At 53.4% G+C, this 135,680-nt stretch overlaps 1 protein-coding gene across 1 annotated transcript; it reads right to left on the bottom strand.

The window, feature by feature from the left end:
• Window positions 1–18,007: 18,007 nt before the first annotated feature.
• RXRA (retinoid X receptor alpha) lies at window positions 18,008–121,979 on the bottom strand. The gene is made up of 10 exons (XM_036393938.2): window positions 121,588–121,979; window positions 51,894–52,159; window positions 46,449–46,599; window positions 45,389–45,568; window positions 34,306–34,475; window positions 29,533–29,662; window positions 25,630–25,762; window positions 23,674–23,765; window positions 22,005–22,110; window positions 18,008–18,166 (listed from the first exon to the last, which is right to left on the bottom strand). The coding sequence occupies exons 1-10, from the start codon at window positions 121,613–121,615 to the stop codon at window positions 18,019–18,021; spliced, it is 1,404 nt and encodes a 467-aa protein (XP_036249831.1). The 5' UTR covers window positions 121,616–121,979; the 3' UTR covers window positions 18,008–18,018.
• Window positions 121,980–135,680: the final 13,701 nt, after the last annotated feature.

Below are 135,680 nucleotides of genomic sequence, written 5' to 3'. Positions count from 1 at the left end.
GGGAATTCTTTCCTGTTCTTGACCTGAAGAGCCAAATTTAAATTCTTCCTTCCTCGTGTGATCCTGATGTCAGGTTAGCAAGCCACAGCCTTCCCCCCACCTGCCCCAAATCTGGTTTAATGGAGGAAAGCTGGGACTTGTTGGGATTAGGAAGGGAATTTTGAGATACATAAGGAGATCTATTTCTCTTTTTTATTTTTTGAGGTATTTCTTGAAAAAAATTTTATAAAGGGTGACTTGGTAAAGGATAAGACACTTGCATTGTAAAAGCAGCTGGAGTAGTTTGTAATTGAGAACTGTTGGAAAGATGCTACTCAAAATATTAATTTTGAACAGCTGAAACAATTTTTTTCAGGATCTCGACTGCTCAATTCAACACATCATTTATGAGTTTAATAATAATTTCAGCAGTTGATTCAAAAGACTAGGGGTAGTTTTTATAGATTGAAAAGGTAAAAATAACTATTCTAAAATATGGAAAGGATCTTCCCACTGGGTGATCATTGGGAACTTCCTGAGGCTTCCTGAGAAACCTGTCCATCCCCTGCCTTCTGATCCTGCTTCCTATCCAGGTTTCCATAATTCATCCCTTTCAGATCATGCAAATCCCAAGAATGCAGCAGGCCCAGGGAGGTTCCCAAGTGGATGTGCTGGATTTTCCTTTCAGGTTGGGTTTTTCCCATGGGAAAAAGGAAAATTATCTTCATTCAGCACAGAACCTCTACACACACTCCTGGCTTCAAGGATGGTGGGACCAAAAGTGTGGGAGAGGGGCTCTCTGCAGCACCAGGCACCAAAATGAAATCTCTCAGCAGAGGAGAGAGAATTTGGGCAAAAATCCACAGCTGGAATGGTAAAATCTCACCAGTGGGAAAGAACTGGGTGGATGTTAACAGGAGAGGAATGGCAAATTGGGAGCTCTCAAGCAGAAGCCAATCTGCAAACAGAGCAGGGGGGTTTGTGTGTTTGGGTAAAATAAAGTGGAATATCCTGAGTGATGAACTAAAAAAGAGCCAAGAGACAGCGCCGTGGATTAGGAGCTGCTCCTGTGCCTGGATTGTTCAGAGCAGGAGAAACAGGGATTTACAGACCTGGGGGAAAAAAAACGCGACCAGAAAAAGCGATGGAGCTGAAGAGAGGAGAGTGTTTGTGTTTGGAGAGCAGGAGCGGGGCTCTGGGAAAAGAGGAATTTGTTCATGGCTGGAGGGAGCACCCTGGGGATGGGAGGAGGAGCAGGGGACGCTCCGGAGCCGGGCGAGCGCGCTGGGGGGAGCAAGAGAGCCGGAGAGGAGAGAGGAGGGAGCGAGGGAGGGAGAGAGGGAGGGAGGGAGAGAGGGGGAGGGAGGGAGGGAGGGACGGAGAGAGGGAGAGAGGGAGAGAGGGAGGGAGACGGGAGCGGCTCGGGTGCGAGAGACCGGCCCCAGGCTGGGCTTCGCTCCGTGAGAGGGACATGGCAGTGTCACCCCCCCAAGGGGACATGGCCGTGTCACCCCCCAAGGGACATGGCGTGTCACCCCGTGAGGGACAGGATTGTGTCACCCCCGCAAGGGACAGGATTGGTCACCCCCAAGGGACACAGCTGTGTCACCTCACAAGGGACAGGATCATGTCACCCCCCTGAGGGACATGGCTGTGTCACCCCCCTAAGGGACATGGCAGTGTCACCCCCTAAGGGACAGAACCGTGTCACCCCCCAAGGGACATGGCAGTGTCACCCCCCTAAGGGACATGGCAGTCTCACCCCCCAAAGGACATGGCCGTGTCACCCCCAGGGGACAGCCTGCCCTAAGGGACATGGCCGTGTCACCCCCTAAGGGACAGAACCGTGTCACCCCCTAGGGACATGGTGTCACTCCCTAAGGGACATGGCCATGTCACCCCTAAGGGACAGGATCATGTCACCCCACAAGGAACATGGCCTGTGTCACCCCCTATGGGACATGGCCTGTGTGACCCTCTAAGGGACAGAACCGTGTCACCCCCTATGGGACAGAACCGTGTCACTCCCTAAGGAACAGGATCATGTCACCCCCTAAGGGACATGGCTGTGTCACCCCCTATGGGACATGGCTGTGTCACCCCCTATGGGACATGGCTGTGTCACCCCCTATGGGACATGGCCGTGTCGCCCCCCAGGGCTCTCCCCTGGGCTCAGCTCCAGCCCCCAGAGCCCCTGTGCTGATTTCTGCTCTCCCTGGGAGCTGCAGAGCTCCTCTCTCTGCCCTGTCCCCCTTTGTCCCAGCCCCTCCAAGCCCTCACCCTCGGGTGTCCTGCCTGTCCCCAGTGTCCCTCAGGGATGGAAACTGCTCCAGAGGGACAGACCTGCCCTGCCCACTCTCTGAGCTGAGTTCAGCTGTTCCCAGGCCAGGCCTTGCTGTGCTGTCTCAGGCAGGAGCAGTCCCCAGGCTCTTGGTTTTCTCCTTAGCACCCAGATTTTGGCTCTTCAGAAACTCCACTTTTCTAAAACTCTATAAATAAATCCCATTCTGCGTGCTTGAGTTAACATTAGCCTAAAACCCACCCTCCTTATAGCTCATGTCAGGCAAACAAGACAGCCTTGATAAGTGGAGAGAGTGATTTATAAAGGCACCATATGGGAGCTTGTCTCAGAACCATAATTGATTAGTGAGCTGCAGAAATATTGCTGTGGGGCAGACACCAAATCCCTCCGAGCTTCTGCTCCTCTGAGGGGCCTGGCACCCATTCCAACACAAAAACCTCACCCTGGGGGCAGCCAAATTCCCTGAGGGGCTTCTCAGCCCTGTCCCACCTTGCAGTGATTCTGGAATCATCCTGGACAGCAAGGAGAGCAGGGGGGGTGTGAGCGCAGCCATCCATCCAAGCCAAGCCCTTTGATTTGATTTTCTCTGTGCTCCAGGAAAAACTTCTGGCCTGGGATCTGTCTAGACACTGCAGGCAGGTCCCAGGCCGTGGGGATCCTCATGGCAGGAGCTCCCAGTGCTGACAGACACTCCCAGCAAGCAGGGAAGGGAGGGAAACGCCTTGGATTCCCTCTGCCCCGGGGAACTGGGGCTCAGGGGGAGCCTGAGGGTCCCTCAGGGCGCGCTGGGTTCGTTCTGCAGCACCTGCAGCGTGCCCAGGGCTCTGCTGGGTCCCAGCACGAGGCTCGGGGTCTCTCAGTGCATCCAAAGGGTCCTCGTGGCCTCCCCGTGTCACTGGGCAGGAAGGGACACATAAAAAACTCAATTTAGAGCACGTGCCAAAAACCCCTATTCCTAGCAGCAGGCAGCACCCAGTGCCCATTAGCCAAGAGTTGCTGAGTTAATTAGAAATGTATATTTGATACCAGGGGCTGAGCAGGGCCCGCACGCCGCCCAGGTTTAATAATTGATTTGTAATTTATTTGCCCATTAATTCTTCCTCTTTCAGAGGCCAGGCAGGAGCTGGTGCAGCTCGTCCATCATCCTGGCCAGCAGCAGCAGCAGCAGCAGCAGCAGCAGCAGAGCAGCCCCTGCTCCCCCTGAGCTGTCGGGGCTGACAGACTGGAGCCTCGTGCAGCTGTAATTAGTTCCTGACTTCAGAGGCTTTTTATAGGAGCTGCGTGTGCCTCTCGAGGAAGATTAACAAAGGGTTCCTTTCCCATGGACTCAGGCCGTGTGTCAGCACCAGCCAGGCTCCAGAAATTATTGATTCCCTTTCCAGAAGGTTTGCATTTCCAAGGTAAGTGATTTGGCTCTTACAGGCAGCGGGTCCCAGGGCTCCATCCATCACCGGGGCTGACCAGCAGGTTCAGCTTTAAACACAGCCTGCAACACTTTCCCTCCCTGCCACCACTGCTTGTGACAGGGACAGGGGTTTCCAAGGTGCCCATTGCCAGTGAATCAGAGGGAAAACCGAATTACAATCCCCTGGACCCCCACTCATTTGTGCTGTCACGGGATGAGGGGTTCATTCCTGTCTGCTCATTCCTTCTCTTTGCCCTGTGTTTTCTGAAATCTCAGGGTTTGTACCTGAAAAGATTGCACCTGTGTATTTCAAACCTGTGTATTTCAAACCTGTGTATTTCAAACCGAGTTTTCCACGTGCCTGGAATGCCCCAAGGTCCTGGAAACCAGGGGCAGCCTGGATGCACCAGAGGACACCCACGAGCAGCAGGACAAGCAGGCAAAAATCCCAGCAGGGCAGGGAAGGGCCCTGACAGCAGTTGGCAAGCAGGAAAATATTTTGAATAGTCAAGAAGAATATTTCCCAGAGGTGAAAACCCATTTTTAATGAAGAAAATACAGCCCACACTCTCAGTGGGAAGAGAGCCCTGAGCCTGCCCAGTGCTCCCCTCTCATCTCAGCAATCCTCATCCTCCCCCAGCTCTGGAAACCTCTGGCTGTCAGAACATGCCCTGATAGAGGAGCAAGGGTGGGAAAAGTGGGTTGGGATGGGACAGGAATGCCAGCTCCCCACACGGGCAGGGCAGAGAGAAGAGAAAAGCCTCCAGGAGGGCTGGGATGATTTTGGCAGGAGGGAGGCCACAGAACAAGCCAATCCTCATGTGTGAAATCCCACATGGAGCTGCTGCTATAAATAAGGCTGAGGGATTGATTGCCATAAATCACAACCCTGCTGACACCCCAGAGCTCTCACAAGCAGCAGGGATGCTCGTGGGGCTGGTTCTGGCCCCTTGGCAGAGGCAGCAGGGAGATTACTCATCCCTTGTGTCTCCTGGATCCCCCTCCTCCCTCCCCCACAGGAAGAGAAGGATGGGTTTGATCTCCTCAGGAAAGAGTCAGTGGCATCCCTGCATCATGGGGGTCCCCAGACTTGCAGGATCAGGTCCTTGTGGTCCCAGGGAAAGTGATGCTGTCAGCAAGGTTACAGCTTGTTTAGGGCAGGGAAAAAAAAAAATAAAAAAAATAAAAAAGAATGTTTTGCATTCTTTTATGGAGAGGAGAAATTTGATGGGCTGCTGGTTTGTCCAGTGTCATTGGAGAGGTGGCACTGTCATCCTCCAGCCCACTGTCACTGTTGGAACTCTGTAACAAGGCTCCTGTTAGAGAGGTGATGTTAGAGAGGAGACTTCCCGAGGATCCCATGGCTCCAACCTGCAGCCTTGTCACTTTGATTTTTTAAGATTTTTTAGATTTTCTAACATTTTCTAAGCCTTGTGATGTTTACAATCCTGTAACAAACTTTCTCACACACTTTATGTTTTGAGGTTTGAGGTTAAACCCCTCATTCACACAGAGCTGTGGGGCAGCCCTGAGCTCTGGGGCAGATCAGAGGGGACACAGAGCTCCCACGCAGAACAGAAGCCACGGGGCAGGATGAGCCCAGGATCAGCTCACAGCTGCCTGGAATGACCCTTGGGAGCACAGACCCACCCAGGGCTCTCCCTACACCTGCCCCGGTGGTGCCGACCCAGGCCAGCACAAACGCCCCTGGTTCCTTTGCCTGATCTGCCTGCAGCACCCCTGGCTGCAGCAGCATTCCTGACTCACATCCCTGGGGTGACACAAGATTTCTCTGGACAAAATCCCTCAGCAAAACCCAACACCTCCAGTGACACCCCGGCCAGCACCAGAGCCCGGAGCTTCCCCCTCTCCTTCAAATCCTTCTCCACAAACACACTTCCCTCAAAGCTCACAACGTTCTGGGCATAAATCCTTCCCCTCCCTTCCATGCTGCTGGAAGTTTTGTTACTGGTTATATATTTTTAGACTTAAAAATGTCACCCTCAAGTGCTCGGAGCACACGTAAGTACCGCGAGGAACAAACCCATCTAGGCTTGCTGTCAATAACCCAGCCTCAGATGGACTCCCTGCAGCCCTGGCACAGTAAATTACAGCCTTTCCCCCCTCCTCAAATGATGGCTGGCTGCTTATTATTGGCTTTCATCTTTATTGCCTCGGCAGGTGGAGTGGTTGGGGTGACAACAGCAAGCAGCCAGGCACAGGCTGTGTCCCCTGCCAGCCTTGCCTGCAGGCTGAGGGGCTCAGGGAGCCTCCAGAACCCTGTAGGGACCCCGGGGTGGGCTGGCCACACAAGACCAAGCAATGCAGGGGGAATTCCTCAATCCCAGAGTGAGGATGCCCCGGGCAGCTGGCCCGAATTCACCCCCTCGCTTACCCCAGTGCAGATTTTCCTTCTCTTGGAGCATCCCCTGTCAGACCCAGAGAATCCACAGCTGGCTGGATGCACAAATGGCTCTGGAACTGCAGGATATTTCCTGGGGCTGATCCTATCATGTCACCCTGATTTTTTGAGATTTTCAAGCCTTCTGATGTTCACATTCTTGTAACAAACTTTCTCACACGCTTCCTGTAAATAACTCATTGTTTTGCATTCTTTTATGGAGGAGGAGAAATTCGATGGGCTGTTGGTTTGTCCAGTGTCATTGGAGAGGTGGCACTGTCACCCTCCAAGCCACTGTCACTGTTGGAACTCTGTAACAGAGGCTCCTGTTAGAGAAGTGATGTTAGAGAGGAGACTTCCCAGGATCCCATGGCTCCAACCTGCAGCCTTGTCACTTTGATTTTTTAAGATTTTCCAAGATTTTCTAAGCCTTCTGATGTCTAAATTCTTGTAACGAACTTTCTCACACACTCTCTGTAAATAACTCATTGTTTTGCATTCTCTTATGGAGGAGGAGAAATTTGATGGGCTGCTGGCTTGTCCAGTGTCATTGGAGAGGTGGCACTGTCACCCTCCAGCCCACTGTCACTGCTGGAAATCAGAAATTAAAAGTTCTCTTTGCCCCATCCGGAAGCTGTTTGTCCACGTTTTGTTATTTCCTGTCCCATGGTGACACTTTCACTGCCACAAGCTGGCCCCCAAATGTCTCTGCTGCCACCAGGACAGTCTGATCCGTGCCTGGAGGCGTGGGGCTGGCTCAGATCAGAGCTCAGCTGGCTGGATGGGGCTGTTGTGCCTTTGGAACTCGTGGGGGGCGCTTCCATGGGCTGGAAGGAATCTCCTGTCAATGATCCTCCTCAAAGGGGCCAAGCAGAGAGTTTGGGAAGGCGGGGAAAGGTGGCAGTGTCCAGCAGAGGAAGGTGGCACCCTGAAAAGGAAGAAGGGAATTTCTCAGCACAGAACAACCAGAGCCTTGCAGGCAGGGGTTAACGCAGGGGGGCTTTGGGGAGCCACCCCCAGGCTGCAGACAGCAGGAAATTCTGTTCTGTGCCATCGGCAGGGAAACGATCCCGCAGCAGCAGCGGCAGGCAGGCCAGAGCAAGCTTCGGGGAGGATCCAGTTTCAGGATTAGGCAACATCCCGGGGCCGGGGGGGCTGGGAGGGGACACAGGAGGGGATGGACAGCGGGAACAGCAGCGACAGCCCGGCCCGGCCACCTCCCCCTCACCGGGAGGGCGTGGGATGGGACAGGGACCGGGGCGGGGGAGGCTGGGATAGGGCTGGGATGGGGCAAGGACAGGGATGGAATGAGGATGGGGCTGGGATGGGGCTGGGATGGGCAAGGATGAGGCAGGGATGGGGCTGGGATGGGGCAGGGATGGGGCAGGGATGGGGCAAGGACAGGGATGGAATGAGGATGGGACTGGGATGGGGCTGGGATGGGCAAGGACAGGGGAATGGTGATGGGACTGGGATGGAATGGGAATGGGAATGGAACGGGGATGGAGAAGAGTTGGGGCAGGGACAGGACAGGAATGGGACAAGGATGGGATAGGGCTGGGACTGGGATAGGACAAGGAAAAAGCAGGGTTGGGACTGGGATGGGATTGATTGGGACTGGGACAGGGCAGGGACAGGGATGGAACCGGGGGGATTGGGATGGGACAAGGACAAGGCAGGGTTGGGACAGGGGTGGAATGGGGATGGGATTGGGATGGGGCAGGGATGGAGCAGAGCTGGGACAAGGATGAGATAGGGATGGGACAGGTATGGGACAGGCTGGAGAAGGGTTGTGGACAAGGACAGGTATGGGACGGGCTGGAGAAGGGTTGTGGAGGACAGGACAGGGATGGGATAGGGCTGGGACTGGGCTGGGACAGGGCTCAGGCAGTGCTGGAGCAGGACTGGGACACGGACAAAGCAGGGCAGGAATGAGGACAGGACAGGGCTGGAACAGGATGAAGGGCTCTGCCTGGGGGCTGATGGGGGCCAAGAGGGGCAGCAGGACAGCGCCATCCCTCTGGGCTCATCCTGGGGCATTCTGGAATCAGAATTCATTTCAGTGCCAGCCTGAGGAAAGGCTTCTCCCTCACTCGGGGCAGGAAGGAGCTGGGAGCCCCAGCCCCTGCAAAGGACAGAATTTCACCAGCAGCATAGCAGGAACACCCTCAGAGAGTCACAGAATCACCCAGAATCACCAGGCTGGAAAAGAACTTCGAGATCATCCAGTCCAACCCTTCCCAGTCTGCTCCTGACTGGTGGCCAGGAAATTCCCCTCCATCCCCGGCTCTCCAGTGAGCTCACACAAGGATGGGGCTGCTCCTCTCACAAGCAGGAGGCTTTTATGTTGTAAATTAAAAAAATCCAGACAAAATGAACCCTGAGAGCTGCATCCCCAGGAATTACAATGACTCAAACACCAGCTTTTCACAAGAAAATAAATTCAGTGCTCTGGCTGCTTTAATCATCAGGCTTTTCTACCTTTACCAGCACCCCAGCAAACACTTGTGCCTTCATTTAATGCTCTTCAGCCCTAATAGCCACCACAAAAGAAATCCAGCAGAAAGCCTGGCTGATAACTTCAGCAAATTTCCATCTGACCCTCCCCTTGGGTTTTGGGGTGAGTGTTGAGTGAATGAGCTTTAAAAGCATCTTTTCATTTAGCAGAGGCTCACCCAGCCAAGAATCATACCTCACTCTGTCAGAAGAAAAACAAGATGTGGGCTCAGAGCAATTGAGCAGTGCTGGAGCCCAGCATGGAAAATCTTGCCTCCAAAGCCAAACAAGGTTTCACTGCCAGTGTTGTAAGGCAGAGAGATGCAAAATTTTTTGTGGCTGATGTTTCTCACCCGTGCCTTGGGAATCTGGGGCTCTTTGGAAATGAAAGAGCCTCGGTTCAGGTGATGCTTTAAATGAGAATTTGTTAACCCTTGGTCAGGTTGTGAGGGAAGAGCAGGCAGGGGCATCCCAGGAGGGAAAATGAGTGAAAACGGGTTAAGATTCAATGGTTGGGCTGTTGGGCTGTGCAACTCGCCTCAGCAGGAAATTTCAGAGTCAGGACAGGAATTTTAGGGTCAGGACAGGAATTCCAGAGCTGGGGCAAGGAGGAGGGAAGGAGCTGGAAGTGATTGAGAGCAAAGCATCTTTTAGGGGCAGAAAACTGCTCAGAAGGACCTGATTTGGGGCGCCGTGGAGTGAGAGAGGCAGAGCTTCACTTCCTCATGTCTGCAGCCTCTCAGGGTGAGGGCAAAAGAGAATAAACAAAGAAACAAAAATAAAAACTGTAAAACCCCTAAAGAAAACACCCTAGAAAACACCTTCTTTTTTTTTTTTCCACTATAGATTGTTTATCCCAGCCCCAGGGATGCTCTGGGTAGGGGAACGGGAGCTGGGTAGGGGGAATTGGGCAGGCGGGTGGGATCCCAGGAAAAGGAGTAGGATCCCGGGGAAAGGAGGGGGATACCGGGGAAAGGAGCGGGATCCCGGGCGGGGAAGGGCATCCCGGGAAGGGCATCCCGGGCAGGGCTCGCTGCGGTCGGGAGATGGCAGCAGCACTTTGCTCTTTGCTCGGACGGGCCGGACCAGCCCCCGGGGGCCCCAGAGGCGCTGCCCCCAGTCCCGGTGGGATCGGGATCAGCCCAGCCCCGGTGGGACCGGGATTAGCCCAGCCCCGGTGGGATCAGCCCCGCCCTGGGGTGGGATCAGCCCCATTCCGGATGGGATCAGCCCCATTCCCGGCGGGATCGGGATCAGCCCCATTCCCGGCGGGATCGGCCCCATTCCCGATGGGATCAGCCCCAATCCCGATGGGATCGGGATCAGCCCCATTCCCGGCGGGATCAGCCCCATTCCCGATGGGTAGGGATCAGCCCCATTCCCGCGGGATCGGGATCAGCCCCATTCCCGGCGGGATCAGCCCCAATCCCGATGGGATCAGCCCCAATCCCGGTGGGATCGGGATCAGCCCCATTCCCGGTGGGATCGGGATCAGCCCCATTCCCGGCGGGATCAGCCCCATTCCCGGCGGGATCAGCCCCATTCCCGATGGGATCAGCCCCATTCCCGGTGGGATCAGCCCCAATCCCGATGGGATCAGCCCCAATCCCGGTGGGATCGGGATCAGCCCCATTCCCGGCGGGATCAGCCCCATTCCCGGCGGGATCGGGATCAGCCCCATTCCCGGCGGGATCGGGATCAGCCCCATTCCCGATGGGATCAGCCCCATTCCCGCTCCCGGAGCCTCCCGGCCCGCAGCCGCCTCCGCAAGCCCGGCCCTGCTGAGCCGCGCTCAGCTCCTACAGAAAGAACCGCCCAGCACTTCCCAGCCCCAAGTCCCACCTGGAAAGGCCTGGAGCGCAATTCCCACTCCGCCCTGGGCAGCTGGGGATGGAGGGGGAGCTCTGGGGCATGGGAGAGGATGGGCCTGAGCTGCAGGGTTTGGTTTGGAGCACTGTGAACCTGAAACGCAGCTCCTCTGAGCTCTCCCTTCTCCATTCCCACCCACACGGGGCTGCGCCTGGGGCTGGGTGTCCCTGGGGACATCCGCGGCAATGCCACTGGGAAATGCAGAATGCCAAGGTGCCCTCCGTGCCCCCGGGGCGGGGGACGCGGCTCCAAGAGGCCACGACGGGACCCCGGGGCCAGCTGGGGTGAAAAGGCTGCTTGAGAGAGGTCAGGAGGAGAAAACCAACCTGCTTTTCTTGGGCAATTATGAAGTGACAAATTACCAGTGAAAGAGCTCATCTGTCTGGGTTTGTTTGGAGTCCCCTCCTCGCCGCAAAGCCGAGGCACGGAGAGGGCCGGGATCACAGCCCTTCTCTTAAGGGTTTCCAAACACTCTGCTGACACCCCACTCCATCTCTGTCAGCGCTGGGAATGCTCAGAAAGTGAGCCGTGCCTTTCCAAAGCGATTCCTGCACCCCCAGCTCAGCATCTCCCGCTCTCCATGCCATCCCCACCAGCACCCGGAGCGCAGGGAATGGCATTTCGCAGGGCAAGCTGGAGTCCGCCCTGATCCCACGTCAGGATTTAAGGAATTGCGGTGTTCCTGATAAAGCGGAGAGCCCTGGAGCTGCTCCCAGGGCAAGGGTGAGTGCCGCGCACACCCAGCCCGGAGACACAACAAGAGCCCGCTGAGAGCTTTAATTGCGTTACAATCATCTGCTGGTATCAAGGAATCGCGAGGAGAGTCAAAACAGGCACCTGGATCCCCGCAGAAGCTGGAAAAACAGCAACGGCTTGGCCAAGGTGCAAACCTCCTCCTCCTCTTCCTCCTCCTCCTCCTCGAGGGAGAGCAGAGCCCTTCCCAGGTTTGGGGCTCTGGGAGTGCCCCCCAAGCAGAAAACACAGCAGGAATTAAACACAAGATTAAGGAAAAAAAAAAAAAAAAAAAAAAAAAAAAACAAAACAAAAATCAGTGGCAATCTCGGCTTTGCTTTCTTTTCTGTTTTGAGCATCGTTTAAAATAGAAACAAACCCGATTTTCAGAGCGAGACGCGGTTTTCCGAGCAGCGGGCAGCAGTGACCCGGGCAGCCCACGGAGCATCCCGGGCTGCCCCACACACCCGGGACCAGGGGGACCAAAACCCTCGGGAGGGAGATAAATATTTACTCTGCAAACAGCGAGAGGTTAACGAGGCACACAGGCAGCCTGTGCAGCCGGGGATGTGAGCGTGGCCGGGCGGGTGCTGCCGGCTCCCCGGGGATGGAGTGGGAATGGGGCAAAGAACCAACCCCCTGTGCCCCTCCCCTGCCCTCCACAAACCTCCAAAATTGACAAAACCTCATTTTTTTTCTTCCCCAAATGAGAAAACACGGATGGGCGCTAACCGAATTGCGCCTCTGATTCTCCATCTGCACCCGCCGCCGCCGGGGGAGGATTTACCCCGGCTCTAAACCCGACTGCGAGCTCAATCTCGTTTGCACCTGGCAACAAATCCAGGTTAAGCGCAGCCTAAAGGCTCCCGCTCTCCCACCCTGCGCTGCCAGCGCCGCTCCTGCTCCGGGACCGCTCCGGGAGGGATTGGGGATGGCAAACATCGCCATCATCGCATGTGGGAGTGCCCCCAGATCCCTCTGTGCCCCCCAGATCCCTCTGTGCCCCTAAATCTCCCTGTGCCCCCAGATCCGTGTCACTCAAATCCCTCTGTGCCCCCCAAATCCCTTTGTGCCTCCAAACCTCTCTGTGCCCCCAAATCTGTGCCCCCAAACCCCTCTGTGCCCCCAGATCCCTCTGTGCCCCCAAACCCCCCTGTGCCCCTAAATCTCCCTGTGCCCCCAGATCTGTGCCCCCAAATCCCCCTCTGCCCCCAAATGTGTCGCTCAAATCCCTTTGTGCCTCCAAATCTCTCTGTGCCCCCAAACCCCTCTGTGCCCCCAAATTCCGCTGTGCCCCCACATCCCTCTGTGCCCCCAAACCTCTCTGTACCCCCAGATCTCTCTGTGCCCCAAAATCCCTCTGTGCCCCTAAACCCCCCTGTGCCCCTAAATCCTGCTGTGCCCCCAAATCTGTGCCCCCAAATCCCCCTGTGCCCCCAAATCTGTGTCACTCAAATCTCTCTGTGCCCCCCAAATCCCTTTGTGCCTCCAAATCTCTCTGTGCCCCCAAACCCCTCTGTGCACCCAAATCCCGCTGTGCCCCCAAACCTCTCCGTGCCCCCAGATCTCTCTGTGCTCCCAAATCCCTCTGTGCCCCAAAATCCTTCTGTGTCCCCAAACCCCGCTGTGTCCCCCAAACCCCGCTGTGTCCCCCAAATCCTGCTGTGCCCCCAAACCTTTCTGTGTCACTCAAATCTCTCTGTGCCTCCAAACTCCTCTGTGCTGCCAAATCCGAGCCCTGGCCCGGGATGCCCCCAGGCTGGCACTGAAATGCCACCCCTGAGGCACAGCAGGGACCTCAGGGACTGGGGAATCCTTCCTGGAAAATACCTGAGGAAAAGGGAAAAGGTCCCGGGCAGAGCTGGGGCTGCTCCTTCTCAGCCGGGATCTCCTTGGATGTGCAGTGCCTGGAATGGGGACCCTGCTGGGGACAGCCCCCCCAGTGAATAACTCCACACACCAATAAGAACAAACGAGGACTTGGACTGGGTTATATTTTAAAATGCTCATATATTTTCTTTTTTTTTTCTCCTTTTTTCTTTTTCTCTTTTTTTTGTTTTTTCTTCTCATTTTTTTTCCTCATTTCTAATACAATTGTTCTCAAAATACTGGCGTTTCCAGCAGCAGTTCTTTCTTTTTGTTTGGGTTTTTTTTTTCATTTTATCTTTTTTTTTTTTTAACCTTTTCTGTTGTTTTTGAAGTGAATAATAATACACGGGTAGTGATTTCACAGTAAAACAGACCTGCAGGAACGCCAGAGATACGTGACAAAAGACACCCCCAGACCAGCCCTCCCCTCCCTCCCACCCCCCTCCCATCCCCAAAAAAGATTTTGGAAGTGGGGGGGAAAAAAAAAAAATAAAAAGTTCATTCAAAAAAATTATTTCAAAAGAGATTTCATATAAAGCCTTTAAAACACGGTCAGAAGTTTCTCCCTCTTCTCCAGATCCCTGTGGCTGAACACTTACAGAGAGAAAGAGAGAAAAATAGAGAGAGTTTATAACAATCTCTGTAGAAGAAACAAAACAATCCAGGAAAGAAAATATCCAAGGATACGGTAAGGGATAAAATTACATTTGTACAAAAATAGATTTTTAACTTTATTGATGCTTTAGATATTTTTTTCCTTATCTTTTATCTTTTTTTTTTGTCATTCTAAATTTTAATGTCTTTTTTTTTTAATCTATGTATCCCATAGCCAAGGCATCCATCACTAAGTATTGGGAATTGCTAAAGCTATTCTTTACTCCAAACCACCTGCTTAAAAGAACAAAAAAAAAAAACCAAAATAAAAGAGGAAAAACAAAAGAAAAGAAGAAAAAGGAAACAAAAAGAAGAAAAACAAAACAAAAAGGCATCTTAAAATAGATGCAGTTCCTTTGTCTCGAGGAATAAAAATCCAGATTTGGCATCTGCCAATTCGGAAAGGGATTCAGATACAATGGAAGCAAAACATGGAAAAAAAAAAACCCAAAATAAAAAGCGAGGAGAAGGAAAAAAACAACAACAACAACAACAAAACAAAAAAAAAAAAAAAAAAGAAAAAAGAAAAAAAATTGACTTAAACCACAAAAAGCCAGGAAAAGTCTGTAATTGCTACAGTTCTCTAAGTGTATATGTGAGTGGGGTATTATACAGTGTCGATATCTACAGTACATACACGGACACACAGACACCCACCCAGCCAGCCCACAGCGATGGGGACAGCACAGCCACCAGCCTGGCTTTGGGGACAGCACAGCCACCAGCCTGGCTTTGGGGACAGCACAGCTCCCATTCTGCAGTGTTGGGGACAGCTCCCAGCCTGGCTTTGGGGTCAGCTCCCAGCTTCCAGTGGGGTCAGCAGCTCCCCTGCCTGGCTTTGGGATCAGCTCCCCAGCCTGATTTTGGGGTCAGCACAGCTCCCAGTCTGCTTTTGAGGTCAGCAGCCCAGCGTGGTTTTAGGGCCAGCTCCCCAGCCTGGTTTTAGGGCCAGCTCCCCAACCTGCTTTTGGAATCAGCAGCCCAGCCTGGCTTTGGGGTCAGCTCCCCAGCCCAGCTTTGGGGTCAGCAGCCCAGGCCAGGGCTGTCCCCATTGTGTGGAGGGGTCACCAGGGCCAGGGCTCAGCGTTTCCCACCCCTCCTCGACAGCCCCAGGGCCACTCCTGGGCAGCTGCAGTGCCAAGGGAAGGTGAGCACTGCCATGGGGGGGATTGGGATGTGCTGGAGTGGGTATGGGGTGGGTGCAACATGCAGCAAGGGGTGCAGCAGCTGGCTGAAAGGCTGATGTTTGTGCTATCTTTAGAAAATTAAAGATTGTCCCACCAACAAAAAGGAATTAAAATAAGCATTACAAACAGATCACCCGAGTGGAAGCAGATTTTTGCAAGAGTACTGAGAGCCGGTGAAATCCACGTCCTGCCTCTCCAGGGAATAATGTGCCTTTTGTTTTCCTTCAGCCACCCTCACCTCCCCACACTCAGCCTTATCGTGATGAGGACATCAACAACAACAAATACAAGCCCAAAGTGAAAAGAATACAAAGGAAAGGCTCAAACTCATGCAAAGCTCATTGCTTTAAGGCTGCTCTGGCCGTTCCCAACACACAAAAGCTTCTCCTTCCCATGGGAAGGGCTGGATGAGGATGGAGGGGCTGGGCTGGGCTTTGGGGGCTCAGGGAATCCCAACTCCCTTTCACCAGCTGAGAAGTGAAATCCCCAGGACAAGGCTGAGCCTTTCCCAAAATCCCCTCCACCATGGGCATGGATTGGGGCCGTGCTGCTCCAGCAGGGAAACTGAGGCACGGGGATGAGCCTGACCTGGAGCTTGGGGCCTGCAGAGCCTCCCCCTTGGCTTTGTAAGGTCAGATGCTAATGGGGATGGGATGGGATGGGATGGGATGGGATGGGATGGGATGGGATGGGATGGGATGGGATGGGATGGGATGGGATGAAGACTGGATGACATGAGATGGGATGGGATGAAATAGGACAGGGTGGGATGGGATGGAATGGGATGGGGACAGATGGGAAAAAACGGGATGGAAGATGATGGAACGTGACAGAATGGAAAGGGACGGGATGAAACGAGATGGGACAGGATGGGGTGAGATGAAATGAGTGGGATGGGATGGGATGGGATTGGGATGGGATTGGGATGGGATGGGAGGGCAGCTCCCACTGTGCCTCCACAGCACCCAAGAGCCCCTCCCCAGCCACCCCCCAGGAAAGAAAGCAGCTCAACCCACCGGAGACCAGTGGGTTTATCCTAGTGCAACATCCACCAACTTCCCCAAAGCTTTTCCTCCGTGCCCAGCAAGTCCCAGGCTCCTTTCTGCCGGGGCCTGGGGGCTGCCCAGGGGCTGGGTGGGCTCGGGGCTGGGGGCTCTGCCACCTCCCTGCACGCCCCTGGGGCTGCGCCAGCCTGGCGCTGGCAGGGAACAGCCTGCTCGTGTTTCCTGGCACCCTCGCCAGATTTCGTTTCTCCTGCCTCGTTTTCTTGGCAAATTCTTGCAGGGTGAAGCTGTTTAATAATATTTTCAGTGGCTTGCAGGCTGCTGGGGAAACAGAGCCAAGGCTCTGCCTGCCTCTGCCGATTCGCCACTTCGGGCCAGCCCCAGGGGGAGCTGCCACCTGAAATCCTAAATCCTGAGTGTTTTTTTTTATTTTGGAGCTGCAGGGGATGGAGCTGGGCACTCCAGCTGCCAGCTGGGATGGCAACAGGCAGGTGGCAACGGTGTCCCCTCCAAAACAGAGGTGGGAGTGAGGTGGTGGCTGCTGCTCCATCCCCCTCCAGGAACAAAGGAGTTTTCAACCAGCTGCAAACCATGGGGAACAAGAAGAGGATTTTTGGGACCTCATCCTTTGCTTTTTAAAGCACAGAGCACATGGAAGTGGTGGGGAAGCCCTTGGCCACAGGTACAGTGTGTCCATCCTGCCAAGGGTGGAAAACCCTTCCCAACATCCCTCATCATCCCCTCTGCTTTGTTTTTAATCCAGCTTGTGTTTTTGGTGGGGCACAGGAGATGAGGAGGGAGGTGAAGGGGGATGGTTCCCTCGCTGGCCACACACTCCTGGGGGAATCCCATCCCCTGGGGCGTGGGCACATTCCTGTCCCTAACCCCAAAATCCTGTCACCAAGACTCAAGGAAAGGGTTGTGCAAAAGCCAAGGTGCTTTTGGTGCTCTCGGAATCCCGGAGGGGACAGGGATGATGCTGCTGCCACATCCCCCACCCAGCCAGGCCCTCCCACCCCCACGGGGGAGATCCAGGGGAGGGGGAGCCCTGTTCTTGCTTCACCACCAATTAACAGCTGCAATTAACCAGCCTGGCCAAGCCCTCCCACTAATTGTTGCTTTGCAATGTTTGGCAGGGCTGAAGGAACAGGAGCAGCCTCCTGGGTGAGCCGAAACCCCAAAACTGCAGAATGGGGTCACGGTGGGATGCTGGGGCAGCACTGGGAGGTACTGGGGCAGCACTGGGATGTACTGGGGCAGCACTGGGATGTACTGGGATGCTGTGCTGAGGCCAGGGGTCCCAGCAAGCCCCCAGGAGCTGGGGAAGGGCCATGGGGACTCCCTGGCAGCCTTAAAGCAAGTGCTGCAGCTGGCCCACGTCCACACCTTTGGGGTGGGCAGCGATGCCCAGGTGCCCTCTGGGGTGGCCAAAGGGCATTTCCTGTGCCACAGCCCCCATGTTTTGGGGGGGATTCAGCTCAATCCCAAATGCTCTGCTCTGAAGTGGAAGGAGAAGGCTCTGTGCAGCCAGGGGTGACTCATTCAGGGGGCACGGCCTCTCCCTCCGCAAAGTAACTACCGAGACTACTAAGAATAGTTAGAAACCAAAAATAGAAATTTTTTCTTTTTTTTTTTTTTTTTTTTTTGTCTTCTTCTTCTTCTCTTTTTTTCTTTTTTTTTTTTTTTTTTCCAAAAACTCCATCCTCTGAAAATAGCCCAGCTGCAAATCTGGCAGAGTCCAACCACTCCCCTCGGGCTCGTCCAAACCCCACTGCCCCCCGAGGGCTGGCACCGTCCTTGTCCCCAGGGCAGGGCTGGGGGTGACACCAGCCCCGCGGTGGCTCATCCCAAACCTCATGGCACGGCTGGGGAGGGGCAGGGGTTGGCAAAGCTCTCTCCGCTCCCACTCCTCTCTACAAGTAGCACGGGGAACCAGCGAGCAGGTCTGGAGACGCAGCAGTGACAGCGAACGGACAGGGAGGAGGAGGCCGGGGGCGCCCCGGAGCAGACGGTGCCTGTGGCCCTGGGGGCAGCAGGGAGGGACGGGCTGGGGCCGAGGAAAGCAGAGGAAGGGCCCCCAGGGAGCCCGGCCGGGCGAGGGACTGACCCAGCAGAGTTCTCTAAGTCATTTGGTGCGGCGCTTCCAGCATTTCCATCAGGAAGGTGTCGATGGGCGTGTCCCCTATTAGCTTGAAGAAGAAGAGGTGCTCCAGGCATTTCAGGCCGATGGATCGCAGGGCTGGGAGGCGGAGCAGGAGCTTGGCAAACCTGGGGGAAGGGAGACACGGCACAGTCAGGCATCCCTGTAAGAGCCTGAATGAGGGATGGGGGACTCCAGGGGCTCTCCAAAATGCAGTTTGTTGTATCCATGAGTTGCAGCAGTCCAGGGTTGTGGGTGACAGAGCTGTGCCTACAGCTGCCAGCTCCAGCTGCAGGCAGGCTGGAAACCCGTGTCCCTCATTCAGGCTCTTACTAATGGTGCTCCACGTTGGGCACCACTGTAAGAACCTGAATGAGGGACGTGGGACTCCAGGCAGCTCTCCAAAATGGAGTTTGTTGTATCCATGAGTTACAGCAGTCCAGGGTTGTGGGTGACAGAGTTGTGCCTACAGCTGTCGACTCCAGGAGACCCGTGTCCCTCATTCAGGCTCTTCCTAATGGCACCCCACGTTGGGCGCCACTGTAAGAGCCTGAATGGGGGATGGGGGGCTCCAGGGGCTCTCCAAAATGCAGTTTGTTGTATCCATGAGTTACAGCAGGCCATGGGTGACAGAGCTGTGCCCACAGCTGCCAGCTCCAGCTGCAGGCAGGCCTGGAGACCCTGAGTTTGGGTTACAATGCATTATAGACTTTTCTTTTGGTTACAATGCATTATAGACTTTTCTTGGCTGAGAATCTTAATACAGAATAACCAATCTACACCTTATTTTTTATCTATAGCCTATCATAACTGCTATAATTGCCATATTCATGTTACTGTTCTCCAATCACTAAAAGCCAGTACATTACACTTTAAGCTAGAAGTTGTTTTTCAGTTTTCTTGCAGTGGAAAATTCTGAGACCTTTTTTCTACCTGCACCATTTGCTGCCTTGTTTGCCTGCGCTGTCTTTCTGCTTGGTAAAAACATCTTCTTGTTTGGGGTGGGTTTATCCTTTGCTCTAAGCCATACAAACCCCTTCTAACTAACACTCTCTTTGCCTCCTTGGTTATCCAGTGAGACTGGCTCAGCAATTCTTTTCTTCTATATCAAAACTTGCTTCCATCTCTATTCCTTCTTCATATTCTACATTCAAAAATCTTTCTGCTAAACATACATATCTGTGAGTCTTGTCAAACTTTCATCCTTCCCAGCACATCCCCTGTCACTGTTATATTTTTTGGAAAAATCCCTTCGCCAGGATTTCTTCTCTTGGGAAGCTGAGAAGCCTCAGAGAAAAAGGAAAATAATATTATTTCATTTGCTTCTTTTGTGTTTTTGGTTTTTTTTTTTTTTGTTTTAGACATTGTTTACCAACTGGTCATTGTTTTATTGGTTTTATATGAATTATTTTGACTTTATGACCGATCATGGTCAGGCTGTGTCGGACTCTGAGGAGAGAGTCACGGGTTTTTCATTAGTATCTTGTTAAACCTTCTGTAAGCATCCCAGGGCTCTGAGGAGGGCAAACAAAAACCCTTTCCCCACCCCCTGCCCTGCCTGAGCAGATGGTTCCAGGTCACAGCAGGCAGGAGGGCTGGGGAGGACCCAGCCAGGATGGCAGTGAGCCATCCACAGCCATCCTCACCAGGGAAAAGCTGCAGGCTGCTGGGCTCACAGGGTGACGAGAAGCTGTGGAGCCAGGAGAAAGCCACCAGCTCCTGCAAGAGCGCCTTGGAGCAGCCCAGGTGCCACTGGATGTCACCTCCTTGTGTGAGTGCTCCCAACCCAGGGAAAAAACCCTTGAATGGCCACAGCAGGGTCATCTGCTTTTCCTGCTGCAAAATCAGGGCTTGAACAGCAGCAAAGGGAGAATGGGACCCTGCATAAAACACACACAGAGACATGCACAAGCACACAGATATTCTACATGCATGCACAATTCCCTCTCCCTATTTTTTTTTAATTTTTTTTTTCTGCTGAGCTGGCGAGAACAGTGGGAGCAGAGCCAGGAAAAACAAATCAGTCCTACCATCCCATTCAGGAAGTTTCACTTTAAACCAAACCAGATGATGGCTCCAGCCCTCGGATATGTTTAACTGTGAGATAACCAGCCCAGAGCACAATGTGCCAGGGCTGTGAGGGGAGAAAAGAGCCCTGATTCCTGATTGCCTGAGGCTGCTGGGTGTCACGTAGGCCCCAGCCCTCCCTGTGGAGCAGCAGGGGCTGCACAGGGGGAGCAGGGCTGGGTTTTTCCTAGGAATGCTTCTCTGTGCAGAAAAATTCCCTTTTGGTGTTTCCAGGGTGCTCCCGAGCTGCTGCTGGGTGGGGATTTGGAGCACCTGAAAAGGTGGGAATTCCTCAAATCCCACAGCATGGAGCAGGGTAAGGTCCCAGACGTGGCTCAGCCACAGGGAGAACTTGTCTGCAGCCCCAGCTGGTGAGCACATTGTGTCACAGGGCCAGCAGGACGCCCAGAGTTTGGGAGAACTTTGGGGAGCTCTTGTGCAGCCCCAGCCCAGGGGTTCACCCTCCTGAGGCACCTGGGATGGTGCCACCACTGCCCTGCACCTCTGAGGGATGCAGGGGGGCAGCAGGGCCCAGGCTCAGCTCCCAGGACATCCCTGAGTGTGCAGAACCTCTCAGGTCACCAAGGACGGGTGTGAGCATCACACAAGAAGGTTCCCAGCCCAAGGTCACTCAAAGCCAGAGAGAGATTAAAATCCAGAGTTTCTGGTGCAGCTTCTGGGCTTCAAACACTCCCTCAAACCCCACTGAGCATTGAGGCAGAGCCCTGGGGAGCTGCTGTGGACTGGTGCTGTCCCTGTGCCACCCTCTGTGTGTGCCAGGCTGCAGATCCTGCACAATGTGCAAAGCCAGAGCTCACCCCACCAAGAGAATCATCCAGAAGAGCTGCTGGCCATGATGCCCAAGGCAGCTCTCCTGGTGCCAGGAACAGCTCTTCTGCAATCCAGAGTCCAGGGTCTGGATTTGCTCCAGAAATGCAGTTTAATAAAGCTTTCTGGAAGAGGAGAGGTACCAGCCCTGCCCCGTGCTCATCCCTCAATCCCCCTGCTCACCACAAACCAAACACACCCCATGGCACCCTCATCCTCACTCTGCCTGCCTCAAACCAACCAGCAACACCCCAGAAATCCCTGCACAACACACCTTTCTTCATCTGCCAGCACTCTGGGACCCAAAGTGGGGGAAAAACCAAATCCAGCATCACTTCTGAGGGCACGCTCTGCCCACTGCACTCGCTGCTGTCAAAGCACCCTTTTCATTCCACCATCCACACCAGGCCAGGAATGCAGGTGAGATGCAAATCCCAGTTGCCTGGGCTGTTTTTCCCCACCATTCATGCACCAGTAGCAGCTTCCATGCTTTGTTTGGTTTCTCAAGAAGCTGTCAGGAGCTGAACTGGCAGTTGCCAGCTCCGGGCTGTAACTGGGAAAATGCGCCCACTCAGCTCTGGAGCCGTCCAGGAACACATTCCTAATTCCCCCTCCCATTCCCAGCTGGATTGGGGGAGGCAGGGAGGGGAGAAAAAGAGCATCAATTGAGGCTTTCACTTCCCAGCAATGATGCTCATCTGCCACTGAAAATTAACTCCATGTGAGTCCTATTTTTGCTGCGGTTTCGCTGGCCGTGGTTTCCAAAAGGGAAATGATACCCCCCTTCCCACATGTGCTCATCCCACTGCTGGGGCTGTGGGAGCTGGGGCTCCTCAGGTCTGCCCACCTTGCTGGATTTCCTGGCAGGGGAATAAAGAACTCTGTGCACTGCACAGGGGAGGGTTTTTAGGGATGCTCAGAGCTGGAGCGGGTAAAAATGAGGGATTTATCCGCAGGGAATCACTGGGAACAGAGAGCCCAGAGCAGAGAGGGGACCCTGGGAGCTGCAGCACCCATTGCAGGGGGTTTGCAGGGGGACAGGGTGCAGGAGGAGGGGCACAGGGGGCTCACCTGCCGGGCTGGTCGGGGTATTTGTGTTTGCAGTAAGCCTCTAGTGACGCGTACACCTTCTCCCGCAGCGCCTCCACCTCCGCCGGGTTCGACAGCCCCTTGGAGTCTGAAAGGCAACAAAAAACCATCAGGCAAACACCTCCAGGCTTCCCAGGCAGGCAGGAACCCTCTGTGCACTCCCTCCATCTCTGCCAGACCCACCAAAGTGTGGCTGCAAGCTCTGAGCTCCAGGGATTTGGGGAGCACTCAGAGGTTTACCCCGCAATTACAAATTTGGGGAGCACTGGAAGCTTTACCCCACGATTTCAGATTTTTCCTCACCTCATAGCCCAGCCCCAAATGTGTTGGCTCATTCCATTGGTCCCAGACCCTCATTTGAAAGGGTTTAATTCCCCCTCCAGCCCTGGGCTGGTGGGGCTGAAGGAGAAGCCCCTGCTCTGGCACAGCCCCAGGACAGGGCACAGTGAGGATCTGTTTTTAGCTGGGTGAAAGGGACAGTGCAGAAATCGATATCCCCAAGCACATGTGCCACGGGAACCTCTCCAGATTCCCCTTCTTTGACCATAAATGGCTAATCCCAAATTACAGACAATAAATTACTGCTGATTACAAGGAGGGGGGGACTAAAAAAAAAAAAAAAATAACAAGCCGGCCAAGAAGAAAAACAAACCCAAGAAATTGTAATAAACCCTGCTGGAACAGCATGGCCTGGCTGTGGTGGGAAAATCCAGGCAAGGAGCTGTGCTTGGGCACAAACTGTGCTCAGGGAGAGCAGGGGTGGTGGTGGATGGAGAGGTTTGTCCTTGGCTACCATCTGGTTCTGCTCTGATCCACTCTGAAATCCAGAGATCCCCCAGAGAGCTGTGCAGGTATGTGCAGGCTGGCTCCTGCTGCACAGGGATTTACTCCCTGGAATGCTGGAGAGAAACCCTAGCACTGAACCTTCCTCATCCCTTGGGCAGCTGGGGCTGAGAGGGAAAAGGGAGCAGCGTGACCCTCCCAGAGTCTGTGAAACTATGGTCAAACATTGAAGGTTTTGTGTATTTTATGAGCACATCTCATGTCTTTCAGCCTCTCCAGGTCTGCAAAGCGCTTTTCCAGACATGCAGGTAATAAAAGCCCTTGGATGATGAGGTTGGGAAGCAGAGACAATTATCTCCATGCTCTGGTGTTGCTCTAATCCATATTTTTCTCTTCAACAACACCTAGATTCCTCTTTGTTCCAATTCAGGGACAATTCCCTCAAGCACCTGAACTTCTTCCACAGTCACTCTAAAAGGGGGAGAGCTGACAGGACAAGGGGGAATGGCTGCAAACTGAAAAAGAGTAGGCTTGGACTGGATTTTGGGAAGAAATCCTTCCCTGTGAGGGTGGGGAGGCCCTGCACAGGGTACCCAGATGGCTGCCCCATTCCTGGAAGTGCCCAAGGCCAGGTTGGACAGGGCTTGGATCATCCTGGGACAGTGGAAGGTGTCCCTGCCCATGGCAGGAGGTTTGGAACAAGATGAGCTTTAAGGTCCTTTGCAAACCAAACCAACTTTCACCCCTGCCTCCCTTCCTGCCCTATAGCCCTCTGCTATTTCCAACAGGGCTTTCTGGGGGAAGAAAAGGAGTCAGAAGGACAGGAGAGCAGCCAAGAGGGGCCAGGAGAGCAGAGCCAGGCACGTACCAGGGTTGAAGAGGACGATGGCTCGCAGGCAGCCCAGCTCTGTCTTGTCCATCAGCATGTCCCTCATTTTGGACACCAGTTCTGTCAGTACTCTGCAAAAGGGCAGAGAAAGCACAGAGTCAGCATGGAAATAAAACAAAAATGAATGAAAAGCCCCAGGTGTCAGAGCCAGAGCGAGAAGCTCCGGTCACGTTTAACGAAGCTGGGGATGGTGCTGGCCTGTACCAGCTGAGGATGTGCCCTCATTTTCCTCCTCCATCAAAAATAGCTCATTAGGAACATCAATAGTTCCTGTGAGATACAACAGGGACCATAAAAAATGCCTTCATCCATTCACTGAGAGGCTCTGGCACCTGAGAAAGCTGCCTAAAAATAAAAAATAACAATAAAAACCCACCCCAACAGGTACCTAAAAGTAATTTCCTCTGCCGGTAATTTTTATTGCTCCCTTTGCTGTTACTGAAGGTGTCGGTCTTGAAATATTTTCCACTGATTGCCCAGTTTTTCATGTTAGATCCTGCAGCAAAGTCATGATCTTGCACTTATGACCTCACAGGAACAAATGATGTCACCCAGGTCCGAAGAACAATTTCCTCACAGAGCAGAGCAGCAAAGGTGATTTGGTTTCAACTCAAGATGAGTCTCAGGGAGAGAAATCAGCATTTCAGCAGCGTCTGGAGTCACACTGTGGGTCAAACACCCTGCAAGCCTGGCTTTAAAACACTTTCCCAAAGCCTGAGATTAAAGAGCCCTGGGGACACGCCTGTGGAAGCTGCTGAGTATCGCTGGGGCCTTCTCATTGTGCAAATAAAATCACGTCTTGGTCCAATTAAAGATGAAAAGGAACAAAGGAGTGGCCTCCTTGTAACATTAGAAGGCATCTGGACTCCATGGAAGGGGCTTTGATTTGCACTGGGCAGCCCCCTCTGTGTTTGGGGCCATTGGGTTTTTTGCAGGTTTCAAGGAGGGGTTTTCTCCTTGTGTTTTCATGGATGGAATCCCTCATCCCGGGCTCCTCAGACCCCTCAAGCAGGAGTGGAGGCAGTTTGGGGTGGAGGCAGGGATGGGGATGTCCAGGTGAGGTGGTTTGATGGAACCCCAGCCCTCCATCCCTGATGCTGTTGAGTCAGGGGTGGAATCAAAGACTCCAGTCTTCAGAAGATGGATCAAAAAGCAATCTAATGAAAGTAGCAGGTCCATTTATAATGTGGCTCACTAAGGTGAGACTTGATTGGTCTCACAGTGAAAACCTCTCACACTATTGGTGAGCTATGAACAACACACTCTGGAGAACCAGATCTATAAACAATGGTTACAGGAAGAGAGAGAAAAATTGTTTGAATTTTTTTCTCTAAGTTTCTCACTGTAACTGTCATATTTTCCAGAAAAATCCCTTCGCTCAGGATTTTTCTCCTGGGAAGCTGAGAAGCCTCAGAGAAAAAGGAAAACAATATTATCTCATTTGCTTCTCCTGTGTTTTGCTGCTTTGGAATGTGGTTGGAGATTGATTATCCAACAGGGGATTGTTTCATTGGTTTCTGCTGTGAATTATTTTGACTTATTGGCCAATTATGGTCAAGCTGTGTCGGACTCTGGAGAGAGAGTCACGAGTTTCATCAGTGTCCTCTAAGCCTTCTCTAAGTATCCTTTAAGAAGAATATAGAATATTCTTCTTAAAGAATATATCTAAATATTCTAAATATCCTTTAAGAAGAATATAGAATATTCTTCTTATAATTCTATATTATAAACCCAGCTAGCCAAACACTGTGTTGACAAGCAATCAATTATCAGTCAACCACTAACTCTTTAACTTCATCAAGGCCTACCCATTTATTTCAAGTAACTCCAATAAAGCTCATCTCTAACTAAAATCTTCGCTGCTCTAAAAAATTCCTTAAGGTTTATGCCTCCCATGTGTCTGTGTGTGATCACACCCATCCCATCCCATCCCACCTGTCGAAGATGGCCCCGACGCCGGCGCTGTGGGCGCTGTTCCTGTGCACGTGCAGCCCCGTGGCCAGCAGGATCCCGTCCTTCACGGCGATGGAGCGATGGGAGAAGGAGGCAATCAGCAGCTCGTTCCACCCTGGGCAGGAGAAAAACCAGTGGGGCTGCAGGTTAGAGCCGTGGGATCCTCGGGAAGTCTCCTCTCGAACAGGAGCCTTTGTTATAGAGTTCCAGCAGTGACAGTGGCTTGGAGGGTGACAGTGCCACCTCTCCAATGACACCGGACAAACCAGCAGCCCATCAAATTTCTCCTCCTCCATAAGAGAATGCAAAACAATAAGTTATTTACAGAAAGTGTGTGAGAAATTTTGTTACAAGGTTGTAAACATCAGAAGCTTGGAAAGTTTTAAAAAATCAAAGCAACAAGGCTGCAGGTTAGAGCCATGGGATCCTCGGGAAGTCTCCTCTCTAACAGGAGCCTTTGTTATAGATTTTTAAAAGTGACAGTGGGTTGGAGGAAGTGCCACCTATCCAATGACATTGGACAAACCAAAGTCCATCAAATTGCTTCTATAAAAGAATGCAAAACAATAAGTTATTTACATAAAGTGTGTAAGAAATTTTGTTACGACATTGTGAACATCAGAAGGCTTAGAAAAATCTTACAAAATCTTAAAAAAAATCAAAGCAACAAGGCTGCAGGTTCGAGCCATGGGATCCTTGGGAAGTCTCCTCTCTAACACCACCTCTCTAACAGGAGCCTCTGGTGCAGGAATGCTGCTGGATGTGGGAAAGGAAGGGGGAGCCAGCTTTTTCTTGGATGTCAGGGAAGGAAAAAAACCATCAGGAACCCAGTGCACTAAAAATAAAGCGAATAAGGGGAGCAGTTTCCTCTATAAACCGTGCAGACAGCGAGCAAACAGCTCTGCCTGAAGCTCCCCGTGGGTGTGGAGCCCTGAGCTCCCCTCTGCCCTCCGCCTCCCAGCAGTCCCAGCCCTATCAGCATTTGCTATCAGCTCATCAGGCTCCTCCTCAGGCCACAGGAGTTCATTCACCAGCCCTGAGCCCTGTAAAAGGGACCATGGAATCTCTGGTTTTATTCGTGGGTTTGCTGCTTGTGCCATGAAAATGCTGGGAGGGAGGGACTGGGTCTGTTCTCTGCACAGTCCCATGTCTGTGAGTGCTCCCACAGCTGCTTGGAAAACAGATTTTAGTCTTATCAGCTGGGCAGGCTGCTCTGGGATATAGGAAGGACATCCTCTGAGCCCAGACCTACAGAGAAGGGAAGGGAGATGTGACCTCCACACCTTTCAGCTCCCCTTCCCCATCCAACACCTCTTCAGTTCCTAAATCCATCACAGGCTGAGCTCAAGAATTCCTGAAACAAAGCCCCAAGGAGAGAAAATGCTGCCAAGCTTGAAGGGTGGAAATTTGGGTGACTTCCAGCCAGGAGCAGCATCTTGAGTAGGACAAGATGGGGTCTTCTGCAACACCCCTGACCTGAACATGTTCTGGAGTTCTGGTCCAGAAACCTCAGGATATTTGGATTTAAAGGGTTTTTTTTCCCAGGCTGGAAAAGCAACACAACAATATCCCTCACCTCTCCTGTCACAAGAACACATCTCCCAGCCTGGAATAAACACAAGGCCCATGTGTGCTGTATTTACCTTCTGCTGCAGCCGTGGGCTGTGCCATCAGAAATGTTGACAAGGAATAAAGTTCACTCTTTCCTAAGTGGCCACAGGATGTTTCCACCCCAGCCACGGGAACATTTCTTTGGCTATTTACTGGGTGAGGCCTGGCACTTTCACAGGGATTGCAACACTGAAACCCGAGGAGGATGGAGGAGAAGGAGCCTGCAGAGCCCTGCTCCCGGGAGGAAGAGGAGCTCTCAGAGCCAGATCCATGGGAATTCATCACACACAGCCCCACAGCAGCTCCAAGCAACAGGAACCAGAGCTGCCTCTCCACACCCACTCCAAGCTGGGCTTATTCCACTGAAGGAGGGCTGGATTCATCAGCATCCTTCCTCTGGATTGTTCCCATGCAGAGCTGGGGTGTTTCAGCTGAAATGGGGAAGATTTTCCTACCTTGGCTTTCCCAAAGGGCTGCCAAGACAGAGGCAAGCAGGGAAAATTCACCATAACCACAGGCAGCAAACTGGAATTGGAGACCAACCAAGTGTCCCCTGAGAGTTCTGCATTTCAGCCCAAGCTCTGGAGTGGCAGAGCAGAATTCTGTGACTCCTGTGACTCCCCTTTCTCACCCAACAGGGTGGGCTGCAGCCTCCAGGGCTGCTCTGGCTCCTCTGGGACAGGGAATGCACTCTGGCAGAGCAGTGGTCATCCTGTCAATCCATTTCTCTGCCAAGTTTCCCCACCAGCCCTACAAACCCAGCTGCAGGGATGTAACACTCAGCATCCTCTGCCAGGCTGAGAAAACATCAGGTTATTCCTGTCTCAGCTTGGAAACAAGAAAACTGGTGGAAAACACACTTAAAAAAATCAGGTTTCCTTCCCTTCCCAACAGCTCAGAGAGGGAGTGTTGTTAAATGATTCAGGATCTGAGGAGAGCTGCTGCCAGCCCATGCAGCACTGCTCCTCCAGAGCTGTGTGCTCCACTTGTTTTGCCTCCCAGGATGCCTGACTGAGGCTCTTAGCTGGATTTTAATGCTTCAATATTTCATGGGCAGCTGTTCTCAGCAGGCCACTCAATAAAACATTGAGCCACTGCTTGGAAGGCCTGGGGAAGGTTATCTGAGGCCCTGGCAGAGGTGTCTGGAGCAGGGAGCTCCAGGGAGCTGCTCAGCAGTCTCAGGGTTGGAGGCACCAGGAAATTTGGGGTGTGATGGGGTTGGCAGCCCCTCTCCTGCTGTGTGGAGTGAGTCACAGACAGAGAACACAGGTCAGGAGTTCTGCAGCTCCAGTTTTAATCAGCTGCCTGCTGAAGAGAGAGGAAAACCTGGAACTGCCATGGTGGGGCTGGGCTCCACTTCCCCAAAGGAAAAGGCAGAGCTTTGAGTCCAGCTCTTTGCAGAAAGCCCTCAAAGGTCCCTACAGGGAGGTCTCCCTGCTCATCCCCTCTCACAAGAGGCTCTGGAAATCCTCTTCAAACCCACACTTTGGATGGTCCAAAGGGCCCAGAGCCAGCTCTGGCAAAATCCATGGAGCACCTTCCCCCAGAGGCTGCAGGAGCCATCCTGGAAGGGGGCAGGACCTGGACAAAGTGAATTTGGGAGAAATAAAAGGAACTTTAAAAGTACCAAGGACTTCAATGTCCCTGGCTTACAAAGAGCTTCATGCCTCAGACACATCCTCCCTGAGCTCTGCTCCTGGTTTCTTGCCCTCCATGAGCTTTGTGCAGCAGCAGGAGCTTGAATTCACTCAACAGGGGAAGACCCTTCCTACAACCAACTGCTTCCACCTCCCAAATGCTGCTCCTGCAGCCCCCCTGCTGCACAAGGAAATTTAAAATAAGCCCTGAGAGTTCTATTTTCATCTTGGTGGGTGGGAGAAGAAGTGAGATGTACTTTTCTCTCCTTTCTGGTTTTAATTATGATCAAACATTTCAGTTTGATGAAATTTCATGGGGGCCTGAGCCCACTTGGTCTTTCAAGCCTCAGTTTGGGAGGAAGGCAGAGTTTAACTCCTTTGGTTTAAGTCACCCAGTGCCCATCTCTGAGTTCCTCATGGATCAGAGATGAAGCTTGGCCATTTTTCAGCTGATTGGGCCACATTTTGGATCCAATTTACCAACACCCTGGAAAGCTTTCAAAACCCTATTTAAAAACCGAACTATCAGAGTCGATCAAAAATCAATTCAAGACTTTCAAGCTGCCAGGACCTAAATGTGAGGGTACAATCTGAGGGGACACTGAGCACGGCCCACGTGGGGACAGATGTCACTCACCTGCTCTGAGCAAGATGACCTGGTCATCCAGGGGCAGCTCGGAGAAGTGGGGGATCCTCTTGGCCCACTCCACCAGGGTGAAGAGCTGTTTGTCTGCTGCCTGGCAGATGTTTGTCACCGGGTCATTGGGCTGCCAAAAAATTAAAAAAAAATCAATTTAAAAAGAGATGGAAAAGCTTGGAAAAGGCAGAGTGAGGGAAAGAGAGGCTGGAGGATCAGCCTGCCTGCCATCCCCGAGGTGGGTGTTATCACTCATAGGCAGAGGAAGTGATTTGGCTGCTCCACCACAAGGGTTGTAATTGTTTTTAGCAAGCCCCAACATGGGAATTGAGAGTGCTGAGACTCCATATCCATCACCCTGACTGATGAATCCAAGCAGCTCCAGCCTGGGGAAGGGCAGACTCCAGCATCTCCCAGCACCAGAGGGGGCATTACAGGAAAAAAAAAAAAAAAAAAAAAAAAAAAGAGAAAACCCCTTTCCTTTGAAATATTATCCAGTAACAGAAACCATCTGCTCTCGAGGAGGACAGTCAGCCTAAACACACCAAATCCCTGTTTAAAGGAACTGCTCACAGCTCAAGTGGATTTGTGATTAGGAACTGGAAGAGCCTGTTTAACCCTGGGGAAGGCTGAGCTGGCTGATCCAAGTGAGTCTGGAGGGTTTACCTCTCTGGACAGGGATGTATGAGCCCTTCCCATCTCCCTCTGTAATCCCTGCTGATATCCAGCAGCTTGAATTGTACAATTACCTTCTCTGCATGGCCTTAAAAGAGCAGTTTCCAAACTGCAGGAGAAGTTTGGCTTGCAGGGGGAAGGGTGTAAATTCAGAGGGAGAGCAGACAGGAATGTCAGGGTGAGCTGAGGCACAGCCCCCTCCCAGGCTGGGCAGAGCAGGGCCACATTGCCAAGTCACCCCTGTGCCCCTCAGAGCCCTGCCCAGTCCCCTGGCAGCAAACCCAGAGCTCTGTGCCTCAGTGGCCAACATCTCCCATTCTCCAGGCTTAAAATAGCCAGGATTTGGCACACTCAGGGCACCTGCCCTGGAATTATTTCCACCTGTCATGTGCAGAGATGGATGGGCACAGGCTGGCACCTCACTGGGATGTGCCCCCCCTGTCCCACCCCCTCCAGCAGCTCCCCCAGGGCTGAAGGGCAGGGCAGTCTCACTCCCAGGGAGCTGGGGCTCTTCCCTGAGGAAGGAGAGGTGAGCAGGGACTGGGCTTTTCCTGGGATTTCCCCTGAAATGTGTGTGAGGAGGAGCTTTGCAGGGTTCAGGGTCTCACTGGAAGCACTGGGAATGTTGATATTCAGAGGCAGGAAAGGACAGAAGGGACACCACAGACCCTGAACATCCCTCAAGATATCCCAGTTTGCCCTGCCAGGTGGAGAATCCTGGCATCCAGGTGAGGTGGGATGGAGATCATGACTTACTCCAGCAGAACCCAACCCCTGCAGCAACAAGGGCCTGCAGAGCCCCACAGAAGGGGTAATTTAGGTAAATCAGATGTTTTTGCCAAAGCTTTCATCAGGGCTGGCTCCTGGGCAGGTTGTCACCATGAGCAGGGAGGGGCTCCTTGTGCCCCAGCCCTGGCTGTCCCTGACAGCACAAGCTGTCCCCAAGCTCTGGTGCTCCAAAGCCTCATCCTCGGCTTCAGTTCCACCTCAGATGGCAATTCCTGGAACCACCAGGGCCCTTCCTGGCAGAACCTGATCACTGGGGCATGAGAAGCAGCTAAAAGTGTCCAGAGGGCCCTGCCTGGCTCCAAGGCAGTGCTGGAAACCCTCCCTGGGCACGGAAAGCAAATCCCCTCCTGCAGTAAATAGCAATGGCACCTGATCCTCCTGGAAAACTGCAGCCTGGAGGCATCTTCCACAAAATGGGGACTTGAAACCAGACGTTCAAAGGCCAATTAAGACCTAATGGGGAGGACAGCTCTCAGTTACAGGCTTTGCCTTTTGGCCAGGAGCCTGTCCCAGGCCGTGCTTGCAGAGCAGGAGCCCAAATTGCCAAGGCATGGGGCAGAGGCAAAGCCACCCCCTGGGCCAGGGACAAGCCACAGACACAAGGACAAGGGGGAATGGATTTGAACTACAAGAGAGTGGGGTTAGAGCAGATACTGGGGAAAAATCCTTCCCTGTGAGGGTGGGGAGGCCCTAGCACAGGGTGCCCAGGTGGCTGCTCCATCCCTGGAAGAGCTCAAGGCCAGGCTGGATGGAGCTTGGAGCAACCTGGGATAGTGGAAAGTGCTTTTAAGTTGATTTTAAGGTCCCTTCTAACCCATTCTATGTGGGAGACAAGGGTGCTAATCCCTAAATCACCCTGCCACCCCATCCCAGCTGGAAATGTCCCTGCAGGTCCCCAGCCTGAGCGCAGAGGCACAAATCAAAGCACCCAATAGCAAACAGCTCGTGTTCTCCCGTGTTTATCAGGGCCTCGATTTGTCTGCCTTTCCATCACCTGGGCTCTGGGGAAGGGCAGCAGCTCCTCTGTCTTCCCTCTCCTCATCCCGTGGTGGCCTCAGTCACCGGGAGCTGCTGATCTCATCCATCTGCTAAACCTGCTACAAATGTCACCTCGTGCTCGACAATAACAGGGCATTTCAACAAGCCTCCTGCTTCTATTTAGATGCAACACACATCCTTGTTCACAGTAATGCCTGTTGAATTATGCAGGAACCGGCTTTCAATTTGAGGAGACGCCGTGCCAGACGAAGCCATTTATTTCAGCTCCCTCTCTGGGGTTTGTTTTCAAGTCAGCACCAGGCTGGCTCCAGCTCCCCTGAAGGATTTTTGATCCTGAGAGCAGCCAGAGCCTCTCTGAGCCCCTCACTAACTCCTCCTAAAAAAGCTCTTTACAGCCTCGTGGGGATGGGATCCTCCTCCTAAACGCAGGTGAGGGTTTGTACCTGATCCTGTCCCTGATCCTGTCCCTGATCCTGTCCCTGATCCTGAGGGTTTGTACCTGATTTTGGAGAGTTTCACTGAGGGATTGGCTCTGTCCATCCCACAAAGCCTTGAATATCCAAGAGCCACCTAAGGAATGCTAGGAAAAGCTGTCTTTGCAAAAAGAGCATCCCAAAAATCCAATTACAGTTGTCCTGACTCCCAGATCCCTCACAGAATTCTGCTGCAAGGGATTCCTAAAGATGCTCGATTTCCAACCCCCTGCCACAGGAAGGGATTTCTGACTCAAACCCTCCAAGCCTGATATAAAGAGAGAGATAAAAGTATTGTTGTAACAGAAAATAAACACTGCAGAGTCCTTGCACTTGCTCAGAATAGCTGCATTTCAGCCTCACAGCCACCCAGCAGGAATTGCACAGGGATATTTCTGCTCTCTTGGCTCAGCCAGCCCAAATGTTGGCAGAGCTCAACCTCTGAGTCCCTCAAAGGACTTGGTGGCCACCAGGAGATGCTCCCCACTGCAGCCTCAGTTTTTCAGAGGAATTCCTCTATTCCCACTGCTTTCACAGGAAAAGGGGCTATGGAGGAGTGGGGACTGTACCCTACACACTGCCTGGGCTGCAGAGGGTCAGTCCTAGAAATGGAATTTCAGAGGATCGTTTGGCTCTCACATTAGGAGATTTCTCCCTTTTGATAAGGGAAACCTCATAGGAAAGGGCCCCAAACACTTCTCCTCGCTCTCCACAGAATCCCAAACTGGTTTGGGTTGGAAGGGACCTCAAGACCATCTCATCCCAACACTTCCACCAGCCCAGGCTGCTCCTGTCCCATTTCCCTGCCATCCCTCTCTTGTGCACACAACACCCTGGTACAGCCCAGATGCTCCAAGCAGGCCCAGTTATAATGCAAGTTTCTAACTGGGAAAAGAATCTGAAAACCAATTCACAGGCAAATTTCTCCAGGTTATCTCTCCTCAGAGCCAAGCAGCTGCATAATTCTGCACCTGAGAAGTCACACACTCATTCCCCAGCTCTTATCTCTCTGCACTTCAGCCACACAGGTTTATTGCCTCAATTGGACTCTGAGCTCTTCAGAGCAGAGTGTCTTCCTGCCTTTCAGCACTGAGGGCTGTTATTTACAATAAAACCTTCTCTGAGAGCCCTTTTAATCACTCCTTACAGCACCTCTCACTTCCCTGTGGCTGTGGGACAGAAGGCACCAAACGCTGGTGGCTGCTGGCTCTGCTCTCCTGCTGCTGAGCTGGCTCACAGAGCCCAAAGCAGAGCCAAAAATTGCATTTTTGAGCTGGTTCTTCATAGGAGTGTGCCCTTTGTTGATGGAGTGACAAGAGTATTTTTTGTCCTCTCAAAAAAAGAAAGAAGCCTAAAAGTTTCTTTCTTTGATTAGGTGAAAAAGTAACTTTATGAGCCTAAGGAACTTCACTTCAAACTTAACAATTGCTAATTAGACAAAAGCTAAAAAAGTCTTGCTTAAGCAATTCACCAAAAAAAAAGTGAACAAAGAAACTAATTACTTTTATAAAGTATTTTATCAAAAGCAAGGACTTCCTGCACTTAGCTCAGTTTTTGTTTGTTATTTTGCCTTTCATTAAACCTTTTTGTTTCTAACACTGCAACAGAGGCCAGCTTGGTAATTTTTATGCTTCCAAAAGTAGCTAAGCTATATTAAGTGTGTTATAAGCCTCTAAAAGCTTATGAAACTCAGCTCAAAGAAGTTAGATTTCATAAGCCATAAGCATATAGCAGTTCCTTTCCACAGGGGACAGCCCCTCGGTGCCCCCTGTGCCCCTCTGTGCTGTCCTGATGGCCACTGTGATGTCCCCAGGAGGGGCTGGGCAGGGGTACTCACCGAGCTGGGGGTCAGGCCCATGTTTGCCTCGATGTAGGTCTCTGTCTTTGGCTCCACAGCCAGCTCAGCCTCCAGGATCTTCTCCACAGGCATGTCCTCGTTGGCGCTGCTCGTGGACTCCACCTCGTTCTCGTTGCGGTCCTTGCCCCGCTGCCGCTCCTCCTGCACGGCTGTGAGGGACACACAGGGACAGTGGCAGGGTCAGACTGTCACAGGGGAGGATCACAGAATCACAGAATCACTGGGTTGGAAGAGATCTTCAAGATCATGGAGTCCAACCCAGCCTCAACACCTCAACTGAACCCTGGCACCCAGTGCCACATCCAGGCTTGGTTAAACACACCCAGGGATGGGGACTCCACCACCTCCCCAGGCAGGCAATTCCAGAACTTTATCACTCTTTGTGTGAAAATTTTTTCCTGATATCCAACCTGTATTTCCCTTGGTGCAGCTTAGACTGTGTCCTCCATTTCTGTCAGCTGTTCTTGTCACCACTGGGTCAGGAAGGGAGAGGTGACACAGACTCCAGCTCAGAAGGCCAACGAGGTAAGAAGCCCCCAGTTTATTGGAACCCCCTCTTTTATGCACTGCTCCCATACAGGTGGACCTGACTGGTCATTCAATCAACACATTTCACATGATTGCTTAATTAAGAAGACTCCCTTTGGCAAACACGTTATGAGGAATACAGCTTATTACAAACACCAGGTTGTTCATCATTTGTTCACCATTCTTTCTCTCTGCCTCCCTAAAATTTCCCAGACCAATTCACAGGACAGCTTATCTGGATTTCTCTCTCTGTGAGCAGACTCTCATCTCCACAATGTGATGGCTGACTCTCACAATTAAAAGGCAAATATCATGCACATACGTTAGGAGAAGTTTTATAGATATATAGTTATGTTTTACCCCCCTTGTGCTGTTATCAGGGTTTGGGATATTTGGGAGGGTTGGGTTGCTACTGTGGCAGCACCTGACCTCCAATCAAGATTTAAGGAAGTGATCTCCACCACTGGACAGTGAAGAAGGAGTCAGTGGACAGAATTCTGGAGGAGCTAAAGGGTTAAAAGGCAAAACCTCCATTGTGTGGATGAGCACATGGTGGGAAAGATCCTCTGCCCCCAGCACTGTAATATTTTATCTATTAAGTCTTGTGATGTATTTTTGATAAGGTTTTAATAAACCTTCTAGATTTTTTGGAATTGAGTAGCATTTCTCACAGTGTCACCCCCAGGCCCTGCAGGTGGCCATGAAACCCAAAGCATCTGCAGGATCACCCCTCTCTGTCTGTTCCCAGTGTGGCCAGAGTGGGATATCCCAGGGAATGTGAGGCTGGGGGAAGGCAGGAGCAGCCCCAGCCTGGGAAATCAGCTCTGTGTGTGCAAGGAGAGGGATGGTCCTGCTTGGACAGGGAAAACCCCTTCTCTGCAGAGGGACAGGTCCTGGAAATAAAAAGGTCAAAGACAAATAATGGAAAGCACCACAAAGGAAGCCACAGCTCGAGTCACTGCTGGAGAGGGAAAGGGGTGGGTGAAGGGACAGAAGCAGGGAATCCTAAAGAAAAGAGTCAGGTCAGTTTAAGGCAGAAATCCCAAATTCAGCCACCTCTGAGGCTGGCAGTGCTGGATTTCCCTGGAGGCCACGCCATGCCCCTCTCCAGCTCCCGTGGGACAGGAGCTCCATGCAAACCTCCACCCTGCCTTTGGCTCCAGACAGGCAGGAGAGACCTGTCCCAAATCCTGTGGGGTGGGAATGATCTTGCCAGCAGCCTGTCACATGCTGATGAATTATATCTGAGCAGCTCAGAGATGAGAAACACTCACTAGATGCTAATAACATTATTATTATTATTATTATTATTATTATTATTATTAATGACCTCCCTTGGAAACCTGCACATGCTTTTCCTACACCTGGAAGGCAGCTTTGTGCAGCAGCAGTGGGAACTCTCTATTTCTCCATCACCTTGTCACAGACCCTAAATCCCACAGTTTTCCACAGCACATTTGAGCCCACTCTGCTTGAGAACAGCCCAAGCATCTCTGGCCATGAGACACAAATCTCTGAACTCACCCAGCTCTTTGCTGAGGCACTCAATAACATCAAAACCTTGCTATTTATTGACAATTATCCCAGCACTCCCTCCCTGCTGCAGCTGAAGCAGGTTATGGGATGTTCAGGCAGAGCATAAAATAAAATAAAATAAAATAAAATAAAATAAAATAAAATAAAATAAAAAATAAAAATTAAAAAAACAAACCAAACCAAAACAATAAAATAAAATAAAAATTTAAGAAAACCAAAATAACAAAATAAAATAATAAAACAAAATAAAATATAAAATAAAATAAAAAATTAAAAATAAAATAAATAATACAATAAAATAAATAATAAAATAAAATAAAATAACCCCAGGAAATTGAGACACAGGCTAAAGGAGCCCTCTCTGGCTGTTGATCCCATTAACCCAGCTCCTGGGGCCAATTCCCAGTGCTCCCCCTCCTTCCCTCAGCGTTGCTGTTTGCTGCATGTCAACAGAGCTCAGGCTGTGCCATGTGAAAGCTGTTACGCAAAAAGGCAAGAGGTTCCTTTCTGCAAACTTCTCTGGGCTGCAGAGGCTCCTCAGGCCCACCAACGTTGCCTGCTGGGCTGCCAGAGCCAGGTAAACTCAGATTTGTGTCATGGCTTTTGTCCATCTGGCACGGATTCTTCTTCTTTTTCAAAACCCTCCAACTTCTTTAATTTCACCCCTCCAACCCCACTCCTGCTTCTCCAAGCATCAGAAAGAGGGAGGTTTTTGCTTAATGCCAGTCCTCCTTCAGCAGCACAGATGCACCAAGATTCCTCTGGGCACATTAGAGGAGATGAAACACCTACTAAATAACACGAAAGCCTGGGAGAAAGGCAAACCCTCACCAAATGGGATCTTATAAAAAGATCTAAATGCCAAAGTGCTGCTGGAGATTTGCAGCAGCTCTCAAGGATGATGGTGCAAATTTGGGATCACTGGGGTCACTCCACCATGGTGTTAACCCCAAAAACACATCCTCGCGCTGGACGTGGGATTTGTGGCAAAACTTTGCAGAGGTCTGGGCAGACAGGGGCTACTTAAAACCTTCAACCTGCAAATCTCAACCTCCTCAGTGCCACATTCCTGGCCTGAAGAGTCAGACACACTTCAGGGGCTGAGGGAGGGACCTTGCAGGGCACTTTGACAGAGATCAGGCTGAACCCAGCTGATACAAACAATCCAGAGACAGATGGGCAGAGATTAGACATGTAAGGAGTTCTTTCTATTGATCTGAGCTCGGAGCTGCTGCTGCACCACAAAATCAGTGCTGCAGCTCCCTGCAGAGCTGGTCAGGGACAGCTGACTCATCCCAGCTCAGCCCCACGCACAGCCTGCACTGCAGCACTGACACCCCGGGCACAGCAGATGGCACAGGCCCACCCAGCAGCCAAAGATAAACCCAGCCCTCACCAGGGAGTGTCATCTGCTCTGTACACCCTGCTGCCAAGCCCAGAGAGCCTCCTCCAACAGCAGGGCAAGTGTGGAATCACTCTCCCATCACCCCTGTCCATCCATGGATCCATGGATCCATCCATCCATCATCCATCCATCCATCCATCCATCCATCCATCCATCCATCCATCCATCCATCCATCCCTCCATCATCCATCCATCCATCCATCCCTCCATCCATCCATGGATCCATGGATCCACCCATCCATCCATCCCTCCATCAATCCATCCATCCATGGATCCATGGATCCATCCATCCATCCATCCATCCATCCATCCATCCATCCATCCATCCATCCATCCATCCATCCACCCATCCATCCATGGATCCATCCATCCATCCATCCATCCATCCATCCATCCATCCATCCATCCATCCATCCATCCATCCATCCATCCATCCCTCCACCCCTCCATCCATGGATCCATCCATGGATCCACCCATCCATCCATGGATCCACCCATCCATCCATCCATCCATCATCCATCCATCCATCCATCCATCCATCCATCCATCCCTCCATCATCCATCCCTCCATCCATCCCTCCATCCATCCCTCCATCCATCCCTCCATCCATGCATCCATCCATCCACAGGCACAAGCCCCATGGAAAATCTCCAGATTTTCTGCCACGAGGACCTGACAAGCTGTTGTTCCTTCTTAGGAGAGGAGCTGAGGGACACATCACCGTCCCACGAAAAAAATGGGGACTGTGTTCCTTGAGATGTAGGAAAAAACCAACACAGAGAAGAGAGGGAAGGGAAGAAGGACAAGTGTTTTTTTTTACCCATGAAATCCGGGAAAATCCCCAGCAGTGATTCCCTCACCACCATGCAGACTTAGGACCTCATCCCTGGAGTTGACTCCCCACTCCACTGGGGATTAATCAAATAAACCACAGTGGAGATGACAAAAACACATTTTTCAAATGGATCTGGTCTGGGAATTGCATTTCTTTATGGGTTTTGTTTTATTTATGTTTTTCAGAAGAGAAACACCAAGGTGGCAGCTGCATGGCAGCTTGTCTGGTGACACCAAAATGGGAATAACCTTGTTCTTCTCAGCTCCCAACACTGCTTTTCCCAGTCCTGAGGGTGGCACAGCTTTTTGGTCAACAGAGTGGGTCTGCCCACCTCAAATGCAGGAGCTGAGGCAGGAATTTGCCTTGCTGCACCCCAGAAAAGCCCCTGGTGCAAGGCAGAGCTCTCCCAAGCTGTGGCCATCCTGTGTCCCCAGAGCTGAGCTCCCCAGCCCTCTCCCCCCTTGCTGATGGCTGTGCCAATGCTTTTATTCCTCTTCAAGGAGCCTCAGATGGCTGAGAGCTTTTCCAGGCTGGTTTTCTAAACATAAGGGAAGCATTTGAGCCTTGCAATCCACTTGAGGAGAAAAAAAGATGCAGTCAGAGAGCTCAGAGAGGCAGCCCCACCTCCTGCAGCTATGTCTGAGCCCAGCCAAGGACAGAAGCCTGTGTTTTCCATGGCACCTGATGAAGAGCCTCTCCTGTTATTCTGCCTGATTTGGTCTGTACTTGCCTCAGGCCAGTTGCTGTCATGTTTCATCTTGAGCTTCTCCAGCCCATCTGCACTTCCCCAGGTCGTGCTACAGCAAGACATGGAGCCCCGTGTGTCCAAGCCACTCCTTGGTGACCTCTGGTGTCTTTAAAATCCAAAATGTCTCGTCCTGTGGATTGCAGATGAGCCTCAGCTATCCAAGCCTGAGGGCTGATGGGCCAAAATGCCAAGATCCATCCTCTGCAGGATGATCACACATCACACTGGACACCTTGGCTTTGCTCATGGGGCAGCATCTGATGGCTAAAAAAGCAGCTTTGAGTCCATTGCAAAAGCATCACCCAAGCCAGTTCTGGTGCCCAAACCAAGCCCTGTGGGTGGCCACGCTCGTGGGCACTGCACTTCTGCACCAAAGGGATGTCAGTGGAGGCAGGGAGAGGATTTTCCACAGGGCTTTGGTGTTTCTGAGAGGGCAGGAGCAGCACAGGTTTGTTTATTTGCTGAGAGAGACCTGGAGGCTACAGCAGCTCCAGTGACACTCACTCAGTGTCAATACAGAGCTTTTTGGGATGGAAATCCACCCCTCCAGGAGCAACAGGCTGGGGAAAGGACAATTCACTTATATCCACAAATATCCTTTCATCCACAAATATCCTTTCCATGGGGAAAGGGTAATTCACTGCCCCAAAAATGGGGTTTTCTCAAGGAAACACCTCTCTGTGAACTGAGCACAGGGGAGGCACCAAAGCTCAGCCCAGAGAGCCCCAAACCTGCTCATTTTTAGTTTTCCCCCATCCTGCAGGTGGGTGGCTGGTTGTTTATGAGGTGCTGGCTGGGGGTTATTGGGCATTTCTGTTTCTCTCATGCTGGAATTTATTTGGCTCTGCTGCCTTTCACAAAGCCACATCTTTGCTGTGCATCATCAGCATCTTGAAGCATTTATGCCCCAGGTACCTGTTTATATCCAAAATGCCAAGACAGCTGAGAAAACAAATTCAGACAGTGTTTCTTCTGCTTTGCTTTCGTGTGTCACCTTTCTTTTTTTCTTTTTCAGAGGTGCAGCTTTCTGCTACTGTAAACAACCTCAAAAGCTGCAACACATGAAATAAATGGGTTTTTTTCCCCCTCCAACATTTTCAACTGAACGTTGTAATTTTTTTAAAGGATGCAAAATACCACCGTGATAATTAAAAAGTGTAACTTCAGAGTGTTAAAAAGTGGATTGAAACCTTTGCATGCAGTTAGTTCACAAGAGGAACAGCTCTGGAAAACAACAGCAAAAAATCTCTAGCTCACTTCACTCTCTGGACACTGAAGTATAAACAAACAGCAAGAAAAGGAGAGAAAACCATAAGCCAAACTCGTTTTCTCAACCTAAGAGCATCCTTAAAAACAAAAAACAAAAAAAAATCCAAACCCAGCATCATTTAACCAGCTGGTTTAAAGAGCAGCACTTTAAAAGGATATAAGAAACAAGCTCATTAAGCTGGAAGACATTTTCCATTCCAAAATTACTCCTAAAAATAACTGTGCTCTTGAACTCTGCCCCCTCACTAGGCTGTGGCCACATGCCTGCTTTCACATTCACTTGGACAGTGGGCTGGAAACCTGAATTCCTGATTTCTCCCCAGATTCCTCGTGCTGCTGAGGGATGGTCCAGGAGCTGGGATGGCCCAAACCCAGCCATGGCTTGGGATCAGGCACGAGTCCATGTGGGAATCTTCAGTCCCTCTGGAGTGACTGAGCAGCTCCCTGGAGCCATGGGAAGGTCTCCAGGCTGTGGAGATGCTGCAAGTCCAACCTTTCCCAGGCTGAACCCCTCAGCTTGGCAAGGGAGAGGGGGAAAACCAACCCACAAACACAGGAAGAGACAGAATTAACTCTCAGGCTGTGAAGTTTAACGGAGTCCCGAAGTCAGAGAGCAGCTGTGCAGCTGGACAGATGTCCTGGATGCACAGCAGCTGCACCTGCACCTGGATTTAGGAACAACTTTGGGCTCAGCCACCCAGCCTGAGCTGCAGGTGCTGCAGGGGAGCAGCTCTCTGCTCTCCAGATGGGCTCTGAGATGCACCAACAGCCACTTCACCCCCCTGGCACCAAAACCCAGCCTGCAGCTGGCACGTGGGACCCAGCAAGTCCTGCAGAGCCAGCCTGGCTCTCCCAGGAGCCCCTCACAGCCAGGGAAGGCTCTGGGATCCCTGCTCCCATCCTGGCAGCCCAGCAGGTCCTGGCTCTCCCCAGGAGCTCCTCATGTCCCAGGGAAGGCTTTGGGATCCCTGCTCCCATCCTGAGCAGCCCAGCAGGTTCTGGCTCTCCCCAGGAGCTCCTCATATCCTCAGGAAGGCTCTGGGATCCCTGCTCCCATCCTGGCAGCCCAGCAGGTCCTGGCTCTCCCCAGGAGCTCCTCATGTCCCAGGGAAGGCTCTGGGAGCTGTTTCCCAGCCCTGCTCCCTGTGAGGCAGCCACGGGAGCATGGGAAAGGCTCCTCACTGGTATTTCCTGCTCCCTGTGTGATCCCAGAGGCGCTGCCAGCTCTCCTCACCCGGGACAGCCCCAGCTCACCACGCCCCTGCTGACCCTGTCACCTCTCTGTCACCCCCTGACACACAGGACCCCCATCCCAAGCCCCACATTGTTCACTCCCAGCTCTTCCCAAGAGCTCTGCCTCCCTCATTCCGAGGCAATTCCCAATTTTTCCCCTTCAAATCCAAGGCTGCTGGTGCACAGACACCTCAGAGCCTGATGAGGAACAGATCAAGCAGGGAGAGTTCAGCTCCTGGATGCAAACAGCCACCCCCACAATAATAATCCCTGCATTAGTCAAGATCCCTGATGGTAATCTTAATTTTGTTGACTATCCTGTATTTAGTGGGAGACAGAGTATAAAAAACCAAAGCCTTCCACAGCTGGCAGGAATTCATAGGGAAAAAAAAATATGTTCCAATTGCTTATTTATTATGGCTGCAGTATCTCAGAGCATGAGGCTCACTCCCTGGGAATGTTGGGATCTCTCTGACGTGTTCCTAGCAGGGAATAGCCAGAAGGGATGCACACAGCAGGAGGAATCCCCTGCTCCTGCAGGCTTTCCCCTCTTTAAGCCAAAGTTTGTAGCCCTGAAGGATCCCAGTCCCCCAGCAGGGCCACCCTGGCTCTGCTGCTGCTTCTGATGGGCACAAGCTCCATCCCTGTGGGTCTGCTCTCAGCATGTTCACCTCAGACTCCCTCAGCTGCTGGGATCAAACCCTTCCAAACCTTGATTTTGCTTCTCTAATCCAAATTCTCACCCAATAACCCCTTTACTTTTACCCTCTTTAAATGGAGTACAACCCTGGCTCTCACTGCTCCTCCCAGCATCACCTAGCATTGGTCCCCAGCCCTGCCCTGCCTCTCACTCAGCTCCAGCACTGATTTTAGAGGCTTTTACTGTGCTTGCACCAAATCCCAGCACCTCTGGGCTACAGGAGAGAGACTTCCCAGCAGGAATCTGCTGTGCCTTTACACAGCTATAAATCAGCTCTCCAGAGCAAGATGCTTTTTAGGGAAATGAGGCCCATAACCCAGGCTCTGTTACTTAAAAGATGGAAGAATTGATGGTAGAGAATAAAAAGCCAGCTATGATGTGAATACTTAAGCAATGAAGGATTTAGCCCAAAACACTTCCCCAAAATAGAGGTGGGAGCAGGAGAGTTGAAAGGCCAATTCCAGTTAGCTGGGATGGGTGCAATGGGAAGAGCCCTTTATTTGACAAACCAGGTGGATTTCACATGTGAAACTCCAGAGCTGCTCAAAACCAGAGCTCAGCAAGATCAAACTCCTGACTTTCAGCTTTAGGACAACTGAGACGTTTCTGTGAGACACTGAATTTTCAGGTTTGTAACAAGAGACAGGGGAGTTATTCCAGCTTTCCCTACATGGGGATTGTGCCTAAATCACCTAATGATGACTGTCAAATCACCAATTCCTGCCCTTCCCCAGGGCTGCCCTCACCAGATCCATCAGCACTGCCTGAGCGCGCTCCTGGAGTTACCAGGATCCCATCTGTCACACTTTTAAATAATTGTCTGATCATTATGAATTCATTTGCTATTCATTGTGATAATGTTAATCAAGATGAATTAATAGAGTCCTCACACTGTACGTGCTCCCTGGGGACTTCCACCACCATTTAGAAATTAATTAATGGACCTGTAATTTTTAGCGGTACTGCCCATGCAATCACCACTAAGGGCAGGCATGGAGCTCAAAGGGTGGCAGAGTTCCAGCATTCTTGCTGCTCTTCCCAGCCCTACACACCTTGTTCTGGGGGGCTGAAAGGTAACTGGGTCAGTGGAAGGCTCTGGATGCAGTGCCAGGGGAAGGGGATGCTCTGTATTTCTCTCGTTGAACACACAGGAGAATTCTTGGCTTCTTTTTGGTCATCTGAGTCTCCCATGGCTCAGGTTTTGGATCAGATTTTCCTCATCCCATTGCACATCTCCCATGGGATCCAGTATTGCCCAGGGCAGTGCCAGCCCTCATTCCTGCCCTGAATGCCTCAATATCTGCATTCCATGGTCTGTGAGTTCCAGAGGGGGCAGGAACATTTGTTCTGAGCACTGAAGGGTTAAGCTCAGCACGGCCAAGGAGGTCCCCTGGGTGCCCTGGCAATCCCCCCACACCTCCAGCACAGACAGCTGTGACACTTGGTGATTTTGGTCCTCAGGTAACCCCATAAACTGAGCATGGCAGGGTTTGCCCAACACTCAGAGCAGCTCCAGCACTGCCCCGTTTATTCCACGCTCCAGACAGCCCTAAGTGCTCTTCAAAGGCTCCCAGGCTGGAGCTGTGGGCCAGGGCCAGAGCAGGGCTGGCTTTATCAGCCTGTCAGGGAGGCAAGTGTGGCTCTGAAGATGTAAGGGGAGAAAGCAGCACAGAACTGGGGTCACTCTCACATCCTGTCTGCTAAAAGCCTGCTCTGCCAGCTAGATTAGAACAGACACAGTCAGCATTTCAAAAGATCATTTAAAAGAGGCACTGCCGGGGAAGTTTAGATCCTAAATTTAAATTCCACTAAGGAAGAGCTATCTTAAAGAGACCAAACTGCTTTCTTCTTCCCAATGAGACAAAAAATGCAGCACTGGAGTAGGTGCTGAGGCGCTGGCACAGGATGCACAGGGAAACTCATCCCTGGAAGTGACCAAGGCCAGGCTGGAGTGGAAAGTGTCCCTACCTGTGGGAACCCAGAACATCCCTCTGGCTGTCCAGGATGGCCAGGACCCCTGCCAGGGGGCTCAGAAGCCCTGGCACGGAGCCCAAAACACCTGTGGGTTTGATTATGACCCATGGAGCAAATTACCAACCTCATATGAAGATCAGCAAGCCACAACAGTTTAGGCAGAATAATAGTGAAGTTATCACGGGGTGGAAAAGGCGATTTTGGGGTTTTTGGTATGGGGGTTCAGGAGGCAAGATGGAGGGAACTGGGTGTGTCCAGCCTTTCTCCTTCTTCTTCTTGGCCTCCATCTTCTGCTGTGATGTTGGCACTTTTAGATTGGTTTAGAGTAGAAGCTCACTGTCTAACATAGGTGATAGGTATTGGAACGTCATTGTAAACACTGTACATGTAGTTTTTAGTATAAAGACACAACACTGCCCCGGGGGCAGGCAGAGTGCCTGGAACTGTCCTGCTGGATGGACCTCAGCAGGGCAGGAGAAAATTTTTTATAGATAAGAAGCAATAAACAACCTTGAGATGGAGAAATGAAGAGCTCTGACTCCTTCTTCAAGCGCCGGGCTGGGAAAAGAGACTTTCTAACTTTTCTCGGGGTCAGTCTGACAAACTAAAGATCCTGACAGCCACCCATCACCTACGCACTGCTCTGGCACTCACAGGGAATGGAGGCTCTGCAAGAGGAGGCTCTGGAGGCCACGAGATGCTGTGGCTGAGGCGCAAAACCAAACCGCAACCAAGATTTTTGTCACCAGCGCGACGACACCCCGTGGCAAGGCCCACACCACCTCTTGGTGCCCTCTAAACCCCCTGCAGCCCCTGGCCAGGCTGGCCTTACCTTCTCTCTTCATGCCCATGGCCAGACACTTCTGGTAGCGGCAGTACTGGCAGCGGTTGCGCTGGCGCTTGTCGATCAGGCAGTCCTTGTTGTCCCGGCACGTGTAGGTCAGGTCCTTCCGCACCGTGCGCTTGAAGAAGCCTTTGCAGCCCTCACAGCTGTAAACCCCGTAATGTTTACCTGAGGGAGGGAGAAAAATCAAGTTTAAAGGTGGCCCCAGATCCCTTCTTTGCCTGCAGATCTTCCCAGGGACACTCCCAGCTGAGTTTTGGGGAGAGCAGAGGTTTCTTGGCTTTCTGTGGCTTGGCTTCCACAGAATCAGGATGCCATCCATGGGCCACATCCTGCCTTGCACCCAGGGAAAGGCCAGTTTTGGGCCATACAGCTGGGGTTGGGGCAGTGCAGAACATTTGTTTTGATCATTATGAATGTTCTGATCACTGTGAATTCATTGTGATAATGTTAATCAAGATGAATTAATAGAGTCCTCACACTGTACCTGCTCCCTGGGGAGTTCCACCACCATTTTAAAATTAATTAATGGACCTGTAGAGGGGCGTCCCCCTGTACCCCTGTGAGCTCTCTGAACCCCCCACAGCAGAACACAACCCAGCCTGCTCTGTACCACATTCCCACCCTCCACTTTCAGCCTTGATCCCAGGAGAACTCCCAAAGGGCTCACAAACCAGGCAACCAGAGCTCTCCTGGAGCAGGGAGCTTTTAGAAAAGCAGAATAAAGGGAATTAGCCCATCTTTATCTCCCAGGAGTGGAGGAACTCCATGTCAAGAGCACCTTTTCATGTGGCACTGTGTGACAGCACCAGTGAGGATCAAAGGATGGGGAGAGGGAGGGCACCCCCTGATGTTTGCCAAGAGGGTGAGGATGGGACCCCTATGCTGAACAGGGCCCTGGGGTGTCCTGGCTCAGCTCTTCATCCCCTGCTGGGAGGCACAGGCAGGTGCTGTCCCTTTGAGAGAGCACTCAAAGTGCTGCCAGGAGCCAGGGAGCCAATGCCAGCCCTCTGCCACACCCCCTGCCCTGAGCCCCCGCCAGCCTCACCCGAAGATCTGTCCCCGCAGATGGCACATATGTGCTTGGTGAAGGAGGCCATCGTTCCTGAGGGGTGTGCTGGCACTTTGAGGACTCCATTGAGCCCCAGGGGTGGCTTGATGTCTTCTGTGCTGGTGACGGAGTTCATGGGCGAGTTGAGCTGTGGAGGGACAAGCACAGGGCTCAGCTGGCACTGGGGACATGGGGACATGGGGTTGTGTCACTCACACACAGGACAGGACAGGACACAATTCCAGTGGGCACCAGCACTGCTGAACCAAGAGGATTTGGGCACACAAAGGCACAACTCACCTGGCCTGGCACTGAGCTGGCAGCAGGGTGACACAGGGGGCAGGACATGGCCAGCCTCCCAAGCACTGTGCAGGGCTGACTCTGCCCATGCAAGGAGGATGTTTTTCCATGATTTAATTGGGCAGCAAGCTCCTCCTGCACTGCCCCAGCACAGCCCCCACAGCCAGGGCCCAGCAGCCACCCCAGTTTCACACCAGCAAGGGACACAGGCAGGAAGATCTGCAGTGGTGGCTGGTGGGAGAGCTGCTGCCTGGGAGAGAGAGCCCTTGCATGGATGATGAAGGCCAGGACACTCTTGTTTAGCTCTGCAGTTTATAGAGATCCCTTCAGCATTATCTCTCCAAAGGAAAGCTCCATGGCAAATAAACACATCCCAGCTGCAACAGGGCCTGGATTCCAGAGCTGGAGTGGGTGGGAGACATCCCTGCAACTCCCAAATGTCTGTCCTTCCTTCCCCTGGGCCCCAGCAAGCAGGGAACTGGGTGGAACTGGCACCATGGCACTGCTGTGGAGTGAAGGGTTCCTGGGCTGAATCCCCACTGGGCTGTTACACACGTGTGTGCAAAGAGAAACTGAGGCACAGAGCTGTAGGACTGACCCATCTCAGTAAGGGGACAAGCTCAGGAGGGTCTGGGGGTGATGGGGACCTGGACTTGGTCAGCTCTGGAGCTCAGCAGAGCTGGCTGGGATCACTGGGGGTGTCCCCAAGGGAATCAGCCTGTCCCAGAGCCACCATCCCAGCCACCCTCCAAGCCCAGGATGGATTCACAGGCCCGTGTCTCAATTTGTTGCCTAATAGAGATCCCCAGCAATTGCACTTGTCACAAATTAATTCAGGGAAGTCCCAGGGCTTGTGATCTGTCAATTAGAGCAGCACAGTCACTCCTCTGGCTTTCAAGTCTCCAGGCTGGTGGGGAATATTTGGCAGGCACATGACTGGCAGCCACACAACAGAGCCAGGTAAACCCACCCTGGAGAAATGGGATGGATGTGCCTCCCTGTGCTGCCCTGCCTGTGCCAGCTGATGAATCAAAGGTAGCTGGGAGCTGGTGCCACCCAGGGATGCACTCCTGCCTTCAGCTGCTGTTTGACAGAGCAGAGAGGGCAGGGAGGAGCAGGTCCCAGGCATCTCTTTTTGAGTGCCACACGATCTCTGTCCTCCCCAGGCAGCAGGGGTGGCCAGGTCAGGCTGAGCTGCCCCAGGAATTCCTCCCAGAGCCCTTTCTGGGAAGTGGAGCCAGTTCCCAGTGCAGCTGGTGGTGATGGCTGGTGGCACGCTGCATCCCTGGCTGTGGGAGCCTGCCCAGAGCCCACAGCTGCCTGATGAAAATAAAACCCTTCCCCACCATCTCCCCCAGCCCCAGCAGCCCACAGAGCCCACCCAATAGCCCCCCAAAACCACTGGGGCAGAGCAAACCCCACCCTGGAGGGTGGGGGTCCCACCAACCTCCTCAGGCTGGAGATTCAGCTGCTCAGAGCTGAGTCAGCCCCGGGCTGGGGAGGGGACAGTCACCAGTTCCTGTCCCAGCACCGGCTCCAAAGCTCAGCAGAGCCAGCCCGGGGTTCCCACAGCGCCCTGGCGCCTGCCCCGGCAGCACGTGCAGGACAGAGGAGGGGACAGCAGCCCCTGGCCCTGGCACAGCATTTCTGCTCTGGGACAGCACGGCTCCAGCTCAGCAACGAGCCCAGACAGGGCAGGAACCAGGGCTCTGCTTCCCCAGTGACACCAGCACCCCTGGGCCCCTTCCCTCCCTCTCCAGCTCATCACACCCAGCACCGAATCCTGCCTCTGCTGGCAAGCAGAGCTTTATTCCTCCTCCTCCTCCTCCTCCTCTCATCCCAAAAACCACCCCAGCCCTTCCCTGGTCCCCCGGGCACCCTTACAAAGAGCATTGTGCAAAGGCAGACGATCTAATCCCACGTCTGATCTCTCCCCACTGGCCCCGGGCATCCCGAGCTGCTGCCAGCACTGCCTGGGGCGGCTGCTCCACACAGCCCAGCATGGAAAGTCCTCCCCTCGCAGCTCCTGCTGAAAACCCTGCGCTGTTTTCCCCGTTTTCCCATCATTTTTAGGCAAGAGGGTTGAAGCAGTGTGTAAATCCCAGAGCTGTGGGGTCTAGCCCCCCCAGTCTGGCCCTCATTCCCGGGCCAGCTCAGCACCAGCATCCCCTGCCATGGATGCTGGGATCCCGTGGCAGGATCACTGATTTTGGGGCTGTGTTTGCAAACCCTGCAAGATCCTGGGATCGTGCATGGTTTGCAAACTCCCAGTGCTGGAGGGAGGGCAATGGGAGCATCCAAGGGCTGCAGGGTCCTCCCTTCTGCAGATCCAGATGGGGTGGGGTGAGCCCTCTGTTTTTTGGGAGCCTGGCAGCTCCTTCCCATCCCAATGGAGCTGGGATGGAGGAGAGCCACCCTGGGGACCTCACACACGGCGTGCCCTTCTGCTCTGCTGCCTCTCCAGAGGCGACGAGGCGTGGCCTGATGGCAAGTGGCATCTGCCATCTGATGCAAAGCACCTTCCATCAGTGCCATCCCTGCCCGGCCACAGGGGCCACACGCCTCGTTACCCCTGCGCCGGGCCAGGGGGGCTGCGCTGCCCCCCGAGCATCGGCCTCGCTGCCCCCTCCTCCTCCTCCTCCTCCTCCTTGTCCTCCCCCGTGCACTCTGCCGGCCCAGGTAGGCGCCTCTGCCTGCTGCAGGGACAGGGACCTAATGTGGCCAGACAGGGAACAGATGGCAGGAGCCATTAGGCTGAGGACCTCCCAAGTGTCACCTTGAGGAAAAACACTTCAGACAAGTCCCTGAACAAAGGACGGGTGCTCAGAGGGCTGGAGCCAAGGGCTGGAGCCACCAAGAGCTGGAGCCACATGGATTGGAGCCACCAGAGCTGGAGACACCAAGAGCTGGAGCCATGAAGGGATGGAGCCACCTAGAGCTGGAGCCACACGGATTGGAGCCACCAGAGCTGGAGACACCTGGGCTGGAGCCATGAAGAGCTAGCACCAGGGTTGGTGCCACCAGGGTTGGTGCCACCAGGGCTGGAGCCATCAGGGTTGGAGTCAACAAGGGTTGGAGCCACAAGGACTGGAGCTATCAGTCTGGGCTATGGGCTGGAGCTATGAATGGTTGGAGCCACCAGGGTTGGAGTCAACAAGGGCTGGAGCCACCAGGGCTGAAACCATCAGGCTTGGAGCCACCAAGAGCTGGAGCCAACAGGGCTGGAGCCATGAAGGGCTGGCGCTACCAGGGTTGGAGTCACCAGGGTTAGAGCCATCAGGGTTGGAGCCACCAGGGTTGGAGTCAACAAGGGCTGGAGCCATCAAGGCTGGGACCATCAGGGTTGGAGCCAGCAGGGCTGGAGCCAGCTCGCTCCCAGCCCCATCCCACCACACTCTCACTTCCCCTTCTGCCCTGGAACTCTGCTTCGTTTCGGTTCCCCCGCTGGCCGCTCCCAAGCTGCCCCTCACCATCGCCCCTTCCCCGCTGGCTCCCCGGCTTGTGGCTCCCCCCAGGGTTGCCTCACATCCCCCTTCCCACTCCTTCCCCACCATTTTGGCTCTGGGGCTGCTGATTTTGCTCTGGCTGCCCGTTCCCAGGCGCAGTTTCGGTTCCTGTTCCCCTGGCCCTGGGGTGGGAGGGACGTGTCCACCCTGCTGCTGTCCTTCAGTGGGAAGATGCACATCTGAGGGGGTCACAGGCTGAGTCCTGCATGGGAAGGCTTATCAAGAAGCAAATTTTATTCCTCTCTGATCAGCACAGGGATGCTGGATCCTGGGGAAGCTGCCTGTGGGTCCCCAGGGATAGCAGCCATTTAGTAAAATAGCTCCATGTAGTAAAAAGCCCTGTTATCCCTGGGAATAAATCAGGCCAATATTTAAAAATAAAGGTGCTGGCAGGTGCTTGAGTCCCAGAGAAGGCCTGGAATAAATAAACCTGCAGCCAGTGGCAGGTGGTGGCCAATTCCTTAATCTGCCCTTTTACTAAACATATCCCGTACGAGCAGCCAGCAACAGGTGGCAGGGGCTGGCCAGCACCCCAATCTGGCTATTTTTAAAAAGAGCTTATCTCACCCTGCTTGGAGGGGTTTTTACATAATCTTTAGCCACTGAAGGCCACTCCTTGCCCTGTGAGCAGGCAGAGGAGGCCCGGGTTTGTACAAGTGACAGGATAAGGAGAAACGGCCTCAAGTTGTGCCAGCAGAGGTTGAGATTGGCTGTTTGGGGTAATTTCTTCATTGAAAGGTTTGTCAGGGAAGTGGTGCAATCACCATCCCTGGAAGTGTTAAAGGTGTGTGGGTGTGGCACTTGGGGACATGGGTTTGTGGTGGGCTTGGATGATCTTAGAGGGTTTCTCCAAAACCAAAACAATTCCATGATTCTGTGGGGAATGTGGGCTGGCCACAGAGGGGATGTGCTGCTTCCCAAGAAGAAGAAAAATCCCAGACAGTCCTAGGGTGACTCTGGCTCCTGCCACAGCTACACCAGCCCCCAGGTGACCCAGGTGACTCCCCTTCCACCCCAATCCTGGGGACAACAGTTGATGTCCAGCTGTGTTCCAGCTGTGCTGGTCCCTCACAGCCCACCTAGAGCAGTCCCCCAAAGAAGCAGCATGCCTCCAGCTTAGCTTCCCCCTTCTGCTTCTGCTTTTTGCCTCCCCTTGGTGCCTGTCTGCATGAGGAACCCCCAGAGGTGGCTCCTCCTTGCCCTATCAGGCAGCAGTGACCCCTCAGCACCGACCCCAGAGAGGTGGCAGTGACCCCTCAGCACTGTCCCCAAGCAGGCCCCAGTGACCCCTCACCAGTGACCCCTCAGCACTGTCCCCACACAGGCCGCAGTGTCCCCTCAGCACTGTCCCCACACAGGCCACAGTGTCCCCTCAGCACTGTCCCCAAAGAGGTGGCAGTGTCCCTTCAGCATTGTCCCCTCAGCAGTGTCCCCTCAGCAGTGTCCCCACACAGGCCACAGTGTCCCCTCAGCAGTGTCCCCACACAGGCCGCACTGTCCCCTCAGCACTGTCCCCACACAGGCCGCAGTGTCCCCTCAGCAGTGTCCCCTCAGCAGTGTCCCCACACAGGCCGCAGTGTCCCCTCAGCACTGTCCCCACACAGGCCGCAGTGTCCCCTCAGCAGTGTCCCCTTACCTGTGGGCTGCTGGTGCCGAATCCCAGGCTGGGTGTGGAGGGGACAGACATCGAGTGTGGCCCCATGGGGGAGCTGATGACGGAGAAGGGGGGGCCCATGCCATTGATGGGCGAGCTCAGGGTGCTGATGGGCGAGTGCAGCTGGCCCGGCGAGCCCAGCGAGGAGCCGATGCCCGGCCCGATGGACGGGTGCAAGGACGGCGTGGCCATGGGCCCCCGGCTCGTGGGGGAGTTCAGGGACGTGGAATTCACCTGGTTGGAGAAATCTGCAAGAGAGGGAGGAGAGGGAAGGGGTTGAGTCATCCATGTGGGACAGAGCCCCCAGCTGCAGCCCCCTATTCTTCCCCCAAAATTTCCAGTGCAGTTCCGTCTTTCCAAACCAGGCACCCATGTGGGACACAGCCCTGAGCCACAGCTCCCTGTTCCTCCCCCAAAAGTCCCAGTGCAGCTCCATCTTTCCAAACCACCTTCTGGAGTATCCACACAGGCATTAAGAGCATTTCCACCTCGTTAAGAGCATTTCCACCTCAAGCCAGGCATCAGTGCCCTCCTCCACCTCCCTGGCACAGCTCTAAGCTCTGCCAGGTGTTGGATTTGCAGGAATGCCCCAGACAAAGGCAGGAGTGATGCATCTGACTCCATGTTCTCAGAAGGCTAATTTATTACTTTATAATATTATATTAAAGAATACTATACTATACTATATTAAAGAATACAGAAAAGATAGTTACTAAATACTAAAAAGCTAATAATAAAATAAATAATGATAAAAATAAAAAAATAATAATAAAAACTCATGACTCTTTCTAGAGTCTCAACACAGCTTGGCCCTGACTGGCCAAAGAGTCAAAACAACTCACACCAGAATCCAATGAAACAATTACTTGTGAGTAAACAATCTCCAAACATATTCTACATAAGCAAAACAAAACAAACAAAAAAAAGCAAATGAAATAAGAATTGTTGTCCTCTTCTCTGAAGCTTCTCAGGAGAAAAATCCTGAGCAAAGAGATTTTTGCAGAGAATGTGAATGCCACAGCCAGGGGCTCAACGTGGCTGCTCCAGCTACAGGATAATTTGGATTTATCACTGGGGAACAGTGAGAGCAGCACACAGTGAGGTGTGTGTCCACCCACGGGGAATGCTGCCTGTCCAGAGGTTGGATTTGAGCATTTTGAAGGTATTTTCCAACCTGAATGTCTCTGTGATTCTGACAAGGAGGGGGAGCAGGAGCAGCTCTGCAGGCAGCAGGACAGGCTGTGTTTGCCTGTCCCGGGGGAGCAGAGCAGGGGGGCGGGAAGGGGGGCTTATAAATAGACTCCAGTTCTCCCAAGAGGAGACATGGAGCCATTCCTGGCACATTTCCTCCTCATCCTGTCACGCTGCTTGCAAAACAATCCCCAGCGAGGAAGGGGCTGGCTCCAGCCCCCAGGGAGGGGCAGCGGAAGGCGGCGGGGAAGGAGGGGGGCAGCACAGGCAGGGGTCCCCCCAAAACCCACCCGGACCCCCCAGCTCACACCAGGGACATCCAGAGACAGGGACACACCAGCACGGCAGCTTGGGTGTTCATGGTGGCTCTGCTGTGGCTGCAGACCCCAAAGTGAACTAAAAATTCTGTCTTGAGTCAACTGCATCCATCAGGATCAGCTGTGTCCGCGGGATTTTGGAGCTATTGGCACATGGGAAACACTGAACCTAGAGCAGCCCAGCCTCAGCAACCCTCCCTGGAGATCCCTGATCCTGGTGGTGGGGGAAACCCCAGCGGGGGGAAGAGAACGTTCAGCAAGGCAGCGACGCTGCTCTTGCGAAGATGTGGAACCAGCATCCCCCTGCTGCTTCCACAGTCCCATCACGGGCCCCAGCATCCCACTGCTGCCCCCAGAATCCCACTGCTGCTTCCAGAGCCCATCACTGCATCCACAGTCCCATCACTGCCCCCAGAACCCCAATGGTACATCCAGAGTCCCATTACTGTCTCCAGAATCCCACTGCTGCCCCGAGAATCCCATCACTGCATCCACAGTTCCATCACTGCATTCAAAATCCCACTGCTGCCTCCAGAATCCTTTTGTTGCCCCCAAAATCCCATCACTGCCTCCAGAACCCCACTGCTATATCCACAGTCCCATCACTACATCCAAAATCCCATTGCTGCCCCCAGAATCCCACCACTGCCTCCACTGTCCTACTGCTGCCCCCAGGACCCCCAGAATCCCATCTGTGACCCCAAAGGCAGCCCTGGGCCGTGGCAGAGGAGCCCCCCTGTCCCTGTCCCTGTCCCTGTCCCTGTCCCTGCCAGGCTCTCACAGGATGTTGACCCAAGCCAAGCCCCGGCCACTGCGTCACCCCTGGCTGAGCGACGGGAGGGAGGCACAACAGGAACCCCAGGAAATTCCTGCAGGATTCCAGGGCTGCTCCTGGGGTTCAGCTCTCTGAACTTTGGGGTTTTGAAAGGGCTGGGAGAGCAGCAGGGCCCTGCAGAGCCCCCAGAGCCATCAGGAGCAGGACCCCACAAACAGGCACAGGGTGATGGAGGGACACCTTCCAAGGGTGCAGCACATGCAGGGCAAACAGGCCCTTGACCTGTGCAAAGGGGAGGCAGCAAAGCACAGTCCTTCCCTAGAAAAGGAAGAATATTTAGAATTTTTTCTATTTATATTTAGAGAATGTATCTATATATTCTATATTTCTATCTATATTTAGAGAATATTTAAGAAATATTTATTTATAATATAATAATATCATATTATATATTTAATATATATTAATATATATAGAAATGTATATTATTTATATAATATAAAATATATCATTATAAATTCTATTTATAATAATATAATTATAATAATCTATTTAATATAATAATCTATTTATAATAATATGTATTCATAAATTTTCTTGAAATATTTAAAGATTATTTCAGGCAGGAGAGGTCACAGGAGGGTCACTGGCAACCAGCCCAAGCCAAGCACGTGTGGGACCAGCACCTCTCCCAAAATCCCAATTCTTGGGCACCTCAGGAGCTCCCTGCACATCCCATGTCCCCACATCAGCTCCCCTCACCCACCCTGCTCCCACATTCGTGGGATCCCAGCACCCAGCAAGGAACTGGGAGGCAAAAACAGAAAGGAGAGGAGAGGGATAATGGTGACGGATGGAGCTGTGGGTAGGCACAGGCACATTTGGGGGTGTTTACACCCAAAAACCTCAGCCACACACTGGGAAATCTGAACCAGAACTTCTGCAGAGCATCAGGACTCAAAAGTTCCAAGCAACTTCTTGGACACTGGGAGGTTTCCACTCCTCATCCAAACACTCCGAGCTCCAAAACCCTGCTGGGAGAGCAGCAGCAATGGGAAACATTTCTATCCAGCAGGCAAATATGGTTTTTTAAACTCAGCAAAATCAACAGTCCACTTGAGGCAGCTCAGCCCAGATGCTGCCAGTCCCTGGCTGGAGGGAATTGGAGTTTGGAGAAATTATATAAATAAATATAATTTGAGGTGGAGGGATGGGTATCAGGAGTGGGATATGAGGAGTCTGCCCTCTTCCCCACACAAGTATCCTAAAGGACCCTGACTGCAAAAAGAATGCTACAAAAAAGATAAAGATTTCAAAAAGAAAAAAGCCTAGATTGAGGAAATATCCTTAACAGACACAAATAAATTCCCAAACTGATGAGCACCACTTGGACTGCAGCAAACAGAGGAGGCATTTCCCCAAAGGCATTTTCAGCTCAAGCATTGTGAGACTGCTCCTTCTCCTCGAGGAGTTCTGCCATTTAAAGCTGCTGTGTGTGACTATCTCTTGACCAAAATAAACTCTGTGCCTGTTTCTAAATTAAAGAAAAAGAAAATAAGAAAAGAAAAAGTTCTGAAAGCATTTCCCCTCTGTCACACCCCTCAAGTGCAGCTATTTTCTGTGTGTGTCCTTTGTTTCAGCACAAGGACCTCTGTCTCTCCCCGAAGATGCCCCATGGCAGTTGGGAGATCAGAAACCAGAGCTCGTCAGCAGCTGGAGAATTTGCAGTGCAGCTCTTTTTCTTCCTCCAAACCAAGAGCCTGCCAGCCACAGAGTTTGGATGGGAATTTTTTTTCCCAAGGAAAATGACATTTAGGGCAGGGCCACATGATCCATGTGCAAGGAGCCCTGGGAGTGTTCCCACACCAGCAATCATCCCCTGGACACCAGAGCCAGCCTGAGTTTTGTGTTTCTGGTGCTCATCCCTTTCCCTCAGCAGATCCCTGCTTTTCCAAGATCTCTTTGGGATGGATTCCCACCTCACAGAGATTTGCAGCAGCAGCAGCCCCAAAACCAGACTAAAACTGATGCCAAAGCTGGGAGCAGTTCCAAAATCCAGGGTAGCATCTCAACTGCTGCATCACCCCTCACTCAGACAGAACTCCTCTGGCATTACCATAATCATAATTAGAACAAGAATATTATTGATCATTTTCAATAATAAAAAAAAAATCTTCATAAAATATTGGTACCCAGCACACATGGGCAGCTCCACCGCTGTTTTCCACTCCCTTGGCATTCAGCACAAGGCTCCAGCTTGGACCAGCCAACATCCATGGTTGGATGCACCCCAGATGGGCAGGTCAGACCCTCCAGGAACACTCAGAATGCCACCAGCCCTTGTCACCCTTCCCTGTGGCATTTTGTCACCCAGTGTCACTCTCAAGTGCTGCTGCCTGGCCAGGGCACGTCTGCAGCAGCTGAAGCAGCTTCTGCTGATCCAGCACTATCACCAAGGGCAGTGATTTTAACATTTCTAGACCACAACATGTCCCAGAGCAGAACAATTCCAACGTGCAGAGGCGCTTTTTTTCCCAGGATAGGTCATTTGTACTGGAATAAAGTGTACCAGCATAAGCTTTCACCAGAATAATCTTCATTTATGCCTAAGAGGCTTTGCCAGTAAAACTACAGTGACCTAGCTCTGCTGGAAAACCTTTCTTTTCTGGCATATCTTGGGAGTTTACTCAGCAGCTCAGTGGCTCAGCACTCAGATCTGAGAGAGGGGAAGTTAAAAAAATACAAATTTCAAGGCACAAACAGACTCCCTGAGCTGTGGTTTTCTGCAGCTGAGGAGAACTGCCCACCTGGGATAAAACCCACAGCTGGTTCATTGGCATCAGAGGGGTTTGCAGCAGGTCAGAGGGGGTTCTTTGAGGAGATGAACCACTGTAGGACCAACCCAGGAGCCTTTCCCTGGCACCAGCTGAGATTTGGAAAGCCACTCACACCCCCCTGCTTCCGCTTCTCTTTTCCCTCAGCACCTCTTCCTCCTTAATCAGAAAGCGAATCAACCCTGGGTATTAAGCAGGAGGAAATTCTAAATTTGGGTTGCCACTCCCTTCCTTAAGTCAGCCCTTGGTGTCAGAGCCCTGCAGGGCCACGCTGGGAGGGAGCAGGACCAGCAGCACGGATCAGCCTCCTGCCAGCATCCTCCTCCTCCTCCTTCTGGGCTCTCCAGCATCACTTTGGGGTGCCCAGGTTGCAAATCCTCACCCCCAAATGCACGTGGAGCAGGTAAAGGCAGAGCCCCACGTTCCTTCTTTGGTGATTCTACACCAAAATGAACCCAGCAGTGCAAATCTGTGTCCTTTTGCTTTCATTCCTCAACAGCAGCTTGGGAATCTCTCGTGATTTCCTGAAAAGAAACCTCAAATGATGGAGGTTTCCCTTTCCTTTCCTCTCACCTGCCCCACAGCAAAGCAGGGGATGACAAAAAACAGCAGGAGAACAGGAGGATCTGGGCAGGACAGTGGTTTTCATGTGAAAATTGCCATGGTAATGCTGTGACCACAAGAGGTCAGGTCCTCACTTTTGTCCTGATCACCAACTTGGGGATGAGTTTAAATAGCTCCTGGCCTACAATCTTGAGTAAGTTTGCTCTCAGTTTAAAGCAGCACAGCTGAGAACTGGAGGGAGGATGGAGCAAGAGCTGCCTGCTCCCCTCCCAGCAGTGGCTGCTGCCATGGACCCAGCAGTGCCTGACCTGGGCACACTCAGGGGGATGCAGAGTGCTTCTTATCCCAAAATCTCATCCATGGATCCAAGAAATAAGCAGCACTCTTGTGGCAAATCCAAGCAAATTAAGCTGCATTTAAAGCACTTTGCCCAGTGAGGACAGGCAGCTGATCCTCCCAAAGCACCTGGGTTCTGAGCACACAGGGAATCCCTGGGAATGGATCCCAAGCTGCCAGAAGATGCAGCTGTGTTTTATCCATAAATCCCTCCTGAGTGTCTTTTCCACAGCTACAGGCAAAGGGATGTAGGACCTTGGCAATGCAGCCTGGTCAAGAGCGTTGAGTAGCTCTGATTTCAGCAAAAAGAAATGGAATTGTTTTTTTCTTTCTATATGTCTGGACTTGAGTACAAAGACAAACCTGAGAGCATCCCTCTGAGAGCCCCCAAGCCCTGCACATGGGGCAGCACAGAAATCTGTCTTTTTGCAGGCATTTCAAAACCACCACGTGCAGTTTCTCTTCAGGAACCCACTCTAAGATTTGGGAAGAGTTTCTCCAGCCACACTCAAAATCTTCCCCAGGTGATGCTGTGGTGGCTCAAGCTGCTCAGGGACAGTGAGAAACTCAAGTTTCAGCTGCAATCTGCACAGGGTGAGTTCCTCCTCCCAGCAGGTTTCACTTTGGTCAAACTAAAACCTCAAAGCCACAGAGCTTCTCACCTCTGGCTCTGCTCTCTCCCCAAAACCTTCCTGCAGCCCCTCTGCTGAACCCAGCCAGCAGCAGAGGTGCTTTTTGGGGTTTCAGTGCAGCTCCAGGGCTTCTCCTTGGCTGCAGGAATCCCACAGCATCCCTCTGAGTGCTGCCAGGCGTTGGTGCTGCCTCCTGCCAGCATTTCACCTGGGAATCTTTTCCACTGCACTCTGCATGCCAGCCTCTCCCTCCCCAGCCAGAATTCCTGCTCAGCACCCAGGAAACCTCTGCTCTCTTCCCACAAGGAGAAGGGGAAGTGCAAAATCATCCCACTGCTGAGCCATGGGGGGCTCCCCAAAGCAGGACCCACCCCAAACCTGGCAGCAGCATCCCTGTCCCACAGCTGGGTCACCTCTGCAGCTCCAACAGCTGCTCTTCCTCTCTGTCCTGTTTGATTTTTCTCCACTTTTTGGTAATCTGGCTCAAAGCACCACTTTTGGCAGACACTCACCCCTAACTCAGCCCCATCACCTGCCGCACCCTGAGTGCCCAGGGGTCTGGAGACACCCCCAGCACAGGATCCACACCAAAAATGGGACAGCTGCTCCTGATGCTTCACAGCTGCCATGGAGGAGGGGGCACACGGCCCATGCCAGGGCTCACCAAGTGTGCTCAGCATCAGCACAGGGGCTTCTTTGGGATTTTTTCTCTTAGAAACCCCATCCCACCCTCTCAGGAGATCACTAAAATCCCACCCTGCTCCTGGAGCAGTGGCAGAGCTGGAAGCCTGCACCCATCTCCAAGGGGGAAGGAGTGAAAAGGGGAATTTTCCAGAAGCTGCTGTCCCCAGTCACTGGAGGAAACACCACATGGAGCCCATCCCAACCCATCTCCAATGTGAAAGGATTGAAAAGGGGAATTTTCCAGAAGCTGCTGTCCCTAGAGGAAACACCACATGGAGCCCATCCCGACCCATCTCCAATGGGAAAGGATTGAAAAGGGGAATTTTCCAGAAGCTGCTGTCCCTAGAGGAAACACCACATGGAGCCCATCCCGACCCATCTCCAATGGGAAAGGATTGAAAAGGGGAATTTTCCAGAAGCTGCTGTCCCTAGAGGAAACACCACATGGAGCCCATCCCGACCCATCTCCAATGGGAAAGGATTGAAAAGGGGAATTTTCCAGAAGCACGAGCTGCCTGTCACTGGAGGAAACACCACATGGAGCCCATCCCAAGCCATCTCCCCACCACATGGAGGCCCCCCAGCCATTCCCAAGCAGACGGGCAGGCAGAGAAGGGAAAAGCAGGAAGAGTGAGGAGAGCAGGAAAGCCCAGGGGGAAGGGGAGCAGGCAGCTCTCCCCCACCCTGGCAGAGCTGGGTGGAGGGGGAGGGTGCAGCCAGGCAAACAAGGATTCTGCTGATAAAGCAAATGTGACTCAATCACACGCTTGTGCAAAGATGTCACAACAGTGCTGAGAAATTACAGGCTCCTATTTCATCCCTCCAGGGCTGGCCCTGCTCTCACAATGCTCTCTGTTCTGCACTCAGAGTGCCCCTCATTTACTGCCTGGGAACCCTGTGCAGGGCCAGCCCATAATGGGGACACTGTAGTGCTGCTGCCAGGGCTCCTGGGCTGCCAGGGGGTGGCTGATGAAGGGCTCGACGTGGCAGCTCTGCAGAGCCCTTTGAAGAAGCAGCTCAGAGCAGGGCTGTCCCTTCTTGGTGCTTTTGGGGTGTGGGACAGGGGATTGATGCCCCCCCCCAAGCCAGCTGTCTGCCCCAAATCTGGCAGAGTTGGGTTTTCCAGGCAAACCATGCTTGGGGTTGCATCTCTCCAACTTCTTGGGTGTCCTCATACACCCTAAATGGGAGGTTTGAGGGATCAAGGGACAAGGGCTCAGCCACCACTGCTGCAATTGACCCCTGTCCCCCTTCCCCAAGCACAGGCCATGCTGAGAGGTGGCTGGACCTGCTGGCCCCTTTCCAGCCTCCAGACTGCATCAGTGAAGCCAAACCATGATGCCAGCAGAGCTCCCTCTCCTCCACAAAAACAGAGGGCTGCTCCCAGGGATTCCTTCCTGATGGGCATCACCATGGTGGGGACGTGGCGATGGTGGCACTTCCCAAAGCCTGCCCACCCTGCCCAGGGAGCTCCTCATCCTCCCTGCAGCCTCTGACCTTGGCAGCCTCGCTGGCTCCATCCCAGTCCCCAAAAAGAGCACAGTGAGAGCTCACCGCTCTGAGCTCACCACAGTGGTCCCACAGGTTGCTGGAGCTCATTATGGCCTTTTAATTACATTCAATTGCAGTTTTATGGGCTTATGGGCAAATTGGAAGTGATCTGATTGCCCTTGAGGGGGTGCTGGGCTCTGAGCTATGAAAATCCAAGCAGGATCCGGCGAGGGGAGCTTGGGAGCTTTAGGCTCATTCCAGCAGAAAGAGGAGAAGCTTCCACTCACCCTGGAGATCCCCCAGGACATCCCAGTAATGAGCCACACACGTGGCACGTGCTGGGCCCACCAGAGAACCCAGACCAGGCACTGTCCCAGGTCACCCCACCACTGTCCCCAGCTCCTGGGGACATCCCCACGCCGGGCTCCAGGATGTGGAGAGCAGATGGGGCTCAGACCTGGAGCCAAGCTCTCCACCCCTGTGGAACCTGCTCCCTTGAGCCCCAGAACATCCCCCTGCAAAGCAGACAGGGCAAGAAGCAGCCCAAAGGATGCTGAGTGCTCCGGGAAACAGGAGTGGCACAGAGATCTTTTATGGAAAACCCTTTCCTTAGGATTCTTCCTCCAGAGAAGCTGAGAGGCCTCAGGAACAAAATGTAACCAATGGTTATCTGCTGCTGTGGAATGCAACAGGCGCATCTGGGATTGGCCTCATGTGGTTGTTTCTAATTAATGGCCAATCACAGCCCAGCTGGCTCGGACAGAGTCTGAGCCACAAACCTTTGTTTTCATTCTTTCTTATTCTATTCTTAGCTAGCCTTCTGATGAAATCCTTTCTTCTATTCTTTTAGTATAGTTTTAATGTAATATATATCATAAAATAATAAATCAAGCCTTCTGAAACATGGAGTCAGATCCTCATCTCTTCCCTCATCCAAGAACCCCTGTGAACACGGTCACACAGGAGCTCCCAAGCCTCAGCTTCCCAGCAGATCTGGGATGAGCCAAATCCTAAAGGCCAAGAGCAGAGCAGCCCAGCAGCTCTCCCAGGCACTGCCTCTGAGATCCATGGGCTAAAATGTGTTGCTCATTTGTTAATGAGTCCTGGAGGTGCACAATGTGCTGCATCCACCCCTGCTCTGCAGATTTTGGGGGCTGGCAGGAGGGACAGCACCTCCCCATCACCTTCTGCTCCCACCTGAGCTCAGCATCATCAGCCCACGTGGCTTTGGAGATCCTACAGGAAGGGCCAAGCTCCATGCTCAGGTCTGAGCCAGCAGCAGGAGGTGAGAGGAGGAGGAGGAGGAGGAGGAAGACAGCCATGAATTGTGGATCCCTGCTTCTGCCTGGCTCCCAGGAACAACAGCCCACAAAGCACCAGGCAGGAGGATTATATTACGGTGCTGTGCGTGCACATTAATCCAGATTTGAGATAATTACAGTCATTCACTCGGCATAATGGGCTTTAATTGATCCAGCAGGGCCTGGGCTGGTGCTCACCACCAGTGTGCAGCTGGCAGCCACCAAAGCTGTGCTGCCACCGACCAGCAAAACCAACACTGCTTACTGGTTTTCCAGAAAACCAGTTGTGGTGGTTTCCCTTAGGGGGTGCTGGAGGATGGCAAGGCCACTGGACTTCTCCATCTCTCAGCTGAGACCCAGCAAGCCTGGCACGGGCACAGAGGTGTCATCTGGTCAGGAGACATCTCACGAGCATCCAAGTGGGATGAGCCAACCCTCCAGAGGGTTTTACTGCTGGGAACTGGGCAAGGGCAGCCCATGGGAAGGCTGTTTTCCAAGCCTCCTTGGAGAAATGCCCACCTCTCAGAACCATGCCTGGTGGGAAGCTGGCCAGCAGAAGGTCCCTCCCCAGCAGCATTAATGGTCACAGAGGTGGAAACATAGATAGGGAAAGGAACCCAGGGTCCCAAAACTGCCATCCCTGCCCACCTCAGCTCCTCCTCCACATTTCCACCGATGGCTGGAGAACCCTCTGGAGTCAGGCAGCTCCCTCAGGGACAAACCACCCACCTTGTGACCCTCAGCTGCAGGTGCAGGAGGAAGAAGGAGCGTGAGAACTGGGTGCTACACAGGGAGGTGTGTGACAAGACAGTGAGGGCAGAGTCAGATCCCCTTACAAAAAAGCAAGTTCCCTCTAGAAACTAGATGCCATGCACTTTTTTTCCAAGAGGAATAAGCTGCCTCTGGTTTTATGTGACCTGCTGGGGTAGGAGGGGAGGGTTAAGCCCCCTCAGCTCCAGCTGTGTGGCCGGAGGGATGGGCAGGCAGGCTGGGTGGGTTGTTTCCCTTTCTCAGGCCAGGGAAGAGGCTTGGGAAAGCTTTTCCCTCCCTCAGGCAGGCAAGCAGCAAGGGATGGGCTGCCTGCAAGCTGCCTTTGGGTTTAAGTTTCTGGTTGGAGTCCAAAGCTAATTAGGCTGCGCCAAGTCCAATCAGATAGCCTCAGCTAATTGAGCTCGGCACCGACGGGTCAATGTCCAGCAGGGCTCGGCGTTCCAGCAGCTCTGGCAGCCCACAGATAACTGCCAGGGCCTGGGAAGGGGAAGGACCCCTCACAAAAATGTTCTCTTCATGTACAGGCTGAGAGCTGAGCACGGCTCTGGGTTAACCCCTCAGGCACCACAAACATTGTCCAACCCCATTGTCCAAACCCATTGTCCAACCCCATTGTCCAACCCCACTGTCCAACCCCACTGTCCAACCCCACTGTCCAACCCCATTATCCATCCCCACTGTCCAACCCCATTATCCAACCCCCACCTTCCAACCCCACCGTCCAACCCCACTGTCCAACCCCACTGTCCAACCCCACTGTCCAACCCCACTGTCCAACCCCATTGTCCAACCCCAATGCATGGAGAGGCCCCAAAGGCAATGCTGGGCAGGGACAAAAGGGACTGAGTGGGGCATGAAATAGGGCGATTTCACCAGGTTTTGGTGTCACCTCTCCTGGTGTCACCCCAACAGCAGGCACGTGGTGATCCCTACGGCACAGACCACGGAGCAGAACGCCCACACCACCCAGCAAGGGCAAACCATGGGAATTCCAGGCACACAGCTCCTGGAAATGTGACACCAAGGACCCTGGAGCTGCTCTCCACAGGGCTCCCAGCGCTCCTCCAAAGCTGGGTTAGATGTGTCTGCACTGGACTGCAGCTCCAGGCTAGGACAGAGGGGTTTGCCCAAGCTCTGGGAGCCAGCAGGGCTCCCAGATGTGCCTGGGCATTGCAGCACTCAGGGGAGGGGGACTGCAGGGCAGCCAAGCACTGGGAGGAAGATGAGGGACTCCAAGAGCTCTTCCTCGGGTGGTCCTCAGCCCTGCCGAGCAGCTCCCCCAGCTCCTGAGTCTCCTGAGTTCTAGGGCAGATCCCAGCCAGGAAAACAACACCATCCAGCTTCCCAGAAACCACAGAGCTCCTTTTTTCCTCTAATCCTGCCTGGACTCCCAGTCTGAGCAGCATCCAGGCAGGCAGGAAGATGGCAGCCTGGATCCCTGCTCCAGGAGAATCCCCACATCCACCTCCAGCTGCTGGGGAAGGCTGCTCCTCTCCAGCTGACAAATGGATGAGACGTTTCATTAATAAACCCCAGCTTCTCCTCACACTTCTGATTACAATCTCTCTGTTTGGATCCCTGCTCATGTTACACGTTCGTCTCAATTATATATTCCCTTCTCCTTAAATCCCCACTTATCTCCTTTACCACGTAAATCACAGAGTGGGCTCTGGTTTGGTTGGGGTTTTTTTTTTGCCTGCCTAACTTTCCCTGCTCCAACAGCACTTAGAAAATAAACAGGAATTTAAACTGCAGCATGTCCTGGTAGAATTTGAGCTCATCTTCTAGCAAACCCATCCAAGGACGGTAATACTGGTCCTGCTCACTATCACTTGCTTCCAGCCCCACCATGCTCACTTTCATTTATTTTTGGCCCAGCCAAATCCTTACTGGGGCATCCCTGGGAATATTTTCCCCCCCACAAATCCCCTGTTGCAGCTGGAGCAGAACATGACACCGACCAAAGCAGCAGCACAGGGCCAGCCCAGCCTGGCTCTCCCTGCACAGCCCCACATCCCTCTGGCAATTAAGGCAATTGCCTGCATGGAAACCTAATTATATTAGGGAAGTATTTAGTAATTTTTAACTGTTGGGCTGGTGGCTCAGCTCCCTCCCCCTCCCACATTCCAGCAGCGCTGGGCAGGAGCTGCAGCGCTGGATTCTCCCCTTCTTCCAGCACTGCTTTAAAGAGAGAGGAAGAGAAGCAAGGTGGTGTGGTTGGGTGGTGGCCCTGGAGACCCTGGATGAGCTGGAGAGCCTCCAGCAGTTTGCATGGGATGTCTGGGAATGCCCGGCCCTGGCACGTGGTGGCCTCTTTGTGCCACCAAGATAAAGATGCTCCAAATCTCCTGCCACAGCACCCTGCTGCTCCCAGGCAAGGCCTCAGCCATCTCTGATGCAAACTCAACACTCCAGCCACAAGGTTTTGGATGTCCTGGACCTGTCTCCATCCTCCACTCTGGTACACAGAAGTCAAGTAGGTGAGAGCAGAGCAGAGGCACCACTACACCAAGCCCCACCAGGTACCCAAAAATCACAGTCCCAGGAGCACCTTGGCCCTGTCTGTCCACAGCAGGAGCCCACCATGGATTGAGTTCCACCATGGACTGAGCTCCACCATGGACTGAGCTCCACCATGGACTGAGCTCCACCATGGATTGAGTGCACCATGGATTGAGTTCCACCACAGACTGACCTCCACCACGGATTGAATTACACCATGAACTGAGCTCCACCATGGACTGAGCTCCACCATGGACTGAGCTCCACCACACATTGAGCGCCACCATGGATTGAGCTCCACATGAAGTGCACCACAGAGCCCTCACACCAGATCATCTCCATGGGCACACCCAGCTCACTCAGGGGCCAGCAGGACCATGAGGCTGCCCCAGCCCAGCCCTGCTCCCCCAGTTCCCCCTTCCCAGCCCTGGAAGGGCCGGCGGTGCCTTTAAGAGGCCGGAGGGGAACATGATGGCCGCTCTTCCGAAGGCCCATTAATTTGCCAGCGTCACATGCTCCACAGCTGCAGCCTGGCAGTGATTTATACTCCTCTGAAGTTCATCAGAGGGAAAAGTACTTCCCAGGCACAGCCTATCCCCCTTCCCTCCTCTGCTCCTCTCTGCCCGTGTCCAGAGCCCGGTGAAAATCCCTTGGCCTCATCCATCACCCCGAGTGTCACCCCCTGCCCTCGCCACCCAGTCCAGGCACTCCCCTTCTCCCCGGCATCTGCCAGCAAAAGAAAACTTCCTCTGCCTTCCTTGCCTCCGTGACCCACCGATGAGAAAGTCATTAATTAATAAGGGGCAGCGCTGCTCCGGCTCCTCTGCGGCCTGCAGAGCCCCCTCCTCCCCAGCCCCAGGCCCTGTAGCCAAAATAAACGTCAGGGAGGAGGCGGGCGTCCCCTCCTCCTGCCGTCCTCCGGGGAGGTTCAAAAGTTCAAGATTTTCACATTTCCCTAACGTTATTTCAGGAAATTGCTGGAGAAAGGAAAGCCGGCGCTGCCGAAAAAGCGATCCAATAACACACAGCATCCAGAGGCAGGGCTGGGTGTGTGCCAGGCGTGGTTCAGAGGGAGCCCCGTCCCCACCCCGACGCTTGTTTTTTGGAGCATCTGTGCACACCGCTGCCTTTCACTGGGTTTTGCCTAAAGCAAAGCCATAGCCACTCCAAAAGCAGCCACAGAGGTGGCAGACACCAGGATAAGCTGCCACAAGGTCCTTGGGTCACTGCCCAGAGCCAGGATGTTCAGAGCACCAGCACTTATCAAATTCTAGCAGCTGGTTTGGGGGTGATGCTGCCAAGTTGGTTCAGAGCATCCCCAAGAATATCCCTCAGTGTAGGGAATAGGGTGCCACGGTCCTGGGTCCCTAAGGAATGACAGCTTGGCCCCAGATGTGTGCAGGGCTCTCTGCAAACACTGCCCTGACGTGTGTTTGGGTTCCCTCCTTCCTTCCTCTCAAAACCCTTCAGATTTCACATTTGCACAGACCTCAAACGTGACCGGAGTCGCACCTGGGTTTGCATCAAAACCGGGCTCAACGACAGCTCTCACTGCAGGTTCGTGGGAAAGGTTGATAAAATTACTGAAACTCCTGGCAAACCTGAATTCGGGCTTACAGTGAAACACGAAACTCGGCTGCTTTCATGTGGTTTGGGGTTTTTCTCTTGCAAAACACTCGGTGCAGCAGCTCGGGGCGAGAGCGCGACAGCCGAGCACACCGCGGCGCGTCCATGGGGAGAGGAATTCAGATACAGCCCGGCAGCTCTCCCTGGCAAATGATTAACCAGGACTGGGAGCCACCTCATTAGCCTGGGGGCTGGAGCAGTGCCACCAGCACGGGGCAGAGCTCTGGGCACTGGCAGGGACCCAAGGCGGGGAGGTTGCCCCGCACCGGCGCGGCTCCGGTGGATCCCTGGTTGTGGAAGAGCCTGGACGTGCCATGGCATGTGGGATTGTGCCTCAGGCAGGTGCTGGCAGCTCCCTGTGGGACCAAGAGATCCCAGCATGGCTCTCCTGAGGGCCATCTCATCCTACAGCTCATCTTTTCCCTGCCCACTGATGGCAAAGAGGTGGTGGGAATCCTTCACTCCCCAGTGTTGCCTCACTCCATCCGGGCAGTGAGGGGGTGGGATTGGTTTGATCTGGGATTTTTTTTAAGTTTGAGGAGTTCTTGGGGTGCTTGGAGTCAGAGCTTCTGCTTTGAGCCCACTTTGTCCCCATTAATTCCAACTGGGAAGTGGTGATGGAGACAACGCCTTGAAAATGAGCAGTGTGAGTACCCCAGATCACCGATTCCCTTGGAGGAACAGGAGTTCTTCCCAGCTATCCATCCCCCTCAGCCTCCATTAACCCCTTCCTCTCCAACAGCTCCTCAAGGTCTGGGTGTCACCCAGGCCACCGCAGGCAGGGAAGAGCCACAATGGATCAAGATTTTGGATCAAGATTTTGCCGCCCATCCCTGAGGCTCCTCACGGCTGTGACAGAGCTCCAGGCACCAGGCACTGCCTCCAAGAGAAACCACATCCTAGAGCAGGGAGCAGACACCCAGCCAGGTCAACCAGAATCCCAGGCTGATTAAGGAAATTTGCATTAATTAGAGAAATGTGTTAATACCCTGGGAAAGCCACCAACCCTGGAATGCTGTGCAGACACCTCCTGCTCCCCTGGAACAGCTCAGCCCCCTTGTCACCTCAGCCTTCCCCACTCCCTCCCTGCACTGATTTCTGCCAGGTATTACCCCCCTTACTCCCATCTCTTATTTACACCCCTGGGCCACTTTTTCCCCCTCTCTTACACATTTTAAAGCTGCCCACCTTAAAGCACTGCTGCAAATTCCCAAGACATCTCAAATTAGGTTTATGGCTGCACAGAACCCAGGTGACACCAGGGCCAAGAAGCAGCACTGGGATGTTTGGTCACTTTCTGAACCCAGCCCAGGCTAGGACAGGATTGAGCTCATTCATATCTCCATTATAAATAATAATAATCACAATAATGTCATTTTTGCAGCGTGGTTCTCTCAATAGGGGATGATGAATGTATTTGTAACGAGCGGTGGTAAAGATTTTCAAGCCATCTAATTAGGCAGCCGTTTCCTTTCCAGACATGCCCAAATCCCTCTGGAAAAGGAAACGTGGCCTCCAATGCTCCCTCTCTGCTGTGGGAACGCTGCCCTGGATCCTGAAACTCAACTTCCCCGGGGGCACCCTTTGGAATCCCCAATTTCCCATATCCCAGAGCTGCCTCGTGCTGAAGGAGCACCCAGAGGGAGCTGGAATCACACAAGATCTGCTCCAAGAGGAACCAAAAATCCCAGGGAGGTGCTGGTGTGCAGAGCCACCCCACTGTGGATGGTGCCAGGGAGACTCCAAGATGATGGGGAGGAGAAAGGGACAATTCAAGGGACGGCCCATCCCAGCAGCACCACCCGTGCCGATGTATTTTTCCTTTTGTGCCTGGCATTCCCAGAAAACACGAACCTCATTATTGACTTCTGCTCGTTTGTCATTTTATAACCTGGCCAGCACTTCTCCTGAGGGCTGTGACTAATTCCACTTCCTCAGGCTGGAAGGGGAGAGAGGCTTTAACTCTTTTGGGATGGGCTCCGGCAGGGCACCCACAGAAATCCCAAATGTTCAGGACTTTATCCGTGGCAACGGGGACACCTGCCCTCCCCAGCTGAGCCACCAGTGCTGGGAAGGCTGATGGAACCAGCAACCCTTCCCTCCTCCCAGGCACTTCCCAGCAAAGCCTGGGGATGGAAGTCCCAGAGGAGAAGGTCCATTGAGTTAAAGGCAGCAGATGCTGCTTCCCAGGGGTGGGACACAGGGAGCACCGACCACGGCATCTGCAATTATGGAAAGCCAGATAAAGAAAATCAAATCTCATGCTTCAGGGCATGGGCTGATGAGCCCAAGGGTCAGGAAGGAATTTCTCTCCCCTTACACAGCAGTGCACAATTGGGTCAGTGCATTACCAGGTGCCACAAGCCTGGGATTGTTTTTCCCTCTCCTTTTAGAAGCCCTTGGCACAAGAGCTGTGTGATGCCTCTCCCATCACCCACATTCCTAAAGCTCAGAATTCCTAACCCCAGGTGAAAGATGGCACAAGGACCTTGCTCCAGGCCACCCTTCTGCTCTGACACCACTCCGTGGTGCTCCCTGCTCCCTCTCAGCCTTAATTATTTCTACCACAATCACCTAAATTAGCACAACATTCCCTGTGAGAAAGGTCCTTTTCTTCCCCAGAGTTTGAAAAACACTTTGTACACCTCTGGTACTATTTAAACAATGAGCAGGAATAATAAAAGCAGCAATGTTGGCTTAGGAAATAATGCACTGGAAAAGGGGATGAATGGAGAGGATGGAGCAAAAAACCCTCGATGGTTTTGTTCCCAGGGGTTGGGAAGTGATGGTTTTGCTCCCAGAAGTTTGAAAGTGATGGTTTTGCTCCCAGAGGTTGGGAAGTGATGGTTTTGTTCCCAGAAATTGGGAAGTGATGGTTTCGCTCCCAGAGGTTGGGAAGTGATGATTTTGTTCCCAGAAACTGGAAAGTGATGGTTTTGCTCCCAGAGGTTGGGAAGTGATGGTTTTGTTCCCAGAAATTGGGAAGTGATGGTTTTGCTCCCAGAGGTTGGGAAGTGATGGTTTTGCTCCCAGAGGTTGGGAAGTGTTTGTGGTAACAGCGGTTGCTCTCACTTCACGCCTCATCCAGCATCCTTTCCCTTCCTTGAGCAACTTCCCTGTGCTAAAACTCGCTCAGCTGGGAGGATCTAACCACAGGGAAGTGATGGTTCAGTTTCAAATTAAAACAAAGTGAGCAAACAAACACAGATCTGCTCTGGAACACGTGTCTATCTGCATCGGCCCTTGCTAAGCCAGGCTTTGCCAAGCCACACGCTTCCTAATCCTGACAAACAGTTGTTGCCCTTTCCCACTGCCAAGCAGTGATTCCCTGTCACCCAGGGTGGCATTTCCCAGTGTGATCTGCACTGGTCACACTCAACACCTGCCAGAGCCAGCAGCTCTCCCCAGAAACCACAATTCCTGTGAAACTACACTTCACAATCCCTGTCAGAGGAGGCTGCTGGGGATCTCATCAAACAGGACCTGTGATTAGTGCACTCTGAGGTATGAATTCATGCACCCAGCTGTGAACAGCTACCCAGCAGGGAATTTGGGGGGTCTGTACCTCCAGGCTGGGCCATGGCATCCCTGCCCTCCTGCTCTCAGGAACGCAGGGCTGAGCCCAGCACCTGCACCAGGAGCCTGAGCCCCCTGGCCAGCATCACCTGCCCGAGCCTGTGACCTCGCTGTCAAGCTCATTTTGGAGCTCAGTGCAAGATGAGCTGTCCCAGAAAGGTGTAAACCAGCCAGAGGGTGGGTGCTGAGCTCCAAAGAGGACACAGTCTCAAGCTATGGCAGGGAAGGTATAGGTTGGATATTAGGAAGAAATTTTTCACCAGAAGAATAATGAAAGTACTGGAATCACCATCTCTGGATATGTTTAAAAAAAGAGTGGACAGGCACTTGGTGCTACAGTCTGGTTGAGGTGTTAGGGCACAGGTTGGACTTGATGATCTTAGAGGTCTCTTGCAACCTCATTATTCTGCGACTCTGTGATTCTGCGATCTGTGATTCTGTGATTCTGGGATTCTATGATTCTGTGATTCTGTGATTCTGTGATTCTGTGATTCTGTGATTCTGGGATTCTATGATTCTGGGATTTTGTGATTCTGTGATTTTGTGATTCTGGGATTCTGTGATCTGTGATTCTGGGATTCTGGGATTTTGTGATTCTGTGACTCTCTGATTCTGTGATTTTGTGATTTTGTGATTCTGTGATTTTGTGATTCTGTGATTTTGTGATTCTGAGATTCTGTGATTTTGTGATTCTGTGATTTTGTGATTCTGTGATTCTGTGATTTTGTGATTCTGGGATTTTGTGATTCTGTGATTCTGTGATTTTGTGATTCTGTGATTCTGGGATTCTGGGATTCTGGGATTTTGTGAAAGCCACCCCACCCCAGTCCCAGCAGCACGTGGGCACATCCATGGGCAGGGACCCACGTCTGCACAGGGGAGGCTGCAAGGCTGGAATCAAAGGTATGAAATGGGACTGAAGGGGATTTGGCATGCCCAGACTCAGTCCCTACAACCCAGACACCCAGCCAAGACAGGAAAGCAGGAGCAGAATGGGATGGGGCAATGGGAGTGGGAGAATAGTTTGCAGGAGAATGTCTGAAGGAGCCTGTGGTGGCTTGCTTGGGGAAAAAAAAAAACAAAAACAAAAGAGGAATGAAACAAAAGAAAGAAAGGAGAATAAAGCAGCTGTGGAAGAGGCTGGGGCTGAGGGCTGTGTGTGGGAGCATCTCCAGCAGCATGGAGAGCATCCCCTCCCCACTGGGCAGGGCTGGACACATGGTGGCCAAGGCTTGGAAAAGCAAACCAAAGGAAGCAGCGGATGGGGCCAGGAGCCAGCAGAGGGGAAGGATCCGTGCAGGACACCAGGACAGAGCTGGGGACAGTCCTGCAGCCACAGGGAGAGGAGGGGGCTGCACTGGGAGCTGCTCTCTGCCCTCAGGTCTGTATTTCAGTGCCCAGTGGGCTCCCCAAGGTGTTGGAGACACCTGCCTGCATCCACCTCCCCAGCCCATGACTCAGCAAAGCCCAAGAAATGCCCAAAACCCCCAAGTGACACCTAGACAGCAAATCCTGGCCACCATGGAGACACTCTCCCCCAAAACCATTGTATCCCAGAGCTGGTGTGAGAGCAGAGAGGAGGAAACATCCCTTCCCCTCCAGCCCCATCCAGCAGAACAGCTTGGAGCAAGCTGGGAACATCACCATGCTGGGAACAAAGCTGTGGTTGTATCCTGGCCACTGGGAGAGCTGGGAGGGCAGTTTCTTTCTTTAAGTGGAAAGGCTTCAGGGGGTTGTTTTTTCCTTTTTTTTTTTCCCTTTTTGTGGGTTTGGCTTTTTCCATGTAAACTGAAAATGTCAATGAAACCAGGACTGTTCCCAGAAAAAGGACTTACATAGAGGAATTAATTTCATGTTGGGGGGAAGTAACAATGGAAATTCTCAAAAGATCCCATGTCAACAGCTGTTTTTGTAAAAAAAAAAACAAGTTTTGTATTGAAATAATTTCTGGTTTCTGCTCCTTTGCAGTGATGTGAAATTCTGCAAAGGCTGAAATCAAACCAAACAGAAAAATTTGGAACAAATCTTGAGAGAACTTCATTAAACCCATCCAACACCTTCCCAAACACCCTCAGGCCTGGGTTCCCAAGAAGGGTTTGGTTCAGTAGGACAGGGATTGGACAGGGATGAGGTGACACATCCCCATGTCCCAGCAAGGCCACCTCAGGGACAGGACCTGGCTCTGGAACCCCAAATCCGAGCGAGCCCAAAACATATCCTGACCCTGCAGGACACCAAAAGGTGACACTGGATTGCTGAGCATTAAAAAAATCCCCCAAAAGAGAAGGAAGAAGCAGAGGCTGAGTCATGAGTCAGGGCTCACCACTGTCAGGAGGTGTCCAGGGTCAGCCTGGCAGGGTTTGGCTCGGGGCTCCACCCAGCAGCACAGGAATGGTGTTTCCCTTCATTCCCCAGCACCTCTCCTCCTCCATCCCAGGTCCTCAAGAACCCTCAGATCTGCCATTTGCCTCAATCTGCTTCAAATTCCCCACAACAATGCTGGGCCCCGGGTGGACACGCCAAGTGTCTCAAATTTATTGTCATGAAGCCAAGTGTCTCAAATTTATTGTCATTTCAAGCCGTCCCTAACACTGCACAGACACTGCTGGGACATTTCCTCCTCCTTTAAGACCCTCCCATGGCTCTGCAAGGCCCAGGCAGCAGGGGATGAGTGGAGCCAGCTGGCTCTGTGGCTGTGCTGGGGGCATGGGAAGGGAGCACTGGGGGTCCCCGAGGTGATGCTGAGCTGGGGGCAATGTCCCCATGGCCCCGCAGTGACCCACGGGGACGCGCGGCCGCTGAACCCAGCTCCTGCTCCGGGCAGGAACAGCCCAGCCTGAGGGGTCTGGGGGGGGCAGGACCACCCTGCATGGCTGGGAGCCCACCAAGGGATGGGCTTGCTGCCCCTCAGATCCCTGCACAGAGCTGGCTTTTCCCAAGGAAGGAACTGGGATGTGCCAGGGTGGCTGTGCCAGCAGGGTGGCACCCCTGCCACCAGCATCTGCTGCCCCCCACGTCACAGCATCTGGTTTGAACTTAAAGTTCATCCTGTCCCACTTCCTCCATGGGCAGGGAACACCTTCCACTATCCCAGGGTGCTCCAAGCCTTGTCCAATCTGGCCTTGGACACTGCCAGGGCAGTCACAGCTCCTCTGGGCAACCTGTGCCCATCCTGAGTAAAGGATTCCCTCCTAATATCTCCTCTAAATCTCTGCAACCTGTGCCCATCCTGAGTAAAGAATTCCTAATATCTCCTCTAAATCTCTGCAACCTGTGCCCATCCTGAGTAAAGGATTCCCTCCTAATATCTCCTCTAAATCTCTGCAACCTGTGCCCATCCTGAGTAAAGAATTCCTTCCTAATCTCTCCTCTAAACCTCTTCTCCTTCAGCTTCAAGCCATTCCTGCTGGCATCCCTGCAGCCAGGCAGGCACTGAGCCTCTGCCTGCAGTCAGCCTCGTGTTGTCACACAAATTGCACCTGGGAAACTGTTACAAGAATTAATTGATCATATAAGTACAGTAATTGGAACTTGCAAAGCATAGATAATTACCTTTTATTAGTTCCTGTAGATAATCCATTATGCACTGATTAGGCCTCAGTAAGGATCTTACAGCCCTGGTTTGATTAATGGCAGATTATAGATATTAAACTCAAGCAGGAATAGATAAGTTACTATTTTCTTTCTTGCCTTAGGAGTACATCACCCTATGAGTCTTCTGAGGTGCTGGGGAAGTCAGGCATGTCTGAAATTCCTGACCTGACCAGACCATGCTCCATCTCCTATGGTGAGTACAAGCTCCCAACGTTTCAAGATCCCCCAATCCACATTTATCAACCTGCTTCCCACTGACAACCACTTGTTCTGCACAGCCTGACCAGCTCCAAACCTGGAGAAATAACTGCCACCATTGTTTAACCCAAACCTCACCCCCATCTCAGATCCTCTCATTTCCACAAATGCTTTGACCATGTATTTATTTTCCACAATGCTCTGCCCAGGACAGAATATTGATCTGCATTTCCTGCCTACAACTGCCTGGCTGCTGCCTGAGGTCCTTCCTGCCCCACTGCCACATTCAGAGGGGCTGTCCCCACACCAAAATCACCTTTTTCCCTGTGACAGGGATCCTCAGTGGGATCAGCCGTAGGACCAGGGCTCTGCTCCAAGGACCATCACTCCCTGTTTGCAGAGTGAGGAGCACAGGATGGGGGCAAGTGGACAAAATCTGCCTGCAGGCTACAGGAGGCTTTATTTAAGAGGAATAAATAAAAAATAAGGCTGTGATTATCTCAGGCCACTCTCCAGCTGCCACCCAGGGACAGATCAGGGACGGGGGGAGCGTTTTCCAAACCAATAAACAAACGGCAGCGGATGTGACACGCCGAGGCACAGGGACGGATTCCTCCTCTCTTCCTGGCCAGATAACCCTGCTGTTGGGGGTTAGGAGAGAGGAGGAAAGGAGGAAAACAGCAAATATGGGGAAAAGGGGAGAAAAACAGCCCTTGGAGAAGCCACAGGAGCGAGGAGGCTGCGTCCAGCGCCAGCCTATTCATCCCGCACGCTCCGCACTGCCAGGGCTGGGGATGAATGGGATTTACTGCCCATTAAAATAAAGCCCTCTCTGTAGTTTATAAACAATGTGGCTGCTCGGTGGGAGGTTGGACATTTTAGTTCATTAAGCAGCAAATAATCTCTGTCAATTTTTATTTTTAAGTTTATTTACACGTAGGGTTGGGCTTTTTTATCTTTTCCTCTTTCCTCCTCTTCCTCCCCCCCCGCCTGCAGCCAGGAGCCAAAATCTTCTCCAGGCCCCGAGCCTGCTCCTCCTGTGGCCTCTGGCCAAGCCACAGAAATAATCCTGCTTATGTATCAAAAATGTTCCTTACAGGAAAAAGAAATTTCTATCTGCCTAAACCCCAGGCGTGGCTGAGGGGGTGCCGGGGCAGCGCTGCTGGGCACAGAAGGAGGCTCAGCAGCCATCCTGGGAATAGAACTGGGCCCTGGGGGAAAGCCAGGGACATCAGCAGAGACTGCCAGGTCCCAGCGTGGCCTGGGACACCGACAGGGACAGGGACACCATGATCAGAGCCCATTGTGTCAGGCAGGAATGTGAACAGACCTTCCCCTTGGCATTAGGGTAACACACTGTGTGCCTGCCTGGAAATGCCACCCTGTCTGGGAGCCTTACCTTGTGCAAGGGGAGGGTGACAGGGTGACACAGCTCCAGCGAACCCCTGGTGACACCTCCAGCTGTGTCTGCCTGGCCCTCTTCCAGAGGCTGGCAGAACTGCTCCTGGCCAAAACTCCCCAGCCCCTGGCTCCACACCAAGCTCTGCCAGCAAAACTCCTCCGGCAGCAGAGGGAAACCTGCAGGATGCTGAGGATGCTGACACCAACTGTTCCTCGAGCCTACCCTAAAAACAGCCCTGGGATGGCTCTGTGGAGCAGCCAAGGCACAACTGCGAGGGAACCAGGACATGTGGGATGGACAGCCCCCAGTTTAGCCCCCAGCAGCTGCAAGGATGCTCTGATGGAATTTACAGGGGGATGTGAACTCCCTTCCAGCCAAGGTCAGGGATGCCCTCCAGAACTGTGCTCCCACCTCGGTGCTAGGTGGCTGCCCATCCTTCCCTGGTTCCCCTGTCACCCCCCAGTGACTCAGAAGGGATCCCTGCTCGCGTTATCTCGCTCCTGAAGCAGCGGCAGCCGTGCAAGCCATTATATCATTCACGCACTATCAAAAGCTCACACAGTGGCACTTAATTACAGCCCCGGAAGCGCAGGCTTCCTTAATAAATCAAAGAAATAAAGTCTGAGATGATGCACTGAACAGAGGGGGTGGGCTGGGGGGGAATAAAGAGCTTACAGTCTCCCTCTGTGTGTCCCCTTTAGATAACAGATGCTCTCTTCTTAACCTCTCACTTCATCAGATCAGCTCCAGCTGTGTTTGGATCAAGTGCACAGCCTGGCTCACGTCCAGCCTGCCTGCTTCCCTGCTCCAATGCCAGCTCCATCCCTGCTTCCCTGCTCCAATGCCAGCTCCATCCCTGCGGCTCCAGGGCTGCCTGTGCTGGGGTGCCACAAGGAGGGGAGCCCTGCCGAGCCAGGCCTCGTTCCATTAAACACATTTCACTCCATCCCTGCTTTCAGCCACCCAACTGCTCCGCCAGAGCATCCCTGTGGCTCTCAGAGGGGTGAACACCAGCTCCATCAGCATCCTGGGGCTGTCCCTGGCCCCACTGGTGTCACCGCAGCGACACACGGGGCATGTTTGTCCTTGCAGCCCCCACAGCAGTGTGACAGCAAACAGCTTCCAGAGGCTGAGCTGCCAGGGATCAGAGCCCAGAGCCCTGCCTTGTCCTGGCCATAAATCACGGGAGAAGCCCCCTGGGATGCCCTGGGTTCATGCACCACCCACCTCTCCCTGTTTATTTGGAAGTGTCACCTCCTCGCTCCGCTGGGGGAGCGCCGTGATGGATGGGGCTGGCCCGGCAGTCCCAGGAGATCCCTCCAGGCACAGCCTGTGCACCAGCAGCCCCCCGTGCCAGGCTCTGCACCCCGGGGAACGGGGGTGCCAGGAATGCCCAGGTGCTCTCACCCACCTGCAAACGTGTGGTGCCAGCCCAGGAGCTGAGCGGGCACAAAGCCGCTGAGAAATCCCCACTGCTGCTGCTCCTAATCCCCCAACAGCACAAAAATAATGGAGCATTATCTCATCAGGCTTTAAGTCACTAATTACCCCCGGGATGGCTTAATAAGGAAGGGACACCCACCTGCCAGAGGCAGCCTAAGCCTGTCTGCTGGCCAGTTACACAACACCACGCTGGGCACCCTTCAACCCACGCTGGGACAGGGAAGCAGCAACAGCCCTGTTCCCAACCTGGGGGATGTCTGAGGGAGGCCAAATACCCACAAGACACAACTGCTTCCCCAGAGCTCATGTCATCGCCCCAAACATCCCCATGGACCCAGGCAGGAGGAGGCAAGTGGGAATCTGCTCTCAAACTCCCCAAAAGAGCCCCAAAATCTCAGGGGCTCAGTGGAGGAAAGCACTTGCTCAGAGGTCATCCCACATCCTCCTTGAGCACATCCCAATAGCCCAAGTGTGGGGAGCAGGCTTTGAGATGGGTTTAAACCCTGTCCTGCCAGCTTGACCTGCAGGTGCCAAGGGCTGTTCCTAACCCTCCTGGCAAGAGCAACATCTCCTCACCACGAGAGCCCAAATCACGAGCAGCTTCAGCAAATCTTAGCCAGGGCTCCCCAGGAGCCCACGTGTCCTGCTCAGTGAACGGAGCTGGAGCGTGAAAAGTGAGCCAGGGGTAGGAGAGGGCTTGGGTTACAGCTGGGAGCAGCCACAGCGGGGCTGGAGAGGGCTCTGACAGCTCCTGGCTGCTCCCTGGGCAGCGATATCTCCAGATCTCTTACAAATAAATATCATTGCTCATTATCTCGGCATTAAAGTTACATGCTGGGCGAGATGGGCACTGAGCTTTCTCTCGCTAATCTAAAACGGATGCCAGCGCTTCCATTATTAATCTGCCAGGTCCCTGCTGCTCCATCGCTGCCAGCTCTGCCACCCCACGTCCCCACAGGGCAGGGGAGCAGCTCAGCAGCCTCTCAGCTCACACCCTGCCTCCTGGCTTTGGAGTTTCCTGAGGTTTGGCTTTGCTGAATCCATTTCCACAGAGCAAGGAGCAGTGGGGGCAGCAGAGGTTCCCCACTCCACGTCAGCACAGGGTGCAAGGATGCACAAGAGCATCCAGGAGAGCTCTCCCCAAACCTTCAGCTTGACAAGGCTGGTGCCTGCAGACCTGCTAAGTGTGGAAGATCCCTCTAAGAAAATCTCCTGGCACAAACAAAACCGAGACCAAAACCCCTCGGTGGTTGTGCTCACCACAGGAGCAGCATCCCAGTGTGCCACAGAGCAGATCACAGGCACCAGTGGGGCTTAACACCCACACCCTGCTATATCCTGGTCTCCTTCTCCTGCCTGGCATGGAGCTGAGCTGCTGCAGGATCCCAGAGTGCCACAGAGCAGATCACAGGCTGGGAGCAGGTCCCTAGCAAGGCACCCATGGGGTTTAACACCCACACCCTGCAGGATCCCAGAGTGCCACAGAGCAGATCACAGGCTGGGAGCGGGTCCCTTGCAAGGCACCCATGGGGTTTAACACCCACACCCTGCTGTATCCCGGGCTCCTGCCCCAGCCTGGCATGGAGCTGAGCTGCTGCAGGATGTGGCAGGGCACTGCCCTGCTGCCCACGCGTGGCACCAGCCGCTTCCTGCGACGCCACAGGACGGTGAGTCACCAGCACGGGCTGCACAACTGCTCCGGGCCCTCTGCAGCTGCAATCCAGGGCCCTGCAGCAGCTTCAGGGCAGGGATGGAGGCACAGCCGTGGGAGATGGGCTTGTCCCTGCTGCTGACAGCACAGGGCAGCCCCGATGCCCAGAGAGGTCAAACTGGACTGCTAAACACTGGTCTGGCATAGAGAGAATGACCCAAAGTCTCAGTACAGGAAGTTTCCCTTCCACTGACCACACACAGATGGACCAGAAGCAGCTCTTCCCATTTTCCCAAGGTTAATGCCCAAGGCATCCCCCCAGTCCATGAAATCACCCAGCATAGCCCCGAGTCACAGAGAGGTGACAGCACCATCACCCTGGCTGCTGCCTTCCCTTCATTTCTCCTTTTTTAAGAGAACAATTGAACTCCAGCCCTTTCATTATTTATACCAGACTCTGACCTGGCATCCTCCTGGCTCCTGATCCTTCCCGTCACATCTCGCCAGCCCCCGGGCACGCTCCCACACTGTCCCCACGGGATGAGGGCTCCTTGTTCCAAGCCCTCTCTTGCCAAGGGGGAACATTTCCTGCCTGCCCTGACGTCAGGCAGCCGCGTCAGGGAAATGAATGCGGATTTCAACATCCTTTGGTTTGTCAGCTGCTCCTTTCGACATCCCCACCGTAAACCCCCCCAAAAAAAGCACAACCCCGTGGCTCCCCCGCAGTCCTCCTTCTGCTCACTTGGCTCCATCCAGGAGAGTGTTTGTCACCTCCAAATAAATATTTATTAACCAAGCTGCAGGTGGCTGGGGCTTCCCACCTCCTGTGCTCTCAGCTGCGCTGACACCGGAGCTGTGCCGAGCTCCCAGATGTCAGCTGGGAGCAGCTCCTGCCTCCTGCTCCGAGCCCAGCACCCAAAGAGCTGCTCCAGCCTTCCCACTAAGCCCAGCAGGAATGCTCTGGATAGCAGAGTGGCAGCACTAGTGGATGGAGGGGATGGTGGATGAAAAGGTGGTGGTGGGAAGGAGCCTTCCTTGGGCTTTTCCTCCTGGTAAAATCACGGGCAGAGTGAAGGAACACAAAGCCCAAAGGCAAGGGTCTCTCCTGCAGGACTGACCCTCCCCAGCTCTGCTACTGAAAATGTGGGACAAAGACTTTCTGAGTAACAGAGGAATGGGAGAAAAATGAGGGAAAAAGAGGAGAAAGTCCCAAGCAAACTGCCTGCAGCACAGGGTGGTTCAGTGTGGGAATAGAAACCTTCCCAAGCCACATCCCTGGGCATCCCTGATCCCCAGCCAAGGGACAGCAGGAGCCACAAGAGAAGGGAAAGCAGGAACCCAAGATTTAGTGGTCCACCACAATGGGCTGCCAAGGACAGCATGTAGCAGGGACACAGGGGTCCCTGTCCTCTCTGGGGACAGTCCAAGGCCACCACGCCGCCCTTGACGCACAAACCGAAGGGATTTGGGCACCTCTGATGCCCTTGGGGACACCACTGGGCTCCTGCCCAGCACAGCCTCCTGCCCAGGGCGATGATAAACCCGAGATTAGGAAACCCTCAGGCGCTGCCACAGACACGGGGTGCATTTTCAGAGCCTGGCCTGTCCCCCTGCCCGCCCTGTCACCGCTGTCACCACTCCCCTTGCTCCCTCCCTCCCACCCCTCTCGAATTAGCAGCCATCGACCTCCTCCCCCTGCGGAGCTGACATTAATCCGGGGATGTTTGTTTAACAACAGCTCCCATTGATCTGCAGCCTGATCCTCCCAGTCAATACAGCCTTTTGCCAGGGTCTGGAGTGCAGGATCTGGCTCTGGAGTGGCCCTTCAAGAGAAAGGCTGTGCAGGCTGATAGGATCAGATGCTGTCAGTGCTGCTCTGGGACCCATTAGCTTTAATTAGCTGATGATGCTGTAGAGGCCACATAAAACAATGAATGGGATTGATCCCTCGTGTAACACTATTGACAGTGGAGCTGCATTTGGGATCAGTTTGGTGCCGGATGCATCTGTAGGGTCTATAAAACCAAGGCCTGTTTTTTTTTTCTGGGCTGTTTCGTTTTTGGGGTTTTTTTTAGCTTTAATTTTAAAATCCCATCATGGTAGGGCTGCCAGGTTTAAAAAAAAGGGGAAAAAAGCCAGGGAGCAGGGGAGCTCTCTCTGCTTAGGGCACATCTAAGCATTTCCACATCCCTCCCTGACAAAGACCCTCCTGAGCATTGCACACACTGGTCATTAGGTCATTAAGGCCAGGTCACTGTCATTATCCCACTTGGAAAACAAGCCAGCAGCTCTCCAAGTCCTGTGCTCTGAAGGGCACATCAGTCCCTGAACCACCTGTGTGCTGCAAAGCCTTTTCCCTCTGTGCAGTGTCACCCACTATACCTGCAAAGCATCACCCACCACACCTGCAAAGCATCACCCACCACAGCTGCACAGCCCTTCCCCTCTCCAGTGTCACCCACCACAGCTGCACAGCCCTTTCCCTCTCCAGTGTCACCCACCACACCTTTCCCTCTCCAGTGTCACCCATCCATCACGCCTGCAGCAAGGAACCAACATCCCCCAAGGACCACAGAGGGAACCCTAAAACACCAGGATGTCACTGGGAGCTCTTGCATTTTCAACTGGCCTGCTGCAATCAGAGACCCTGAGGTGGGAAAAGACCTGAAGATCATCCAGCTGGGCATCTCCATGTGCCCACACCACGTGGGAATTCCTCCTGGGGGCCTGAGATGCTGGCAGCCAAATGTCTTTATGCCCCAGGTAGTCCCTAACGAATGAACACATCCCAGTGGGATGAGCCCACAGGCATTACAAGCAAGCAGAGCTCAGTGAGAACCTCCCCAGACACCTCCCAGAGCACTGGGGAATCACAGAGGTTTCACCTCCCACAAACTCCACCCTGGAGCCTCCAGCAGATGCAGCACCACATCCCTGCTGAGCCACAGCTCGGGGATGCCAGTCCAGAAACAGATCCAGGGGGTGAAAACTCCCCTGAGCAGGCAGCAAGCTTTCCAAAAGGGAGCCAAGGGAAGGATCTGCACAGGGAGCACAGGAAAGCATCCCCCAGGAGAGCTGGGGACCACAGGAAAGCATCCCTGATGACAGGAAAGCATCCCTGATCACAGCAGAGCATCCCTGACCACAGGAAAGCATCCCTGACCACAGCAGAGCTGGGGACCACAGCAGAGCATCCCTGATGACAGGAAAGGATCCCTGATGACAGCAGAGCACCCTCGACCATAGCAGAGCATCCCTGACCACAGGAAAGCATCCCTAATGACAGGAAAGCACCCCTGATGACAGCAAAGCATCCCTGATCTCAGGAAAGCATCCCTGATCTCAGGAAAGGATACCTGACCACAGCAGAGCATCCCTGACCACAGCAGAGCATCCCTGACCACAGGAAAGCATCCAACCACAGCAGAGCATCCCTGATGACAGCAGATCATTCCTGATGACAGGAAAGCATCCCTGACCACAGCAGAGCATCCCTGCAGAGATCAACCCCTGGAGATCCCTGGAGCCCTCTCTCCCCACAGCAGCTACACAAACTCCCTCAAAACTCTCCAAAAAGGGGAGGCAGAGTAAACTCCTCCCCGGAGCCCTCTGGGGCAGGCAGTTTGAAGGCTGAGAGCAGTGCCAGGGCAGGGAGCAGCCGGGCGGGCGGGGCAGGGAGCGGGCAGGGTGCCGGAGCCAGCCGGAGGGGGGGAGCACATGCCAGCCCTGCCGGCTGACACCCCGGCCTAACACTTTCCAGATGTGGCTGCAGGAAGACAGAAGCAGAGCTGTTCCCTGCTGAGGAAGCTGGAAATGCTCAGAGATAATGTGGAATTCCTGAACGGGAGCCAGCGCCGGGCCGGGGCTGGGGCGCGGGGACGGCCAGGGAGAGGCAGCGCACAAAACTCCTCTCTCTTTGTGTGTCTGTGTGTCTGTGTGTGTGTGTGTGTGTGTGTGTGTGTTTTATTTCGGGAACTCTGCATGTAAAAGCCCTTAATTTATACTCTGTGTGGGTTGCCGGCTGTACCCAACAAATGGAACATTTTCTCCATCCCCTGTGAGTGTGATAAACAGCCGCTGCGCAGGGAGCGAACAGAGCCTTTTTCTTCCCCGTGACAAATACACTCCCAGCAGCTCCCAGCTCCTTGGCTTGCAGATTATTATTTTTTCCTCTTCTCCAAGAGGGAGGACTGGGCCCCCTGGCAAGGCAGCCAGCCCAGCAGCAGGCAGAGAGCAGTGGGTGCTGCCTGGGTCGCCTTGTGAGCTCTTCCAGCAGTGATGAAGGCGGCACAGTGCTGTGAGCAAACCCTGCCACCAGACACCTGCAGGGACCAGAACCTGGTGTAGGAGCATTGGGGGGTAGGACAGACAGAGAGCAGAGATCTCTGCAGCCAGATCGTGGAACTTGGGGTTTGTTGCAAAGGGCCAAGTGCAGGGCCCTGCTGGGAGCTGCCAGTCACAGCTCAGAGCAGGACTGAGAGAAGAGAGGGGGAGAGAGGATGAGAGGGTGAGAGAGTAAAAGCATAAGAGAGTAAAAGGGGTAAGAGAGCAAAGTTCCTGTTACAATACAATAAATCTTCTTCTGTGCTGAATATTCTGATTCTCACTAACCAATCCAGTACAATATACAAATCCTACAGCATTTCCATACAGCCTATAAGAATCATTACATTACTGTTCTGTGTTACATTTTAAACCCTAAAATCTCCTCTTTGGGCCCTTTCTGCTAAGCCTAAAAACTCCTCTTTGGAAACCCTACAAACTCCTCTTTGGGTCCCTTCTGCCAAGCTGTAGGGTCTGCTCTGACCCTTGGGCCTGTCTGCAAGCAGAGGGTGTTGTTCCATCAAAAGGGGATCACCTTCAGCCGGCCACACCATTGTTTTCCAGTTGTTCAGTAACTGAGGGATCTCAAAGCTTGCTTTCATTTCAATATCATTTATAGTTTCCATATTCTCAAAATCTTTTGCCAGGCAATCATATTGATAAGGCTTTCCTGTTCCATCTTCCCCAGCACCCTGTCACACACCAGGCAGAGATGGGCACCCATCAGGGTGCTACAGAGGAGGCACTCCATGCCAGTGGTACCCAGCAGCTCCTTCAGGAGCACCCATTTCACACCCAAACTCTGCCCACGTCCTGGCTGAAAGAAACTTCAGTCAGCTGGAGCCCAGGACAAGCAAACTTTCATCCAAATCAGGAGGTTTTGCCATTTCTGATTGAGGAAGGTGTCTTGGACAAACAGCATTTCCTGTGGTATTTCAACACTTTTTTCAAACCAATCTTTTCTCAGAGAGAGCAATCTCAGAATGGCTTCCAGGAACATGGATGGGCTTTGGAGCAGGCCCAGGAGGAGAACAACCACAGGAACCAGGAGGGTCTCTTGGAGCATCACTTGGGTTCAGAGCAGCTGGCATGAGGGGCCAGAACGGGGCTGGCACAGGTGACACAGGGCAGGGACAGGGACCAGAGCAGCAAAGCACTGATGAATTCAGCCTGGAACCCTCCACGTGTCCCCACACTGGCAGCCCATGGAAATTGGGGTACCCCAAGAGGAGTGATGGTTCTTCTCATTTGTAATCCAGCTGATGGGGAGCTCAGTCCATTGCTCCTGCAGCTTGCTTTATTTAATGTTCCCAAAAAAGCAGATGTTGCTTGAGATAACTCTCACTGTGGAGACCTCGCTGTTGTGGTTTTGTCACCAATTTCCTGACAGCATTCCCTGGGCATCAGTGGGAATGGGATGGCTCAAGGTCAGCTCTGGGATCCTCCACACAGGCAGCAGGTAAAGCTCTGGTCCAAAACTCCTCCAGTGACCCTGGCTGACAGCTGAGGTGTCTCCTGTGACTCCAAGAAGACATTTCTGAGTGCTCCCCCCAGCCTGTCCCCCAGTGTGGCAGAAAGTCAGGGCAGAATAGGTTAAAGAAGGCAATTCCCCCCCCAAAACAGTCCCTTGGTGACCAGGAAGGGGCTGTCACCAGTCAGTAACACCAAAGCACCCCCAGGAGCCCTCTGAGCCAGAGGGGAGACCCTGAGGAGCAGTCTGGGGACAGGAACCATCCCCTGGCCTTCCCACCCGTGCACTGACACCTACATGGATCCCAAGCCCACCACCCCAAGGCTGGGCAGTGCCCAGACCTCCCCAGCTTCTCTGGATTCACATGGATTTTCCACACCAGTTACATCTTTATTTCCCCTGGGGGCAGCCCCTGGGGAATGGCTGCTCCTCAGCTGTGCCTCCCACCCTGCCCTTGGTAAAACCAGGCAGGGCTGAGGGGAGGAGGCCAAGGAGCAGCACCATGGCAGAGCTACCAGCTTCCCATCAGTGACACTCCAAACAGATCCCCTGGCTCCCCTTTTAACCTCTGTTAGAGAGCCAAAGTCCTTGAATTATCCACCCTGCACACCCCCACCTCCCTGGGGCTCTGCTGAGCCCCACAGCCCCCCTTGGGATGCTGCCCAGCCTCCCAGCCAGCATCCCTGGGCGTGGACAGGCAGCAGAGCTGATGCTGATGGGCATGAAGGTCAGTGGAGAGGGAAGGTCAGCTCTGGCAGCAGCCAGAGCTCCCTGCCCTGGCCCTTCCCAAGCCCAGCCCGGGGGCTGCTGGGGCACAGCTCAAATAGAAACCTTGGAAATGCATCGCTGGGAACAGGAGAGGACAGCAAATCCATGGCTGTGCTCACTCTGAGCAGCTCTGCTGGTGCCACTGCTCCCTGCCCTGCTGCCACTGCCAGAGCCACATGGGTTGGTTGGCAGCTGCTCTCCCACTTCAGGGAATGCTGGAGTCTCTGGGAAGCTCTCAGAGCAATGGGATGACCCAGGATGCTGTTTGCCACAGCAGGGTGTGATTCACAACGATTTGATGCCCCCAGCATGGGCAGTGACCTTCCAGCCAGCCACAGCCACCCCATTCTGTATTCCCCCACTCACTGCTGGGGGAAACTGAGGCACAGAGGGACCCTACCAGGGACAACAACCCCCATTGCCCCTACAGCAATCCCACCCCTGTGTGGCTGCACAGTTGTTTTTAACAGTGACATTTCCATTTCTTTGCCCTCTCTGTTCTTCTGACTTCTCGGTGCAATCAAAAGCCCTCCCTCAGCAGCATGAGCCCAGCAAGAGCCACGTCCCCAGTGCTGTCCCCAGCCACTGCAGGCCCCCAGAGCTGTGCCCAAGTGCTCTCCCCCATGCTCCTGTCAGTGCAGAGAGGGTGCCAGGCCCAGGAGTGCCCCACAGCCCCCAGCCCTGCCTGCCTGGCTGCACGTGTGCACACACGCGTGCAAAAAAAAGCCGCCCCTAATCCCCCTTGCATCTGCTCTTCCCTGCATGCACCAAACACGGAAATTCCCCGGCTCCTCACGCAGCAGAATGTGGGGTGCACACATCTCCACAGGGCATGGCTCCTCCCCAGCCCAGCCCCAGGGCTCCCAGCACAAAGAGGAAAACACAGTGGCCAAGCTGGACGTGGATGGATGGAGAGGAAAGCCACGGACACAGAGGTGGGAAGGAGCCTGGATCCAAGTGGGATGAAAATCCCAGCCTTACTGCTCTACCCTTCCCTTTAAAGGTGGCTTCAGCTGCTCTCCTCTCCCTGGAAGCAAAACACAGCCCTGAGGAGAAGGACAAAGCCACCACGTGTCCCACCCCTGCTCCGACACCTCCTCGGTCCAGCCCAGGCTGTCACTTGTGATTTGTGGTGTTAATATTCCAGGGGAGGGACACCAAGGGGTGACAACAACAGGGCAGAGCCAGCTCTTGGAGGGTCATAGCTGAAGGTAAAGCAGTAACACTGATGGGTCCCAGGATCCGGGGTGGAGGAGGAGGAGGAGGAGGAGAGAAGAAAGCAGGCGAGGAAGGCTGGCTAAGAGCAGAAACACAAAACTCTGCCTTCACACGAGCTTGGTACAGTTTAGGGATGGAGCAGCAGCACCTCAGAGAGGGACCAGGATGTCAGGAGAGCCAGGATGAGGTGACAGGCCAAAGGATTGCTCCCTGACACTGGCAGCAGCCAGCAAAGCTGCACTGATCCAGCCCCAGGCATCACCTGCTGAGCCTGTCCTGGCTGCCCCACTGCTCCCACCCCGCTAATGCCCAGCCTGAGCCCAGCAGACTCGACAGCAGGAGCCCTTTTTAAGACCTGCAACCCTTGAGAGGCTTAAGGACAAGAATATCTCCATTATCCCAGCCCTCCAGCAGCCCCAGCTTAAAGGCTGGGAATTACCGGCGGGGGCACCCAGGAGCCCTCCTGGCTGGCATCCCCCACTGCCAGCCCTGCCTCTGCTTGCAGGGGGATGACAAATCTCCCCAAACCCCCCTAGCAATCAGCAGTCCATCCCCTCCCTGGTGCTTTTCACACCTCCCATCAGCAGCCAGGCATGTGCTCCTGGCAGGCAGCCACAGCCCGGGAACGTTTTGCTGGGAAAAGGGCAATTTAATTATCCTGTTCTTCTGTTTCATGACAACACGGGAACACGCTGCTCAGACACGGCAAGTGCCATGCAGCACACAGCAATCCTGCCTGCAGCTTCCCAGGGATGGCTCCTGGATTCCCCAGCATGGAGATGATGGGGTTAAAACAAAGCCCCAAACCGCCAGGTTTTTCCAGAGTCCAAAGAAAAAGGGGAAAATGGTTTTGTTGGCCAGCTGCAGGGCTTCTTCTGAGCTCAAAGCGAGCTCTGAGTGTCATCTGGGGGCTGTTTGGCCACGCTGGTCTATTTTTACAGGGGAAAATGGTATTTTGAAGGGGAAGGTTGAGCAGAAGAGGTATTAAAAATACTGCAGCCCTCTGTGGGGAGATCAAACTTCACTGAATTCCTCCGGACTTCACAAACCATGTCAGACCTTCCAAAGCACCACTTAGCAGAAAATTTACTACTAAAATATATTAAATAATAGAAAATATACTCAAAAGCACCCCTTAAACTCAGCCTTAGCCATGGGACACAGTGCCAGGGGCAGCTCCTGTTCCGTGGTGTGGGCAGGAGAATCCTGGGATGCTGGGCTGGGTGAGGAGCAGCACGTGTGCCTGGTGTTTGTTGTGACAGCAGCTCCATTAGCACCCAGGAGCAAAGCTGCCTTCCCAAGGACACGGCACAGACACTCTAATTAGTGCTTTAACCCTAATTAGTGCGTTAATGAAACTTGCTGGCTGGGAGAGAGCAGGTGTGAGAGGATGGAGGGGGAGCTGCAGAGTCCCCTGGGCTGAGCCAGGTCTGTCCCAGACCCCCAGGTGCCTCTGCCTCAAGAGCTGCAGGGACAGAAAACCAGTGGGAGCAGGAATAAAAGGACTTCTCAGGTAGGAAGGTGACAAAAGGACAAACAAGTCGGTGTTGGGCACACCAGTGTGCCAGCTCAGCCCCAAGAGCCACCCAAAAGCCTGGCACTAGGGAGTTCCCACGCCCCAGTGAAACTCTGGTGACAATCCCAGCGATGAGCTGGCGTGTCCTGGGCACAGCAGAGATTACAGGTGACAAACAAGCAGCTCTCTGCCCACCCAGGAGGGCTGGCAGTGGCATCTTGGGGACAGCAGCACCGCAGAGCCACAGCAGTGTCAGGGAGCTTCCGTGCAAGGCTCCCTTAAAAATCAATTTGCACTCTCACAGCTCCTCTGGTTTAACCTCCCCTCCCTTTGCCCTGCAGGAGCAGAAGGAAAGCTGCCATCCCTGCAGTGGCAGACAGCAAAGCCACTTGGGCAGTACCCAATGTGACAGAGGACGCCCCATGGCCAACGCCTGACACCAGGCTGGGTGACAAAAGGCATTTCTCAAAAGGCTTGGAGAAATCTGTCCCCCCACGCCTGCTGGGGAGCAGCCAGAGCTCTGCTTCTTGCAGGGCTGTGCATCAGCAGCTCCATCCAGCTCCATCCAGCCTCTCCTCCTGATGCTGGGGAAGGATGGGTTAAGCTGCCCCTGCACTGCCCCAGCCCCAGGCAGGTGCTCAGCAGGGCAGGTCAGCACCCTGTGCCTCAAAGACTGGGCTGGGTGGTGCACAGCTCACGTTAACCAGCCCTGGTGGATGCTGAACAGCTCTGATGGATGCTGGAATAGCTCTGATGGATGCTCTGAGTGATGCTCAGGATATCTCTGAGAAATGCTCAGGACAGCTCTGAGTGATGCTCAGGATATCTCTCAGTGATGCTCAGGACATCTCTCAGTGATGCTCAGGACATCTCTGAGCGATGCTCAGCACAGCTCTGAGTGATGCTCAGGATGTCTCTCAGTGATGCTCAGGACAGCTCTCAGTGATGCTCAGGACATCTCTCAGTGATGCTCAGGACATCTCTCAGTGATGCTCAGGATATCTTTCAGTGATGCTCAGGACAGCTCTGAGTGATGCTCAGCACAGCTCTGAGTGATGCTCAGGATGTCTCTCAGTGATGCTCAGGACATCTCTGAGAGATGCTCAGGATATCTCTGAGTGATGCTCAGGACAGCTCTGAGGGATGCTCAGGATATCTCTGAGTGATGCTCAGGACAGCTCTGAGGGATGCTCAGGATATCTCTGAGTGATGCTCAGGATGTCTCTCAGTGATGCTCAGGACATCTCTGAGTGATGCTCAGGACAGCTCTGAGTGATGCTCAGGACAGCTCGCAGTGATGCTCAGGACAGCTCTGAGTGATGCTCAGGATATCTTTCAGTGATGTTCAGGATATCTCTCAGTGATGCTCAGGACAGCTCTGAGTGATGCTCAGGACAGCTCTGAGAGATGCTCAGGACAGCCCCAGCAGGGAATGCCCTGCCTGGGCACACCTGCCCTGGCTGTGACAGTGCAGCAGCACAGGGGACAGGCCCTGTGACCGCCAGCTGACCCCCCTGAGCTGGCTCAGGGTCACAGTGACCCCACGCCTGAGCTGGTGGCCAGGGGCGCTGGCAGTGCAGCTCCACCTGCTCCCTGCCCTGCAGCACAGGAGCCTCTCCTGGCCTCGTGCTGCCACCCCCATGCCCAGGCTGAAGCCAAACCACTCCAAAGTGCAGCTCCCACCCCTCCTCCTCCTCTCCTCAGCGTTTGCAGATGGGTTTTCCTCATCCCCCAGCCCAGAGCTGGCTCCAGCCCTGCTGCACAGCCACGGTCACGCTCGTCCCTAGCAGTGTCTGAATGGGAAATGAGCAACAGGAGTCCAGACTTCAAGGCTGGCGGCTTTAGATGTCATTTGGGTTGTTTTTTTCTTAATCAGATCCATTGTCAACCCACAAAAATGTGCCTGTGACACCCTGGGGATGCGTATTCCTGACGCTGTCTGGGGAGCAGCAGAAATGCAGATGATTCAGCTCCAAAATTATCAGCAGTGGGATGGGATGCAAGCCTCCAAGCAGATCCCTGGCTATTCCTGGGCAAGAGCTCAAAGACGCCCTTGCATCTCTCTCTCCTCCTGTTGAAATCAGAGCAGAGAACACAATTCCGTATTTCCTTATTGAATACATTCTGCTCTCTCCCAGCCCTGCAGGAAGGGAATGGAGCTGGAGTTCCTGGGCCATGGCTTTGCTGGCTGGCATCCCTGAGTGCCAGCAGTGCCAGGAAGGACAAACACCACCCCAGGCACGACCCTGTTGGCCTTTCCCATCTGCCAGGAGGGTTTGTCCCGGCTCCTGCTGGGCTCGGGCGGCGCGGTGCTGCCGCTGCTATTTTCTCCTTGTTTTCCTAGACATTGACACTTCCTCCCTGCACCCACAGCATGGTTTCCAGGCTTCAGTTCTCTTCCCTATGGCAACAAAAAGCCAGCCAGGAAACCTCAACCCACTCACTCAACTCTCTGGCAAGGGGAGGGAGGTGGGGGAAGCTCCAGCCCCTCTGGGCTGGTCACTCCAGCTCCACACAGAACTATTTGAAAGCAAAACTTTGGTGACAATGACAAAGGTGTGGCTCACCTGGAGTGTCACCATAGCCCAGGCAAGCAGGGGGACAGCAGGAGAAGGATGGGATTTGCAGAAATCCCTGTTGCACATCCACCCCAGCCCAGATTCTCTCAGATGGCTGGGCTTGAGCACTGGATTGATCCAGCCTGCAGCTCCTCTCTGCTCCATCAGCATCCCAGGGATGCTGCTCCATGAATACCCGAATTGTCCCCACTGCTCCTAAAATACCCAGATAGTCAGGGAAAGGCCAGAGCAAGGAGTGGGTGCTGAAGAGGAAACGGGGAGGAAGGATGAGAGAGCAAACAAATCATATCAACTCAAATCAAAGCAGGCCACGGAAATGATTACGCTTAAGCTTTTCACGCCTGGTTAATTTTTTTATTATTCAAACAAACTCCTGGTTTTGTTTTGCCTCCTTGAAGGAAGAAGCAGAGGGGAGAGAGCTCCTTCCAGGAACCCCAGAGAATAACCACTGGGAAAAAAGGCTTCCTGATCCAACAGTGGGAGACAATTAGCAGAAGCTGAGGTGCAGGAGCATCTTTAACATACCCTGCCTTGTCACAACAAAAATAGGAACACTTTGTGGGGAAAAGGGCTGAAATTAGGGATTTATTTGGGGTGGGAAGGCCACACACCCTGGCACTGCATCACGCACTTTGCTGTCACAGCAAAAAACATTTGGGGATCTCTGGGGAAAACTGGGCCAGGGATGGGATCCACAGATGCCCAGCGAGTCTGAGCAGTGAGGACACAGTGCAGCAGGCAGGCTGTGACCCTGAGGTGGCCGCTGGGCTCACAACCCCACTCCCATCTCTATTTTCAGTTGTGTCTCTGCTCGGGACTTTCGGCATCTTTGCTTTTTCCCAGCGCTCCCGTGCAGGTCGCACAAAGCCACCCACCAGCCTTAGAAGGATTTTCCCCCCATCCAGGACAATTCTTCAAGGCCAGCAGAGGGATGAAACCCTTCCAAACCCACCGAGCAGCAGCTGAGATGCTTCTCCAGCTGCTCAGCCCGAGGAGGAGCAGCCTCTCCCCCTCTCCAGCCGCTGCTCCTTTAACTGAGCCGTCAGAGAAAACACCCGCGCTGCAAATCCAACCGTGCGTCATTCAGCTCTCATTTTGATTGTTAAAAATTCATTAATGAGAGCAGATTGGTATTATATCGCTGCCTTAATTAAAGAGGGCTACGGAACAGCATTTTAAATAGCAATGTCATTTTCTAATTGACACAGCTACATTATAAAGAAAAATACTTAAACAGAACTTGAAACCGAGCCGGTTTCTTCTGATGGCAGAGCTCATTTTGGCTTCAATTTTTAATCTGCTCGTAAAATATTTACGGGCAAGGGAAGGGATAATGTTTCTCCAGGTGTACAGTTCCCCTCCTCCTGCCCAGGCCCCCGGGAGGCTGGAGAGGGAGGAAGGCTCCAGCATCCAGGGAAGCTGCTCCTCCATCCTCCTCATGCAGGATCCCATGGCTGTGTGCCTCCCTAAGCCCCAGGAGATTGGGAGACCCCAAGCCCTGCTCCACTTGCATCCTTGCAGTTAAATCCCACTGGAGTTGAGTGGAAAATGTGCTGTTTTTGCTGTTTTGCCTGAGCCCGGCATTTCTCCCCCCACCAAGGGCAGAGGGATGAGAGGGAAAAGCACATCTGTGCCTGAGAGGGGTTCCAGAACTGGCTGGGTCCCTGTGGGCTTGCTGGGGGGGCACAGGGATGTGGGATGGGGATGCAGGACAGCTCAGGCCAAAAGCATCCCACATCAGGCCACGTTCAGACACCAGATCTCCCCTCTCACACTCAACACCTTCCTCCCCTTTTTCATCTGCTTCATCCACAAACTCCCTACACCCAACAGCTAACTCCACGCACTTCAGAGCACAGATTCCTCCTGTTTTCCATTTAGGAAAAAATCTGCTCACCACTTCAAGCAGAGCAGGGAAGAAAACAGCGCCCGGACGTGAATTCCTGCGCGAGGCGGCGCGTCCCCCTCTCCCCACCCCGCACGCAGCAGTCTGGGAAAGCAGCCCCTGCTCACGCCAGCGGGAGCAGATTTTTCCACCAGCATGAGTGGAAATTAGTGGCATTAGTCCACTGGGTTTTGCCAGCCAGCCGGGGTGAGCTCACGGCAGAGCCGTCCGCGCGCCAAGCCCAGTGAAACCGGTAGCACCGCGCCTTGGCCACCGCGCTCAGAACAAGCACGAGGGCAGGGTGAGCCAGAGGACAGGTTGCTCAGAGGCTTAAACTCTGGAGCTAACTCTCACTAGCATTCCAGATGACCTTCCAGGTCCTAGAGACACCCTCCGCCCTGCCTCAGTTTCCCTCCTTGCCTGCTCCCTTTTTCCAGGTGCTTCTACAGCATCCCCGGGCTGGGGGATGCAGGGATGGGGGGATGCTCCAGCCAGCCCTGGGGGTTTGGAGTATCCTCACCCTCTGCCTGCTCACAACAACTTTCAAAAGCAGAATCAGCAGCCCACAGGGTGGCTTGGCATGGCTGTGCTGTTTTCCCAAAATTTTAGAAAACTAACAAGAGGGGAAACATCAACTTCTCCCTCGCTCTTCACGGGAGGGCTGCTCACCTCCATACCCCATGGGAAGCAAAGAGCAGGAGCTGGCACCATACAGGATGAGCCCAGGGAGGTGGGAACACACCCACCAAACTGCTGGGGGGTCCAATCCAATCCAATCCAATCCAATCCAATCCAATCCAATCCAATCCAATCCAATCCAATCCAATCCAATCCCTTGCCCATCCAAGCCTTCCTCTGCCACCATCCTCCCCACGTCCCCTGCTCCTGTGGCTTCTTCCCCTCCTGTCGTGAGAGGGTGAGGCTGTCCAGCTGGCTGGTGGAGGATCTGGCCAGGCTGTTTAATCAGGGAGAGTGATTGGACCGTAATTTCTTCTGATAAAGTATTACAGATGCTACATTTCGAGCCATCTGGCAGCAGCCCACGTTTCCTGCCTCTGCTTCTCGCGCTCTCAGGAGGAGAGGGGAGAGAGGGAGCAAAAATTGAAGGCAGGACGGCAGGGAGGGCTGCACTGGGATGGGGAAGGGGAGCAGGGAAGGAATTCCCAACTCCCATTCCTCCCATAGGTGCTGCTCAGCAAAGGATGGGACAAGTGAAGAGCACATCAATGCCCCCAGGAGCAGCAGAGCAAGTGGGGCTGCTAAATGCAAGGGCAGGGACAGAGCCCTCAGAGCATCCTCCTCAGCTGGAAAATCCCCCTGGAAGGGTGAAACCCCCTTCTCCCTGCCTGCCCCACACTTCAGCCCCAACACAGGCACCAATGAGGGTCCCCAAACCCTTAACTCTGGTCACAACATTGAGAAAATCAACTCATCAGAATGAGGCAAGCCCAAAACCAAACAGACCCGAGTGCATGCAGCCTCAGAGCAGTGAGTAATTCACCCTGAGCCCAGCACCCCGGCAGCACAGGGGGAGGCTCTGCAAACAAGAGGCAGCTCCTTCGGATTTAGCCCAGCCTGAGCAGAACCACATTAAAAATAACTGAAGGGAAGGGCTTGCACTTCATTACTCCCGACAGAACTGGGTCTTGGTCACGCCAAGGATCTGCTGGGGAGCCCTCACAGCCCTGCCTGGAGCTGCTCAGGTGTGAGAAGGGTGCAGGGGGCTTTACTTCCCACTTTTCCCTTGCCTGATGGTGCAAAATGCACAAATCCCTTGTGGCCAGCATTCCCTGCAGCCCCATCCCGGGGAGATGGGGATGGTGCTCCAGCAGCACACAGAGGCAGCACAGATGCTCCTGGCTTGCAAAAACACAGGAGGTGCCTTGGCACAGGGCTCCTGGCATGTGTGGGATCAAAGCCCTGAAGTTTCTTTGCAAACCACAGAGAGTTAAAGGCTGGCCAAGGCCCTGCAGCACGAGCTTTATGCATATGTAGCCAATGTAATGCAATTATACATTAATCTATAACTAACAGCCACGGTAATACAACATTACAGTAGGTAGATTATCCCATCTCCTGTCATTTATTCTTGCTATTTGTAATCCATTAGTGTCCAGAGCTGGGCTGGGGTCAGAGTGCAGTGTCCTGGCACGCTTTCACCCAGCCTGGAAGGAGCAGGAGGATGGAAGACCCTCCTGCTATGGGGCCAAACCCTGCCCCACAATGAGTCCTGGGCAGAGATCTGCCTCTCTGTTGGCACCAGGACAGTTTCCAGGGCTTGGGTTCCCAATGGGATACATCCACCAACACTGCATAAAGCCACCACGGCTTTGCCCACCACTCCCTGCCCCAAAATGCTGGGGCCAAAGGGGATGAGGGGCTCAGCAGGAACCTGGGAGCCCAGGGGCCAGACCAGTGCCCCACCATCCCCATGGAACCACTCCAGCTGCCTTTGAGCAGAGGGAACAAAGCCCAACTGGTTCCACACGGCCACCAATTAATCCTGACCGACACCACCCTCCAGGGTGAGTCATCCACCCCAAGTCAATTTACATTTTTATTAAATCACACAGGAAAATCAGGAGCCTTGTTACTTCTCTCCGATTCAACACGAGTTCTGTGTTCCCCCACCGTTCACCCTGTGGGAAAACACCCTGGTTAAACCTGGCATCTCCAGTTTAACCATTTCTTCCTGGCACTCCCCATCCCAAAGCAGCCCTTTCTGCACAGCCTGCAACTAAATCAGGCTGGAAACCAGATCCTGGAGGGGGAAACTGTGACAGCTGGAGATGCTGCTGCCCAGGGAAGGAGGGTGGGTGCATTCCTGGACACCCAGTGCGTGCCACAGGCAGCACCAGTGGCTGTTAGTTATAGATCCAGAGCCTGGAGGGACCTCCAAGGGTTCAACAGTTGTGTTTGTGTCACTCGTGTCACCACCACGGAGCTGGATCTGCCTCAGCAAGTTCCCTGGGAGGGAAAGGCAGATCCATGTGCACAGCAGCAGCTGGGGGATCAATCAATGCAGGTTTATATCCATCCTCACACCCATCCCATCCTGCAGGACTGTATCATCCTCACTGCTGCCACACAGCAGTGCTAAATTCAACAGCCTTTTATTTATGGTTCCCACATGATGCAAGAGGATCTGCGGGAGAGCAGGGAAGGGATCTCTGGAGAAGGGATAAACCCAGTGTGTGCACAAGCCAGAGCAAAGGGCTTCCCCTGGAGCAGCACAGCAATCCTGTGGCTGTTCAGTGGGCTAAAACAAGAGGAAGGGTCTCCTGACACTGCCTGAATTAATATTTACTCAAAGAGAAAGCCCAAAAGCTCCTGCTGGGATCACGACTTCATCCTGCTGGGGACTGGGATGGAGAGTGCTTGCTCAGAAGAGCACTTAATGTGACTGGGTCAGAAAATTATTTCCCAAGGATGAATGCTCCAATGAAGGAATGTTTCCCAAGGATGAACGCTGATTGTTTGCAAAGTCTGATCAATTTGGGCCATATTTCCTGTGAAAGGAGCAAGAGGAAGGAGGGGAATTTCCATCTTGCAATTAAATTCCAAAAATCCTGTCTTTTTCTCCCAAAACAGCACAAAAGCACAGTTTGAAATTTCTGCACTTCCTGCCAGCGGGGAAGACTCCAAGTTTCAACCACACTCTTTGCAATTCAATTAGCTGCATCCTAGGCAAGGGCTGAAATCCCAAAATCTGAGCAATGTGCTCAGCGATACTCGTGGCAAAGAGATCTCATGGCACAGGGATGTCACAGCACAGGGATCTCATGGCACAGGGATGTCACAGCACAGGGATCTCATGGCACAGGGATGCTCTGAGCCAGCTCAGCCCTTTGGGATCACCCTGTACCAAACCACAAACCCCATCAGAGCCCTTTGGGATCACACTGCACCAAACCCCAAGCCAGCAGCCCTTTGGGATCACACTGCACCAAACCCCAATCCCCAGCTCAGCCCTTTGGGATCACACTGCACCAAACCCCAAACCCCAGCTCAGCCCTTTGGGATCACCCTGTACCAAACCCCAATGCCAGGCTCAGCCCTCTAGGATCACACTGCACCAAACTCCAGCTCAGCCCTTTGGGATCACACTGCACCAAACCCCAAAGCCCAGCTCAGCCCTTTGGGATCACCCTGCACCAAACTCCAGCTCAGCCCTTTGGGATCACCCTGTACCAAACCCCAATGCCAGGCTCAGCCCTCTAGGATCACACTGCACCAAACTCCAGCTCAGCCCTTTGGGATCACACCGCACCAAACCCCATCAGAGCCTTTGGGATCACCCTGCACCAAACCCCAAACCCCAGCTCAGCCCTTTGGGATCACACTGTACCAAACCCCATCAGAGCCCTTTGGGATCACCCTGCACCAAACCCCAATCCCAGCTCAGCCCTTTGGGATCACACTGCACCAAACCCCAATGCCAGGCTCAGCCCTTTGGGATCACACTGCACCAAACCCCAAACCCCAGCTCAGCCCTTTCTGCCTCTCCAGGCACTTCCATCACCTCGGCAGGATGTGCTGGCTCAGCACAGCAGCTCCTGCCCCCTCCTGGGGCTGCGGGAGCATCCAGGAGCAGCCAGGAGAGGGAATCCCCTCCCCAGCATCCCCCTCCCCTTCCCGGCTCCTCCTCGGGGGGCAGCCACGATGCAACTTCGGATTTCCCAGGCTGCCTGCAAAGGGCCTTTCTCGCATTCCTGCCGTGCCTGCAGCGCTTCTCAAGTCCTGTTTTTCCACTCCAGCAGCCCCCCCTTCCTTGTTTTCCTTCTCCGGCTGCTGACCCAGATTTCATAATGAATGAATCCATGCAGCGCTCTTCAGACTTTAATTATTTTTTTCACTTTTTCTCATCATACATTATGCATCAATAATAAAAAAAAAAAAAAAAGAAAAAAGAATCCACCAAATACCAACGCACCCCAGCACAATTAATTTAAGGCTGAATGGTTCACTCCTGCCTATCGCTAATCGCAAACGGGCCTGGAAAGTGCAGTTGTTTTAGACCTTGTGTTAATGTCAGAATGAAAACAAACAAGTTTTAGGAGGCTGCTGTGCCTCAGACAGCAATGCCAACTCATGGATTTCTTCAGAAGAGAAGCAAGCATAAAAAACCAACCAGAGAAGTTGGGGGTTTAGGGTATTTACAGTGAGAAGTCGCCACGTAGCTGCCTCTTCTTCCCCTGCTCCTGATCACGAGGGAGAACTGCACAGATCGGGCAGGAGGGCAGGGGGATGCAGGAGGGAAATGGGAACCAGGAGGGAAATGGGGACCAGGAGGGCAATGGGGACCAGGAGGGCAATGGGGACCAGGAGGGCAATGGGAATCAGGAGGGAAATGGGATGAAGGAAAGAGATGCAGAATGGCAATGAGATGAAGGATGGCAGTGGGATGCAGGAGGAATGTGGGATGCAGGAGGGAAATGGGATGCAGGAGGGAAATGGGAATGCCCCTCTGAGGCACAGGAGGGGAAAGGGATACAGGGCTGGCAATGGGATGAACAATGACAGTGGGATGCAGGATGGCAGTGGGATCCAGGATGCCAATGGGATGCAGGATGGCAGTGGGACGAAGGATGGCAATGGGATGCAGGATGGCAATGGGATGCAGGATGGCAGTGGGATCCAGGATGGCAGTGGGATGCAGGATGGCAGTGGGATGCAGGATGGCAATGGGATGCAGGATGGCAGTGGGATGCAGGATGGCAGTGGGATGCAGGATGGCAATGGGATGCAGGATGGCAATGGGATGCAGGATGGCAGTGGGATACAGGATGGCAGTGGGATGCAGGATGGCAATGGGATGCAGGATGGCAATGGGATGCAGGATGGCAGTAGGGTGCAGGATGGCAGTAGGGTGCAGGATGTCAGTGGAATTCATCCATTCCCCAGGACTGCAGAGGCTTTGGTGGAAAGCTCCCAGCTCACAACCAGCACGGTGACTTTGCTTTTCCCAAGGGATGACATTTTAATCCCTCCACCTCCCAGGCCTCAGGGAAGTCCCTGAGCCAACCCTCCCTCGGGGTGGGCTTGGGGAAACACCACAGGCTCAGGGGCTCTGCCAGCTGGGCCCACACCTCTCCCTTCCAGGCAGGGCCAGAAACTCATCCCTGGCTGAAAACCAGCTCTGGACCTATTGTGACCTTTCCAGCTGAAATTCCAGCCCTGCCACAGGCACAGGCAGCGCTGCCCTGATTTACAGATGGTCAGGACCTGCCCATCTGTGTGCCAAGCCCTTCCTGCAGCCCTGCCTACGCAAGTCCCTTCAGGAAAAAAAAAAAAAAAAAGACAAAAACCAAAGCAACACATGCAAACACAAAAGGCCCTAATTTGATCATATTCCTCTGAACTAAAAGCACCTTTGACCTAAATTTCCACCACGGGTTGGAATTCACCCTCAGCTGGCAGTGGATTAGGAGAGAGCAGAGCCCTGTGAGCATGGAGAGATCCAGGATCCTGCTGCCTCCCTTCCCAGCAGAGGGGAAGGAGGGCAGGAACCCCCAGCAAACCCTACCCAGGCCTGGGTGTCTCAATTTATGTAAAGTGGAGCTAATTTCACATTATCATATGATGTTAGAGCAGCCTACCTCTCTCTTGCAGCCCATGTGCAAAATCCCTGAGCAGAGCTATGAGGAGCATATGGAAAAACATCTCCAAGCACAAACATCCACCTACAGCCTGAGCTGTCCAAAGTCACAGAGCCATCCCAGAGAGGGCCATCACAAAAGAGGTTTCAAGCAAAAGCAAACAGTCTTGTGGATGTTTTTTTCCCCTCCCAAAAACACCCAGAGACTGAAGCTTCTCCTTAACACATGCCTTGCATTTTTGCTCCTGCTGGCAGTTTAAAGGCAGCTCGCAGCATTCACTGGTTTTGTTATCAAGGTAACAGCAAGAATTATTCCTGCTCTGTCATTAGGAGCAGGTTTCCATCCCCTCCAAGGCTGCCAGAGGTGAGGAGAGGCTCTGACAGAGGCAGGAAGGCTTGGTGGGTGCTCGGGAGACAGAGCTGACCACGAGCTGCCCCTGCATCCTCTGACTTTGTCAACACCTTCACAAGAAATTTCCTGGAGAGGAGGGAGAAAGGAGATTACACAGCGCTGACAAGCTCCTGGGATGTTCCTGAGATGCCCTGCAAGCTGTCAGGCTCTGATGAGCCTCCTCCAGGGCTGCATGGGGAGCAGGGATCCCATGGCACGATCCCTGCCGGGCTGTGGGGACGAGACCATCGGGTCACACTGGACTGAGTCACCTGAACCTACCCGTTCTCATCAATCATTCTGGCACAAGGAACAAGTAATCCTCAGGGAAAGCTGCTTTTGGAGGCTGCTGAATTGTTCTTGGCACTGCTCAGGAGAGCTTCGATTCGCTAGAAAATCCCAAGCATTTTAATATCACCAGAATATTTGCTCACAGGATGATGAGTCCTGTCATGAAATGGGACCCGGCCTCTGTGTCCCCCATCACACGGACACTCCACTCTGTCATGCTGATGAGCAAGGATGCTGAGACCAGCCAGGGTCACCTCCTGCATGGTGTGACATGGCCATGGGGGCTGTGGACACAAGACCCACCTTGCCTGGCCAGGAACTCCATCAGGAGCTGCACCAGCCCTGAGCCATCGGCGTGGGATGAGCAACCATGCCCACCATGCATGCCCACCAGCCTGGCCAAGCTCCAAAACACCCAGGTGCCATCAGACCAGGGGGTTAATCCTCACCTTGTGCCCACACCTCTCTGCTGTGCCCTTCCCAGGTGCCATCAGACCAGGGGGTTAATCCTCACCTTGTGCCCACACCTCTCTGCTGTGCCCTTTCCAGGTGCCATCAGACCAGGGGGTTAATCCTCACCTTGTGCCCACACCTCTCTGCTGTGCCCTTTCCCAGTGCCAGCCAGAAGCAGCTCCAGCCACCTCCCAAAGTGTTGACTTTGGCTGTGGGCAGCCACATCTCTTCCTTGGGGCCACCTCACAGCCTGTTTTGCCTTGGCCCAGGGAAAAACGCCTAATTATTGCTTTTTTTTTGCCTCTCCTTTCTTCTATTTTAAGATCCCACGCCTAAAATTAGATCTGCTCACACAATGGGGCTCTGAGATTTAATCCCTTCCCCAAAAGCTGACAAAATAAATTGAACGTTTGAGTCATTTCTACAAACTCCTCAGCCGCCAAAAGGAGTAAATAAACAAACAAACAGGAATTGCACGGGGGCCAAACCACTTTGTCCAGAGGGAGTTAAAAACAGCTGCACCTGCACCAAATCATCTCCTGCACCCAGCGAGGAGCTTGAGCTCCTGGAGGGCTCCTCTCTCTCTCTCTCTATACATCTCCACTGTGCTGTGGATGCTCAGATGCTGCAGCAGCTCCTGGGGAGCACAGTGAAGAGCCAGCAGACACAAGATTGCCTGTGTGGGTGGTGGTTACCAGGAACATCGTGGCTTCAGCTGCCTCCCCCCTTAAAACACTCACGGGGACGGAGCTCAGAGAGATGCTCAGGTTCCAAAGTCTGTGGGTGCACAGAGCTTGCACAGAAAAAACAGAGAGGGATCTATGGGGTGGGATCTTCAGACTTTAATTATTTTTTGCACTTTTTCTCATCACACATTATGCATCAATAATTTAAAAAAAAAAAATCCACCAAATAGCAAGGCACCCCAGCACAATTAATTTAAGGCTGAATGGTGCCTGCAGCCCATGGTGATGGCTCAGCACACCGAGAGGAGCAGAACTAGCCCTGGCTGGAGTCACAGCCCTGCTGTTAACTCACCTCCAGCAGCTCCACACCTCAGCCTGCCAGGTGGGGCAATCGCACAGACCGCGCTCACAGCAGAGCAATTACTTAATATCTGCAAAGTGCCCTGCACTTAATTAATTGCCATTAACTCATTAGCCAGATTCTGACCTCCTAAGCCCAGCTTTAAGCCCTGCCCTGCTAGGCAGGGGCTGGTGTGCTCAGCCAGCTCTGTGCGTGCACAGCCCGTGCCCATCCGGCTGCCCCAGCGCCCAGGCAGCACCACCAGTGTCCCCAGGGTGTCCCTGCACGGCCACACGAGGCCATCCAGCCCTGCCACCCTGCTCACCCTCCCGGGGGTGGCTCTGGGGCTGTCCCTGCAGGGACGGGGCCACCAGGCTGAGCAGGAGCTGCACCGGGGGCAGGAGCAACGGGAGCAAATCCCCATCTGGCACTGGATCGCTGCCATATGCTGCCAGGGAACCTGGCTGCCTGCAGCCTGGCACCAGGGGGGTGCTCACCTTCCTCTGCAGCCCATCCTTGCTGCGCTGGTACCTGCCCAAAGCAGCACGGGGAGAATTTAACAATTGTACATCCACGTCTCCTCCCTGTGTGCACAGACTGTGGGGATTTCCCTCTCCCCAGTGAGGGATGTCCCTTCCAGCATCACCTGAGGCTGCACAAACACTGCTGGGTGGATGCAACACCCGAGGGGTGCAGCTGCATCCCTTCCACGTCCCCTCCTGCACCCCCAGCACAACACTGGCTCAAAGCCCTGCAGGCAACAACAACCAGCACATGATGCTGGTCCCTGCTGGAAAATCACCTGTCACCCCTCTGCAAGAAACCCCAAAGATTTCACCCCAAAGAGCTCCCTGCTGTGCCAGCAGCAAGTCCCACAAGCAGCAAAATCCCTGCACAAAAGCTCCACGCTCGCTGCCTGCACATCCAGCCCTTCCCGGCTGGCTTTCCATGGATAATCCCAGACGGGCCATGGGGCAAGACCCACACCAGCAAGGTGGGCAGAGCCCAGGCATCACTACCCCACACCTGCTCCATGGGATGCCCACGACGGGCAGAGCCACCGGCCACTCCAAACCACTCCTGGATGCTCCAAACCAGCTTCCAGGGATGCCCACACTGCACAGATCCCAGCTCTGCCCACCCCATGCCAGCTCTCCAGCTGCCCACACTGCACAGATCCCAGCTCTGCCCAGCCCATGCCAGCTCTCCAGCTGCCCACACTGCACAGATCCCAGCTCTGCCCAGCCCATGCCAGCTCTCCAGCTGCCCACACTGCACAGATCCCTGTCCTGCCCAGCCCATGCCATCTCTCCAGCTGCCCACACTGCACAGATCCCAGCTCTGCCCACCCCATGCCATCTCTCCAGCTGCCCACACTGCACAGATCCCTGTCCTGCCACCCCATGCCAGCTCTCCAGCTGCCCACACTGCACAGATCCCTGTCCTGCCACCCCATGCCAGCTCTCCAGCTGCCCACACTGCACAGATCCCAGCTCTGCCCAGCCCATGCCAGCTCTCCAGCTGCCCACACTGCACAGATCCCAGCTTTGCCCACTCCATGCCAGCTCTCCAGCTGCCCACACTGCACAGATCCCAGCTCTGCCCACTCCATGCCAGCTCTCCAGCTGCCCACACTGCACAGATCCCAGCTCTGCCCACCCCATGCCAGCTCTCCAGCTGTGGGCCAGCAGCAGCCCCGCACGCGAGACCGCGGCCTCGGGAGCAGCCAACAACAACAAACTCGTGTGTGAGCCACAAAGGGAAAAACTCTGTGAGGAAACAATCTCAGCTCGACTCTCCCCAAGCCCACACTGTAAATAAGGCCGCGTACGGGTTTGTTTTATTTGTTTTAATGATGAAAACACAGCCCGGATTGTCCCGCTGGCTTGGGCAGGCTCTGTCCCCGAGCAGGGGAAGCGAGGGACACCCTGCAGAGCCACTGTGGCCAGCAAGCCTACAATAAACAATAAAAAACCCTGCCTCAGAGCTCTGGGCTGAGCAGAACCTCAGCAGAGCCTCAGCAGAACCTCAGCAGAGCCTCAGCAGAACCTCAGCAGAGCTCTGGGCTGAGCAGAGCCTCAGCAGAACCTCAGCAGAACCTCAGCAGAGCTCTGGGCTGAGCAGAGCCTCAGCAGAACCTCAGCAGAGCTCTGGGCTGAGCAGAACCTCAGCAGAACCTCAGCAGAACCTCAGCAGAGCCTCAGCAGAACCTCAGCAGAACCTCAGCAGAACCTCAGCAGAGCTCTGGGCTGAGCAGAACCTCAGCAGAACCTCAGCAGAACCTCAGCAGAACCTCAGCAGAGCTCTGGGCTGAGCAGAACCTCAGCAGAACCCCAGCAGAGCTCTGGGCTGAGCAGAACCTCAGCAGAACCTCAGCAGAGCCTCAGCAGAGCCTCAGCAGAACCTCAGCAGAACCTCAGCAGAGCCCCAGCAGAGCCTCAGCAGAGCCCCACACCCTGCCAGGCTGAGGCCAGCCCGGGTGGCACACAGAGACCAGCAGTGCCAGTGTCCTGTGCCAGCTCCACAGCTGGCAGGGAGGGAAACAAACCCTCAGAGACAGGAATGTTGCCCACTTCAATGGCTGTTTCCGAGTGATGTCTGGTCCTGCATGCTGGGGCTGCAGGCCTTTCCAAGATACTCATCCTTGTTTTCCACAGAGATCTCAACACCAGATTGGCTCGCCCACGTCTCCATCGCTGCTGCCATTGTCCTGACACACCATTCCCATTGCTCCACAAGCAGGAGGAACCTTCTGAAATTGGTTTTCTTGGCATCAGAACAAACCTTTCCTTCTCTTGCTTCCTCCTCCTGGTCCAGCTGGGGATGGAGGGTCCAGCCCTCACCTCCACCACATCCACACGGCCAGGCCAGGAGAAAGCCAAGCAACCCAAAGCTGAGACAACCCTCAGACACAACCAGGTTAAAAATACCTCATTTTCAGACTAAAGTTCAGTCCCCAAATGGAAAGAGAGTCCAGGAAAAATGCGGCAGGCCCGGCTGGTGGCTGCCTTCCAGCACGAGCACCTCCCTTCGGAGGAATCCAGCAAGGAGTCTCACTAATCCACCCAGGACACACCAACATTTCTTCCTCATATTATTGGGTAGGGTGTTGGTTTTTTGTTTTTTTTCCTCTTTTTCGTTTTTTTTCCGTCTGCTCAGCAGATTTGCCATTTGCTGGGAAGGCACCACGGCCACGGGCTTGGAGCTGGGGTGTCGTGGGGAGGGGGATGGAGGGACCCCCCTGGAACTGTGTGAGCCCCTGGCACCAGCCCAGGGACTGCAGGGAGGAGAGGCTGGAAAAGAAGGGACCAAAGTGGGGAACACAGCACACGTGTTGGCACTCACACTGAACAAACACACGGTGTCAGCCCCGTGCCTCAGTTTCCCTGCCCTCAAAGATGTGCTGGGGGACAACACAGGGGAACAGGGTGGCACAGGCAGCACTGCCAGCACCCAGCAGGATGGGTTCCCAGCAGGATGGGTTCCCAGCAGGATGGGTCCCCAAGCGTCCCCTCCAACCCCAGTGAGGACTCAGATCTCCCCCCAAGACCATCCCACCCCACTGCTGCCTCCATCACCTGCTTCTGCTCCCTTGCAATTCCCAAACTGCACCCCAAACCCACCTCACTCCCTGCCCAGCCTGCCCGATGAGGTCCCACATGTTTCCCAGGAGGATTTTTGCCCCCCACCACCCTGCTGAGCTCCAGGCACGCTGCCACAGCTCCAGCTTCCCTCGTGCTGACTGGAGACAGGACACACATGGCCTTGCCATGCACATCAATTCCTCACTGTTGGGAAGGAGAGGAGCTGGGGGCTCACATTTGATCCTCGGGGGCTCAGCACCAGCCTCTCCCCAGCCCCTGAGGTGCTGCTCTCCCTCCCTCCCTCCCAGTGAGATGCCCCCTGAGGAATTTGCACCTCATTCCTTGACACCTGCTTTAATTATAGGTATCAAGGCAGCTTCTGTCTTTCACAAGAGCTGTGAGCTAACTTCCTGCTCCCCTTTCTCTGCGAGGGGTTCCTGAGTCACTGCATCCCTCCCCACACGAGCAGAGGGCGATGGGCTCTGCCAAAGCCCCCCAAAGGCTGGAGCAGAAACTCCTGGCACTCGGCTGTGACATCCCAGGATGATCTTAGGAATTTCAGCCCTGGTTTCCAGCTGCCACCAAGAAGAGTCTACAGACAGCAGTGCCACTGAGACATGGGAGGTGCTGTCTCTAAAGCCATGTGGCTCAGGAGCTCCCTGCACACAGGATGCTCCACGCTCACCCACCAGGTAGCACAAGCTCCTCCAACAGCAAAATCCTGGTGGGTGTCTCCAAAATCCTTCCCCAACAGCACATCCTGATGCTGCAGCATCCCTGTGCCTGTGGCACTGCCCACCAGGCTCTGCAGGGAGCAGGTACACCCCAATGCCAGCTTGGTTCTCCTCCCCAGCTGCTCCCTGGCACCACTGCCCCATCCACCCATCCCTTCCTGATGGAGTTCCCTCTGCAGGGTTGTGGGTTTGAGTGGTGTTGTATTTTGAAACATAAACTCATTAATTTCAGCCTAATGAGGACTTTATTGGCCGGGGATTACCACTATTCAGCTCAAGGAGATGCAAATAAACATTCACAAGCTCTAGAGTCCGTGAAAGGATCCTGATCCTGCTGATGGCTCCCACCCCAGCACCCACCTCTCCATCCAGACAGGTGCTTCCACTGCCATCCACCTTCTCCCTCCCATTCCTAGATTTCCCTGTCCCAATCCACGGGCTGGGGTTAATTTCAGCCTAATGAGGACTTTATTGGCTGGAGATTACCATTATTCAGCTCAAGGAGATACAAATAAACATTCACAGGCTTTAGTCTGTGAAAGGACCCTGATCCTGCTGATGGCTCCCACTTTTCCATCCAGACAGGTCCTTCCACTGCCATCCACCTTGTCCCTCCCATTCCTGGATTTCCCTGTCCCAATCCACGGGCTGGGAACCCTACAGGGCTCGGGGAAGGGACCCTGTGCTCACAGCAGCCACACCACACCACTCTGCTTGCTTTAATTTTTAATCAAGTCACAAGACGGGGCGGATGCAGCTGGAAATAAATCATCAACCACAACAGCAATAAAAGCACCCCGGTGGCCTCGGCTCAGACGTGGTGAGCACAGGACCAGCAGCCAAACCACCACTGTCCCATCACTGACAGGGTGACAGAGCAGCTCCTGTGCCAAGCCTGGACACTGCAGTTGTCACTGAAGAAATGGTGACAGGGTTGGACCAGGAAAGGAAAGGCAGAAGTTGCTAGAGCCAGTCAGGCCAGCTGCACAGCCCCATATCACTGGGAAAAAGGGATCCAGGATTGCAGCAGTCCCTGGGATACCTGCCCTGGGGACACACATCCCTCCTAGCTCGGGGCTGCAGCTCCCCTTTCCAGCCTCCTCCAGTCCCAGGGCCAAGGGGAAAAGGGGAAAGAAAGTCTGTGCAAGTCTCTCCCACGCAGGAGAGCCAGCAGAGCTCCTGTGCAGGGATTGAGCAACGTGGGGATGAGCCAGCAGCATCTCCCCAGCCCTCACCCTCACCACAGCAGTCAGCTCCCCTAAGCCCACCCAAATGCATGCCAGGAAATGGAATTTCTCCCTGCTGCTGCCCAGAGGATTCCTCTGCACCAGGCAGGAGCACAGGGCTGCTGCCTCCACACCAGGGTCCCTCCAGCCCCCGCCCAGCTCGCAGCAGAGGGACGTTCTCCCTTTCTTCTCTGTGAGGATTAGACACACTTCTTTTCTCTCATTGCTTTTCAAAAGAGAGCCTTTCTATCACTGCTGATCCCTGGGGGAAAGCTTTCTCTCTCTCCCTCTCTCTATTTCTCTCTGTCTTGCTTTCATAGCTGGGACAGTGGGAAAGGAAGTTTTCCTTCATCTCAATCTCCGTGCTGACAGGCACAGCGCAGCCCCGCGGGACCCTGTGTACCCCCAGCTCTGCCTGACCCCACCAGGGCTCCCTGGCAGCTCCCAGCACCACGGGGACACCCAGCCCAAACCCTCTCTGAGCCATTTCGAAACCCACACTTGCGAAATCCTCATAAAAACCCCGGGCAGGACCCGCCAGCAAACCCAGCTCAAGGCAGCTACAGGTGCTCTGCCCTCGCCTACCTGCTCTCTCTCTCTCTCTCTCTGGAGGCTCCCATTACATTTCCCAGCGTTTCTTAAATGGATTTTTGTTTTTTTCTCCCCTCTCCCTCCTCCCTCTTCCTGACTGCTGTGGAACAGATCGAGCTGAGGAGAGGAAACCAAAGCTGGGAGCTGGCAGGGGTTTAGGCACGCACGGCGCTTTTAATGGAGCGCTCGCATGAGGATGGGGAGAACATGCCCAAGTGTGCCTGGGATCACAGCTCACAGCAAAACAAGCAAAGCCAGCCATCCTAAAGTGCTGTCAAAAACACCCAAAAAGTGAACTCATGGTTTTTTTTCTACCCTCTGAGCTCTTTCTGTTGCTGAAATCAGGGCCCAGGCTGGTCACAGACGGCGTTTTTTTTAATTATCGACCATGTTGCAATGTTTTCTCTTTTTATTTTTAGGAGGCCCTCTAAAACTATAGAGGAAATTATCCAAAAGAAGTTTGTTCAAACGGCCTGTCAGTTTGAGGAAGTGAAATTAAACCAGAAAAAAAAAAGAAACCCCAGCCCTGAATCCTAATAAATCACACATCCACACACACACACAAAATTGGAGAACTCTGGGCATGCCTCCAAAGCCAAGGAAATGGATGATAAACAAAACAAACCTAGTTCTGCCCGGTAATAAAGGCTTCCACAGTGGGAATTTCTCACCCTGGAATCAGTTCCACTGAGAAGGGCACAGCTGGTGGCACATGGGGAGCTTCCCCCCCTGAGCTGTGCCTGCAGGGACAGCCAGCGATGCCATCCCATGCTGAGCTGCTCTCCACGGACAGAAATCCTACACTACGTGAATTTCCCTCCATAAATCCCTCTGGAGCACGCCCTGGTTCTGTCCCCACTGAGAATGGGTTGATCAGCCCATGACATATAGAGGTGGCTGCTTGGTTGTGCTGCTGTCACCAGCTGGGCTGGTAGTGGGGGCCTGCTCAGGGCCCACAGACCCACCCAGAGCAAACAAGACTCACCTTGGAGGGGGGAAAAAAAGCTGCAAAACAAAAGGAAGGGAAAGGGCAAATGGAAGAACGATGAAGATGCTGAAATAAATCCCGCCAGGCACGCAGGTATCTAAAGTATGAGGCAAAATCAGAGTGTGGGACAGCAAAAATGGCAGTGCCAAGGCCCCTTTCAAGGCTCCAGATGCAGCTTCCCATAGGTGAGGATGCTGCAGAGTGGTGCCCATCCCTCCCCACCACGGGGCTCATCCTTTGAGGCCACCCAGCAGCAAGGAGAGCAGGGCAGGGACACTGGCAGGACACAGCCCAGTGACCCCAGAGCAGCCCCTACATGCCCAAAGCAGCATTTTGGGAGACCACAGCTGTGGCAAGAGCTGAGGCTATGACAGCAAAACCACAGGAGGGGTGGGGACATGCAGGGGCGACCCCAGGAGCAGCTGGCACAGTCCCCATGACCACCCTGGCACGGCCACCAGCTGCAGGGAGCTGAGCCCAGCCCATCCTCTGCTCCATTCTCTCTCTACCTTCCAGCAGAGGTTGCCATGAAAGAGTTAAAGCTTTCCAAGCTGGGCTCTCCAGAGGACTCCAGTTAAAAGTCCACCAGGCATTTTCCCATGGTGGACTTTACCCCAGTGCGATAACGCGCCCGGAGGTGCCAGCCTGAGAGGGACCAACCACCAGCACATTGGCACAGCAGGGACAGGTGGCACGAGGGTGGGAGACCCCTGAAAAACCTGCACAGCACAGGAATCTGCAAACCAGCCCCCAAAAGCAGCACTCTGGGGTTTGGCAGTGAGAGGCCGCACGAGCAGCGCTGTGCCTATCCCACCTCACGTGGGAATGATGTGCCTGCCCCCAAGGAGCCCATTCCACCATGTCCAGCCCAGAACAGGCTCAAATTCCCACCCAGCAGAGCCCAGAGATTTCTCTCCCCATTCCTGAGGGCGAGGCAGAGGCAAGTGGCACTGCTGGCCCTGCTGGAACAGCCACCTGGCTCTCCTCTCCAAGGTTGTCTGCAAACCCTCTCTCACCAGGACGACACACAGCATTTTTTAAGAGCTGGGTGATGTAACCAACCCGTATTTATCATGCTGAAAACATCCCAAAGCTCCATGTCTTCCAGCTCCCAAGCACACAGTGTTCTCTTAATAAAATAATTGCAATGATGAATAGCTCCTTATAATGTTCTTCTTCTGCAGCTACTGACAGGGCCAAGAGCTGGGATGGAAAGTCCTTCTCCTCAATGAACGCTCAAGGTACATTCAGGATTTTACCTCCTCCAAGCAAAAAGAGCTGAAAAATTGGGGAAGTGCTGGCAGTGCTGTTCCAAGTCATCCCACCAGGCAGAGAACACCAAAACCCCTCTCCTCCAGCTCAGCCCCATCATTGTCTTAGTAATAAAGTTAGCAAATCACTGCAGGTCAATCCCAGTCCTTGGTTAAGCTGACGCAATCTTGAAGCCACCTGATGAAATCAGCGCTGAGCTTCAGATCCTGCCAAAGGCTCCACAAAAATCCACCCTGACAAAAGCTCCTCTGCCCAAAAGTCCACGGGACCCCAAAAACCAGCACCAGGAGCTCATTTTCTGCACTTTGGAAATCAGGCTGTGGATTCAATCCTTCACTGCAAGTCCTGTGATTTCCACACTCACAATTACAGGGCAGCTCAATGCATTGGGGTTGGCTTTTTTTTTTTTCTTTTTTTTTTTTGTAGTCATTTCTACCTTATTCATTTGTAAAGGTGCTTTGAATTAGGAGTGCACTGGCTCTGCCTTCCCTTCCCACGCAAAGCTGGTTTTTACTCCCAGCCAGGACCAGGCTCTCTGGGTGTTTTCCCACAGCCTGTGCTCTCAAAGACTTAAAACTGAGCAGAGAGGTGGCAGAGAGGGACCTGGGACCTCATCCTGGCCTCGACTGCAGCTGGAGGGACTTCCCAGAGCCTGGGAGAACTGGCAGGACCGGCTGCTCCCACCCTGCAGGCACATCCCTACACCCAGCTCCAGGCTCACCCCTTCCTAGCCAGCACTCTCCCACCTCAATGTGTCCTGCCCTCCCTACAAAAGGCTGGTCTGGGGTCCCCAGGTCTTGGGCAGGACTGGAGAGCATCTCTCTGCTCTCAGGGATGAGCCAGCATGAGCTTCACCCTCCATGGCACTGCTTTCAAGGCTGTATCCTAAATTTTACCTGCTTGGGAAAGCCCTGAGCAGAGCTTTGGGGCTCCAACACCATTCCTAGGGATCCACCAAGCTGCGTCCCCAGGGTGTGAGGCTGCATCTTCCAGCATCTTCCTGCATCTTCCAGCATCTGAGGGCAAATGGAACTGCTCCAAGAAAGAGACCTGGAGGACTCCTGGAGCAGCCCCACATCCCCTGAGCTGCCTCAGAGTTTTGGGAAGGTGCCTGGAGAGGAGGATCCTCCCCTCGTGTGCGTGGGCTCCAGATGGGCACCTTGCTGTTTGCTACCTGCCTACCCAGGGCCTGCTGCAAGAAATCCCTGCCCTGCAACATTTCCTGCACACACCTAGAGGCTGTGAAACCTGGCCAGACGTGGTTTTCCTCACCTGCCCAGCCTCAGCTGCCATGGCTCAACACCGGGACAACCGGAGGAGCGGCGCCCAGCTCCCCTCAGCCACCCCAGACAGAAAAATGCAGTGGGAAAAGAGAGAGCCCGAGCCCAAGGGAGCCTGCTGGCCTCTGATTTCCACAGAACAAACCTGCCCCACAGGTGAGGCACAGACCTGCCAGAAGGGAATTGCTGGTTTTGCCCCTTGACGCTCCAAGGTAAAGCACCAGGGCACGGCTACCAAAACACAGCTCCAAACACTGCCACAAACCCCTTGGACAACAAAATCTGTGTCTCCCAACCTTAAAAACAGGGTGTAATTTGGGGTGCCAGCATCAGCCACTCCAAATTGCCCTCTGGGGGCCCTGCTCCCAGCCAGTCCCAGCTCTGAACCGCTGTTCAAAGGCTCCACATTTGCACACAACAGGTACTGAGCTGGCCTGGGGCCAGGCTATCTCCAGCTGGGATCAGCTAAGCCTTCCTAAGTGCTTAAATAGGGGCCTGCAGGTAATTGTCCCAGGAGCCTTAACTCTTCCTGGAGCCCCTCTGAGGAGCACGGTGTAGAAAACCAGCAAGGCTGGCAGTGGAGGGATGTGGATTTAGGGCAGCACAGGTCACTGCATCCTGCCCTCCGAGCCCTACTCCTGACTGCAGCACTTCCAGCATCTGCCTGGGCATCCTATAAATAAATCCCATGGCAGGGGCTGGGCAGAGCAGCCTGTAAAGCACAGGGCATTAACACCCAGGCTGGCACAGCTGGCTCACAGCGTGCCCAAGCAGCCAAGCACAATTTGCTTAGGGGTGCAGAAAGTTTTGGTTTGCCCCGGCAGGAAGGGAGCCTGGGTGGCCTCTGTAGGTACAGGAAACCCCTTTCTATCACACACATCGCTCTGCTTCCTCTGGATTTCTTTAACCTTTCACTCTTGGCCTGATTTATGCTTTCACACTGATTTTTGCATGCCTGCATTTCCCTCCTCCTCCTCCTCCTCCTCCTCCTCCTCCTCCTCCTCCTCCTCCTCCTCCTCGCCGCTCCGGTGCTGCGGAACCACACCAGCAAAAAAAGCTGGCAGGGCTTTTTGGCATCCAGCTGCCCAGAGCCAGAATAATCCCTGCAGGGAAACCTCCTGCTCTGGGGTTTGGCAGGAGGAGAGGAAAATGCCGTGTGTCCTGTGTTGTTGTGCTCCAGGGCTGAGCAGCCAGCACGCAGCCCCAGCCCACCCATGGGATCCACGCTGGGCTGCGTGTGATGGGCAGGCACTGGAGCAGCTAATCTGGGACCCCAGGGACACATCCAAGGCAGAGATGGAGATTCTGCTGCAGAGGAGCTGCCTGGTGAGCCCCAGGCTCCAGCACAGCCCTGGGCTGGTTTTTCCTTGCAGACAAGGAAAGGAATCCGTGAGCAGCTCAGTGCTGAGCCCTCCAAAGCATCCAGGCATTGCACAGCAGGCAGCACCCTGTCAACAAAGGGCATCCCTGGCACCACAAGCACGTGGAGCAGCGCCCAGTGAAGCCATCAGAGGCAGGAGGGCGTGAGGACAGCGGGGACACTGCCTTAATTTCACCTAAAGGGCCCCTTGGGTGGGAAGAGGAGCTGCTTGTTCCCAGTCTCCACGGGGATCCTGGCACAAAATGAGCAAAACATTGGGCTGTGCTGGAAGCATCATCTTCCTGGGAGTGGATGGGGAAGCTGAGGCCAACAACTCCAAGGCACTGTCAGAGCAGGGAGAGCAGCTCAGAGCCCAGGGGAAAGGCTGGGCAGGAATCACAGCTGAACTCAATTCTCCAGGCCCAAACTGGGAGCATTTTAATCCATTCAGTTGGATAAATAAGAGTGGGAGCAGGTGGCCCTGGTGTCACCAGGCATCACCAGGGAGAAGGGATGACAGAGGCAGTGCATCAGCCTGGTGTTCCACCCCTGCTGTGGTGTCCTAAACCCCACACAACAACCTGAGCCTTACAGGGAAAAGGAGAAAACTCAGGAAAGCATCTCTTCATTCCATTTGCATGGGACATGAGAGGCCACCCTGAGAGCCACCAGCTCCCGGGGCTCCCCCAGCCTGGCATGGCCACCAAAAAGGAAATGAAGTCTCAAAGGTTATCACTGTGGCGTTTGACTGAGCATAAAAATCCTGCTCTGAAAACAAAAACAAGGAAAGACAGGGAAGGGGGGAGAGAGGCAGGGATGTACAGCCCCAAAAAACAGGAGAGCGGATGCAGGGGCTCACCCCACACCAACACACATCTCCATGGCAGGAAGAGTTTCCCAGGAAAATAAATGCAAAGTCTGTTATAAAAGTTTATCAGCGAGGAAGAGCGAGGGCGCCTGACTACAGGATAGAGATGTCATTATTTTCATGCATCTGCCTTACCCAATTTTATTTAGTTGCTTTCTGCACCATTTCATGCTCATTCTGCTGCTGAGCTAGACAATTGCTTTATAACTCTAGGGTGCAATTTCACTGTCTGTGAGCCACACGCACGCACGCGGGGAGAGCTGCACCTCCCTCCCTTCTCCCCACACCCCGAGCTTTGGAGAGGAGTTTTCTTCATGCATTTGAGGGGGAAAAAAAAATAGAAATTAAACTGCTAAGGCACTGTGTTTAATATATTCCAGGAGTGTGTGGGGGGAGCAGCCCCAGCGAGCAGCAGCTCCCCATTAAGGCTGAGCAGGATGAACTGGAGGGCAATCTGCTCTCTCACGCTACTGAGAATGAGAGAGACAGAGCCTGGCAGGCTGCAGGGCAGGAGCGCTGTGAATCACGCTGGATTTTTATGATCAATTGAAAGTCACACTTGAACAAGTGCAGGTCAGCAGGGAGGGTTGGTCACGCAGGTGCCGAGCTCCAGACAGCGGCTTTCAACTCGCTCCTGTCACCTGGTACCAGCCTTGGTACACCCCTATTTCCTGCTCAACCATTAACCATCCCCCCCAGGGCTGCTGTGGGGTGTGAGGGGTCACCAGAAGGAGCCCAAACGCTGATGGGATGCAGTGTGGGATCATGGATTTCCTCAGCACAGTGTGCTCCAGCACGACCCGGTGCCTGCTCCATGCCACCAGAGACCACAGCTCCTCCACAGCAGGCAGAGCCACAGCTCCCCTGGCCTGATAAAATCACTCACCTCCCACAAATGGGGCAGAAAAAGAAGGGCTGGGGGCAGAAGGGAGCCCAGTTCAGTCTGGTAAGGATGACCAGTACAGAATATCTTTGCTATCCCTATCCCAAGAGCCCCCACATGCACACAGGTCTTTGGGAGCAGGGCAGGGAAACTGCAGCACTGGCAAACCCCTCTCACCCATCCTTCACACCCCCAGGAGCACCCAAACAGCTCTCCCAGCCCCATGTGATGCCCCTGCCTCTGCTCCTGCCTCTATCATCCAATTCTCCTCTGCCACCGCTCACCATCCCTCACTCAGCTCCCCCATCCCAACCTTGCCATCTCCATGGCTCAGGCTGGATTTTGGCTGGAAGCTCTCCCCCTCTCCAGCCATCTCCACGTCTCAGGGTGAATTTTGGCTGGAAGTCCACTCCCTCTCCTACCACCTCCATGTCTCAGGGTGAATTTTGGCTGGAAGCTCTCCCCCTCTCCAGCCATCTCCGTGCCTCAGGATGGATTCTGGCTGGAATTTCACCGCCTTTCCTACCAACTCCACACCTCAAGCTGGATTTTGGCTGGAATTTCACCGCCTTTCCTACCAACTCCACGCCTCAAGCTGGATTTTGGCTGGAAGCTCTCCCCCCCTGCCCTTCTCCTTCCTCTCTTGCCTCACCACTGCCATTGCCTCACTGCCACTCGGAACGGGCACGTAGGAGACGCGCTGCCCACAACTAAATTGTCTCGCACAGCCCACAGAGTTCACAGCAAAGGGAAAAAATAAAAACAAAACAAAGAAAACAACTCTCCTCCAGCACTCACTTGTCAGCCAGAAATGGAAAAACAATAATCAAATGTTTCTGGAATGAGATGGGGCATCCCTCCCTAACCCGCCCCTGGCAGCACAAAGGACCTGCCCCAGGAGCTGAGGGGGCTGTAAATCTCTGGAGGCTCCCTCAGCTCCCCCTCTCTGGATTTTTTTTCCCTTTTTTCCCCAAGTCTGTAAAGCTGAAGAAAGCCAAACCTCCACAAAAGAGGGGCCCATGAAAAGTAACAACCAGCTGGGAATGCCATTACCATTTTATTGGTCCCCAATAGTGCTATTGCTCCTTTTATCTCCTGGCTCTGCAGCGATCCTGCAGCTGATGGGATCCAGGGAAATCCAGACAAGACCCAAACACACCACCAACCTCCACTCTTGGCCCAAAAAACCAAGTCTTTGACCAAAAAAAATCAAATCCCCCAGGGTTTGGAAGAAGGAGCAACGACCACAGTGGGAGGGAGCAGAAGGGGATGCCAGCCCTCATTAATTCCCTGACTCTTGAGGCTGTTTCTTCCCTGCCCTGTGCTTTGGGAGCACCTGGCTCGCCCACAAACCCCACCTGGGAGCTTTCCTTTGCTCCTGGGCCAAAAAGCAGCTTTGGGGGGGGGAGTGGGTTTGGAGGTTTTGGACCCTGCAGAGCCCAGGGGAGCTCGGTGGAGCTGCCACCCCAGGCTGGGTCAGCTCTGCAGGGCTGGCTCAGCTCTCAGAGCCACCCCACGGCCTCGCTGCCAGGCCCCGGTCCCAGCTCTGACACTCCCCCGTGCCTCAGTTTCCCACCCTGGATCTGCCTCATCTTGGGCATCGTGAGGAGCTCTGGAGGCAAGATCCATCCCCAGGCAAGATCCATCCCCTGCTGATGTGCAGAGAGAGGCAGGAGCTGGCACGGGCACAGCTGGGAGCAGAATCACAGCCCCAAGGTGCAACCTTGGAACTTTTATTGTGGATCACAGTAAGAGAAAAGGGAAAGAGAGGGGAGGGGGGGAAAAAAAAGAGCCCAAGCATTTGGTGTTCACCAATGCTCTGTTTGAACAGGATTATTTTTTAACTCCACGTTAAACAAAATTTCAAAGGAGAGGAGCTGCATTTGGGCTTAATTTGAGCCCTTTCTTCCCTTTCTCACAAGGGAATTGCTCCCTGTTTACCTCAGAAAACACCCTCCATTTTGAAAAGCTCCCTCCCCTCTAAATAAAAACTCAGGTTGATTTCCTTGACTTTGCTTTGCTTTTTCTAAGCCAAACCTTGTCAGAAAAGGCAAGTTCTCACAGCCAGTTTCCATCTCAACAATAGAGCATTTTCCCAGGCTAAATTGCTTCTGTCTGAAAATCTTCTGGCAGTTTGAGCTGGCTGGCATGTGTGGGGATCCTTCTGTAGGGTTTTTTAAATCCTTATTTGCAATATTATTTCATCTGCTTCGCGCTGCCTTGATGTTGGAGCAGCCTTTGGAGAGACACAACTGCTCCTCCCTCCTCCTCCTCTGTCCTCCCTCCAGGCACACGCTTCCCTTTGAGGAGGAGGAGAGGGGAGAAATAAAATAAAAGACAAGCAAAGAGGAAAATGTCAGAAAGCTGCTTTTTGTGTGCGTGTCAAACGTTCAAAGTTATTCCAGACTCTAGTCTTTAAATGTAATAAAATACAGCAACTCCTGACAAAATCAATTAAAATAAAACCACCCAGGCTGCCTCCCCTATTGCTTTGTAGCTCTGCTGACTCCAAGAGCCCACCTGGGCCTTTTAGGGAGCAATTAGGGAAGTTCTGGGATGGATCCCGTGCAGACTGAGCGTCCCTCAAGTGCTGAGCATCCCTCCACACTTCTGAGCATCCCTGACACTTCTGAGCATCCCTCCACACTTCTGAGCATCCCTCCTGAGTGCCCACATCCTTCCACATCCCCCAGCACCCCTCTGAAATGCCCAGATCCCTCCACAGCACAGGCCAGAGCGAGAAGAGCGCCAGTTTCTTCCCTCCCCACAGGAGATCAGAGCCAGGGAAGGATTAATTAGAGCCCAATTAGGTTGCCCAGCTCACAAGGAAGGTCCCTGCAGCACTTGGCCAGCAGGGCTTTGAGGGATCCCAGGCTATGGGACCCCTCAGTGTCCCCACACCATCAGCACACCCCTGTTCAATCCCTTGCCAAGGGCCACCAGCTCTTGCTGTCTCACTGCTGGGTTATTTATAGCAGGAATGATTTGGGGATTTCAGGCAGCTGGGAGCCTCAGGGAATACTCTGAGCACACACAATCCTCAGGAAAAGGCAGCAGGATGCTCAGAGGAACACGGAGCCCACAGACAAGGCAGGACCAGAGCACACCCCAAAGCCCTGCAGCACCCACAGCTCCTCTGTTTGTTTCTCTCCTTAACCATCCTGCAAAAAACCCTAAAAAATCCAAAATTCAGCCCCGTGGCAGGGCTCTGGCATATGGCAACCCACCCCTGCTCCCAGAAAACAATACTCAACAAAAAGGTTTTTAACCCATTTCTTAATAAATATTTATTTTTGCCTTGAAGATGTGGGTGGGACAAAGCCAGGGTGTATTTTCCAGTGAAATGTTTTGATTCCCCCCTTGTTGGTTTTTTTTTTTTTCCCCCTCAACAGGAGCAAAGTGCCAATAATAATATTTGCAATGAATAACTCAAATTCTGTGGCTTTCTCCCCCGCTCTCTTTTAAATAAATAAAATACCCTAAATTTGAGAAACACAAACGCTCCCTCCAACCCAGCAGGACGATGTGGAATAAACTCAGGGACACTCTGATTAATTTCACTGCCACAACCCAGATTCTGGAAAAGGGCAAAAATCCCTTCCCAGCTTGTTTTGCATGTGTCAATGAGGAGAGAGGTTGAGCCCTACGAGAGAGACCAGGACAAACCAGACTTCACCTCCTGCTCCAGCCCCATGGAGCCAACCAGATGTGGGGCAGAGGATTCCTCCTCCTCCTCCCTCACTGGGATGCTCAGATGCTTCCCACATCCCTCAGTTCCCCTCCCTGCACACACTGCCACATCAGCTGTTGATTCCTGAGCGGTATCAAGAGCAGGATTGAGCATCATGGTGAGGTCTCAATCCAGAAGTTTCCACTCAGGATCTCTCCAGGCTCATCCCAGCCACACACACCCCCCCGCCCCAGGGGATGCAGGTGCCTGATGGATGCTCACCAAGCACCCTGGCTGGCCCAGCTGGACATGCAGGGGGTTGTTTTGCTGTTTCCCTGGGAAGTGCTGATGCTCCAGCCCTGAGCACAGCACGGCCAGTCCTCACCCCACATCCTGAGCAGCTGCAGCTGGCCCTGGCACGGCTGCAGGGTGGGGAGAGGGACACACAGAGAGAGAGGGACACACAGAGGTTACAACCTGCTGCAGTGGCCTCCGGAGGGAAGCACTCAGACACCCATTAACTGTTTCTTCTCCCACCAAGCTGAGCCTTGAGGGAGAGCTCCTCGAGCTCACCATCCCTATTTTCCTCCCCAGAGATACCCAGGGAAGGGGCAAAGGGAAAAGAAAGCACTGAGAGGATTGTAAAAGGCAGAGAACGAGCAGCCACCTGAAGAAACGAGTCCTTGCTTGGCACATCAGTGTCCTGTGAAAGCCTCACCTCAGCCCATGCACCCCACCACGGATTTTTTTCTACATTTTCTACATTTTTCTACATTTTTCTACATTTTTGTAGAAAATGTACAATTTACATTTTCTACATTTTCTCCTCCTCCTGGAGACCTGGGACAACACAGAGGACCAAAAACTTGGCAGCCCTAAACCAGCTAAGCCTAGCAAAGGCAGGACTGTTACTGCAGATGGCTCCAAGGCAGCATCTGCTGGATCCAGAGGGGTTTTAAGCCCCTCCAGGGCTGTGGAGGTACCTGTGCCACAGCCCCTGTGCCAGGCTGCAGGTTGTCCTGGCACTGGGATGGCAGGCAGGTGACAGCAGCCAGCCTGGGAGATGCCCAGGGACGTGCTGTTCTCATATGGGAAGCCTCTGGCTGGCATCTGCCAGCAGCTCTCCAGAGAAGCAGGAAAATGAGATACTACTATTAAAAGTGCCCAGTGCTGGCCACACTTCCAGCCATGACATCAGCGGGGTTATCTCAGTCTAACCACGGGCAGGACTTGGCCAGGAACCACCAGGTTGGCCTTGCTGGGCCAGACTGAGCTGGGATTTCGATGGGGACACAGTAATGGAGTAGAATTTTGGCTGTGCTGCTGCTGCTCCCCAGCTCAGGCCTGTGCTGGTGTGCAGGGAAACAAACCCCACAAGCTGGGCTGGTTTTCTCCCCTGGGTTTTCCCAGCACCAGCTCCCAAAAATGACACGAGCCAGGGTTGGTGAAACACCCCTGGACCCTGCAGAGCTGGGAGCTGGTGGGGTTTGGACCATGCTGACTCAAAAGAGGCCCCATGGCTCATCCAGCTCTGCTCTGGTTTCACTGGGAAGCTCACAGTTGTGAGCTGAATGTTTGAGCTCACACTCCCCTCCATCCTCCAAACTGCTCACAAGCTTTTAGACACAACCTGCCTGCACTGCCCAGAGCAGGACCAAGATCTCCCCCTCCAAAACCTGCAGCAACCACTGCCCTTGCAGCCAAAGGGATTTTTCCCAATTATCAGCGACCAAAGACCAGCACATAAAGTTTGGGAGTCTCTCCAGACAATCCCAGACCACACACCCCAAAGAGCTCCCACAGACAGATGGATTTTCTCCTGAGACAAGGATGAGAAGTTTTAACCTTCCCCAGCAGGGCTGCCCTGTTTTCCATGGGGATGCTGCCCAATGTGTGGCACAGACACATTTCTAAATGAGCAGATAAATCAATTGCTTTTCACTTGCACCAGGGTGAAAATTTCGAATTTTTCTAAATTCTAAATTTCTCATTTCTAAATGAGCAGATAAATCAGTTGTTTTCTAAATTCTAAATTTCTCATTTCTAAATGAACAGATAAATGAGTTGTTTTCCACTTGCACCAGTGTGAAAACCCTTCCTTGAGCCAGCAGTCACAGCCTCTCCCCCTCCTACCCCCTCAAACCACCCTGACTAATAACACAATGTATTTTTTAGCATTTACAGCATAACAGGAGAGTTCAGGACTGACAGAAAACACAGTTAATGTACACAGAGGCCTGAGCCTGCCCGGATAACAGAGATTTGGATTGTCTTCCACAAGAGCATCCAAGGAAATGTGAATTCCCCAAACAGCCACCCCCTAAGGTTAAACCACTCCAGCGGGACAAGAGAGGCACCTTCTGCTGGGATGAGCCCCAAAAGCTGCACTGGACCCAGCCAAAAGGAGCTGCTTTGATTTGGAACCAGGAACACACTGCAGGTGAGATGCTTCTGGCCCCAGCAGCATCTCCCAGCCCAGACAACGAGGGGCACTGTGAAAATGGGATTTTTGGGGGGCACGGAGATGCCACCGACAGCTCTGCCAGCCCACAGGGCCAGGGTGTCCCTGCCAAAGCCCCCAGACCACCACAGCCCAGGAAAAGCCTCTCAGCGGGCTGGGCTTGCAGGGAAACCTTGTGACGGTTGTTTGCATTTATTCTGCTCTTTGAAAGGAATAACTGAAATTGCAATTTGTCAATAAAACGAGCCAAAACCCCAAAAAACCAAAACAACAAAACAACAACACAATAAAGGAAAAAAAAACCAAGAGGAAGAAAGAATCAAAACACACCAGCGGCAGGCTGGAGAGGCTGAGCACAGATTTAAAGCCCAGGAGGGACGGTGTGGCTGGGCACGGCCAGGCTGGGAGCCCCCGGGCCGAGCGGGGACAGGGATGGCAGCACTCGCCCCTGCTCCCCCGAGCCCGCACTTGGCTCCAGGCCACTCCGCTCAAACTTTTCTTCCCCCCACCCCGAGCACTGAGCTCTGCAATATCACTTCTCCTCCTGGAAGCGAGACGCAGGAGGCATTCGCCCTTACAAGCCAGGACTTGACTCAGTCACCGAAACGATGGCAAACTCCGGTTGGAAATAGGTTTTAAAACGCAGCTAAAAGGAGGAGAGGGTGGGGGGGGGGGGGGGGGTAAAAAATAAGAACAAAAAGGCAGGAGGGTCCCAAGCGCGGCGGGTCTGGGAGCCGGCGATGCGAGCGGAGGGGCCGGGCGCTGCCTCCCCCTGCCCGGCTGCGCGCCCCGGATGCCGCGGGGAGAAGGGAGAAAAAATAAAAAAGGAGGAAAAGTCAAAAATTAAAGGAAAAAAAATAAAAAGATAAACCGAGGGGAAAGGCAAGAGGGGGAATCACAGGCTGCGCGCTGCCGAGCCCCGAGCAGAGCCGGCCCCGGGCGGGGAGGGGGCTCTGCCCGCTGCCGCTGCCCCGTTCCGAGCGCCGCTGGGGCCGCTGCCCGACCGGCCCGGCCCGGCTCGGCCCGGCTCGGCTCGGCTCCCCGGCCGGGGCCCGCCGTTCCCGGGGCTGCGCCACGAAGGAAAAAAACCCAAAAAAACAACAGCAAACCAAAAGAAAAATCCCAAGTGTACGGCAGGGGCCGGGGGCAGGGGCCGGGCCGGGCCGGCCGCGGCGCTCCCCGGGGAAGGGGCGAGCGCATCCCCCGCCCGGCGGCCCTGAGTGCGCGCCGCTGGAAGGGGCAGCGGAGCCGGGGGAGGGGGGAAGGCGGCAGGACAGGCGCTGATTTTATCGTCCCGAAGCACCCCCCACCCCCCGCGGTAGGAAGGGAGAATCTCTCGGAACAGAACTCACCCAGCGGCAGGAAGTGTTTGGTGTCCATGGCTGGTGCTTAACTCATGCCAAGGGGCTCGGCGAGCGCGGCGGCGAAAACACACAGGCAGGGCGGGCGGAGGGGAGGGAAATCAGCGCGGGGGGAGAGGGGAGGAGGGGAGGGGAAAAAAAAAACACCCACGGGGAGGAGGAGGAGGAGGGAGGAAGGGAGGGAGGAGGAGGAGGAGGAGGAGGCGGCAGCAGCAGCAGCAGCGGGGAAGCTGCAGCCCCGCAGCGGCCCCGCAGCGGCGGCCCCGCGCAGCCGAGGCCGCGGAGTTGTGGCAAACTCCAACAATGTAACTCCGGGGCCCGCGCAGGGGGAGCCGAGCCTGGCCGAGCCGAGCCGAGCCTGGCCGAGCCGAGCCGAGCCGAGCCGAGCCGAGCCGAGCCGAGCCGAGCCGAGCCGAGCCGAGCCGAGCCGAGCAGCGCCGCCCCGCGCCCGCCCCGCCGGCCCGCGGAGAGCGCTGCGCTGGTGGTGTTGGATGGTTTTGTTTGGTTTTTTTTTGGGTTTTTTTTTGGGGGGGGTTGTGTTGGTTTTTTTTCTTCTTAAGTGATGGGGAAAAGGAGGGAAATGGAGTGGGGAGGGAAGGAAAAAAACACAAGGGAGGAGAAAAAAAAAAAGAAGGGAAAAAGAGGTGGTGAAAAGGGGAAATTAGAGATGTGGAAGAAGCGGGGAGATGAGAGTGGAGAGAGGGAAGGAGAGAAGGAAGGAGAGGGGAAAGAGAAGGAAAGAAGAGCAGAAATAGAAGGGAAATAAGAGAGGGAAAAGAGAAGGAAAAGGAGAGGAAAAAAGATGGGTTTTGTTTGGTTTTTTTGAGGTTTTTTTGGGGTTGTGTTGCTTTTTTTTATTCTTAAAGTGATGGGGAAAAGGGAGGAAAATAGAGTGGGGAGAGAGGGGGGAAAGGATAAAATAAAAGGGAGGAGGGAAAAAAGAGGGGAGAAAGAGGTGGTGAGAAGGGGAAATTAGAGATGGGGGAAAGGATAAAATAAAAGGGAGGGGGAAAAAAAAAGAGGTCGTGAGAAGGGGAAATTAGAGATGGGGGAAAGGATAAAATAAAGGAGGAGGGGAAAAAAAAGAGGGGAAAAAGAGGTGATGAGAAGGGGAAATTAGAGATGGGGGATAGGGGGGAGATGAGAGTGGGAAGAAGGGAAAGGAGAGGAAGACGAGAGAAGGAAAGGAGAGCAGAAATAGAAGGGAAATAAGCGAGGGTAAAGAGAAGGAAAAGGAGAGGAAAAAAGATGGGAAAGAGCAGGAAGGGAAAAGAAGTGAGGAAAGAAGAGGGAAAGAGAAAAGAGGGGAAAGAAAAGGGGTGCGTAGCGCTGCAGCAGGAGGGGGAGCAGAGGGGGTTCCCAGGGTGATGCTGAGCAATGCCAGCTGTGCCCAGCCCCGGAGCCCTGCCTGTCCCCGGGCATTGTCACAGCCCGGGCAGCGCTCAGAGCACGATTTATTTCATTTCCCATCCGTGAGGCACAACAAACAACTCTCTGTGCGTGTGTGTGTGTGTGTGTGTGCACGGCTCCTCCGCAAACTCTCACCTCCCGAGCTCCGCCGGTACCACCCCTGGCTGCTTCCCAGAGCCCCGGCCCCCCTGCCCAGGCAGGCCTCCAGGTTTAATAAATGATACTCAGCCCTGTAAGAATGTGTATTAGCGGCTTGATGGACCAGAGCGACTCCACTATGCATGAAGCATATTAAACATGGTATCGACCCCTCGCTTTCCACGGCGGTAACATGCATAACAAACAGGCTGGGGCCACGCTGCAGCTGCTCACACACACGCTGGGGAGCCAGGCTGGGCGCTCAGAGAGGCTGCAGTGACACCAGGGACAGCTGCTGCTGGCACAGGTAGCTCCCAGAGCAGAGCCAGCCTTCCTGCAGTGAGTGCACCGGGGTAGCTGGGACAATCTGGGGTGTCCCAGACGCTCTCCCTGTGTGGCAGATCCGTGGAATGCTCCCCAGCCTTATCTGCCCTGGTTTATTCTTTAATTGGCCAAGTGTCTCGTGCCAGAAATATCGGCGGGCGAGCTGCTCCTCCTGGAAAAGCGAGGCCTCTTATCTGCCATCTGTGTATCCTCTTATCACTCCATCTCCTGCCTGTCACTGTGGCATCTCAAGCCACACAGGAAAGGCCCCCAACACCTGGATTTCTCCTACAACTCTTCTGTTTGTAGGAGAACACAAGACCCTGGCTTTCCTGCAGGGCAGAACCACATGGGGATGGTTGGATGAGGGGTACACAGCTGGCAACACCCCAGGATCCCAGTTTGGGACCTCTTCACCAGTCCATTTCCTTTAGAATAAAAATTCCAGATCCACTGCAACCCACCTGAAGAACCAAAACAGCAAAAAGGACCAGTCTTGTGTCAGGCATGCGGCTGCAAACTGACACTCAGGTGGAGCTGCAGAAGTTGAAACTAAATAAAGCGTCCTGGATCCTTTTAATCCTCTGCTCCTGTAATTTCAGCGTGTCCAAACAGATTTTGGTGTGTGTTTATAACTGGTAACTTCATTTGCTCCCGGGCTGGGACCTTAAATGCCAAGTTTCATCTCCAAGTCAGTTTTTAAGAGTGAGTTACATCAACTCCTGGGAGAAAAGGGGAAAAAAGGAAATAAGTGAGGAAATAAATGAAAGTTGGGGGTTGTCAGAAAAAGCAGGTTCAAAGTCTCTAAGAGTGCAAAAATCACAGATTTCGTGGATATCTGTGTACAGACTGACAGCTCAAAGGTAGAAATGGGTTTCCTAATAGACAAACTAAAGCTCATGAGTCTGATAATGGCAAACACAGCTCGGGGCAGAGCTGGGCTCTCACCTGCCTGTCCCCACCCCGCTGTGTCCCCAGGCCTTTGGGGCTTTGAGTGTGTGCATCCCCAGCACAGGGGTGGGGATGTGGCCCCAAAGCCCCATCCCAAAGCAGGCTCAGCTCCCAGGGTTACCAGAGCCAGGGCTGCAAATCCACCTTTGCAGACTCCCAAGACATGAAATTACCATAACCAGGACATTTCATGCTCCTCTCCCATCAAGCTGTTTAGAGCAAATTAAATTTCTCCCTAACCAGGCTGTAACAGTTCATGTTAGATGTGGATCTAAATGTTAATTGCAGTGACAATAACAGGTCTGATCCTGCACTCCTTATTTGAGTAAAACCTCCCACAGAAGCCAAAGGAATTTCGCCCCAGAGAAGGCAGCTGGATGCAGTCCCACATTTCCAGTCTCTTGAAGATGCCAGAAGGTAAGCCAGGATATTTCTGTGATGTTACAAACCTTCTCTTTCCCTTTCCCCTCCCTTCCACCTCCCCTGAGTTCTTTAATGCACTATTAATTTAATAAGCTGCCTAATGCTGTGCTCACCTTCAGCCTGGCACTTCCCAGCAAGGACTTCAATCATCATGGGGGGGCACATTCAGGTAATTTTGGCAGCTCCTTGCCTTGTACATCTGGTTGGTGCAGGGATGCTCGAAGGTCCTGTGCGGGCTGGGAGAGCTGGCTTGGCAAAATGCTGCTCCTGCCCTCTGCACCCTTGGGTGATGCCAACACCCTTCAGCTCCTGGGGAAGGCAGGCTGATAAAATGGGATTGTTTAGGGGTGCCTGGCCTCAGCTCTCAGGCCTGGCTGAATTTGGCAGGGAGGGATGGATGCTGTGTTTATCAGATAAATCAATTAGGCAAAGACTTCTCCTTCCATCCACACTCCCACCCCATTGCCAGCCCTTTGGGGCAAAGGGATCCAGGTGCTCGTGGGCCTCAGCAGGAGACAGGCACTGAGATGTTTTGGGAGCTGGGACCACGTTCAGAACTGGGCACTTGGGTCCAGGGAGTGAACTTGGAAATCACAGCCTCTGTGATTTTTTCCTAAGTGGTTCCAGATTTTCTTGTCCATAACCCTGAATTATCTGACAGGGCACACAAAAGCAAAACCTGCTGTGCTTCCCCTACTGTTTTATACCCTCCTGCACAGTTAGAAAAAAAAAAAAATTAAATCTATTTTCCTGCCTGGCTGCATTTTGTTACAAATTAACAAAAGAATAAATGCAAAATCGGAGTGAGAGAGAATAGAAGGAGCTCATGGGCTGTGTCTGGGGTCCATCTCTCGCTGCACATGGAGGCTGTGACAGGTGGCCAGAGGTGCCAGATGTGGGAGCAAGGGTGGCTGTGGCCACTGGCCTGGGGCTTGTGGCCAGAATCCCTCCCTGGGCAGGCAGTGTGGGGCTCCAGTGACCTGAGAACCAAACCCAGCCAAGGAGAGACTCCTTCCACTCGTGCAGAGTTTGTGGGACCTTCCCAGGCTTGTCCTCACCTCCAGGAGGCTGCTCTCACAAAGCCACTGCAGGTTCCAGGACCAGGATCTGTACTCCCTGTGTGTCCTAGCAGAATTACAGGAGAAAGCCCCTGCACTGTGCAATTTCCTGCCTGGGTCTGTAGCTCTTCAGGACAGCACCTACCTCGTGCTCTCAGGGCAAGAGGAGCTCACAACTTGCTTTTCTTCCCACTAGGAAGGAGGAAAAGACACAAGAAGACTTTGGGGGACAGGTCAGAGGCTCAGGAGCCTGAAAGTGGAGTTAATCCCTGAACAGAGCCTTGCCAAGACCCTCAGCATCTCTCAGCCACATCCAAACCCAAACCCACCCAGCTGCTGAGGGGGCTCCTGCTCCTGGGGGAGGCACTGCAGGCACCAAGCAGCAAAGCTCCAGGACGAGCCACTCGTGTCAGTGCTGCAGCCTCCAGCTGCCTGCTTTTGTTTCCCAGCAGCATTTCACAGGCTGCTGCTGTTTGTTTATGAAGTGAGATGCACATGATTTATTTGATCTGCTGGAGGGCCTCATTCCCACGCTGAGGACAGGCAGAGTTGCTGCATTCTCCCCTCTTTTGGGGGCTGCTCAGATCAAATCCCCTCTTGCACAGGCAGAACTGGACATGAAACATTGCCAGAGCCCTCCAAACTCCAAGCCACGAGGCTGCATTTGTCTTGTCTGTCTCTGCATATAGAACAAGTGCTAATAGAGTGTTCAGGCTCTTAAAACAGGTTTGGGGAAAAGGTCTCAGGGCACCTGGGCTCTGGTCTGGATCCAGCTTGAATAATCCTAAGGGAGGTTTCATCCTCTCCTCGTGCTTTTCTGGTGGATTGGGTTTGGCATGTCTCACCTGGCTTGCAGGGACAGTGGTTTAATGAACTGCTTTGCAAAATGATTTGACAAATGGAGAGTCTACTCCTGCCTTTTTTAACACCTGGAGATCTCTTTATTCCAGCTCATCACCCAGGCTGGAGCCTGGCTGCCAAAGAAGCCAGCAAAGAAAGCATTAAGGGATGGAAGATGAAACTCAGCACACGAGCTGTGAGATTCACAGAGCATCTCCCATCCTGGCAGCGCCAGGGCAGCCAAACCCTCACTGGTGGGAGCCCAGGAACCCAGGCAGTGCCAGGGCAGCAGCTGGAGCTCAGCCCAGCCTGCTCAGCGTGGCACAGACACCACCTGATTCACACCAGGGCTTTTGAGGATGTGACTCAGTCACTCAGACACAGCTCCTCTGCTGGCCTTCCCCTGGTCCCTGCATACAAAACACTTTGCAAATGAAGTGTGAAGATAATATGCTTTATCATGGGCATTTATTACCTGTGATTGTGGTATAAATCTCCCTCCATTCACATACATATACATAAGGTGTATATAAATATGCAGTATCCAGCAGTACCCAGAGCCTTTTTGATGATGTCAATGTAGCCCCCGTAAAGATAGTGGGAAATGATTCATAATATTTATATGACAGACATGATATGAACTGTAATAGCCTGTTGGGATGGAGAATATCCATAGGTCTCTGTCAGCCACAAATGTGATTTAAATATTATATATGTGGCAACTGTAGCATTAGTAATATGATAGCTGTTATTGATAGTGGTCATAAAATGCAGTAGTTTTGCACTGAAGAATGTGAAAAATAATCTAGTGGTTTTCCTAATGGTCTTCCCAGCAATGCACTGAAAGGAAGTGTACTTTCAATGCCTCCTTTTTTCAATGCCTCCTCCTCTCCTCCCCCCACCCCAAATTACCATCACATTCTCTCAGATTACTGCCAGGGCCATATTTTACTCTGCTGATGTCAGGTTGTAGCATCTCATCCCCCTGGGGCTGGCTGGGGAGGGCAGAGGGTCCCTGCAGAGGCCTGGGAGGGTCCTGTTGGTGCTTCCTCTGAGAGCACAGAGCAGGAAGAAGGCAGAAAGCAGCAAGAGAGGGGCTCAGGGGAGTGGTGCCACTCTGGGTGTGAAGTCTGGATCGTGGCAAAGGGTCCTCAGCCAGAATAAATCAGCACAGCCCTGCAAAAACAATGCAGCCACACTGAGTTACGCTCGCTGGGCCTGCCGAGGGGGGTTCTGGCACTCAGAGATGGGAGTGAAGCATCTGAATCCTCTTCCTTTGCCTTCCTGGCCTTCCACACCCAGAGCCTGCCCAGCCAGGGGTCTGCTGGAGGACTGGAGCAGCAGCAGGAGGGTGGATAAAGGCACCCTGAACCTTCCCTGTACCTCAGGGTTTACCTGGGCTGGAGCACAGGAGAGCTGGGGGGGACACCCCTGGCCCCAAGGGATTTGCTCTTTGGCCACCACACCCCTCCAAAAGCTCCTCAGGGCACAGCACGGGGGCTGGTGGGAGCTGAGGGACCCCTGGCCACAAAACCAGCCCCACATCTGAGTAAAGATGTCTTCCCATCACTTCCAAAGCAGCAAAGGTCGCTTCCCTGCTCGCTGCCAGCCCTGCCTTGATCTCCCCATCTCTGCCCCTGGAGCAAAAACAGAGGGAAAAACTCCTTAAATCCATGACAAACCACTGGCTGCCACATCCATAAATTACACCAGCCTCTGGATTTCCCCTGTGAGCAGAACCAAGGGAGGGTGACACTTGCCAGGGTGGGCAGCCCAGCTCAGGGTCCCTTGGATGCCACAGCCTGGTCTCACCCAGCAGGGTCTGGGGGGGATTCAGGGACCCAGATCACCCCCAGAAATGCCTGGGGTCCATCCAGGGAGCTGCTTTGGAAGGGAGCCTCGACCAGGGATGAGGTGCTGCTCAAAGGATGCTGCACCTGTCAGGGGCAGGAGCAGCCTGGGAGGGAGGAATTGGGCTGCTGGCTCCATCCCTCCACATCACAGGGAATAAATCAAGGCAGTGATATGTGCTCCAAACACAGCAGACCTCAGGGCGAAGCATTGATCAGCTCCCTGGTGTGTAGCCTTAAAAAATAAATTAATTAGAGTTCTGTTAGCAGGGCTTTGCAGAGGGCCCCACTGTGCTGGCACTAACGAGGGGTGTGGGGCTGCAGGCTGACCTCTCCCACCCCTCTCCAAAGGGATTGCATTCCCCAGGACTACATTTAAATATTTTAAAGCTAACAGGATGGCCACATTTCAATTTAATCCAAAGCACCGGGCTCTTGGTGGACAGACCAAGGAAGAGCTTGTGCACAAATGAGTGAAATTGGAGTGAGGAAGAGGTGCTGATTTTCCCCAAAAAAGTAGAGAGGAACAGTAACCCACCCTCCATCAACCACATGTCCAGCCCTCCCTTGCAGATGATCTCTTCCCATTTTTAATTTTGGCAACACAGAACATTTTATAAAAGTCTTTTTGAAAGTTGGAGTCCAGGAGTAATTTAATGTCAGTTTTCTCCATCATTTGCATTGCAAGGGACCTGATCTTCCTCTTCCCCACCCCGGTGTGAGCCAGGCATTGCTCCAGGGAAAACCATGGGCCTATTTCTGCTGTCGTTTCCACAAACATAAATCAGGAATTTACTCAGTTGAAATAAGTGGAGCTGCACCAGTGTAAAAGCAGTGTGAGCTCAGAGTTACAGTGCTATAAAAGCAGTGTGAGGCTGGAATCAGCCTCGGTATTTATGGAGATGGTTTGAGGAAAGCCTGGGGAAATTAGTAAAATTGGGAACAAACAAAGAGAGAGGGAAAAAAAAAACAACAAAAAAGGCATGTGATTTCCTGATGATTTGGCAAATCAAATCCTCAAGGCCAGCACTCATATTCCTTCCTCTGCTGTGCTGCCTGTTCTGCTGAGCACTCCTGCCAGAAGAGCCTTTCTGTATTATTCCTCTTCTGAGTGACGCAGCTGCGAGATGCTCGCTATGGAAATGCCGTATAAAAATAAATTGAATCGAATTAGGGAAACAACTAAAGTAATTTCTTCTCTGTCCTCACATTAATCCATTTAGGTTGATTCTCTGGGTGCTCCAAAGGGGATTTGCATCACTATCCTGTCAGCAGCCACAGTCCCTTCCTCTCTGCTCAAACAAGCCTCAGCACCTCCTAATTTGATGTCTTTTTATTATTCTCCCCCTCTGCCTGCCCCTGCATGGAGACTTCAAGAGGATTTTTTCCAGGGTGATTGGCTTCCCCAGCAGGTTGGATTAAGGCACGATTTGCTCTCAATTGTGACGTTTTAATGAGATTCATTTTTTTTTTTGAGCGGGGTGGGGAGACAAATTAAGAGAAGGGAAAACAAAAACCATCTTGTAAATGAAATCATGATGTGTGAGGCCTGAGATCTAATGAGAAGCATATCAGTGGCAATCAGAGTTGCTAATGGAGCCCGTGCATTGATATCTGCTCCGAGGCAGCCACGGCGATTCCGGCAGAGGCTGGGCCCTCATCCCCATCCAGCAGGGATTTCTGCTGCCCTAAAATCACACGTTGTGTGTGTGAGAGGATGAATTCCAGAAGGTCCCAGGGCCCGGGCTGTAAGTAGGTCAGGCGAGATGTTCATCACCACACTCTCAAATGGCCTCGCAGTCTCCGTGCCCTGAGGCCAGGATGCACAGCAAGCAGTAAATAGCACAGGGCTGGGGGAAAAGGGCTCCATCCTCCTGCCAGGCCGGCCATGGGGACCTGGCCATGGCCTTGGGGACACCCCAGGGTCCTCCCCGTGCTGTCCCACACGCTGGTGTGGCACTGGCTCCGCTCAGGGATGTTCTGGTCCATCCCTGCTTCGTTCCCGCTGAGTCTGTCAAGGTGTGCTTGGGTATTCCCATAAGTAAAAAAGGAGCTGGCTCTGCAAAATAGTCCCAGGGAAATCACCAGCACTGCCATGAGGTGTAAGTAAGTCAGCCCTTGATGCTGGTGAGGAGCCCTGCTTGTCTGAGCTCAGGGACAGCACAGCAGCACAGCCACCCCTCACATCAGCTGGGGGAAATGCTGATTTTTTCCCCTCTTCTCAGTTGGTAAAAGATCCCAGGATTTGCCATGAAAACCCCAGAGTCACCCTCAAACTGGGTCCCCAAGGTAGGAGGTCTTGAACTTGGCTCTCTCCCACTGCTCCAAGCCCTGACCCCTGCACTGCACAATCCCCCATTTCCTCCTCCTCCAGAGCCCAGGAGGCTTTCTCTGCTCTGTTATTTCAGCCCTTTGGAATTTCCCTGCAAAAATGAAAGTCCACCAGAAAAATTCCCTCTTGGCTGTGTCACACCCCCAGAGGGGCAGACACAGGGGGCTGTGGTTGCCCAGGATGCTGTGAGTGGATCTGGGGGCACAACCCCTGCTCCATTCTCCTCTCCTCCTGCCCATTTGGGACATCCCAAATCCTGCAACACCCCCAAAAGTGCTTTGGAAAAGCAAGGCCTGGGTCATTCCCCTCTGCAGCTCTCGTGCCTGCTCTCCCAGCACTGTGATTTCCAGGATGCATCCTGGAATCCTGACTGCCAGCTGCTGAGACTGCGTGTTTCTGGGAGAGAGAGGCAGCTCAGGGGTTTCCAGTGTAAATCATGGGACAATCCAACATAAATATTTCAAAAGAGATATGGGAGGGGGGTGGAGAGCAGCTTTGGGGACGGGGCGGGGGGGGTGATTCTGCTGCCATTTACACGATGGGAGGTCAGACGTCACTCCCCAGCCTGGAGTGACCTTGGCTGATTCTCCCAGTTTCACTCAGATTTTGTGGCAGCGTCACCAAGAGCTGGGTCTGACCCCTGAGGTCTTGCTTAGCAAGCAAGGTTGGAATTCCAAGAGTCTTTTCCTGAAATTTTTTGAAATCTCCTGGTTTCCTCCCCCAGCACTGACCTCAGCTCTCAGGGGTTTGTGCCCCTGGAACAACTCTGCTCCACAAACACAAGAGATCCCAGAGTTTTTGGCACAGCCTGACAGTGAGATGCCCTGGCCATGGATGGGAAAGGCAGGTAACAGTTCCTGTGGCTCTTTGGGAACATCTGGGTTTGCTGCTGCTCCAAGCAGTTTTTGATCCTGCTGTTGGGTGCATCACTGAAACACAGTTTGTGGCCCACCATGCTGTAGGAAACATTATCATCCCAAAGAAATTCAAAAAATACAGGTGCAAGGAGGGCCATGCTGCCTGGCAGACAGAATCCTCCACTTCCAGACCCAAACTCAGCATCAGCCAGAGGAGATGTGCTCAAGGCAGGAAAGGTTGGCCTCTCCTCACTTCTGCTGCTGAAGTTTGCCAGCATTGATGGGGAACATGGAAGGCAGGGACCAGGACAGTTTTACTTCCCATGTCTGCTTTTTGTCAAGGACCAATGGTTCCAGGGTTTTTTGCCAGATGAACCCTGGTTAAGTGAGTGTACCTTGGCTCCCTCAAGGCTGGCTCTCGCTCAGCATCTCAGCAGGCTCTGAGTTTGAAGCTGGGTTAGATGTGGCTCTGGCCTTTGTATCCCTCTCCAGTGGGCTGGGCTTAAAAACTTACTTTTGGTCTTCTGAGTGTGTGGTCATTCCCTAATTGAGCCTAAACACCTTCCCTGTGTGGGAAGCAAGGCTCAGGTGGGTGCCAGTCCCAGGGGCACCCATCCCACGGGTGCCATCCCAGAGCGCTGCCCTGGGCAGGATCCATCCCCCAGTGCTGCCAGATGTGCTGCCTTTGGTGCCAGGCAAGCTCAGTCCTGCTGCTCCAGGCTGGAGCAGGCTGTTCCCAAATAATGCCTGGTTCTGCAGCCACAGCTCAGTTTTACCCAGAATTTTGTTGGGGGTCAGGTTTCTCCATCGGCTGCTGCAGCATCAGCAGGGACATGGCAAAAACCATCAAAAGCTGAGGAGGGGAGAAATTGTCCAGGTCTGTGTGGACAAGGGGCTGTCATGTCCCTGTCCTTGTCCCTGTCCTTGTCCCTGTCCTGCTGCCCACACCAGCAGCCCTTCCAGACCCTGCCCAGGTAATTACAGAGCTCACATCACCTCATCACACCAGTGAGTACCTGCCCCATTATCACCGTGGCTCCACAACATTCAAACCTCATCAGTTTTCAGTCCTGACTGGGCTTTTTAATAACCTGATGAGGGTGCAGCTGGACTTTGACATGTCCAAGGGTAATCAGAGATCCTGGGTCTGCCACAGAAGCAAAATGCAAAAGAAAACATTATCAGAAATAACAATAACAGTGTTTGTGAGCTGCACGATGCAGGAGCTCAGTGTTGGAGTTGTTGCTTCATTCCCAGAGAGCTCTCCTGCTAAATCTTTTCTGATATTAAAGCTGGCTCGATAGGGTCCTGCTCCCTGGTTGAAACATCAATATTACTAATAAATAGAAATAACAAGTGAGGTAAAGGGCCAGACCAGCCTGACCTGCTTTATGAATTAATGTAGTGAAAACTGGCCCTTTTCCTCCAGCCTTTATATACTGCAGGCACATATATGAACGTTGTACACATTTATTGGACATCAGAGCTTTGGAATACAGCTGGAGCCATGCTGTAACCTAATTACTGTGCCAGGGAAAAAGTGGGAAAGGCCCAATGCACAGCCCCCTTTGGCTTTCAGGGTTGCTAGGAATGAAATCACCTCTCCCAGGCAGGATTTTTTTGTCCAGGGTGGATCCCCTCCAGCCCCAGAGCTGAGGGGCTTCTGTGAGATCCAGGGCTGGTCGTTTGCAGGGATTTTAGCTGGAGTTTGTGGGTCTTGTGGCAAGGCCATGTTTGGTTTGGAGCTGGGCTGTTTGGGGGATTGCTGCCAACAGGAGCTGGGCAACCTGACCCCTCCACCCTGTGAGTGTGCTGGTGGCTAAATATATCCATATATCCATATATCCCTAGCTATATATATCCATATATCCCTATATCCCTGGCTATATACACCCATATATCCATATAACCCTGGCTAAATATATCCATATATACATATATCTATATATCCATATCCATATATCTCTGGCTATATACACCCATATATCCATGTATCCATATATCCATATAAGCCCTGGCTATATATATCCATATATCCCTGGTTATATATACCCATATATTCATTTATCCATATATCCATATAACCCTGGCTAAATATATCCATATATCCAAATATCTATATATCCATATATCCATATATCTCTGGCTATATACACACATATATCCATGTATCCATATATCCATATAACCCTGGCTAAATATATCCATATATCCATATATCCCTAGCTATATATATCCATATATCTCTGGCTATATACACCCATATATCCGTGTATCCATATATCCATATAACCCTGGCTAAATATATCCTTATATCCATATATCCATATATCTATATATCCATATATCCATATATCTCTGGCTATACACACACATATATCCATGTATCCATATATCCATATAACCCTGGCTAAATATATCCTTATATCCATATATCCCTGGCTATATATATCCATAGACCCCTGCCTATATATATACCCATATATCCATATATCCTTGGCTATATATATCCATATCCTTATATCCATATATCCCTGGCTATATACATCCATAGACCCCTGGCTATATATACCCATATATCCATATATCCTTGGCTATATATATCCATATATCCATATATCTCTGGCTATATACACACATATATCCATGTATCCATATATCCCTGGCTATATATACCCATATATCCATATACCCATATATCCCTGCCTATATATACCCATATATCCATATATCCCTGGCTATGTACACCCATATATCCCTGGCCATATATACCCATATATCCCTGGCCATATACACCCACAAAGGTGGGGACAGAGGTGCTGGGCACTGCTCTGCTGCCCTGGAGCTCTGCCCTGTGGTTCCTGCCTGCTGGAGGATGATTTCTGGGAGGTGTGAGGCAGACATGGCCGAGCTTTGGGATGTGAGCTGATCCCGGTCATGTTCTATCCCAGATCCACTTCCTGGGGATGCCAGCATAGCTTTACACCATGGAACAGCAATCTGGGGCCAGCCCTTGCTCCCAGACACACACACACCGTGTGCTGTCCATAATTTATAAGCTATTCAAAATTTATCGCCGAGAACAAACTTCGGCTGCAGAAGGGTTTTAAAGCCTTGTTAAGTATTAAAGTGGAAATATCCGTGCTGGTGAGGATGGGGATGAGGATGAGGAGCATCCTCCCTGCCTGCCCACCTCAGCCTGCCCACCTCAGCCTGCCCCGTGCAGGCCTGGCAGGGCTCAAATTACCTCTCTACCCCTTTATTTTCCTTTTTCCACCCCTTTTTTTCTCTTTGTGCTGCCCCTCCATCGGCTGCATTTCTCCAGCCCCAGCAGGCCCTGGGTCAGGGGTTTAAAGCCTTGTTAAGTATTAAAGTGGAGATATCCGTGCTGGTGAGGATGAGGAGCATCCTCCCTGCCTGCCCACCTCAGCCTGCCCTGTGCACCCCAGCAGGGCTCAGATTATCTCTCTACCCCCTTATTTTTCCTTTTCCCCCCCTTTTTCCCCCCTTTGTGCTGCCCCTCCACGGCTGCGTTTCTCCAGCCCCAGCAGCCCCTGGGTCAGGGCTTTAAAGCCTTTGTAAGTATTAAAGTGGAAATATCCGTGCTGGTGAGGATGGGGATGAGTATGAGGAGCATCCTCCCTGCCTGCCCACCTGTGCAGGCCTGGCAGGGCTCAGATTACCTCTCTACCCCCTTATTTTTCCTATTCCCCCCCTTTTTCCCCCTTTGTGCTGCCCCTCCATGGCTGCGTTTCTCCAGCCCCAGCAGCCCCTGGGTCAGGGGTAGGTCGGGGCTGGCCGTGCCCCCCTCCACTGCCCCCAGCCCCTTCCCTGGGGGGACCCTTGGCTTTGCTGCAGGGGGCCCAGGCCAGGCTGCAGAGGGGCTGACAGAGCCATACAA

The sequence above is a fragment of the Molothrus ater genome, chromosome 20, assembly GCF_012460135.2.
Source record: "Molothrus ater isolate BHLD 08-10-18 breed brown headed cowbird chromosome 20, BPBGC_Mater_1.1, whole genome shotgun sequence".
Lineage (NCBI taxonomy): Eukaryota > Metazoa > Chordata > Aves > Passeriformes > Icteridae > Molothrus > Molothrus ater.
Note: the sequence above shows the minus strand (reverse complement) of the source record. Positions and strands in the feature narration are given on the sequence as shown.

Coding starts and splice junctions, on each gene's coding strand:
- RXRA (XM_036393938.2), bottom strand. CDS start 121,615: ATGGACACCAAACACTTCCTGCCGCTGG. Junction 45,569..46,448: donor CTGCGGGGACAGATCTTCGG/GTGAGGCTGGCG, acceptor TCCCTCCCTCAG/GTAAACATTACGGGGTTTAC. Junction 25,763..29,532: donor GGTCATCTTGCTCAGAGCAG/GTGAGTGACATC, acceptor TCTCCTGCCCAG/GGTGGAACGAGCTGCTGATT.